General features: G+C 38.9%; 1 protein-coding gene across 7 annotated transcripts; it reads right to left on the bottom strand.

The window, feature by feature from the left end:
* Positions 1-64,157: 64,157 nt before the first annotated feature.
* TLE3 (TLE family member 3, transcriptional corepressor) lies at positions 64,158-123,777 on the bottom strand. 7 transcript variants are annotated; one of them, XM_023498377.2, is made up of 20 exons: positions 122,526-123,777; positions 121,790-121,890; positions 121,109-121,172; positions 119,697-119,741; positions 99,502-99,564; positions 97,296-97,400; positions 87,682-87,886; positions 84,425-84,441; positions 80,632-80,751; positions 79,067-79,117; positions 78,077-78,229; positions 77,738-77,870; positions 76,442-76,635; positions 74,897-74,973; positions 73,384-73,633; positions 72,571-72,818; positions 71,307-71,454; positions 69,806-69,956; positions 68,339-68,415; positions 64,158-67,202 (listed from the first exon to the last, which is right to left on the bottom strand). In XM_023498377.2, the coding sequence occupies exons 1-20, from the start codon at positions 122,547-122,549 to the stop codon at positions 67,095-67,097; spliced, it is 2,334 nt and encodes a 777-aa protein (XP_023354145.1). In that variant the 5' UTR covers positions 122,550-123,777; the 3' UTR covers positions 64,158-67,094. The 7 variants fall into 7 exon arrangements, with proteins under 7 accessions (XP_023354145.1, XP_023354152.1, XP_012399119.1 ...); XM_023498384.2 differs by having other exon boundaries at positions 76,457-76,635; XM_012543665.3 differs by having other exon boundaries at positions 87,682-87,883.
* Positions 123,778-144,179: the final 20,402 nt, after the last annotated feature.

The raw sequence follows: 144,179 nt of genomic DNA, 5'->3' as shown, positions 1-144,179 counted from the left end.
AAAATCTGGAGGTCTTAGTGGATTGTAAGTTCAATATAAGTTAGCAGTGTGACATGGCAGCCCCAAAAGTTAATGTGATATTGGGGTGCATTAATATAGGCATACCTTCTACTAAGTGGGGAGATGAAAATGCCATTGCATTTTTTTTCTCATCAGATCTTATATAGAATATAACATTCAATTGTAGGCATATGAGCTTAAGGATATTAGTAAGCTGGAGAACGTTTAGAGGGAAGCACCCAAGATGTGAAAAGGCCTTGATTTCATCAAAGAAATTGGGTATGTTTATGTTGGAGAAAGTGGGGGAGTCATGGTAGCTATGCTCAAGTATTTGAAAGACTATCATGGAGAGGAGGCGCTAGGCAGACCCAGGAAAAATAAATAGATGTTGAAAATAGATTTGATTTTGGGAGAAAATTCTCAACAATTAGAAATGTCCAAAAAGCCTGGACTTACATGAACTGATGCTGAGTGAAGTGAGCAGAACCCAGAGACCATTGTACAAAGTTAAAAACAAGATTATATAATGAATAACTGTGACAAACTTGGCTCTTCTCAACAATGCAGTGATTTAAGACAGTTCCAATAGAGTTAGAATGGAAAATGCCATCTGGATCCAGAAAGAGAATTATGGAGACTAAATGTGGATTGAAGCATAGTATATTCATCTTTTTGTTTATTTGTTTTTTCTTTCTTGTGATATTTTTCCTTTTTGATTTTGTTTTTCTTGCACAACATGACAAATATGGAAATATGTTTAAAAGAAGAGTGCATATTTAACCTATATCAGGTTGCTTGCTGTCTTAGGACAAGGGAGGTAAGAAAGGGAAGGAGAAAAATTTGGAATATAAAGTCTTACAAAAATGAATGTTGAAAACTATTTTACATATATTTGGAAAAATAAAATTCTATTGAAAATTTTTTAAAAAGACATGTGGCTCAAGAGATGGTCAGTTCCTTTTCTGTGGAAAGACTGGACGGTCAATCATCAATCATAATATGGTGGGGATTCCATCACATATGGATTGGACCGGATGGCCATGAAAGTACCTTTCAGTTCTCCAGTTCTGTGATTCTGCAGCCAGAACAGAAGGGTCTGCCTAGGAAAACAGAAAGGGGCTGGAGGGTACAGTGAAGATGAAGAAAGGATTTAGGAAGGATGAGGACACAAAACAAAGGTTGGGGAGGTCTAAAGGAAAGGTGATGAGAGAAAGTACTTCCAGTATTGGAGAGGATGACCAGGGATGTAATGTCTTCCAGAGGGAACCAGATTTCTGTGACTATAAGAAAGTGGAAGGAACATGAGAAGAGTAAGTACTTCTAAGTTTTTGTGGAATTAAAATTCAAATACATGGTATCACAGGGAAGTTCTGAGTAGACCATTAAAACAAATGACATTGGACTTTTGTATCTTCTCATTATTTTTTGGTAGTCTCTAGTTAAAACCTAAAGAGAAACCAAAAGTGATGGTTCTGTGGCACCCATGTGAAGAAAGAAGCAGCAGAATCAGAAGGAAGCGTGCCAGTCCCTTGTTCTCAGTATGGTGTAGAGGCTATAGGTTCAAACTCAACCACTTCTTTGGATGGAGGGAGGGTGCTGAGTCTTAAACACTGGGTAAGGTCTATTCTGAAGTTGGAGTCATACTGAGGAAGTCAGCCAATCCAGGGAAGAACTGGGACTGAGGTATAAGGTTTCAAGAGGCAATAATCCAGAAGTCATAAACCCTAGAATGAGGCAAGAGTCCAACAACCTAAAAGATTCAGAAATCAGGAGGGACTGGTTCTCTAAGGAGCTGGCTAGTCCAGGGCATTTATTGTTTTTTCAGCATGTTTGCATGGCAGTCTTGCAAGAGCTGCTCACTCAAAAGCCCAGGGACTCAAATCAGCTTTGGTCTGGATCTGCACATGCTGTGCAGCCCTGACTTGGACCATGGTCATCATCCCTCCCCCTTGGCTCTCTCCTAAGGATCATCCTCAACCCAGAAAGCCTCCTGTTTTCTGCCAAGAAAACGTATACATGTTCTAGGCTGACTCATGTTCAGTCTTAAGGTTCATATACTTTTCCCATTGACCAAATAGTAAATAATCCTACATTTTCATTGAGAATCTATAACCTCCATCAATACAAATTCTTCCAACCATTTACCAGAACCAAAGAAGAGTATGCTTTGGGCAGCTGCATTCCCAGGTATGAACTGTGCCTTTTTGAGAGCAAGAATTACTTATGCTATTTGTATCTCCAGCACAGTGCTTTGCACACTTTGCTTGTTGAGCTATTTCATTTGTACCCAACTCTTCATGACTGTATTTAGGATTTTCTTGGCAAAAACACTGAAATGATCTGCCATTTCCTTCTCCTCCTCATTTGACAGATGAGAAAACTGAGGCAAACAGGGTTAGTGACTTGGCCTGAGCCATTTAGCTAACAAGTATCTGGGGCCAGATCTGAACTCAGGCCCTTCTGACCCCAAGACTGATACCCTTGTCCATTTTGCAAACAGAAAGCACTTAATAAAATCCTCATGCATTATCTCATTTATTCATTCACCCAAAATTTCTGTATAGCTTGTATAGCTTCTAGATTCTGCCAATTACCAGTACAATAGCAGGGAGGATGAGCACAGGAGTATGATGAAGATATAAGCCATGATACAAGAAAAAGAGTATGTTGCAAGAGGATTTGTGAATTGGGTTATTAAAGCTAAGTTTAAAGGGCAGTTAGGTGGCACAGTGGGTAGAGCATCAGCCAGAAGTCAGGAGGACCCGAGTTCGAATCTTCCCTCAGACACTTAACACTTCCTGGCTGTGTGACCTGGGCAAGTCACTTAACCTCAATTGCCTCAGCAAAAAAAAAAAAAAAGCTAAGTTAAGTTACAAGTATTAGACAGAGGCAAGTGTCTTACTGGTGAGAAACATAATGGAATTCCTCTTCCCAATTTGGGAGGGTTGTACAGTGATGGAGGGTATCAGTTTTTGGCTTTCAGAGTAACAGATAAAATGATTCAAAAATGAGCGACACACTGGAAGATAAAGTCTGAAAGGAAATTGTGTGTGTGTGTGTGGTATGTAGTGAGAAGCAGGGGTGGGTGAGGCAGAAAATGTTAGAAACCACTGAAATCTGCATTTGCTACTTTAGTAAATGGAATATTGGCTGAGGGAAAGTGAGCCCAGAGGGAACATTCATGTTTCCATGGTGAGGTTAGCTGGGAGGGAAAAGCCGGATAACCTAGATCAGCCGCAGGAAGTAGATGTTGAAATGTCCCTATGATGATGCCGTGGCACAGGGAAGAAAGAGGCAGTCTAACAGGATGAAGAAAAAGCATCATCCCCTTGGCTTCTCCCCTGCCACTAGGCTCCAGAGAACAGTTGCCGTTCATCTCTTCCCAAATTCAGTACCTGAGAGCAGTTATATCAGATGATTTCAAAATAGTGTCTAAGGTTGGTGGGTTCATTCTAAAGCATCCACTTCAAATGTACTGTGCTGTAAAGGTCAGCAAACCCAGCATTCAGGGAAATAAGAACAATTATCTCAAAATCAGTGGCGAGGTAAAATGAAGTGGGTTGTTCTCGCTAGGTAAATGGATTTCTTTCATTCCCTTTTACTTCCTGTGTGTCTATTTGCTAAATAGATTATGTCTTGCTCCAACTTCCATGGAGGACAAATAGCCCATCACCCAAAAAGGGAAGACCCTAGGGAAAAGGTTACCGAAAAGTGGGTAGGTCTAATTGAATTTTGCCTTGTATTCTTGTGATTATAGAAAGGGTTATTAATCAGGTTGTTCGGGTAAGGGCTGCCCCTGAGGTCAATGATAGAATTCTGTAATTTTATGCGCCTGCAAAATGTCCAAATTTTTAAGAAAGAAGAAAAAAGCAAATTCTGGCAATGATAAATCAATGATCATTGGTATTTTTATCTTAATGGGCCTCACTGATGCAGGTATACCCTCCGGTGATGCAAATCATAATTTATCCATGCTTTTTCATTCTGTGGAACTTTTGCCCAAATCCTCCCATAAATCCTCCACACAATGTGCTAAGAAACTTTCTCTACATCTCTTGACATTACATAGATAACTATGGCTATTCACTGGCCATCCTCTTTTTTTTTGCTCGTGAATGTCCCATGTTCTTTTTCTTTCATACATCTCCCTAATGACATCTTTAACTTTGTTTTTCCTATGTGATGTAGCTGACTCACCCACCATGAATCTCTCAATTGCCCTTTATGTGATCCTCAGCTTTCATTTATCAATGATAGTGGTGTTCTATTTCTCTCAGACACACAATATCACCAAAAGAAGACTATTATTTTTTTTTTAAAGAAAAAGATGGGTCTTTGGTTCTGGAGAAATTTAGGGGTCATTAAAAGAACTAAACAGCTTCCAGAGGCAATCTACCCCATATTCTCCTTCTCACTGTTTTCTAAAATCTTCTGTATATTTCTCTGGTGATATATATGGAGGGGGTGTATGTATGTATCTGTGTATATATATACATATACCTGAATGTCTGCATGCATGTATGTATATATGCTTGTACATACATATACCAGTTTTATGGACTGTCCATCCAACTATTTATCATAGTCTAGACAACAGGCATCTTTCATCTGTTTTTTTCTTATGTGAATAATTAGGCTGAACTCTTTCAAGTCATTATGGATCTCATTTAGGAAGTTCTGAAATATTCTGGGTCCTGAAGCTACAATGAAATTTTGGAATGAATAATTAAATAGATGCTTTGTGAACACTTAAAAATATAAGCCATGATTATTAAGAACCAGAACAGTTTTGCTAAGAACAGTTAATAGCAAAGTAACCTCATTTTCATTTTGATAGAATTTTTAATCAAACAGATTCAAGGAATGTCATAGACATAGCATAACTAGAGTTCAGAAAGACATTTTGACAGTTGTGATATTCTACTGGACAAGGTGAAAAATGGGGTGGGAATGTAGATTCATCATAGCTAATTGAAGATCATATTCAAAGATTGAAGATGATTAATGAATCAGTGCTAACCTGGAGGATGAATTTGCTCTATTTAAATAAAATATTGATACTGAAAAATGGGAGATGGAGAAGGGAACAGAAATCAACACAAAACAATGCTTCCTAAGGAAATTTATTCAATATAAATCAATAATGAAAACAAGTAGACTAAAAAAAGCATAGTAATTCAAAAAATACTTGATCTTCTCAATGAGAGATATGGTAGCAAAGGGCAACACCAATTTAGAATATAAATGTGTTTATAAAATCTTATGGAGGAGAAAGTGGGAGATTATAGGTAATATCTTCTCATAAAATAGCATGAAACAGTAGAGGAGAAAGCAAGTTTGAAGAAATCTTAGCAAGTGACTTAACTGAACTGGCTCAAACTAGAAGACATTTAGGGATGAAACGAGAAAAACAATAAATAGACCAAAAATGGAAATGATGTATTAAAATTTCTTTTAAAATCTTTTTTCCCCTTTAATGACATGAGCTGCCACATTTGGACATTAATTTCACAGTCCTTTATCTGCTTAATGATAAAATACAAATGACCCTAAAGAAAACAAACTTAGAAAGAACCAAATTGCAGAAAATATATCCATGAGAGATCATTCTGAAAGCAATATTATTCAAATAACTTTAAAAGAGTTGTTATTATTCAGTCATTTTTCTGTTGTGTGCAATTCTTCATGATCCCATTTGAGGTTTTCTGAACAAAGACACTAAGGTGGTTTGCCATTTCCTTCTTTGGTCCATTTTACAGATGAGGAAACTGAGATAAACACTATTAAGTGACTCGGCCAGGATTATACATCTAGTAAATATTTGAAGCCAGATTTGAATTCATGAAGAGAAGTCTTCTTGACTCTAAACCCAATGCTCTATCCACTGTGGTATCTAGCTGTCTAACTAAAAAAGGGAGAAGATACCAATAACAAGAGGGAAAATAATAGACCTTATTTTTTACCAAAATAAGCCAAGAATATATCTTAAAAGTATTGACTTACATTTATCTGCTATTTTTACCTGTACAAAATCTTTATAGGAGTAATCTATACACCAATCAAAGATATATTTGACAAAGGTTTGAGAAGGGAATATGTAGACTTTTGAAATGATATTCAGTAACATACCACATTTTAAGAGTTACACAATTTACTGAAAGAAATGTAGAATGCAAGCTTCCATTGTGCTTATTGTTTGCTGACTATTTAAAATAGCATTTGTTCCTGCAGAACAAAGTCTCCTTCTTAACAATGTGCTCACAATGTCCACATCAAAATCATCCAAGACTCAGTCATCCATTCAAGGAGCACCTATTAAGCGCTTACTATGTTCAAGTCACTCTATTAAGCATTGAATTCCTTGAAAGATAGAACAACAGAGATAAATTTGTACAACTATCATCTGATTATTAATATCAAGTGAAGCATAAAACAGGGAGACATATGCTCATTAAAGGTGTTTGCCACTGTCGTGGACCATGTCCAAATAGAAGAGGGATTCCCTCCAGATGCTCCTGTTTGCAGATGACATTGTGCTGATTGCACAAAGCTCTGGAACACTGCAGAGACCTTCCTAAATAAGATTCATAATAATCTGAGAGGGTTTGGCCTAAAAATCCACAGAAGAAAAACCAAATGTATAAAAAATGTTTATTATTTAGACCACTGGGGTCAAATCCAAATCCTAAATTGAAGCAGGTCCACTAAATCATATATAAGGACCCTGGAGGGCCATATAATGACTTAGAAAACCACACATTATTTGCTAACTATTCCCCATTTTACATATTAATCTGGTTTCTGCTGAAATCAGCTGGGTTTTTGATACCTCTGGTTTAGACCATAATGTACAATTCGAAGGATAACTTGCAGATTTCATTCATCTTGGACTGACACTGAAAGTGGTCCATTAGGTAGGCCCAGAATCAAATAGGAAATGTCAAGAGGCTTGGACTGCCTTTGGGAAAACTGCACAGTTTTTTTTTTTTTTTTTTTTAAGACCCCAGTCTTCTCCCTGAACAGAATCCTGTCTTTTTAAAATCAATATTCTTCTAGTGATGCTATATATCTGCAAATCATGGAACACTGCAGTCTCTGAAGAATTCAAGCTGAGCATCACCTAAAGGGTAATGGGGAGTCATGTGATTGGAATGAATAGGCTGAAACTCATTACAAATGAGGAATTATGCAGGATAAGTGGTGTACAGGATGGCAGCAAAGAAATCTATAACTGGAAAAAATGATGAGCTCGTCATGTAGCAAGAATAAGTAACAACAATTCTTTGCCAAAATAGGGCAGACAAATGATCTCTATAAAAGAGAAAATAGACTATTTCAAGCACATGAATCGAAAGACTTTTACATAAACAAAATCAATGCAGTGAGGATAAGAAGGGAAACTGTTGAATGGGAAAAAGCATCATCATCAAATATTTCTGGTAAAGATCTGATGTTGGGCAGAAAGGTGGTTCAGTAGATAAAGCACTGGCCCTGGAGTCAGGAGGAACTGAGTTCAAATCTAACCTCAGACACTTATTAACTATGTGACCCTGGTCAAATCGCTTAAGTCTGTTTGCTTCCAAAAAAAAAAAAAAGATCTGATATCCAAGATAATAAATAAATTAACAGAAATATGTAAGACTGAAGAAAAAATTCCCCAATTGATAAGTGTCAAAAATATGAACAGTTTTCAAAAGTAATTAGAAAATTCTTAACCATATGAAAGATCATTCCCTATTATCTATAATAAGAGGAATCCAATGTAAAACAACTCTGAAATTCACCTCATGACCAACAAACTAACAAAGACTACAAAATTATATTAACCAAGCTCCAGACAGGTATTGTTGCAGAAGTGGGAAACTATAGCTATGGAATGTTGTACAACTATCAGATGTGGTTGATATATTTGTGGATTTTGTTGAACTCATTTTTTTTTCTTTTTAAATCTTTGTTATAAGGGAAAACTTCCTCAGTAGGTAAAGGATATATTCAGGAATGACTATAATATAAAAAGAAAAAGAAGTTATCAATAAAAAATTTTTAGGAGTAAGAGAAAAACATTGGCTAGTCTTCATGTTTCATGAAATATCAGTAGATCAAGAGAAATACCCGCAGCATGTTGGGTGAACAACCCTTAGCTAATTTGTGAAAAAAACATGGATAAGACACATTCCCATCTTTCTTGACCTACTTAGGAAGCCTTCCCTTATTTAAAAAAAAGTTTTTTTGATAAGAGTTTGAGAAAAAAAAAAAACAAAAAGAAAAGGGATAAGCAAGTACAGTATATAATCTGCATTATTGGAAAGAATACTATATAAGAATATAGATGCATTAGAGTATTGAAGAATTTTTCCGGTGATGTAGATTTGTGTATCATAGAATTATATCACAATTTCAAAAGACTTACAATTTCAGGTCACCTAATGGGTAATAGAAAGAAGCATTATGGGGTTATTATGGGTTTGTTACCAACAAACAACTATATATATATATATATATATATATATATATATATATATATATATATATTCACACATGGTCAAGAGATGATATAGAGGGTACTAAGTTGATCCTGAAGTAAGATTTTTTTTTAAGGGCATGGATAAGGATTATAGAGGATGAAAAGATCTAGAGAGGTAGTGATCTGCAACTTTAGAGGAAGTACTCATAGCAATGAGATCACAGATCTATATAAATATTGAAGTAAGTTAATTTGGGGTGTAGTCCCTAGTGAAGCCTTCAGAACTGTATTTGTTGAAAATTTTTTATCAGTAAATTGGAAGACACAAAAGATATGTTTTTCAAATTTCTGACTAACATAAATCTGAAACTGAGAGCAAATATAATATCAGATGACAGAATAAAGGTTTCTAAAAGGTTAGACCAATTAGCTAAATCTAAATGTTCATAATACTTCAATGCGTCTATAGTCACATCAATGTGAATATGCCTATCAACAATGCCTGCTCATCTTGTGCAATTCTTATTCACATACTCCCATAAGTTTGCCAAAAGTAGTCCATGTAAATATGTTTAGAAGAATTGCACATGTGTAACTATATTGGATTACTTGTTGTCTAGGGGAGGGGAGAAGAGGAGAAGGAGGGAGAAAAATTTAAAACACAAAGTTTTGTAAAGGAGGATTTTGAAAATTGTCTTTGTATTACATGTATTTTGAAAAATAAAAAGCTATTATAAAAAATGGCTAAGTGAATGATGATATATAAATCTGTTAAAAATAAGTAAAGAAAGCAGTCAATCTGATGCTTTGGGAATGAACCTTTCTTGGACAGATGTGACAATACAAAATTCAACAGGAACAACTTTGATGATTAATTTTATGTTAGGTTAAAAAAAAAAAAAAACTATTGCATAAGGTCAGGGCAGGTGACAGACCAAACAGAAAAGACACATTATATTATTGTTTTCTATTGATCTTCCAGTAAATCCCAATCAAGAAAACTTATTTCAGAAGCTACAGAAAGCATACTGAGGAATTGGGACACTGGTATATTGTTGGTGGAACTGTGAATGGATCCAACCATTCTGGAGAGCGATTTGGAACTAGGCTCAAAAAGTTATCAAACTGTGCATACTCTTTGATCCAGCAGTGTTACTACTGGGCTTATACCCCAAAGAGATCTTAAAGGAGGGAAAGGGACTTGTATGTGCACGAATGTTTGTGTCAGGTCTCTTTGTAGTGGCCAGAAACTGGAAACTGAATGGATGCCCATCAATTGGAGAATGGCTGAATAAATTGTGGTATATAAATGTTATGGAATATTATTGTTCTATAAGAAATTACCAGGAGGATGATTTCAGAAAGGCCTGGAGAGATTTGCATGAACTGATGATAAGTGAAATGAGCATGACCAGGAGATCATTATATACTTCAACAACAAAACTATACGACGATCAATTCTGATGGACATGGCCCTCTTCAACAATGAGAAGATTTAAACCAGTTCCAATTATTCAGTGATGAAAAGAGCCATCTCTACCCAGAAAGAGAACTGTGAGAACTGAGTAAGGATCACAACATAGCATTTTCATTCTTTCTGTTGATGTTTGCTTGCATTTTGTTTTCTTTCCCAGTTGTTGTTTTTTTCGTTCTTAATCCGATTTTTCTTGTGCAGCAAGATAACTTTATATATGTTGGATTTAACACATATTTTAACATATTTAACATGAATTAGATTTCCTGCTATCCAGGGGAGGCGGTGGGGGGAAGGAGAGGATAATTTGGAACAGAAGGCTTTGCAAGGGTCAGTGTTGAAAAATTACCCATGCATATATTTTGTAAATAGAAAGCTTTAATAAAAAGAAAGAAAGAAAGAGAGAGAGAGAAAGAGAGAGAGAAAGAAAGAAAGAAAGAAAGGAAGGAAGGAAGGAAGGAAGGAAGGAAGGAAGGAAGGAAGGAAGGAAGGAAGGAAGGAAGGAAGGAAGGAAGAAAGAAAGAAGAGAAGAGAAGAAAAGAAAAGAAAAGAAAAGAAAAGAAAAAGCATACTGAGGTAAAAACCAAAAAAGCTTTATGTTTAAACCTAAAATCAACATTTAATACTGTGACCTTACTGAAGCCACTTGACCTTGCATCCTCAGGTTCCTCATTAGTGTGAAAAAAAACCCAACCCCCCCCTCCAAAAAAAAAAGACAACGAACATAATGTTTGCAATATCCATCTTATAGGATTGTGAAGACAGTATTTTGCAAACCTGAAAATGCTATGTAAATGTAAATGATTTTTATAAATAGTACCACAGTTTCCAGAGAAGGGAAGTAACTACTCTGTTCTACTCTAGGACTGTCAGAACATACCTGAAGTGTCGTCATTTCTGGTAACCACATTTCTAGACAAATCAGTATATGACCACAACAGTGAAGGGAGATGAAGCCATATCACATGGAGAATGGTAGATAGGAATAGAGATGTTTAAACCTGAGAAGTGAAAACTTAAGGATGATGTGGCAATTATTTGTAAATAGCTAAAGAATGTCACATGAAAGACAGTTTTGACCTATCCTATCTAGTTCCAGAAAACAGAACAAAGAAATAAAGATGAAAACTGAAAACATAAAGAACTTTCTCATAGTTAGAGTTGTCCAAAAATGGGACAAACTGTCTCTTAGGTAGTAAGTTTCCTTTCACTGGAAATATTAAAGAAGAAACTAGCTGATTACCTGTAAGGAGTATTGCAAAGGGGATTCCTGCATCATGTGGGTAAGAGGCTGGTCTGGATGACCTCCAAATGTCAGATTCTATATTTCTATGTCTTTTGTATAGAGAGAATGTGTGCCAAAAGAAGCCTGGGAAATTCCTCCTAAATCTCCCTTGTGTTTCCTTAATGAAGGAAGCCGTGGCAAGCATAAATGTTGCTCTGCTTCCTTTCTCTACAGTCCCTTATGGGAGAAGTGAGCTTGTTGATACAGTTAGTCACAGAGTCTGGGCAAACTCTTGAAGATTAAAAAGGAGAAAACTGGGATGATTTCTTTCTAAACCCAGTGCACATTCATCCTTATGTCCTTTCAATACAAGACAGTCTCTCTCAAAAAAGTTAGCTCTTCAGATGTATTTGTTGTGGCAAAGAACTGGAAACTGAATGGATGCCCATCAGTTGGAAATGGCTGAATAAGTTATGGTATATGAATGTTAAGGAATATTATTGTTCTATAAGAAATTTTCGATCAGCAGGATGATTTCAGAAAAGCCTGGAGATTCTTACATGAACTAATGCAAAGTGAATTGAGTAGAACCAAGAGAACATTGTATACAGCAACAAGATTATATGATGATCAATTTCTGACAGCTGTGACTCTTTTCAACAATGAGATGATTCAGGCCAGTTCCAATGGACTTGTGATGAAGAAAGCCATCTGCACCCAGAGAGAGGATTGTGGGGTCTGAATGTGGATCACAAAATGGTATTTTCATTTTTTTGTTGTTCTTGTTTGCTTGCATTTTGTTTTCTTTCTCAATTTTTTTTTCCTTTTTGATATGATTTTTCTTGTGTAGCATGATAATTACAGAAACATGTATAGAAAAATTGTACACTTAATGGATTGAATTATTTGCCATCTAGGGGAGGGTGTGGGGAGAAAGAAGGGAAAAAAATTGGAACACAAAGTTTTACAAGGGTGAATGTTGGAAACTATCTATTGCATATGTTTTTGTTTTTGTTTTATTAAAAATTTTTATTTACAAAACATATGCATGGGTAATTTTTCAACATTGACCCTTGTAAAACCTATTCCAAATTTTCCCCTCCTTCCCCCACTCCCTACTCTAGATGGCAAGTAGTCCAATACATGTTAAATATGTTAAAATATATGTTAAATCCAATATGTGTATACATATTTATATAGTTATCTTACTGCACAAGAAAAATTGGATTAAGAATGAAAAAAAAACTGAGAAAGAAAACAAAATGCAAGCAAACAACAACAGAAAGAGTGAAAATGCTATGTTGTGTTCCACACTCAGTTCCCACAGGCTTCTCTCTCTGGGTGTAGATGGTTCTTTTCATCACTGAATAATTGAAACTGGTTTGAATCATCTCATTGTTGAAGAGGGCCACGTCTATCAGAATTGATCATTGTATAGTCTTGTTGTTGCTGTGAATAATGATCTCCTGGTTCTGCTCAGTTCACTTAGCATCGGTTCATGTAAGTCTCTCCAGGCCTTTCTGAAATCATCCTGCTGATTGTTTCTTATAGAACAATAATATTCCATAACATTCATATGCCATAATTTATTCAATTATTCCCCAACTGATGCTGATCTACTCAGTTTCCAGTTTCTGGCCACTACAAAGAGGGCAACATTCTTGCACATAGAGGTTCCTTTCCCTTCTTTAATATTTCTTTGGGGTATAAGCCCAGTAGAAACACTGCTGGATCAAAGGGCATGTACAGTTTGATAACTTTTTGAGCATAGTTCCAAATTTCTCTCCAGAATGGTTGGATCCATTCATAGTTCTACCAACAATGTATCAGTGTCCCAGTTTTCCCATATCTCCTCCAACATTCGTCATTATCTCTTCCTGTCATCTTAACCAATCTGAGAGGTGTGTAGTGGTATCTCAGAGTTGTCTTAATTTGCATTTCTCTGATCAATAGTGATTTGGGGCACCTTTTCATATGACTAGAAATAGTTTCAGTTTCTTCATCTGAAAATTGTTTATATTCTTTGACCAATTATCAATTGAAGTATGGCTTGAATTCTTATAAATTTGAGTCATTTATATAGAGAATTGAATATAAAGAGAATATAGAGAATTAGAAATGAGGCCTTTATCAGAACCTTTGAATGTAAAATGTTTTCCCAGTTTATTTATGCATATGTGTTGAAAATAAAAATCTTTATAAAAAAAAAGATTAGTTCTTTGATAAAGTATGATTTTGGAAGCATTCTTGGCCCTTTAACATTACATCAGGGATTATTGATTCCCAGTTGAACTTGTATCTTACAAGTGAGAACAAAAACAGATAGGGACTTGGAAGTAGAGAAAGAAAAATACATAAAAGAAGTACTACTTAGCCTGGATTTTCTAGTGTCAAAAGCTTCCACATTTATGAGTTTTTTCCAGGGAATCACAAATTTCCTGATATAGCAGTAATGGAGATAGTAGCTGAGCCACAAGGACAAGCTGGGACAAGTCAGAAGCTATAGTAACTTGAGAAGATAGTTGAAGGATAGTAGTGACAAAGTAACACAAAGTTCCTGAACCAAGCAGAGGAATCTCTGAACCAAGAGGAAGCTGGAACTAAGGAACAGCAAGAGGTGGTGACTCTCTATGAAAGGCATATTGCCTTTACTGGTATTGTGAGTAATGTAAATTATGCAGGTCCAAGGAGAGGTGCTGATTCTTAGACACTTCAATATTTCCCCAATTTAGGAGACTGAGAGATTCAGGAAGAGAGATTTAAGTCTAGGTTAGTCTGGAGAATAACGTAGGTCCTTGGGGAAATAGAAGTCCATCAAAGAGAGATTGAGAATTAACTTGATTGTTTGTGGGCTCAAGGGCACAGCCTTTGTGTTTTGTATTGGGTTAAATAAAACCTGTCATGTTTAATATTATGTTAGCCTTAATACTTGGGAACCAACAGCCTTTCCTCTTTTGTAGGTAGAAATACAGACCAAAGCAAAAATTTGAGATTCAAAGAGGCATAAGCCAAAAAGAGAGTGAATACAAAAAATCCCTCATATTATCAGGGTAAGAGGAGGATCAAAGAAGAAATAAGACATTTGCTCACAGTGGTTAGAAAGATGATAACATACTGAGGTGAGATGGGTTAAACTGCTCAGCTCTGATTTTGCTTCTCTTTTCTTTTCTAAGAAGAATAGTCTTTGAGTAAGAACAAAACAATAAGCACAGAGTAAAAAACCAAGGTAAGTAAGAAGACAGTTGGAAAGCACCTAGCTATACTCCATGAGTTCAATCCATCAGGTCTGAAAGAAACACATCATAGGGTACAGAAAGAATTGTCAGGTGTTGTTAACTGGGGTCTGTGATCTTTGAAATATTTTGTAAAACAAGAAAATGGCAGAACTAGAAAAGAAAAATTGTTCTGATTTTCAAAAGAAGGAAAGAGAGAAGAACATCTCTGATTTCAAATACCTAGAGTTCTAGTACTGGAAAAGTCTAAATTATATTACTTAAAAAAACAAGTTTCTAATGATGCATTTTTTGGTTTTTATATCACTAGTTTTCCCCAATATCTTTCTATCTTCTCCCAGAGAGCATCCCATTTACAAATGTTATTTTTAAAGACCAAGGGAAAAAATGAAAAAAATTGTATAACAAAAGAATACATTAAAAAGAAAAGTTTGAAAATGTGTGCAGTCTACATTTGTGGACCTCCCACCTCTTCAAGGGATTATCATCTCATATATCTCCTTTTGAGCCAAGCTTGTTCTTTTTAATTTCACAACACTGACTTTTGTTTTTTGTTTTGCTTTGTTTTTAATTGTTCACAGAACACATTATTAAGAGATGGTTTGTGAGCATTTAGAAAAGGAAGCAGTGATCCCTAAAAGCCAACATAGCTTCATCAAGAACAGGTTATGCCAGACTAACTTCATTTCCTTTGATGACAGGGTAACTGGACTAGTAAATGAGGAGAATACTGTTGTCATATCATACTCAAATTTCAGCAAAGCATTTGGCAAGATCTTTCATGTTGTCCTAAGAAACAAGGGAGATGTGGAAGATAGTAAAATTAAGTGGATGTAGAATTGATTGAATGACTAGTTCTAAAAAGTAACCATTTTCTTTTCAATAGAGGTGATTCAGGGTAATTCCAATAGACTTGGATGGAGAGAGCCATCTGCATCCAGAGAGAGGATTATGGGGACTGAATGTGAATCACAAAATAGTATTTTCACCTTTTTTGTTGTTGCTGTTGTTTGCTTGCTTGATTTTTTTCTCTCATTTTTTTTTTCCTTTTTGATTTGACTTTTCTTGGTCAGCATGATAAATGTGGAAATATATTTAGAAGAATTGCACATGTTTAACCTATATTGGATTACTTGTTGTCAAGGGAAGGGAAGGAGAAAAATATGGAACACAGGGTTTTGCAAGGGTGAATGTTGAAAACTACTTTTGTGTGTATTTTGAAAAAGAAAAAGCTATTATAAAAAATAAAGATGGTTACATTTCAAGCAACATGATTTTATTATTCCCTGAAATAAGTTGCTAAAAGCTGAATTATTTATTCTAATACAGATATGTTGAAATCCACATAGTTGAAATATCATAGGTCCATTGGTGTGAGTGCCATCTTTTACTATTTTATCTCAATTCAATCTTGCCTCTTCATTTTGCCCTCTGAAACATTAGCTGTATCATAAAATATAACCCTAATAGATCTCCTTGTAATAATTTTGCAAGTATTTTGTATTGGTTTTCCCCCAAATAAAAAGCAAAATCTTTGGGAGGAAAAAAAGAGTAGCTCAATGTCTATTTGAAGAGAAGTCTCTAATTTAATGTATCAGTGATCTAGTCTTGGACCTATTCCCTTTAAGTTTTTATCAATGACTGGAATAAAAGCATAGATGGAATGCTTATCAAGTTGCGGGTAGCAGGAAGTTATGAGGTTTAGCTAATGTACTAGACAATAAAATAAAGACCCAACAATATTTCAACAGACTGGAATGATAGCTTGAATTGAATAACATATAATTCAATAGACAAAATGTAAAGTTCTATACTTGAATTTTAAAACATCAACTTCACAAGAATAAGAGGGGGACAACGTCTCAGTGAAAAAGATTTGGGTATAGTACTGAACCACAGGCTTCAAATAAGTCAACAGCATGGCCTGGTCACTATCATAGGCTACAATGAAACAACAGTCACATCCAGAATATGGGGCATAACTATTTTGCTATACTCTCCCTTCCTAAGACTATATCTGAAGTACAAGGTTCAATTCTGAACCCCATATTTTAAGATCAACTTAGATAAATTAGGTTGTGTTCCAAAGAAGGTAACTACAATGGTGGCCACGACAGATGAAAACTGATTGAACAATGAATGTTTAGTCTGGAGAAGAAGAGACTTAGCAGGGAACTTGTGAGCAGTATTGGATGTAGCATCATGGGGAACACGGATTTCATTTATTCTGCTTGTTCTCAGAAAACAGAACTGAAAGCAATAGGCAAATGTTTCAAGGTCAGTTTTAGTGATGTAAGAAAAATCTTAACAATTAGAGCTTTCCAAAAGTAGAAGGGGCTGCTAGAAACAATGGTAGGTTCCCACTCATAAAAGTTTTCAGCATCAGACAAGATAATTACTCACTGGAAATATGGCAAAATGAACTCTTGGTTAGGTACAGGTTGGACTAGGTTAGAGGTTCTTAATATTTTTGTGACAGAGACCCCCTTGGCAGACCAAGATTTTTTTTACATCACATCTGATCTTGTGAATTCTATGGATTCCTTCTCAGTATAGTGGTTTTGAGTATAATTTAAAAAGAAAACAAAACATAAGGTTACCAAGGAAGCCCATTTTATAGAAATAGTTATCCAAAAAAAAAAAAGATTTTTTTAAGTTCACATTCCCCAGGATAAGAACTTCTGGATTGGATGGATCATAGAATAATTGTTCTTTACCTGGCAGTGACCTCAGAGGCCATTTAATTAGCTCCCTTATTTTAAAGAAAAGGAAACTGAGGTCACTGAAATGAAATGATTTACCCAAGCTGACTCAGTCAATAAGTGACATATTTCATTCATTCCATGTACACAGGCTCCCACCTGGCATTATCATTATGGTGAAAGGGAATGGGGATCTTAAAGATATAAATATCATAATCTTGATTTCTCTTCCCTACCTTGCATCAATTTTATTCCTTTCTGTGAAGGTCAGGGTGTTATTCCAATAGGTCTGGAAAGTTGAATTAGGGAATCAGCCTCAATAATTATTGTAAGAATGTCATTATTTAATAAAGGGGTACTAAGTCACATGTGGGCCTGAATTACAATCCAGCACAACCAGCCAGTTTGCATTCTCCTGAGGTTGTACTGATGGCCATGTACCAGCTGCTTTTCTCCACCCAACTTATAATTGCCTAGGCAAGCTCTGCATCCTTTTAAAATTTCTTATTTTATTTCTTACTAGGAGATTTGATTTATGATTTCATTGTCATAGGGAGCTACCACTGAGGAGCTCCCTCTGCCAAAGAAAATTAGCAATTTCTCTGCAACTTATAATATTAAAGAGTTGGCTAAGGAACCAAGAAATTAAGTGATTTACCCAGAATCACACATTTAATAATTTATCAAAGGTCAGACTTGAATTCAAATCCTCCTGCCTGCAAGGCTAGCTTTTTGCCCATGGTGTAACCTTATCTCTTATAAATCACTTAATAATTAAAATTCCTCACACTTTTCCTGGGTAACCCTGAAAAAATTCATTTTCCTTGTCTAAGGATTTCTCGTCTGTAAAGTGAAGGGGTTGGATCCAAATGGTCTCTAAGGGACCTTCCAGATCTAAATGTACAATCCCTGATAGCATGCCTGATAGCAAACCTGGGCTACAGTTTGAGTAGCTTTTTCAATTAAAAGCAACTAAAGAAGAAAAGGAATCTGGGTTACAAATGTTATTACCAATACAATACATACCACACATATGGATTAATCCCAATATTAAATCCACTCGAAAAGTAATGTCGAAGGGTAAAGAGTCCATCAGATTGAGCAATGGTAAACCACATATAATTTGGGCTCAGACAATTAACTAGCTATGTGATGTCAAGGCAAGTCATGTCACCTCTCATATTCTTTATGTGTAAGATGAGTGTCTGGGCTACTTGGGCTACTTGAGACTCTTTCAAATGATTGGTGAGATCAAGACCATTTTTATAATAATATCAAAACATGATTTGTCTATTAATATACTCCTTTCCTGTCCAACTACTTATCTGTGTGCAGTCAGATTTTCTTCATATACTTCAACTAAAACAACATCACAACAGATTGACAGCAGAAGCAGATATACGAATCCAGCTGGTTTCTATTAAGCCAGACATTGAAGAGATTTGCAAAAATATGTAAAACAATGTTACTCTTCTCACTAAAATGTTTTGTTTTGGAAAATATAGCTATTTTTCATAAAAATATGTCATTTTTGTTAACATGAGAGTGGTATGTTATTGTTATTTTAAAATGAATTAATAAATATAAACATTTAGAAATTAATTCACTTCTAATATGGTATTGATGGATACAGCCCATATAAACAAAGAATAAACAAACAAACAAAAAAGTCCCATCAGGATTTAAAATGCTAAAATCTTATGATTTGTGGAGTCACTGTGACCTGACCAATTTCTCTTGTGCAGCAGAAATTCCTGCAAGACATTTGAGTTACTAAAAAACAAAACAAATCACAGAGAGCTTATAAATTTAGAGGCAAGAGGATGACAAGATTTTTTTTTAAATGTGGTCACTTAATTTGCAGATAGGAAAATGACAAAATTTAAAAATAAAACAAAACCAGGCAGGGACCTGCTTATTTTAATCTCTTCCTGGTCAGTGAGATCAGTCTAGGGCTCTGACCAAGTCATTATAGGTCACATAAGGCAATGCCCTAAGACAATCTTACTATGCATTCTTCAGACTTAGTCCAAAACTGACAAATATAGAAATAGTGAAAATGAGGATTCAAAGGATGGGAGAGGTACAAGTTACAGAATCTTGAAGTAAGAAAAACAAGCCCTTGTGAGTCTGTCTGGTCTGATTTAACTCTTTTTATCCATGAGGAAACAGAGATGACTTGCCTGTAGTCATTGTCAATGACAAAAGCTAGATCTCCTGATTTCCTAGAAAAGGACCTTCTCTGTTACCATGTTGATTTTTAGTATACAGGGATTAAATATTCAGATTTGAAAGGAATAATTAATAACACTTAGTGTCCAATTGGATTCAATATATGTCTACAAATATTTATTAACCCCCTGTGTTCATATGCATCAGATACTAAATGAGAAAGCAGATATGTTCTGGAGCCAACTAGAATTTTCAGTGTCAGCATTTACACCTCAAAACCTGGCAATGCTATAGAACAGGGCTTGATTTATTATTTTGTTGATTTCTACACATAAGAAAGTGATGGATAAGATGTTAATAATGTAGATGAAACTTAAAAGTATATCATGCAAAATTATTTTTTCAGAGAACCTAATCATTACACTTATGAGCTCACTGATAGTAAGAAAACACCATTGCTCTCCTCATTAAGCTTAAAATCTAATAGGGGGATATAAAACTTTCAGTAATAATATTAGCTCACATTTACATAAAGCTTTGTAGATGGTGAAGTTCTCCAAAAGCTTCTCTTTGGAGATGACATGTTTTTGATTACATAGATCTCCCAAATAGTGCAGAGCCTCCTCAATGAGATCCATAATCGCTCAATGAATTCTGCCTAAGGATCCTGTTGAGGTGACTTTTCCACATCTGTTAAAATGTCTTGCTCCAAGCTCGAAAGTTTACAGTCTTTTACCAAAATCATATTCCAATATCCTCAGGTTGCAGCAGTGCTCAGAGTGGCTAAATAGCAGTCCAAAAGAGAAAAACAAATCCAAACTATGAACAGGAAGGTTAAAAAGGAGTCCCAGAGGTCTCAAGGACTCTTCACCAAAGTCCAAAAAATTCACTTTCATACTGCTGTTGCCCAAAGGGTTCATAGCTGACTTCCAGGTCAATCCATCCCTGAGAGGCAAGTTACTCCCAACTGCTGCAGGTCTACATTATAGTTTCATTGCTTACCACAGTACTAGTTAGCATTGTGGGAGTGTGTGAAGAGTTAATTCTCATCTCTTCAGTTCTATCAATATCCTGAAATAGAAGAGATACACACAAGAAAAACCAAGTGGATGAAAAATGCCTTTTGTCAAAACTACAGGTTGCAGGTGAACAGCTCATGGAACTGGTCCATTAGTTTGTATATCTTGCACTGCAGATCAGCAAGTAAGTGAGTACAGAATTGACTGGGAGAGGAAGGCTGGATTTCATTTGAAAATTCTTTTTTTTTTTTTAACCCAACTTCTTTGTGAAACAAAGATTCATTTTTTATTACCAATATTCCCCTCGGGAGTGGGTTCAAAGCATGAAATAGAATTGTGTCCATAGATTTAAAATTTTAGCAGAGATGAGAATCTCTGCTAAAGAGAATAATAGTCATGACTATATAGTACATTACTTACTAATCATTGGGCAGAAGGACTAGGGCAAAAAATATATTTTCATGGGATCCTAGACTTAGAAGGGATTTTAGAGCTCATGTAGTCCAACCCCTTTATTTTGTTTTATGATCAGAAAAGGAGGCAGGCCAGTCATGTGGTGAGTATAAGAAATGACCGATGGATGGGTTTTCTTCTCCATTAGTATGTATACAATGCCAAGAGATTGCCAGCATGCCGAGAGCATGCCTTAAGGCAGATTTATGGGAGGACATGAACAAGAGTCACACAGGATGAGAAGGTGTGAATGAGCATCTTCTGAGCCGTTGGTGGGCGTGCTTACATCAGTGAGCTTATAGGATCATAAATTTAGAGCTTAGAGGTCGTCTGATCCAACCCTCTCATTTTATAGATGGGGAATCTGAGGTCCAGACAGAGAAAGTGATTTGTTCAGGATTATATTATTCCTAAGTGTCTAATGCCAGGTGTGGTGTCATGCACCTACAATCTTAGCTACCAGAGAGGCTGCCAGGTTCATCTTGGCAGATCTCTTGGACTTACACATTCTGAGAGGAGCAGACTACGCCAACTGAGTATCTGCACTAAGTTCAACATTAAGACAGGGAAGCCCAGGGAGTGCGGGCCACCGGGCTGCCTAAGGAGGGGAAAGCTGGCCCGGGTTAGTAAAAGATCAGGTCCAGGCTTCTTTGTCTGTCACACTGGGACTGGGCTGATGAGGAATCCCTGAACTTCCAGCCTAGGCAAGATAGGAAGAACCAGTCTCAGTTTTTTTAAAAGTATCTAACAGGGTTTTCTTACTGCAAAGTCTAACATTCTATCCATTATGCATACAACTTTCTAATCATAGCTCCACCAAAGGAATTACTAGACAAAATGATACATGATACATACATAAGACATGGGAATGAAAAAGAAGAAATAGACAATACCTCACTGCATAAAGCAACTGTATCAAAATATAGACAAGGCAAGGCTATATCAGCAGGATATTACTCCAGGAAATAACCAAACCCTTGTTTCTTAGACAAAGAAAGTTGGAATGACTGGGGAAGAGGGGCTTCTACCCTTTGATGCTTTCTGGGAGTTAGAGAGGAAGGAGCAACAGCTATCTAAGGACCCGAACATACAGCTCAGCAGAGACCCAGGCCAGATGACCTTGGCACTTAAATATTTAATGATTGTTTGTTTATTGATTATTAATCCCAAGTAGATTTAGTGACAGATTGGGTTATTAAACAAATAGTAGCATTCAGAGCAGAGACTAGGCGGGTCTCCTCTTTCCTCTACTTCCCTTCCTTTCCTTTGTCTTTATTCAGATCCAGTTCTGGCTCTTCACTTGGCAGACATAAAAGTAATTGATAAATATCTGCCCAATCTTGTGCTAGTAACTGTGAAAGGGCTACAAGAATAGAGGTCACTCTTTTTGGATAGATAACTCATTCAACAAATTTATTCAATTAAATTTAACAAATATCTTTTGAGTTTTTACTATGTATTAGATATTAATTCCTCAAGAAGTTTATAGTATGATGGGGTTGTACTAATTAATGAATAATTACTGAGAGTCTATTACCTGCCAATAAGTGTACTATAACCCTGTAATCTATTTACTAGTCCAGTGAGTCTAAGAAAATTACATCATTTCTCCAAGCTTCAGTTTCTGCACCTGTGAAGTAAGAGTAATAATTGCCAATTTAAGACTATTCAAAGGTTGAGCTAGCTCATACTCATAATAAAGGCAGAAATGTAGAACAAGGGATTGAGGTAGAGATTTGTAGGTTTTGTTCTTACTCTTTGCTTCTTCCATTTCATTTTCATGGAAGATAAAATGTTCTTGAGAGGATAGTGAAAACTTCATGGTCTGAGATTTACACAGCTTTTAAGAAATTTCTTTGATAACTTCTCCCAACCTAAAAAAAAAAAAAAAAAGAATTTGAAGGTACAAGAGCCCCAGAAGGGATTGAGCAGAAGTTACAAGTAATTTCCTATCCTAAATCACATAGTTGTATGGACATTGGACTGTGATTCAGTTGCAGACACAGAAATTTCAAAAGTAGGTTAAATGCTTACTTATGCTTCACTGGTTAGCTATTTTGTATTACAAAAGAGCCTTGGCCCTGAAGACAAGGTTCTCCTCATGGAGAGAAATGTCACCCACAACTAAGATTCTGGGGACTGAGAGAGTCCATTCCTTATAAAGCAAGAAAGAATTTTTCTCAGGACTTACATGAATTGATGCTAAGTGAAATGAGCAGACCCAGGAGATAATTTATATACAGCAACAAGATTATACAATGATCAATTCTGATGGATGTGACTCTTTCCAACAAGATGATTGAGGCCAGTTCTATTGATCTTGTGATGAAGAGAGCCATCTACACCCAGAGAGAGTGCTCTGGGAATTGAGTGTGGACCACAACATAGCATTTTTAGTCTTTTTGTTGTTGTTTGCTTGCATTTTGTTTTTTTTCTCATTTTTTTCCTTTTTGATCTGAATTTTCTTGTGCAGCAAGATAATTATATAAATATAGAGAGACATATTAGATTTAACATATATTTTAACATGTTTAACATATATTGGATCTACCATCTGGGGAGGGGGTGGGGGGAAGGAAGGGAAAATTTGGAACACAAATTTTGCAAGGGTCAATATTAAAAAATTATCCATGCATATGTTTTGAAAATTTAAAAAAAAGAATTTTTCTCAGGCTATAATTTGACAAAGGCTTCCCTCCATTAAAAGATCTAAAACTCATGCATTTAAGTTCTAAACTAAGGATGTGGCCCAGCTCACTTTTTTCCTTCTGGAGAACACCATTCGAAGTCAAAAGCTGCTCCATAATCATCACATCTTCTTGGAACAAGATTTAACTATTGGCCATAAGAACAGTGGGACCCTCACTACCTGGCAGAAACTGTATCCGACTAGCAATAGGCATGGTTTGAACAATGTGATGTAAATGCTACAAGAATCCAGTAGCAATGAAAGTATGGGTTGGTCCTCCATGGTTAGGATTTGTTAGCGATGGTTTTTGAGTAAGCATGGACCCATGGAGTACCTTGAACCTCTAGAAATCCTCAGGTATTAAACTATTTCTTTGGCATTTCCCTTTCCCTCCCATTCCACTTCTTTCCCCCCATCCCACTCCAATTTCCAGCTTTATAGATTAAGAGCTGAAAATTGATTTTTGAAGGGATATAATCCAATTCCTCATTTTCTGTGAGTTCTGCAGAGGAGACTAACATGACTTTAAAGTTACCTTGTAGAGTCTCATCTGAGATTTCTCTTCAGATATTTTAGTACTACAAGTATCACCTGAAGAAATATCATCTGTCTATCTCAACCCCTTGCTCCAAATTCCTACCTTCATTATTTTTATGTCACTAATAACTGTCTTCCCAGGATTTGAATTGTTAATGCTAGACCAATACTTTATACTTATTAATTGTGAGAGTAAGTCACTTTATCTCTCCTAGTCACAATTCCTTCATTTATAAAATAGGGATGATAATACATATTTACTGGGTATTTCTAGACATTGTTTTGAGACCACATGATCTCTCTTTAATGAATATTTTATTCAAACATTGCTGATGACCCTTAATAAGATATGAATTGCTTAACTTATCTTGGATTGGTCCATTGATACAACCAATTAATTGATTCATTACCAGTTCATAGGAATAAACCCTTGGGCTAAACTATTGAATTTGGTCTTTAAAGCAAAGAACAGAAATATAAAACAGATAAACAGAACTAGATCTGGGAGGTCTGATAGAGAGGATCTAGTCAGATACACATGGACTTGGTTTATTGGAAGGAAGCCACATGTCCCCTCCAGAGCACCATGTGGTTCAAGAAAACATGTGCTTCAGGGTAACAAAGTTCCAGGGATGACCACAGACAGAGGCAGCACTGGCACTCTGAGGAATTCCCAAACTAAAACAAACTATAGGACAAAGCTGGGAGCACTAGTAAATAAGTCTTGGTATCAAAGACTTGGGATCTTGAGCCAAGCTTTTTAGACTACAAATGACCCAAAATTAAAAAAAAAAAAAAAAAAAAAAAAAACAGAACCAGGTATAGAGGAACAAACTCAAATTTTGGTCCTCATTGGTAACGTGAGATGTGTTGACTGAGCAGGTCTGAGGGAGAAGGGAAGAGTTTCTATTGATTGAGAGTGCAAGGGGAACCCATCAAGTTTGGCACAGAAATCTAGATAAATATGTAAAATCTTGGTGGATGGAGATATCAGAGGATTGCATTACTTGACTCTAGCAACTTCATATTTTTTTTGCATTGGGGATCCCCATCATAGGAAATACTATCAATCAAAAAAGTATCATAGTCCCCTGGGGAAATGGGATTTACCCTAGACGGAAAAAGCATTGTTATAATTCAAGTGTAAATCCTTTGTATTTTTTTTCCCTTGGGTTAAATAAAATGTATCCTATATTCAATGTTATTAACAGGTTTGCATAAGGGCCTGTTTCCTTGGCTTTGGAAGACTAGACACAATGCAAATTCTATTATAGCAATTCTATACTCAGGGTGGAGGCACAAGTCAAAAAGAGTACTTAGTTAGAAGCCCCCCAAGGTAAAACCCTGTCCTTTTAAATCTAAAGCTTTATTTCTAGGTCTATAGCCTCAAATAATCTGTCCTACAGTCTCAAAGAATTATTGTGAGGAAAATATTTTGTAAACCAAAAAGGACTGTAGAAATGTGTGTCATTATAAATGATATGGGGCTTGAGCTGTTTCTGAAAACAATGTTCTATTAGAATAGAGGAGGAAGAGCATCCTAAGAGATGGAAATAAGCATCACAAGAGCAAAAGGTCTTATCTTAATTTGAAATTTCCTCTAATGCTTAGCATTGTGCTCTACTGCCAGGAGATACTTAAATGTTTTCTGTTTCTTACAGATATATATTTATAAGAACACATTCTAGGAGGGAGAAATGAACATTGATAGGAAAATGGGGTTGGGGAAGGGAATGAAGTGACATGACTCTGGCCAAGCTTAATTAAGCAGAAGAGATATTTAGTTGTTTTCCTATATTTATATTTTGATGTAAATACATGCATATTTGTATTGTTTAGGCCGGGGAGTGAAGATGACATGGGAGGGAGATTAGAGGGGTAGGAGGGAGAATGTATATTGGAATAAAGGCTAGTAAGACATGGATCGTTGATTCTTAAAGAGATGGGTGAGAATGCTGTGTAATGATTAATCTCACCCCTTCTACCCTGCGCCAAGGGGTGAGGAAATACCTCCCTCCTTTCATTGAACAGGTTGGAAGTAATAGGTGAGGGATGTCAGGCATGGTAGCTGTGTCTAACTTGCCTTTTCTTTGTTTCAAAATAAGCTCACTTGGAGGGAGAAGAGTTATCCTCCAATGGCTGTGATGTCAAACAACAACAAAAATAATGCATCAATAAAATTTATTAAAGGGAAGGGGGAAGGGAATATGGATTCCTTCCTAACTCCAGTTAAGGTAGGTCACCTGCCTTCCTGCTCCACCCCATCCCCACCAGGTTGAATAGCCATGTCCCTGAAACCTGAACCCCTCTGTGCCCAGAGAGGAGGCTTCCCCCTCGGTAAGGAGCTGCTGGGCTGCTACCACTCCAGATGGTCTTTTCCATTCTCCTGCAAACAGAATCATTTGTGCCCAATGAGTCCTTTGGTTTTGATTAGTTAAGTAAGCGAAAGAATCAACAGCTTCTGGGTGTTGCCCTAAATGTCTCCTCTCTCGCTGGGTATTTTTAGTCGCATTTAATTTGGCAGCCGGTTTAGCACTTTTGATTTCAGTATGATTAGTTAGAGACTTGTGTGGGGTTTTTTTCACCCGTCTCCCCCAAGGGGACTGGGTGTTGTTTTGACTTTTATGTGCTACAATAAAAACTTTCATTGTAGCAAAATGTTTGCTCGTCAAAATTAGCTTGGTTAATTCCAAAGAATTGTTTCATCTTGGCTCCATAGTCATTGGGAATCTTTTTTACAAGATGAATTGGCCACCAGCCAGCTACCTCCTGGCCAATTCCTCTGTAGTGCTGATCCCACTGGAATTTACCTTAAAGACAAAATAGGCCAGCCTTAGCTCTTGAACCTGCTCTTCCCCGAACATGTTATTCAGTTCATCTGCTCGCTGATGATGGGGCAGGGCATGCCGCCAAGGTTTGCTGCTTTTTTTTCCTTGCAGACACACAAACATAGGCACAGACCTGCACTGACACATTTTCACACATCCACACGCAGCCACAGACTTCCACAGACTGACAGTCTTGTGCAGATGCAAACACAGACACGCACAGGAGCAGAGAGACACATGTGCACAGGCGTACACAGGGAAAGCCTGAGATGGAGACAGGCCACCAGACAATGACGGGGGTCTGTGAGACACATGCAGACACAACCCACTGGCACAAGCATCCACAAAAGAATCTATGCACTGTCAGAGGCGTGCATGGATATAAAATAACATAGACATGTGTGCAGATGCACAATCATGTGAGCATACGTACACCCAAATGAATGTCTACACACTCGGATACAACTACATAAACATACACACTGACACAAGCTGTTCAGGGGTCCCCTGAACTTTTTTTTTTTTCACTTGCCATATTTTCCAGAAACACCAAACCTAGAGCAATGGACATACAAGATCATATATAAACATAAATGCTGACAGATGCATGTTAAAAAGTTACAAGCATCACAGATATAGAAAGACATAGAAAGATACAGACAGGTATTCATTAAAACACACATGCACAACAAATACACTAAAGAATTTATATGCATCACAGGTACACATAGAAATACACATGGACATGGATACAGACAGGTATCCATTAAAACACACATGCATAACAAATGCATATAAATAATTTACATGCATCACAGGTACACGCAGAAATACACATAAACATTGCTGCAGACAGGTATCCATTAAAACACACATACATAACAAACATACATAAAGAATTTATATGCATCACAGACATACAAAGACAGAAAGATACATACAAAACACAGATACATAACAAATGCACATAAAGAATTTACCTACATCACAGATATACGTAGAAATAAATAGACATAGAAAGATACAGACAGGTATCCATTAAAACACACATACATGACAACACAAAAATAAATATATAAACACACAGGGATGCACATTTTAAAATAAATATGTGCCTACAAAGTGTCATCTCTAAGCATACAAGAAAGTGGTCTTTGGGGATCATAGAACTGATTCTAATCAGAGTTAGTCACCTCAAATTTCATTCTGACAATATTTAGTTCTTCCCCCAAAAAATCCTACAACAAACTCCCACCCTTGGAAGCCCAGTCTTGTCTGCTTCCTCAAAAGCTTCCACAAATCCTTATCCTACCCCAGCAGTGATTGTTTTTAGCCAAACTGGTGAAGAGAGCTCTCCCAAATACATGATTCACTCCAACAGAACAGGTACAGCTATGAATGAAGGATTTTGCAAAAACTTTCCAACCCTGTCAAAATCATTTAGGAAAGGAGGGTCAAAGTATAATGTTTGTAAACAGCCAAGAACATGGGAAATCTTGCCCTCTTCCTGTTTCTCAGGAAACAATATTTTTTTTTTCAGTAATTTTCAGTATTTATTCAGTTTTTCAGTATTGAGATAGAAGAGCATTGAAAGTGGGGATAGAAGGATGAGGGAGATTGCCTTCACAGTGTAGTCTCCAAGAGATCACAAAAATTATCTTGTATCTGACTCAACCTCTTCCTTCCATTTCCTTTTCTTTTTCCTGCCTTTTTCCTACCCTCTCTTAGATTTCAAGTTGTAAGGCATCTAATCCAGCTCCCTTATTTTACCCTGAAGAAACAGTGGAGAGATGTACTCTTACCCAAGATCACACAGTGACAGACATAATTTGAACCCAGGACAACTGAATCCAAATTCAGTGATCTGTTGGCTGCATTTGCTGAGAAGACAGGAATAGCCTCAGACCCAGTAGGACAATGGGATCTAGTGTGATTTCTTTTCTCAATCATCAACTGGCAAATATTGGCCAAGTTCTATTGTCAGGGATGTCATTGATCCTCTAAGAGAAGGAAGGACAGACAACAACATGTGAGAGACTGTGCTGGATTCAATACCATTAAGACACAGTCTTTGCCCTCAAGGAGTTTGACTGGAAAAAGATAAGGCATACATACTCATTTAAAAGAAGACTGGGTGCTATGTCATATGTCAAATGAGGAATATGTAGGAAGGTCTATTGAAATAAGTGGAGATAGAGCATCAGCCCTGGAGTCAGGAGGAACTGACTTCAAATCTTACCTGGGTTACTATCTGTGTGACCCGGGGCAGTCACTTAATCCTGATTGCTCCTAAAAACAAAAACTAAAAGAAATAAATGTGGAATGAGATGGTCAGGAAGACACTGGGTGAGATGAAAATGAGTTAGCTTTAATAGAGGAAGAGGTAATCATAGGAACCCAAATAATGGAACTGAAAGGTACTTTAGAGGGCATCTAATCCTATCTCCTCACCTTACAGATGAGAAAATGAAATGAGAAGGGTGAGATATCATCACCCACTTCGAGAAAGAAGCTTGGGTCCTTTCCAGGCTTCTCCCATAATCTTTTAAGGCAGAGAAGATATTTGTTAGAACATAGATTCAAACTGGAAGGAATCTTGGAGTTCATCAAGCCCCATTTTGTTTTACAGAAGAGGAAACAGGCTAAATTAGGTTCAGTAACTGCCCAAGGTTCTATAGCTAGTATCTAAGGCCCAGGTCCACCATAACTCTGCTCCCAGCATTAGAAACAAGAACCAAAGGTCAGTGAATATTATAGGTCTCTTGGGTGGAAGCAGAGGATGTATCTAAGACAATCGTAGGAGATGAGGTCAGAGATATAGGTGGGACTGCTGTAAGACAGGCAAAGAGATAAAGTTTTTACTCTGTGGCTGCTGGGAAGAGGCAGGAACTTTTGGAACAGAGGAGTAGAGTTATCAAAGCTGTGCTTTGTTCTGTCTCCCAAATCAAGCCTAGAGTTTCCCAGGGCTGGAATCTGTTGGCTATCTGCCTTGCCAAACAGGCCCTTTCCCTTCCCACTTCTGAGTCTAGGTCAGCTCCTTACAATAATATCTTGCATTTGCATAAAGCTTAGTTTACAAAGCATCTTCATATATTTGGTCTCATTTAAGAAGCCTCTGAAACCCTTCTGGCAACAAGCAGGGTCAGTGAGTTTGGGCTGCAGGCTTGTCCCCTCTCTACATATATTTGTCCACTGCTAATTGTGAGCATATGACTGGAATCTAGGTGGTGGGATCCTGACACAAGGAGGCCATTTTGGCAAAGAGCTTGGGGGTCTCCTCTACCTCTCAGTCCTATGAAGAATCTTTAAGATATTTCTCATCCCTCCAGGTGTATAAGTATCAGACTAAAATCTCATCCCTACCCATTCCATCAGAATTTGTCTTTTGGGGTTATAACTTATCAAAACTACTTTATTATCAATGATCCTAGGACTAAGGCATCTGGCCTGAACCCTGGCCTTCCATAACATGGGAACCAATAGTTGCCAACACAAATGAACCATAACATATAAACTGTTGTTTTAGGTGTAATAAGGGGAAACAGGAAGAGTAAAGGCTCCAGGTGTCCAAAACCCACAAGGAAGACTTGACATGGTCAGGGAGAGGACAGTTTGGTGAGCAGCTGTCTTCATACCTAGAGACCTTCAAATGACACTTTCCCCTATTTTCCTAGTCCAGAGATCATGGCTTTCCACCACTCCCTTCACCTACTCCTGCTGCGTTTGGAATTAGGTAGTCACTCGTCTGAGATCCCAGAACATGTTATCAGTAGAACCAAGTCTTCTCATTTTCCCTAGCACCCTATCTCTCCTGGTGCCCTCCATCTACCCCTCTCTACACCCTCCCTTATGTCCCCAAGGCTGCTCCACACTCCTAGCTAAATATGGGAGGGGGAGACCTTTATATTCTTCCTTATTTGTCAAGAAACCTCTCCCCAAACCTGCTCTCCTGGAAAGTTCAGTGATCTCTGAAAGGCTCTTGATTCTCTTCCTTAAATCAGGCCTCCTCTCAGAGAGTTAAATTCCCAAGCTCCTTGAGATCTATTTCTTTTTTTTTTTCTTTGAATCCTCAGGGTCTATTATAGTATAGGGCATATAGTAGAGCATAATTAATGCTTATTGAATTTAATTAAATTGAAAAAGGATTCATAAATTTATATCAAAATAAAATAATAAAGCTTTACATGCTAAGAAACTCCTCACAACCCAAGTTTTTTTGTGATTTCCTCCCCTTTATCAGAGGACAGTTCCTTAATCCAAGACAATGAAGAACACGGTAGAATTTAAAACATCTTTGGGAAAGTTATATTGTCTTCCAGAGAGCCTTGTGGACTCCTTTACTTATGATCCAAGCAGTTCTGATACATCTAACCTAGATTACAGCTGAGTCAGCATGTGGCTAACCCTAAATATAGAAGGGCTTTGTCCATTTGATAGAATGTTTCCACTAGTCAAGTCTGATGACCAACCACAAGCTTCATTGTCTTTTAGTTGTTATATTAAATCCATGGTGGGAAGGAACTACTTAAATCATCTAACCCATACTCCTTTCCAATGTTGGAATCCCTTTCATAGCATCCTAACAAACGATCATCTGTTCTCTGTTTGAATACTTCCAACAATAGGAAACTCACTTGTTAAGACCCATTGTCAGACATCACCAGTTGTTAGAAACTTCATTCTATCAAGTCAAAATCACCCTCCCTGTAACTATTACCCAGTGATTATAATTTCAACCTCTGGAGCCATAAAAAATAAGTCTACTTTCTCTTCCACATTGAAAGAATTCTTCAATTGTTCACATATAACATGGTTTCTAGACCTGTCACTATAATCATTCCCTTTTTATGGACCTCAGTTGATGATTAATCAACATTCTTTCAATGAAGTTATTCAACTAATTGCATTCATTCAACTAATTGTACCATTCTCCAGCCCCATTTCTCCATCTTGTCCATAAAAAAGCTCTAGTTTCATACGACTTGTCTTTAGTAAATGTACATTAGCCCCTAGTAATGATTAAGTATACTTCTCTAAGTGTGAAAAAATTGCCTATTTGAGAATCTATGCTAGAAATCTAGTGGTAATAACATTTAGCCAGTCTGTAGCTTTGGAGAATCTCCTTTTTTTTCTCTCTTCTTTTTAAAATTTTATTTATTTATGTATTTGTTTTAAAACAATAGCTTTTTGTTCTCAAAATATATGCAAAGATAGTTTTCAACATTCACCCCTGAAAAACTTGTGCTCCAAATTTTTCTCTTTCTCTTCCCCCCACCCCCTCTCCTAGACAGTAAGTAATCCAATATATGTTGAACATGTGCAATTCCATACATATTTCCACATTTATCATGCTGCACAAGAAAAATCAGATCAAAAAAGAAAAAAATGAGAAAGAGGAAAAAAAGCAAGCAAACAACAACAAAAGTTGTTGGTCCCCATTCAGTCCCCATAGTCCTCTCTCTGGATGCAGATGGTTCTCTCCAACATGTGTACTAGAATTGACCTAAATCACCTCATTGTTGAAAAGTCACATCCATCAGAATTGATGATCATTCTTGTTGCTGTGTACAATGTTCTCTTGGTTCTAATCACTTCACTTAGCATCAGTTCTGAAATCACCCTGCTTCATTTCTTATAGAACAATAATATTCCATAGCATTCATATTCCATAACTTATTCAGCCATTCTCCAACTGATGGGCATCCACTCAATTTCTAGTTCCTTGCCACTACAAAAAGGGCTGCTACAAACATTTTTGCACACATTGGTCCTTTTCCCTTTTCTATGATCACTTTTGGTACAGATCCAGTAGAGACATTGCTAGATTAAAGGGTATGCACAGTTTGATAGCCCTCTCTAATGCTTTATGGAAAACAAGACAGTCGATATTTTCCTGTATACTTACTGTTTACCACAATTCCTTAAACATTATAGACAGCATTTCTGAGAACATATCTGCAAATTCTTTCAGTTCCTTGAGGTATTTGTCTGGGCCTAGAGACTTGAACTCATTAAAGTTATTCAGCACTATCCTATTATCTCTTCTATCTTAGCTTCTAATTCCTCTTAATGTTTCTCCTGCCCTTCCCAATATAAAGATAATTTTCCTTTATGGAGAAGATGGGAGAAAAGTAGAAGTTGAATAATTTTGTTTCTTTCTGGCATTTGCTAAAGAGCAAACCATCTGGCATAAGCAGTGGGCTGGTCTGTCCTCATTTTTTTTCTTGCTGTTGAAGATAGCTTTAAAAAACAATAACAATAACAATCCTCCTTCTTAATGTTTTTCTTAAGCCATCACTTCATTCCATTCTTGAGTCGTTTTCCCCCCACTATTCAAATATGGTCAGGTCATTCATTCGAGTTATTTCTTTTTAGACACTCATCCTTACAAATGCATCCTTTAAAAATATGAGCACTGAATTCCCCATGTAGCCTCACTGGCTTAATGACTTGCCACCTCCTTTTATTTCTCTTTGAAACCATTTGTGATTGTAGTGTAAATATAGCCATTTTTTAAAAGAACCTCTCATTCTTTTATTTGTTTGTCTGTTTGTTTGTAGGTTAGATTTCCTTCTTTTACTTAGGATAGAAGTTCAGGTGGGACTCACAAGTCAATACCAACTCTGATCAACACAAAAGTTTGACCTACTTTGTTTCTGACCTAAACCCATTTATCTCTCCTTAGGCAATCTGATTTTTCCCCTTTCATCAGCCCTCCACTCTGGAGCTCACTATAGTAATGTTGAGCCTGGTATTGACATTAATTAGCCTGCTGCAGCTCAGAACTCCAGAGCTCAAGAGAACTCTGCTCTCAGGTAGCTAGAATTACAGGTATAAGATACCACATAAAGTCTCTCATCTCTTCAGTGTCATATTCCAGACCAAAGACTCTTAGGATCATATCTATCTTCATTTTTCCTTAATTTTTTGAAATCTCTTTTCCCTAAATTCTTGTTTTTCAGTCATTTTTCAGTTATGTCTAACTCTTCTTGTCCCCACTTGGGGTTTTCTTGGCAAAGATATGAGAGTGCTTTGCCATTTTCTCCTCCAGCTCATTTTACAAGTGAGGAAACTGAGGCAGCAAACAGGGTTAAGTAAGTTGCCCAGGATCACATAGTTAATGCCTGAGATTAGATTTGAACTCAGAAAGAGGAGTTTCCCTGACTCCAGGCCTGGAACTCTACCTACTGGGCCACCAATTCTAACCAACAACCTTGTAATAATAAGAAAATGGCATAATGATTTCTTTGCAAAGAATTTCTTCACAAAGTCCTTTCACAGACTATTTCTCCAGCAACTTAATTCTTTCTTGGAGGTCAGAATTAACAGAGGCATCATGGTCTATTGAAAAGAAGAAAGGATTAAAAGTCAAAAGATTTGGATTCAAATTCTTGCTTTGCCAATTACCACTTAAGTAACCTTGGATTAAAGTCACTTAACCTTTTTTTTTTTAAGACTTCAGTTTCCTTATCTATAAAATGAGTCTTAAACTAAATGATCTCTAATACTCCCTTCTGGCTCTAAATCTTGTGATTAATACAGAGCAACAGTTCCCTTAAGGGTGAGGAGTGGAGGCCTTGTCTCATACTACAACCAGAGGGTAATGACCAGCCAGGATACAGCATCTGTCTCCAACTCCCTTGGACTGCAAGGTTCTGAGGAGCTAAGCCAGAGGTCACTCTGACCTGGAACAGCTTTGCTATTGGCAGACCACCCACATGCACTTCTGACTGAGTGCTCAACATTGGAAGCAAGTTTTGGAAAGACCATGGGATAAGCAAAAGACTTTCCCAGCTCAGAGTGTCTAGAATAGGCACGAGGTCCTTCCCTCATTGTATTTTTACCATAATCTCTCATATTTCTTGTTTTTAATTTTTTGTTTTATTTTTTGTTATTCTGAAGCTGGCAAACATCAACAAACCCAAACATCTCCATATAAAGAAGAATGGGGGAAAAATTGCCTATGAAGCCAGAAATCTCATCCAACAGTTTAGGTTGGGGGTGGGTAGGGGAGGAGAGAGAAGGAAAAGTATATATGAAAGTCAATACATTATTTTCAAAAGCTGGCCTGCTTCCTTGTGTTTCCCTCCAAATCCTCTTCTATTCTCTTCTGTGCATTTTTAAGTGACTTATTATTATTTTCTTTTATTTTTATTTTCTCACTATCATTTGTCCTGCTTCTCCCAACAAATTCTCTCCCTCATTTCTTCCCTCTCTCAAAACAGAGCCACATATTGTCCATATCTGAAAACAGGTCTCATTTAGCACTTCTTGTACATAAACTCTGTCAAGAGGCAGAAAGCATGTATCATCCTTGATCCTCTGGAGTATTGGTTAATTGCTGCACTGAACAAAATTCAAAGCTGATTTTCTCCACAAGTTTGTATTCATTGTATACATTATTCTCCCTTTTCTATTCACTTCACTTCTCATCTATTCATACAAATTTTCCCTAGTCTCTCTAAATCCATCACTTCTGTTATTTCTTATAGTACAATAGTATTCTGTTATTCATATAGTGTAATTTGCTCAGAATTTCCCCCAATTAATGGATACTGTCTTAGTTTTCAGTTCTTTGCTAAAAATAAAAAATGAGTGGATAGAGCACCAGCCCTGCAGTCAGAAGAACCTGAGTTCAAATCTGGTCTCAGACACTTAACACTTCCTAGCTGTTTGACCCTGGGCAAGTCACTCAACCCCAATTGCCTCAGCAAAACAATAAATAAATAAAAATAAAAAGTTTTATTAAAACTTTTGTATAGGTTAGTTCATCTATGTCTCTTTGGGGTATATGTATGTGTGTATATATAAATATATATATATATAGTTGTGCCATTTCTGGGTCAATGGAGTTACACAGAGGATATGTACAGTTTAATGATTTTGCTAGAGTCCAATTCCATATTATTTTTCAGGATGGCTATACAAATTTATAGCTCCACCAGAAATGCAGTAGTAAGTCTGTCCTCCCATATCTCTTCCAACAACTGTAACTTTCCTCTTTTATTAATGTTGCCAACTGATGGGTGTGAGATAAAACCTTGGAGTTGTTGTTCTTATTAGTAATTGGTAGAATTTTAATTTTATATTGTTACTGATAGCTTTATTTCTTTTTGCTTTTTGCAAGAAGAACTTTCTGTCCTTATCCTTTGGCCAGTTATCTATAGGAGAATGGTCCTTATGTATTTGAATCAGTTGCCTATATATCTTGGATACCAAACTTATATTAAAGAAACTTGATGAAAATATTTTTCCCAGGGACCTGTATGTGCAAAAATGTTTGTGGCAGCCCTTTTTTGTAGTGGCTAGAAACTGGAAATTAAATGGATACCCATCAATTGGAGAATGGTTGAATAAATTGTGGTATATGAATATTATGGAATATTATTGTTCTGTAAGAAATGACCAGCAGGATGATTTCAGAAAGGCCTGGAGAGACTTACATGAACTGATGCTAAGTGAAATGAGCAGAACCAGGAGATCATTATATACTTCAACAACAATACTATATGATGATCAATTCTGATGGACGTGGCCATCTTCAGCAATGAGATGAACCAAATCAGTTTCAATTGATCAGTAATGAACAGAACCACACCCAGTGAAAGAACACTGGAAAATGAGTGTGGACCACAACATAGCATTTACACTCTGTTATTGTTTTCTTGCAATTTTGTTTTTCTTCCCAGGTTATTTTTACCTTCTTTCTAAATCTGATTTTTCTTGTGTAGCAAGACAACTGTATAAATATGTATACATATATTGTATTTAAAATATACTTTTACATATTTAACATATATGGGATTATCTGCCATCTAGAGGAGGGGGTGGAAGAAAGGAGAAGAAAAGTTGGAACAGAAGTTTTCGCAAGAGTCAATGTTGAAAAATTGCCCATTCATATGTTTTGTCAATAAAAAGCTATAATAAAAAAAAGAAAATATTTTTCCCAGTTAATTTTTTTCTTCTGATTTTATCTGCATTGATTTTTTTGTGTGTACAAAAGTTTATCAATTTTATGGAATAAAAATTATTTTTTCCAATGATCTCCTGTAAACTTTTTCTGGTTATTAACTTTTCCCCTATCTATAGCTATAAGATATATCACCTTCCATTCTCCTTTACATTGCACATGATATAGGCTTTTATTTCTAGATCTTGTTAGGATATAGTGGGAGAAACTACTTAAAAATCATGAATTCTTTAATGAGGGTCCATGAATTGATTTTTGTTAACATTTTAAATAACTTTAATAATTAGATTGCTTTGTCATCCTGTGTATTATTTCATGCATTTAAAAACTTTTTTTCCAAGAAGGAATCTATATATTTCATGAGATTGACAAATGAGATCCACAACACAAAAAATTTAAGATGTCCTAGTCTGGACTTAATTTCTGCCAGATTACTTCCATGTTTTCTCAGGACTTTCTATAGAACAGTGAGTGTGTAGAATAGTGTGTTTGTATCAAATCAAAATCTTTGGGCATAGTTAACACTCTGCTATTATGCTATTTTGCTTTTGGGGCATTGTGTTCCTAATTCATCCCATTGATCACCCATTCTATTTTTACCACCACCAAGCAGTATTTAATAATTACTGCTTTTTGGTATAGTCTGAGATCTGGCATTACTAGCCTTCCCCCTTCTATCCCACTGTTTGAGTTTTTTTTTCTTAAATTCTTTCCTTTGACATTCTTGTTTAGTTATTATTCTTTCTAGCTCTATAAAGTAACCCTTTCTCAATTTGATTAGTATAAGATTAAGGGTATAGTAGTAACTGAGCAAAGTTTCAAGCCTATTTCTCCCCCAAACCACAGTGATCAATGAAAGAAGATGCTTTCTAAGGACTGGGGAAAATATTTAAATGTTTACCTTCCACAATGAGGGAGTTAGAGGAGTTTCATCCCCATTATTTGGAAAATCTGCATAGAATTTTTTGATCCTTTCTTCATGCTAGAGAAGAAATCTTAATTTTTTAAAAATTGGATGTTTAGAGTACTTTATCATAAAAATGTTGACATTATACAATACTATATTTTATGCCTTTCCAAGTTTCTAAACTTTTTCTGTGTTGTTTGCTGGCCTTCATTTGTCATCTGACAAAACTCACAATCACAATTGACAAATGTGTGCGTATGTGTGAGATTGTCTCTTTATGTATCCCATTTGGGGTTTTCTTGGCAAACATACTGAAATAGTTTACCATTTCCTTTTCCAGCTCATTTTACAGGCAAATAGGGATAAGTGACTTGCCTATGGTCACATAGTGACTAATAAGTGTCTGAGAACATACTTAACCTCAGGTCCTTCTGATTCCATGACCACTATTTCACTTCCTGTACCACCTGGCTGCCCTTTCTTTCTTTTTTTTTCTTTCTTTTTTTCTTATTTTCTTTCTTTCTTTCTTTCTTTCTTTCTTTCTTTCTTTCTTTCTTTCCTTCTTTCTTTTTTCTTCTTTCTTTCTTTCTTTCTTTCTTTCTTTCTTTCTTTCTTTCTTTCTTTCTTTCTTTCTTTCTTTCTTTCTTTCTTTCTTTCTTTCTTTCTTTCATCTATCTATCCATCCAATCTGTATAGCTCTTGCACATTTAAAGTCATGTAAATGCAGTTTTCCCTGCCTCCACTTTGAAATCTTTGACTTTTTGACCAGAGGGAAAGTCTTTATACCATTAAAGGTATATCTTCTCCCCTACAAGATGATTCTTAGTCTTTCAGGATGTTACTCTTAGTTGTAAGTATTTATTTTTTGTCTTTTGAACTATTATATTCCAAGATTTTCTTTCTTTTTAAGTGGTTGCTTCTAAGTCTTATGTGAATCTAACAGTGGTTCCTTCATATCAGAATCCTCTCATTCTAGATTATTGTAGTATTTTTTCTTTGACCAGAAAATTCTGGATTTTGGTTATGACCTTTTGGGGATTTTTCATCTTGGTATTTTTTTTAGGAGTCTAGTGGGTCATTTCTAATTTCACTTTAACTTTCTATTCCTATAAATCTAAGTTTTCTGTTATGATTTCTTGAAATATATTATCCAAAATTTGAGGAAGATGGAGTCATGGTTTTCAAGAAGCCAGATAAATTCTAAATTATCTTTCCTTGATTTTTTTTCTAGGTTAATTGCTTTTATAATATCTTACAAAGTCTATTTTTTCCAATCTTTTTTATTTTGCTTTATTCTTTATTTTGCTAGAAATATTGAGCTCTGATTTCCAGGTTATCTTCAACATAGGTAAAATTTTCCACCTTTTATTTTATTTATTTATTTTCTTTTTAGTTCTTTCCTACTGTGCTCAAACTTCACTCATAATTTCATTTCATATCTTGTTTCATGTCTTTAAGTAATCAATACATTTTTTTCACCTGAGAATCTGTTTGTACTTTTTAGATTTTATTCTCTTCCTCTGGATTTTTCTTTTGTTATCCCTTCATCCATAATACTGCTTTTTATTATAATGTTATATAACTATATATTATAGTACAATATTCAGTGCTTTCCTCTGTTCATTCATATTTCCAGCCTTACTTCCTCATTTGGAACTCTCGACAGAACCAGATTTCTTTCCTTATATTATCTTGGATGAGTTGGTTAAGTCCTTTTGGTCCTGAACTCAGAATTTCCTGGACTATTACACTAACTTTTTCTTCCCTGTTGTATCCAGACTAGGAGCTCTAGTAGGCTTCATGATCACCAGGTAGAATGATTCAGAAGTTGGCTGTTGCCAGTTTAAAAATTGTCCCAATCTTTTGTCTCTTCTGATGCTTCTCTGATAGGTATGTACTCTTTCTTCTTCCCTGGAAGTTTCTCATTTATTATCTGACCTGTTGCTATTATCTGACCTGTTCTCCTAAGGGAATCTTCCAATGTTTAGCTATCTTTTTATATAGTTCCAGGCAAGATTAAGGAACTCACTAATGTTGTTCTTTGGATTTCTCAGTTGTTTTTCAATATGGTGCTATTTACTCATTTATTTTGTAAGCTTTTATTATCTCTCTTTCTCACTGTCTGCCCTTCCTATTGAACTATTATTTAAAAATGAAAAATAAAATCCTTATTATAAACATACATGGTCTAGCAAAGACAAATTTCCACACTTAATTAATCAGAATTCTAAAGTCTTTCAAAGTTGTTTTTCCTTTATAATGTTATGATTGTTTAAATTGTCCTTCTGATTCTGCTCACTTTGCTCTGCATCATTTCATAGAGATCTTCCCAACTTCCTCTGAAATTGTCCATTTCATCATTTTTATAGCACAATAATATTCCATTATGTTAATTTAACATAATTTGTTCAGCCATTCCCTAATAGTGGGATTGTACCCTTTTAAGAAAATTACTGGAGTTTTTTTTGGGAGAGAGATAGCCTCCAATTTCACCCCCTGCCTATTTACCCCACTTTCTTAACTGAAATGAATAGCTTTCACATTTCTATTGCCTGATAAGGTGGACAAAGTGCTTTCCTCACAACAATCCTGTGAGATTGGCTATGTAAATATTGCCCTTCTTTCAGGGGTGAGGAAACTCAGGCTCCTAAAATTGAAGTGACTTGAGTACCCTGTAGATAAGCTGCCTCTTATTGAAAGTGATGGCACTTTTCAACCAAATAAACTTAAAGTGTATTTTTAATTTTGTTGATTTTTTTAGTTATTTTTATAAATAAGACATGGTTTATTTAAAATGTTACATTTTATTCTTTATAATGACATGTAAACTTATAAATGCACATGACCCATGATTTCATCAATCTAGGAAACTATGACAGAGAGAATATGTTTGAGGAAATGAGGGACTTAGTGACTTGCCAGGGTCACAAAACTAGCAAGTGTCAGAGATGGGAACTTAACAGAGTCTTTCTGTACACTGTTGAAAGGTATTTGTTGAATTTATCATAAAAGAAAAGCAAGCTTTTTTTCTCTCTCATTTTTTTTCCTTTTTGATCTGATTTTTCTTGTGTATCATGATAAATGTGGAAAGATGTATATTTTTTTATACACGTTTAACATATATTGGATTACTTGCTGTCTAGGGGAGGGGATAAGGGAAGGAACACAGGGTTTTGCAAGGGTGAATAATGAAAACTATTTTTAAATATAGTTTGAAAATACAAAGTTGTGTTATTAATGGAAAAAAAAGAACTCTTACCCTATCATGCAGAGATGAATGTTGAAAACTATCTTTGCATATATTCTGAAAATACAAAGATATTACTTAATTTTTAAAAAAGAAAGATTTCACACACACATACATACACACAAAAGAAAAACAAGTTGCACATAACGGAAATCATAGTTTGATGTATAATCATCTTTTTCTGGTCTTATATATATGAAAGAAGTTCATTTTACTTGATATTTCTTATGTTCAGAATTTTTAAAGCATTAAATACCTAATATAACATCATTATATGTTAAATATTATCATTCATTATTTGTATTTTCATATTATTCATTATTCATATTATTCCTGTCATTCATTAACTTAAAGTGATGTTCAGGAATGAATACTGTAGCTGTGATTTCATTGGTATATAATAATTTCCAGATGAGAAAACTGCTCTCTCCAAGACATCTTTTCTGCAGTTTTCAATCTTAGAGAGCTAGGGCAGTCAGACAACCAGAATATCTGAAATAGATAGGTAGTGAATTGAAAGTTAGATGTAAAGTGGGAAAGACCTGCATTCAAATCTTGCCTCAGAAGCCCAACACAGAAGGAGAGCCAGATGTGTTTTTCTGTTTTGATATTCCCTCATTCTTTCCTTTTTTTCAAAAAGTTTTTTGTTTGTTTGGCTGAGGCAATTGGAGTTAAGTGAGTTGCCCAGGGTCACACAGCTGGGGGGGTGTCAAGTGTCAGGTCCTCCTGACTCCAGGGGTGCCATTTAGCTGCCCTGTGGCACATTGGCTGAAACACTGTCCTAGGAAACAGGGAGACCCATCTTCCTGAGTTCAAAGCTAAGACAGAGTCATGATCCAAAAAGCATTAGTACTCTTTGTTCTAAGATCCCTTAGAGTTCTACATCTATGCTCCTTTGATCTTCGCAACAGTCCTTGGAAGTAGGTGCTCTTTATCATGTCCATTTAGCAGATAAGGAAACTGAGGTTCAGAGAGAGCAAATGGCTTGCCCAGAGTCATAGAGCTAGTCAGAGGCGAGGTAGCATTTACAGTCACAGGAAGCCAGGACTTCCTCTCTGGACTCTGGCACCTTTTGTGTGACTTTGGGCAAGTGTGTGCTAAAAGAGACACTAAGGAGGTGGGATGGGGCAGCTGAAAGGAACAGTGGCTTTGCTATCAGATGACCTGGTTTCAAATCATAATGGACCTTTATTTCACCTGGTTCTCAAAGTACGGTCTAAAGAATCCTGGGGATCTCTGAAACCCTTTTAGAGGGTCTACAAATTCAAAAATAGTTTTTATTTCCAATATGGTTAAATGTCTGTAAATATAGTCCAGATAAACAAAAATGCTTTGGAGAGATCCTCAATAATTTTTAATAGGATAAAGATACTGAAAACAAAAGTTTGAGAACCACTGACCTATGTAGTCTCTGGTTTTATCAAGTATAAAATGAGAGGGTTAAACTCAGTGACCTTGAAGATCCTGTTTAATCTCCGTTCATGTCTTTATGATCTTTGTGCCAGTCAAGGGGCTCAGGGGTAGATCGGGTAATATGTGCAACAGGAAGGGAGGAAGTACCCACTCTATAAAACCCTGGGCAAAGCACTTCCCAAAGATCATCTCCTCTGATCTTCACAGCAACCCTAGGAGGTGGGGGCCGCAATTATCCCCATCTTACAAGTGAGGAAACTGAGGTAAAGTGCCTTGCCCAGGATCACACAGATCCTTTGTTCTCAAAAAGGACCAAGACATCAGAGAAGTGATATAGGAAATAAAAGTAAAGGAAGGCTAGGCAAAGTCGCCAGCCTCACTTTGTCCTCAGGAGCCATCTGGATCCAGGGGAAAGAAGCAGACCAGGATGTCTGGAGATGGCTTGGACTGGAACCTAGTGTTGGTCAATCAAGGAGAGCCAAAGTGAGGGCCCTGAATCCCAGTTATCTATGAAGATGTATCCTATTCTGGGGATCTGAGGCCATATTTGAGCTCAGTCTTGTCTCCAGGGCTAGCCCTCTATCCACACTACACTACCCAGTTGCCTCTGGCAGGAACATTCAAGGAAAGGAAAAAATGAATCAGTATGTGTTGGAGCAATTTCAGAAGTCTTCCCTGAGGAAATAGGACTTGATTTGGGGCTTGACACATAAAAGCTAAATCTACTGATTTGTAGGGGAGGGAAATCTGGAGGAATTGGTAGTATTTTTTTTTTTTTTCTTTTACTTTAAAATCTCTATTCCTACAGTTTTCCAGCAGGGTTTATTGAAGTCTCTGTGCTGGGGGAAAGACAACAAGGACCAAGGCTGTGTGGAGACTGTGTTTTATCTGTGCCATTTGAAGTGATGACACCCTTCAACCAAATAAACAAAGCCAGGGGGAGGGGCCGGGTGCTAGATGAAGTGTATAACGCCGAGAATTCTCCCCGCCACATTATAGACAATGCTAACACACAATCATTCATTATAACTCAATTACAGTAATTAAAACTGGTGGGATGCAGAGGCAGAAGGGAGTATTGCCAACAAAATTTACACTCCGTGTCATCAGCTAGAGATAACAGCAGCTGACGGCGTCCCTTTGCTTCCCGGACCATCTGTTCGGAGAGCGAGGGCTGCAAGAGTGGCATTAGGTGCCACAGTAACTGAGCGTATGGTGGATAAAAAGGGGGAAGCAAGGGCTGGCACAGGCAGGAGCCAGATTACAGGCAACCAGCAGGCACGAGGCCCCCGCCCGGGCCATCGCCTCTCCTGCTCGGGGGAGGCTGGAGAGGACTGCTCTCAATTAGACATTCCCCCTGGAATGTTGTTAGAGATGGCAGATGCTGGGAGGGTGGGGGGTGAGCCCGTCTGGGGGCATGCGTGGGGGGCTCTTACCTCCTCTGAGTCACTTGTAATCTGTGACTTGTAATCTATGTCTTTGCGGATGGGTTGGCTGGCAAGAAAATCTGGGGGGATGTTCGAGGCCTTCTTCCAGCTTTGACCTAATTGCATGCTAATACTTTTTCCTGGGCTTGGGTATTGCCTCCCGCTCTAGACTGTAAGCTCCCTAACACAGCCGTGTCTCCCTCTTTTGTCTGATGCTCCCGTCCATGTCTTAGAGCAGCGTTGGCTAGATGTACTTAGAGAGTGCTTCGTTAAGGCTTCGTTCAGTTCAAAGATTTAGACTCTTTCCCATGTCCTTATTCATCCTTCACTCTGCCCCTTCCCACACCAAATTGATAAAAAGTTTCTTCTTTCTAAGTAATGTCTTAAACTCCTATGAATGTTTAAACATATCCTTTCCATGGTGCAGAGGTTAGGGACACAGTGCCCCCCCATCTGGAAAGTCTCTGTAAATTTTTTGGTTCTCCCTTCATCCCAGAGAAGTCTGAATTACTATGGGATTAAAAGAGAAAATTTGTTGATATTATATAATACTCTACCCATATTTTATTCACTTTTGAGTTTCTGAACTTTTTCTGGGACACCTACCTGCCGGCCTTCACGTCTTGTTTGTGGCTTCCACAAAACTCCCAAGAAATTCCCTTTTAGTTTCTTATTCCAACCTGTGACATGTTGAAATAGTGGAAGAGATAACCATTCTCTTTCTTTCCTCAGAAGAACGTAAGGGAAACATAACCAACTCTACCTGTTAGAAGAGGTCGCAGAGGGTTGTGGGAATCAGCTGACTTGTGCTCCCCTGAGGAGATACAGTGAGTCACAATGGAAAGGACCTTAAAGGTCATTCAGTCCATTTTACAAATAAGGAAATGGACTCCTGGATAGGTTAAGGGACTTACCCAGAGTACATGGCTGCCACTAACTGCATGTGTGATCTTGGGCAGTCACTAACCTCCATTTCTCCATCTATAAAATGAACTAGATGGGGTCCTTCCTGCTTTAAGCCTATAATCCTAAATTAGTGATAGAAGTGGAGCTATAAACCAGGCTCCTCCCTCTCCGACCAGTGCTCTTTCCACAATGTACTATTATATTCTATTTTCTCCAAGCTTTTACCACAAATGTCTGTGTTTGTGTTCGAATGGCAAACCCACAAAATCACACGGTGTGCTTATTTGTGCCATCACTTTAATTTATGTAATAGGGTAAGATAACCTTGTAGATAGCAGTGTGCCCAGAGTCACCACACAATGCCTGGTGGGGCTCATAGGAAAAAATGTGAGTGTGGCTGTTTGTTTCTCTTTGGATCCAGTAGGCTAGGTGGCCTAGCTGGCTGTTAGAACACGCCAGCAGCCTGGTTGCAACAGGTTACAATTTCCCCAGAGGGCTAGATTTAAAGATAGGTAAGGAGAAAGCAGGTGGGGCCCTGCCAGGACTACCCCAGCTACGGGGAAAAAAAGAGAATTCCCTTGCCACAGAAGGTTGGGAATCTTCTCTTTCTGTTTTCCAATGTCTACAAGGCTTCCAGCATTTAGTGAGGGAAAAAGAATGGGAAGACAGTTACCTCCTCTGAACCCCAGTGTCTTCATCTGTAAAATGGAGGGTTTGTTTGTACCGCATGGCTTCAAAAACTTCTTCTGACCTTGATCTATGATTCGGTGACTTTTCAGGAACCACTGGATCTTGTCCCAAGTCTCTTCCTACCCCACTGACAAATGAGACAATCCCTACCTTCATGGAGCTCAAAAGCTAGCAGGAAATTGAGACAAACAATTACAATAGAAAATTGAATTAAATAAATGTATGGGAGGCATGAGAGGTCTATCCCAATCACTGCATTTTGTAAGCAATCAATGAGCAGCTAAAAGTCAGCGAGAAGTGACTTATTCAAGGTCACTCAGCTACTTAGTGAACACAGTTAAGAAAAGATATTGGATATCCTAATGGGCAATCCAAAAATTACTGTGCCACAGCTATACCTATCTGCCAACAGAGAGATATTTCTGAGTTTAAGTTCCTAGGAAATTGAAAAGAATGAATTTGGAGAAGGCTCTTCAGAGATGTCATTTCTTCTTCAAAATCTTATGCCCTCTTGTTTATGTGCATCTTATTCCTCAGGTTCAAAGAGCTCATTAGTAGAATTGTAATGACAGATAGAACTTGGATTCATTCAGTCAACAATTCAGGCCCTTTCATTTAGTCCTTTTGCTTCACACGCTTCTCAGACTCTTGACCATGATTCAGGCTTTTATTTTTGTAGGGAGGATTAACTTTCTAGACTCCAAATTTCACACAATTTTTAAGTATCTTTTAAATGTATCAAAAAAGTCAATACATGTGCATATATGATTATATACATATTCAGTGAGTCATAATGGACATAGAACCAGCCTCAAAGTTAGGAAGTGTTACATACTTGGCTGTGTGATTCTGGACAAGACACTCAACCCCTCAGTATTTGAGACAACTCTCTGGATGAAAAATTGAAGAGAAGGTGTCAAATTGCATTGGTAGTGAGAAGGAAGGAGTGAAGAAAGGAAGGGAAGGAAGAAGAGTGAGACAAAGGCAGAGATAGAGACTGATGGAGAGAAAGAGATAGAGAAATGGAGAGAAACAGAGATGGAGAGAGAGAGAGAGAGAGAGAGAGAGAGAGAGAGAGATGGATGGCAGATGGATGATAGACAGATGATAACATATAGTACCTGGATCATATTAAGTACTTAACAAATGTTTGTTGATTGATTGATATGTGTGTGTTCAACCCAAATACTCAAATGAATCTATAAATATAAGACCAAAAACACACATGTATATACATATCTAATTATACACACAAAATTTAGAGTATACTATATCAAACAATACATGTTGATTCAACTTGACCGTATATATCCTTGATTGTATCCCTTCCCATATTCTCCAGAAGATTGTTCTCTCTCTCATTCCCATTCTCTCTCTAATCTTCAATTACTCCTTATCTACTGGGTCTTTCTCTGGTGCCTATAACTCGCCCCAATTCCCCTTTCCCTTAACTCTCTCCAGTAATTGAGGCAGGGTTATATCTAAACCAATTGTCGATACATAAATGGGGAAAAAAAAAAAAAAGGAAGAGGGTCTCATACAATTTCCCCAAATTACATTATATTCAAATTCAGGCTCTTTTCCCTCTGGTCACTATGTTCTAATCCCTCCAAGTCTAACCTGTTGCCCGTAGGAACTCCTTTTCTTCTCATTCTACCAGTCCTTTTAGGCCTTTAACAGGTACTCCTACCCTAAACCACTAAGCCTTTCTCAACTCAATCAAGGCTTTTCTACCAGGCTAATCAGTCTTCAGACTGGGGCTTGGACTGATATCAGTTCCACCTGGAACCTGGAGAAGTCCCAGACTGGGTTCCCATCTGATGTGGGAAGAGCAATAGAATGATCTGGAGAGCTGCAGGACATTCAGCCCCAATGGCAATTAGTGATGATGACTCTTGAGGACACTTTGTATTGTTCCGTGGGTGCCATGTGAAGCAAAAGGGAAAACTTCACCTCTGCTATTCTTGGTGACAATGATGGGACTCCCACACAACACTGTTGTGTCACTGTCATTGAGAAACCTTCCTTCATCATCTCATTGCCCCTGTCATTGGGCTAAAGGTTAAACAAAGAGAGCTATATACCACTTATTCCTGTTCTCTAAGAGCCTAGGATACAAAATGAGAATAATAAAGCAGCATATCCTTTAGCCTTTCAGGTTTCATTTTTTCATCTTATAAGGTTCCACCAAGAACCAAGACCTTTTCTCAAAAAACAAAAACAAACAAAAAACCTCCACCTTTCTAAGCCTTGGTTTGCTCATCTATTAAATGGGTAGTTTAGACTTTATGACCCTAGGCAAATACCTACTCTCTCAGTGCCCCAGCCAACATTTTAAACTATAAATTGCACAAAAGGTCACAGTGTCATAGGAAGCTTCCTCATGAGCAGCTTTTTATAATGATGAAATAACAGCTTATGTCATTATGTCTATAGTTTTAAAGCTAAAATTGGCCTTTTATTTCCTTCCCACTCTCCAACATTCACATGTATCCCCAAGTAGACTTACAATGATCCATCATGGGATGGTCTGTTCTGCCCACTTGGATGACACAGTTGCCAGATTACCTTATAGAAATTGTTTTAACAGTCAACAGTTTAACATCCCTCAAGAAAGTTCTTTTAGGGAAATTATTTTTTGCCTAAATTTAAACAGCACCCACACTGATTGCTGATGATTTCAAGTGCCATTCATAGAAATCAAGTTTCACCATTGGAAAGGCCCTTAGTGATCATCTAAATTTAAACCCCTTTGTCACCAATGAGGAGACTTAGTCCCAGAAAGGGCAAGTGACTTGCCCAAATTCTCATAGGTTATAAGAGGGCTTTGATGGATTTTAAACAAAGATTTAAACTTTCTCTAATAGTTCCCAATTCTTGGAATTACACAGGAAGTTTCAAAATTCCACAGAATCTCAGAGTTGGAAAAGATTTTAGAGGCTAGAGCCAGTAGTGTTAAAATTACTTCAATTAATCATTCTACTACTTTGGTATAATCAAGAGGTTCTTCTTGACCATCCATTTAGAAGCTGCGTCTCTGATGATGACTTTGAGAACTAAATGGAGAAAGGAATAGGGAGAGATTTCAGACAGATAAGGCAACTAGAAAACTATTGCAATAGTCTAGGTGAGTGGTGATGAGGCCTGGAACAGAACGCCAAGTGTATAAGTGGAGAGAAGAAAATTTACAGGAGAAATATGAAAAGATAAGTGATAAGACTTCTAAGAGATTGAATATGTGGAGTGAGGTAAGGATAGAAGTTAACTCTATAATAGTAGGAAGATGATACCCTCAGCAGTGAAAAAGGAAGTTTTGAAGAAAGAAAAATAGGGAGAAGGGATAATAAATTCAATTTTCAACATTGGGAAGATGGTGGTACCCTCAATGGTGATGGGGAAGTTTGGAAGAGGGAGGCAGTGGAGAAGAAAAAAGATCATGAGTTTGGTTTTGGATATGTTTAATTGAGATGTTTATAAAACAACCATTTCAAGATGGTGAATAAGCAATTGTTGATGCAAGACTCAAGGGCAAGAGAGATTCAGACTAGATAAATAAATCTGAAAAGAGTTTGCATGGAGTTGATAATTAAACTCAAAGGGCTTTGTGAGGTCATCAAGTGAGATAGCATAAGGGAAGAAGAAAAGAGGGTCCAAGACAGACCATTTTGGGAATTTTTATAGTTAACGGGAATGACCTAGATAAAGCTCCAGCAAAGGAGACTGAGAAGAAACTATCAGATAGGGAGGACAAGAAACAAGAAGGCAGTGTCACAAAAGCAGAGTATCCAGGTGAGAAGGTTATAGAGAGGTCAAGAAGTATGAGCACTAAGAAAAGGCTATTTATCTGGCCATTATGAGATCATAAAATCTTGTATAAGGTATTATATTGTATATATTTGTATAAAAATGTATAAAAATATTTGTAGCAGAATTTTTGTAGTAACATGGAAGTAGAATGAAAGTGAATCTTCACTTATTGGGCAGTGGCTAAATAAATTATAGTATATGAAAACAAATGGTATGTTATTATTATTCTATAAGAAATGACAAAGAACTTGAAACTTGGGAAGATATATGAATTGATACATGGTGAATTTGGGCAGAACCAGGGTAATAACTTACATGATGATCACAACAATGTAAAGAAAAATAACACCAAAAGACTTCAGAACTCTGATTAATGCAGAGAACAACAGTAACTTCAGAAGAGTGATGATGAAATGTGCCTTCTCCTCATCCCTTAAATTGAGAAATGAACTTCAGATGCTTAGGGAGATAGATACACATTTTGAGACAGGTAATATGTTGATTTGCTAGATTATTTCTTCTTCTCCTTCTTCTTCTGTAAGGTGCTAAGGAAAACATTCCTAGTCTTTTTCTTTCTCCCTTTTCCTACCTTTATACTCCCATCCCTTACTTTCTGTCTTGGCAAAGTATAGGATTTCAGGAACTAAAGGCAATCTTAGAGATTGTATAAAATGACAGGTTTCTCCTAGTTGGTCTCAGACATTCTGACATTCTTTGATCCTGTGAGAGATCATCAAGCTCAGTCTCTTCATTTTATAGATGTGAAAACTGGAAACTGGGGGTCCCAGAGAAAGGAAATTATTTCCACAAAGTCATAGAGCTTATTAGTGGCAGAGCCCAGATTAGAAAAAGGTTGGAGCCAAAAAACAGAGTATTTGAAAAAACAAAGTAGAAAGAAAAAAAAGTTATAAACAGACATAAAAGAAATGACATAAGAAAGCACTGGTAGTCATGTGGCCTGGGTTTTAGCTCTCAGTGTCCCTTCTAACTGAAAGTTTCAGAAGTCCTAGCTTTGTTCATGCCAGCTGTGGCTTAACTTTGCAGATCACCCTCCCGAAGCCACTGGAGTCGTTTTTGCAGCTGTTGTACTCTCCAGGGAAAAGCAAATCTCCACCTGTGATAAACCAGGAAGATAAGCCCCAGGTACAATCCCAAAGCGAAGTCACAGAAGTCTGCTCAGTCGAAGCAGTGCCGGCAGGTTCACTACTATACAAATAGAGCCTGTGCAACTGGGCAAACAGATCAAGCATTATTTACACTAACAAGTGCAACCGATTCAGATTTCATCCAATGTAGCTCAACCCCAAAATAGAACATGTTCAAACAACCTGACTCGGCCTCTCTGCAATTACTCACCTTCAGAGGATCTGGTTTCCTGGGGCTGGCCTGGATGCAAATGAGCTCCTCCACCTAATCCTCAGTCACCCAAAGGGTGCAGTCACCAGAATTCCTGCTCCCTAGGAACAAGGCCCTGCCCTAATGCAACTGGACCTGCACATCTGACCCCAAAGCATCACCCTTTCAGGGTATTTCTTGGGAAGACAAACTTGGCCAAAAGCAGATCGTAACCCACCCCCTTAAAAGAACTTTCTTCAGGTCCAGTTAACCTCCTGTCTGGCTCATCAAGCTGAAAGTCAAGTTTTCTGACCAGCTAGGCCAAACTATGAACAATTTCCTCTGTAATATAATCTATAGGGCATCAGGAACATCAGCAATTCATCAAATTATACACTACATAGTTACTTCAGTTTTCCACAGAACCTAATTGTTATGGGCACTCACTCCACTAATGCATATCACAATCCTTTCGTATCTTTGTCAGATTATAGAATCACAAATTTAGAATTGGAAGGAAACTTAGAGGTCCCAGTCTCCAATATCACCCCACACCACTCCCTTCATCTTACAAATAGATAGATGATCTACAAATTGGCCTTAAAGAGAGCTGAGAAAATGCATTTCTCCTCTCTTAGTTGCAGAAGTAAGGGATTATAGATATAGAATGTTACAGACACGAGCAATGGGCAAAGTTGGTAAGTTTTGCTGAAATGTTTTTTCCCTCTCTTTAAATCCTTATTGAAAGGAATGTCTCATTTGACAGGGAAGGAGGAGAGATATATTGGGAAGATGGTGTTGTAAAAAGATAACCATAAAAATGTAATTTTAAAGAAATGTAGATGAGAAAGAAACTTTAGTGGTATAATGGCATTTCACGGATATCTTGTTTTTTACAAAGCTGTTTTGAAAAAGAAAAAAACAAATCAAAACAAAGCTGAAGAAGCACCAAACTGGGAGTCAGGAAACCTGGGTTCTGAGTCCTAGGTCTGCCTATCAACTATTTCCCTGTGATCTGGACTAGTCAGAGAGTTAACAAGTTTTTTATTAAGTATTTGTTTTGTGCTGGATTCTAAGCTAAACTCTGGAGATAAAAAGACAAACAACAAACAAAGAAAAAATACTGAACAGCCTCTGTCTTCAAGAAGCTTACATTCTAATAAGACCTATGTAGAGATTAGTGGCCTTAGTTTCCATTTGAATTTGACATTTTGCCTTTAAAAATACACTTTTAGAAACTGAATAAATGGAGGATGGATTGAAGTTTGGAGAGATTCAAGGCACGGAGACAAAATGAGGAGTCCAGGCAAGAGGTGACAGATGAAGGCTTGAATTCATGTGAGTGGAGGGAAGAGGCCATACAGGGGAGATGTTGTGAAAGTAGAAGTGGCATAATTTGCCAGGTGATTTAACTATTCTTTGTCTCATCTTAAAAGCTAGATGGCACAATGGATAGAGTACCAGCCTTGAAGTCAGAAGAACCTAAGTTTAAATTGGAGCTCAGATACTTAAAACTTATTAGCTGTGTGATTCTAGGCAAATTCAAGCTTTTTTTTTTTTTTTAATAAAATGCAAATTTAGACTGCTATTCTCAGTAGTACAATCATCCACAATTACTCTGAAGGATTTAAGATTAAAAAAAAAAAATCCTATCCATACCTAGAGAAGGGATTGTGTCTGAATACAGATCCAACCATTCTCTCTGTTTAACTTTTCTTGAGGAAATCCACTTGAGGGTTTTCACTTTCATTAGGGTGGGAGATCTGTTTCCTTCACAACTTGACTTTTATGGAAAAGTTTTGCATAACTTCACATGTGGTTTCTTAACCGGAGGTGAGAATAATGGAGAAAACCTAGAACTCAAAAATTTTTAAAACAAATGCAAAAAAAAAAAAAATTGTTTTGAATAAAAGTGGGGGAAATGTTAAATAAAAGAAAACAACAAAAATTTTTAAAAATGCAAATTTAACTTCTTCCCTAATGGGAGTAGGCCTGGGTGGCTCCCCTTGGGCTTTAGATAGTGAGAGAGACCTTAGGAAGAAACAATTTGAGCTGGTAAGGACTTGAGAGGTCTCCAGCTTCAACTCTTCATTTTCCAGATAAGGACAATGAGGCTGTGGGATAGTTGCCCAAGAAGACGTAAGTAGTAACTAGCAGAGACGGGATTTGAAGCTAGATTGGTTGATTTTCAAAGCGGTGTGAAAAAGGGGGTGGGGAAGAGAGGAAGGAGGGAGAGGAGATCCCTGAGGGGAGAGGGGTGCTCAGAGAGGGAATGGGGAAAGGGAAAGTCACAAATCACTCCCTTCACACTTTTGCCAAGGTCTATCCTTGTTCAACCCAACACCTCGTGAAATATATCCCAAGGGGGTCAGGAGCCAGGCAAGAAAACAAATGGGCTGGGTGGGGTGAAGTAGAAGTATAAACATGATCTCAACCGCTCCGCCTGGAAGGCTACCCGGAGCACCAGAAATCAGCAAGCGGGCTGAGAGCGCAGTCAGGTGTTATCAGCCTCTGGGTGACACAAGCCCGGACCTGCTTGGAGAAGGAGCTTCTGACAAGAGGCAATGGTCGAGCCCCGGAAAAGAGCGATGAGCTCATGGGGTTCAGAGAGGACCCGGGAAAGGGCGATGAGCTCAGGTGGTTCAGAGGGGACCTTCCCTTACGCAAAGAAAAGGCGAGGGCGGCTCCAAGCTGGGAGTCCCAAGCAATCGGATCCCGTGTTGGAAGCTTTGCAGAGCTGATGAATAACAGAGACAGCAGCTCGCTGGGGTAGCTGCAGCCTTGTAAAAGGGAGCAGATTGCTTGGGGCCTCCCCTCCCGCTGGACATGGGCCTGGTTGGGAGTTGGCCGTGTTTCACCACTCCCCCGGACCGGTCCTTCTCTCTTCTCACAAGCACCCCTTCCTTGTCTTTCCCATGGAACACCTGGGCTTGTTTGCCGTGTTTCCTTTTTATTGTTCTACAGTATGGGTCTCTCTCAATTCAGATTAAAATCCAATTTAAATACACTCAGAACCGTTTGCTGCTGAGACCCAAGCCAAGTGAGTTCCGTTCCTGCTTTTTATTTCTCCCTCGCAGTTAGCTCTGTCATGTCCAATACATCACTGGGGAAACCCCTGTTGGATGTTACATATGTCCTGGTGCAAGGGAAGGACTTTGCCTCAACAGGGACTATCCTAAGAGGATGCTAAATACAGGCAGACTAAATGATGTTTACAATGCCCCGTCCTCCCAGGACAGTGGGGAGAAAGAGCTGACTTTGGAGGCAGAAGAGCTGGGTTCCAAAACTGCCTCTACCCCATACTCTCTCTGGGACTCTGGAATTTCACTTCTCTTTAGACCTAGAATAAATTCCTTCTGGTTCTGTCCTGTTCTTATTCTCATCCTCATCCCAAGAATCAGAGATAATCCCTCATTTCTTTGATGTACAATTAATGAATAAAAGGGGGTATACATTTCTTTTCAAAGAGGAAAAATAAAAATTATCCAAGTGGATAGTGGGGGCAAAGGAATTAGGATCTTAGATATAGAGATGGAAGAAATCCCAGAGGTCACCTAAATCCAACTCCCTCATTTTATAAATAAGGAAACGGAGACCCAATGGTTCCCTCTCATCTCGTATATAAAGGCCTCTGTTTGCTTTTTTTTTTTTTTTCCTGAGGCAATTGGGATCACATAGCTATGAAGTATTAAGTGACTGAGGTTAGATTTGAACCAGGACCTGAGTTCAGGGCCAGTGCTCTATCCACTGTGCCATTTAGCCGCCCCTTTCTCTGTTTACTTTTTAAGGCCTTTCATAACCAGGCCTATTTTCAAAAATTTACAGATCTGAGTTCCCTTTCTATATTCCACAAGCCAGTAAAACTGATCTCTCTGTTCTTTACATGTGACAATACTTTCCAATTGGCTAGACTTCATGCTTGGAATGAACTTCCTCCCTATCCCCACCTTATAGGCTCTGTCTTCTTTTAAGAAACAGTTCATAATGCGCTTATATCCCAAAGAGACCTTAAAGAAGGGAAAGGGGCCTGTATGTGCAAAATTATTTGTGGCAGCTCTCTTTGTAGTGGCCAGAAATTAGAAATTGAATAGATGTCCATCAATTAGAGACTGGTTGAATAAATTATGGTATATTAATGTTATGGAATATTATTGTTCTGCAAGGAATTACAAATAGGATGATTTCAGAAAGGCCTGGAGAGACTTACATGAACTGATGCTAAGAGAAGTGAGTAAAATCAGGAGAACATTGTACTTAGCAACAAGAAGATTATGTGATGATAAATTCTGATGGATTCTGTCTTCAACATTGAGATGATCCAGACCAGTTCCAATTGTTCAGTGATGAAGAGAACTATGGGAACTGATTGTGGACCACAACATAGCATTCTCACTCTTTCTGTTATTGTTTGTTTGCATTTTTGTTTTCCTTATCAGGTTTTTTTACCTTCTTTCTAGATCCGATCTTTCTTGAGCAGCAAGATAACTGTATAAATATGTATACATATATTGTATTTAACATATTTAACATGTATGGGACTACCTGCCATCTAAGGGGGGGGAGGAGGGGAAAAGTTGGAACAGAAGGTTTTGCAAGGGTCAATGTTGAAAAACTATCCATGCATATGTTTTGCAAATAAAAAGCTATAATAATTTTTAAAAAAAAACAGTTTAAGTATTACCTTCTGCATAAAACTGTTCCTGGTCCTCCCAATGACTAGTGCACTCCCTCCCAAACTATTTTGTTCTGTTTAGCACCTACAAGGCACAGTGGATAGAGTCCTCAGGATACATACAAATGGATGCATACATACATATATATGTATCACATATATACATACACAAACATACATACCTGTAGTCTCTTTCATTAGAAAGTAAGCTCATTGAAAGAGGAATTTTTTTCTTTGTACTTGTATCCTTAGCACCTAGCCTGGTTCCTGGCACAGAGCAGGTGCTTAATAAATAGTCTTGATTGACTGACTTGCCAGGAATCACATAGGTAGCAAGTACCAAAGGTGGAACTTCAGTCTAGGCCCTCTGATTTTAGAGCCACCATGTTCTCCTTCAACTCCATTAATGCAGAGAGGGAGGGAAAAAAAGGGCATGGGAAAGGAAGGAAGGGAGATAGGAAAAAACAAAAGGAGGAAGGAATAAAAAGGGGAGAGAGGAGGGAAGGAAATAAAGAAGAAAGGGTGGAAGAAAAAAAGGAAAAAGCAAATGGAGGAAGGAAGGAAAATTTTATCAATGAAGGAACTAAACTCCAAGAATGGGAAGTGATTTGTTCAGAATCATTTCCCATCCTTGGCATTGACTTGTTCAGAGTCACACAGCTAGGATGTGACCCAAATCTTTGGATTCCCGTACCTCTCCACTGGGTCATGTTGCTTTTCTTTTTTTTTTTTTTTTTTTAATATAAGCACACAAATCCTGGGAACAATCATAGGACCTTTCTTAAGAATCCTATTGAGATCCCTCATCATAGCTCCAAGTAACTGTGGTTTTTTCAAGAGTAGAGGAATGAAAGCTCATAGTAGTCCCATAAAGCTCAAAAAATTTTAAGTACTAATCTAGATATAGAATATACATTTTTTAAAAAGTTTTTCTACACTAGAAAAATCACAGAACTGAAGTTAAGTTCTTGAACCTACCTATGTGCTAGGCTGGTGCAGAGCACTGGACTCAGAGTCAGAAAGTTCATCTTCTAGAACAGTGGTTCTCAAAGTATGGTCTAGAGAATCCTGGGGATCTCTGAAACCCTTTTAGAGGGTCTACAAATTCAAAAATAGTTTTTATTTCCAATACGGTAAATGTCCATAAATATAATCCAGATAAACAAAAACGCTTTGGAGAGATCCTCAATATTTTTTAACAGGATAAAAATACTGAAAACAAAAGTTTGAGAACCACTGTTCTAGAAGTTCAAATCTGGCTTCAGACACTGACTTAGCAGCTGTGTGACCCTGAGCAAGTCACTTAACTCTGTTTGCCTGGCAGACCATGGTAGGATCTTTGCCAGGAAAACCCCAAATGGGGTAACAGAGAGTTGGGCATGACCAAGCAACAACAAATCAATAAATGCTTATTGATTAACTGATTGACCATCTGTCAGAATACTGAAGGGGGAATGATGGCTTCTTGATTTCCTTCCAACTTTTTAAGATCAAGAACTCCATTATGGTGGGACTGGGGACAAGGAAGGTAGAAGGGAGTGTGGAGTTGTGAGAAAAGACCAAGACAGGGAAAAATCCCAGATCAGGGAACCTAGGCCACCCAAGAAAAGGAACGTCACAATTTTGCCGGGGTGCTGCCTCCACCGCCTCCTCCTTCATACTCCCTTGGACTTCCACCGGAGACAAGCAGCTGCCATTACTACCCACTCTCTCCTTTGCTATTTCTCTCTCCACTCCCACCACCTCGAGGACTTTTTTTATACAGACCAAGATCCAGTTGGGGAATGTTTATTTTCCTTCCTGAAGAAGTGTTTCATTTCATTCACTCAAGTTTGGCTGCATTGGGGTGGCTTTGGGATGCAAAGTTCAAGGCCCTTAAGACTTCTGCTTTGATCCTGATGAAGTCAGAATTAAATGAAAAATCAGAACAAGCCTTAAAGAGCAACAGTTAAAGGGCAACAGAGAAAATGAGGCGATATGTAGTTAGTTCCTTGAGCAAAGGGTAGGGGTTACCAGCTGATTTCATGGTGTGTATGTGTGTATAAGCTTTAGACCTGTTTGATTTTTTTTTTTTAAGCAAAGTACTCTCCCACCAACTTCTTCATAAACTGCTCTTCTGAATGAGGTTATTGCAGGAAAGATGAAGGAAAAAGTAGATTGATCACCCTGGTTTGTCTACCCTCGGAACACATCCATCAATGTCCAGAGCTTATATTCTTTTCTTATGAGAATAACCAAGATTGAAGGTGGGAAGATGGACCCAACTTTCAGCTTTCTTTGAGTAGGTTTTGGGGGGAAGAGAAGAAATTTGCTCACCTTCCCAGAGGAAGAACATCCAGGTGTGATGAAGATGGAGGCCTGAAGGGATGGGAACCCAGCTTCATTAAACTGCCCTATGTTCAGACTCGGGGCCCAGACAGCTGCTTCCTTGCTTCTTTTCCATTTCCAGCTACATTCAGTCAGCAAATACTAATTAAAAATCTACACACCTCATTCATGTGCTTCAGCAAACTGTACAAAGAAAAATGGTCTGCCTTCAAGGAACTTGAGAGAATAACAGGGAGAGTTTCTTCCTTTTCTGAGAGAGAATAGTATTAATGGGAAATTCCAAGTCCCCTATGTTCAAATACTTTCCAGCCTAATGCCTGAAATTCTAAAGCCTTAGGCTTTGAGTTTCGTCAACTGGAAAAACAGAATCCCAAAGCAGGAAAGGACCTAAGATGTCCCAAAGTTCCAGTCATAGCTGAAATAAGAATCTCCTCTATTGACATACCAAACAAATAGTCATTAGGCTATGCTTGAAAAACTCAAGGGAGTGGAAATCCACCACTTTCCAAGGCAGCTCATTCCAATTTTGGAGGAGTGGAGGGAACAAACAATTATTAAGCATCTCCTATATGCCAAGCATTGTGCTAAGTTTTTTTTTTTTTTTTTACTAATATTATCTCATTTAATCCTTCAATGCCATGATTAACCCCATATTACACTTGAGGAAACTGAAATTAAATGATTTGTCCAAGGTCACAAAACTAGTAAAGTCTGTCTGAAGAGAGTTTTGGAGGTGGGTCTTCTTGACCAGTACTGGAGTTCTATCTGTTCTATCCACTGGGCTACCTAGCAGCCACTTTATGGCTATTCCTCCCATATTGCACCTTTCCCCATTGCAGTTTCAATAAATAGTTGGAATAAGAAATTAAATTTTGAATTTTGCAAGGATTTGCAGAAGCTGCAGATAATATTCAAAGGCTAGCAGATGACAAAGTTTAGAAATTCAGAAAAGCATAAAATATGTGCATAATATCAACAAATTTTATTTTTTAATGACATAGCAATTCAGACTTTTTCTCTAGTATAGAGGGAAAGTCAAAAAAATTTAAGTGCATTTTTCAGATCTCCAGGGCACTGTACCCTTAATTCCCATAATAGAGAAGAGATAATTGAATTTTTTTTTTAAATTTTCCCTTATACCAGCTTTATATCTTTAGTTTTCCTTACATTTGCAACTTAGGTTTAGTGATTTAAAGATGGAAGGAATTTCTTGGAGGTCTCAGTTTCCTCATCTGTAAAATGAAGAAGTTGGACTAGATGACCTTTAATATCCCATTCCCTCATATTGTGGATGGAGAAGCTGAAACCCTATGAGGTGAGATACAATACCCAAAGTCACACTGGTTTTACATGACAAAGTTAGGATTGGAACCCAGACCAACTGACTCCAGATACCAGCCTCTGAGAGTAAACAGATTATATCAGATTCCTCTCCTACATGTCAATTCTTCAAATACTTGAAGAAAGTGATCATGTTCCCCACATATATCTATCTTATCTACTTCAGATTAAATGTCTCTAGTTCCTTCACTCAATCTTCAGGTGTCCTGATTTCCAAACCATGCATCATCCTAGTTACCTGCTTCTCTGGGGTTTCCAACTTACCAAAGGCTTTGTTCAATGTTGTCCCCAGGACTAAGAACAAAATACCCAACATACCTAAGCTGGACAAAAGCCAGTAGGACTGCCATTGTTTTCCTTCCTTTGGGATGCTCTATTGCTTTTAATGCCATCTAAGCTCAGAGTGTTTTATTTGTTTTGCCTGCTGTCTCAAGCTTGCAATCTCCTAAAAATCCTCAGATCTTTTCCAGTCAACCAGCAATTATCAGGAACCTCTTGTTTATTAATAAAAAAAAAAAAAAAAGAAAAAAACAGGACACAGAGATCTTTCTGTAAGTATATTTTGCATCCTGCAAGAAAGGATAGACTAGGGTGCCAAATCCAACACTAGAGAACAGAGAGTTTTGCAGTGACCTGCAGAGAGACAAAGGTATTAGACTTTCTGCCACTTCCCCCTGTGTTTAAACTAAAGGCTGATCTCCTTCCTAAAAGGTAAAAGGGCTGGAGGGTTGCCCAGTCACTCTCCAGACTCCTTTAAATAATTGAAGGGCTTTGAGATAAATGTAAAGTAGCACTCGATGCTTTTATACTTTAAGTAGGAAAGGAAGATCAGAAAGCAGGGAAAGGAGGGAAAGATCAGTAGGCATCTGTTAATTTGTTGTATTACAAATACAGTTGTGCTGTTACCTAGTACAATGTCTGGCACATAGCACTTAATAAATGTTTGTTGATTGATTGATATGAGTGTACTTGGTGAAGGAGAGGAAAGAAAGAGCACAGAAAGTTAAGGCCATATGTGCCTGCTCTATTTCCTTTGGGACTTTGCCTAAGTCACTTTTTATTTCTCTGAACTTCAGTTTTCTGAAAAATGAGAAAATTGGACTAGATTATAGCATGTGGCTTTGGAGTTAAAAGGTTCCTAAGGTCTAGAATAGATGATTTCTAAGGTTTCTTTCATTGTGATTCATGTTCCTGCCAAGGGATGATGCTTTCCAACCAAGAACTTTTCAAGTTTCTCTCTTCCCTTCATCCTAACTTCCAACCCAGTGGGTATTCATTAGCTGGGCTGTGTCATACACTCCTTGCTGGGTAATCAACTTCGAGAAACTGTATTCGAAAATACATCTGACATATGAACCCATGTCTGATTTTATTCATACTATGCTTGAGTTTCCTAGGATAGGACTGAGTACAAAGCAGGTGCTTCGTATATTTGTAGATTGTTTGATTTTCTCCGGAGGAAAGGGAAGAATGAAAAGGACCTTGGATGGGGAGGGCCAGGGCAAGGCGAGGTATCTCCATCTTCTATGTAGTACCTAAACAGGACATGGAGCAGTGTTCTGGAATCATGGTGCAGAAGTGAATAGGGAGAAGTGTGTGTATGAGAATGAGACCAGCCCTAGACAGCTCCCAGGTTCCATCTGTGTATTCTCAACAAGCTATGTTTAGAATCAGAAATGGTTTACAAACATCTGTCACAGGAATTGTAAAAAGGTTGGCAGTCTTTCTTCACTCTTTAATTCCAAGCCAGAGAGAGTGGGAGAAGGGAGAACGAAAAAGGGGGAAGAATAAAGAGATCAAAAGAGAGAGAATAAAAAGAAATCTGAGTTATTACCAGCTCCTGAATTTGCCTATTTCAGCAGTCCCTGTTTTATACAGATATTATCATAACACTAAGACCCCAGAATCATGCAAAAGAGTCCAGTTGGAAAGACTTGCCTTAACTGATGCTGAGTAAAGCAAGCAGAACCAGGAAAAGATTGTACACAGAAATAGCAAGATTATGTAATGATCAACTATGATTAGCTCTTCTCAGCAATACAGTGATCCAAGGCAATTCCAATAGATTTTAGATGAAAAATGCTATCCACATTTAGAGAGAAAACTGTGGAGATTGAATGCAAATAAAAGCATAGTATTTTCATGTTTTTTTTTCTTTTTTGTGGCTTTTCCCTTTTGTTCTGATTTTTCTCTCTCAACATGACTCATGTGGAAATATGTAAAAAGTGAATGTATAACCCCAATTTTTTTTTAAAGAGGTTAAAATAACTATGGCTCACACTCAATAGCATCCCCATGGCATTTAGAATAGTGATGCCGCCCAACTTGGTTGAGCCAAAGCTGACCACTGATAAGAAGTGATTATTGAATGACCAACATAAATGGGAATAGCAACATTTTTTTTCCCCTGTTTTGAAAGAAACAGTCCAGGAAGAAAAGTTGTGAAATAAGACCAAGAATTACTCATCAGTGGGCTGGTAAACCTAGGCCTTTTCTGCATGGTTTTGTTAACTCCTGAGTACAATTCTCCCCAGTATCTGAGGGTGACACTAAGTGCAATTTAACTTAAAAGGAAACCTAATTTTAATTTAATAATTACATAGAAGGGCTTTAACTACATTTATAATCATATGCATGAGCAAAGGACCATGTTTGTGAATTTTTAGGCAATTTTTGAATTTCAAATGTTATCACCGTTCCCTTGAAAGTTAAACACATTTATCTTCTTTTTCTGTCTGTGCATGCAACACACACATACCCCACAGAAACACTGGACCAAAAGTCGGTTGAAGCAAGGGGCCTGGATAGATCATAGCCTTAATTCTACAATTTTACCTTTTAAGACCAGTTTCTTTGAAAATAAATTGAGGAGTTTGGACAAGACAACAAAATCCAAATCCCAGAGAGATCAATGGCTAGAGGTTCCTTACCTCATTTTGGTAGGCTGTTCCTGGGTCCATGGGCTATGCAGCCAGTCCTTAGGATGTAAGAAACTGGGCAATTAACCTGGGCCTCATGATTGGGGGATTGTCAGGGTGAAAGGGTAAGGAAGCAGGTAAATCCCTCAGGGTGTCATGTGGGAGACAGGACTAACTGCTGGAATTTAAAAAAAAAAAAAATCCAAGATTGTTTATACTTAGAGAACATGGAGAATGCCTCCCCATCTTCCCTTTCTCCCTATAGGCCATCTGAGTTGCATATCAGTTTTGTGGGTAGGTATTGTTTTCCCTTTTCCCAAAGGCAGCCCCAATCCAAGATTTATTCAGCTGCTATTTTAACTTAATGAGGAGAATGGAGAAAGATGAGAGACAGATTTTTAGCCCTTGAAGGCTGATCTTGACACCTATGTAGAAAAATATTGTAGTAGGGTTATGGGGTACCACCCCCTGCAATAGTCCTAGGTTTACTGAAGGATCTGGGGGGGGGGGGGAGAACCCTACTCTAGTATTTATCTCTAGGGTCTCCAATTTAACTCTGCTTTAGGGCACATAATGGACAAATAGCTGGCCTTAGAGTCAAGAAGACCCAAGTTCAAATCCGACTTATACATCTCACTAATTGAGCAACCCTGGACTAGTTAATTCATTTGTTTGCCTCAGTTTCTTAACATGTAAAATGGGAATAATAGCACCTACCTCCCAGGGTGGTTGTGAGGATCAAATGAGATAATTATAAAGCACTTACATGTGTCTGTCCGAAAGCAGGAACTATACAAATGTTAGGTATTATTATGAGGCAGAAGCAGCCTAACATGATGGACAAAGGGTCAGACCATCAAATTAGAAAGATCTGGTTTAAGTACAGCTTCTGAAACACCAAATTACTTAAAAGTCATGGGAAAGTCACAACTTTTAAGCACTTCCAGGCAATCAGGTTAGATAGTTGCTCAACTTCATCCTAGTAAGTTTCTGCTTCTGAGATCTTTCTTTCCATAACTGCTTTTGCTGACAGTATCACCCCACCAAGGGGCTTTTCATCTGTGCCTTCTGTTAAATGGGAATGATCTTTGAGGTGACTGACAGAATCTATTTTCAGTTTGCCCTCTGGGTCCAATGGACCTTAGAAAGTTTTCATTTGATTTCTTCAAATGTTTTCTTCCCCTTTCTCCCCCTTCTCTTCCCCCCCCCCCCACTTTGGTTTTCAGGAAGACTATTAAATCTTAAATTTTCCCTCCTTAAACTATTTTCCAGGTAGGTTGTTTTTGAGTCAATACCTTCACTTTTTTCTATTTTTTAAAAAGTCTTTTGAGTTTATTCTAATATTTCTCATCTCCTTGAGCCATTGAACTGCTTGCTCCATTCTAATTTTCAGGGAGTCCACTACATGGGTAAAAGTTTCTATCATCTATTCCAAGTTATTTATTCTCTTTCCAATTCTTTTCTCATTTCTTATTCCCTGTTTCATTTTATTATTTTTTTCCCTAGCCACTCTTGGAATCTTTGTGGTTAGATAATTTTTCCCTACCTCTGCTATCTCTTATGGAATTAACTCCCTTCTGGATTTATATTGTGCTCCCCAACTTAGTTTAGTGTTTTCTTCTGTTTACTCCCTATGCACTTTCCTATTTCCCAGACTCTGTGCCAAGTACAGATTCTGGCCTCTCCCACACTTGGATGGTACAGGTCCTGTCTGATCGCTTCTTTTATTTCTCGGACTTAACTTTTAACTCCTATTTCCCTTGGTGTGCCTAAGATCAGTGTTGGCAGTAATCCTCGAGAACACCTTAAGGTGGTTTTTTTAGTCCCTGGCATGAGATATTTACAACCATTACCTCTTGGGATTTCTTGGTCATAATTCAGCCCTATTCCCTTTTAAATTTTTGCTTGAATATGTCTAAGGGTGTATTATGGAGAAAGAAGAGAAATGACATCTGGGTAAGACAATAAATAGAAAAATTTTATATAGACATTAATATTAAATATTAGAAAGACATATTGACACATAGATGTTATTACATATTAGAAACAAGTGGAGATTGTAGAGATGGAGAGCAAGAGCGAAAGAGATAGGGAGAGGGAGAGGGAGCTAGCTGAGTTCTTTATCATATCACCAATTATTTCAACTGGTGGTTTGGATGATCTTTGCCTGATCCACTAAGATACCAAATAGGATTAGAGATGTTGTAATCTTCTGAGAGGAAAAAGGGCTCTTCCATCCAACTTGGGTATCTTAGTTTCAACAGACTGATAGCATAGTGACAGGCAACCTCTAACAAGTCTTTAAATGCATGTAGCAGTTTATTCAAGCTTCTGAATATTTTTGAGCTAAGCAGCCAGAAATTGAGACAGGTAGGTAGCCCATTACTCAGAGAACTGGCATAAGATTCAAAAATATCACCTTAGGCATTTCCTAGCTGTGGAATTCTGGGACACAACTGCTATTCCTCAATTTCTCCACTTGTAAAATGAGGGGATTGGACAAGATCTTCAAAGTTCTCTTCTAGAGATGACAATGATTATGGATAAGGAAAATAAAATCCAGGGAAATGACTAGTTCAAAATTACAAAGCAAGTAGAGATTACTGCATATTGCTTGGATGCTTCTTGAGTTTGATAAACAACCTATTCTCATTCCTCTCTCTGGGATGTCTTTTTTTTGGATCCCAAATCCTCTTCCAAGGCCCCTCAGGGCACACACAGCTTAGCTTCATAGAGTACTGTGTTACCATGGCTATTAACACTTCTACCTACTACATTTGGTCTCTCATAAGCAAAACCCCCAGATTGCTCCTTAAGCTGATCAATAAAGTTGCTCTTTTAAGGACTTGAGTCTTTTTTTTTTAATTTTTAAAAGTTTATTAAGTTGTTTGGAAGAGGGAAAGCCAAAATTGGTGGTCCACGCCTCTAAACCTGAGGGTTCATTTTTAAGAGATGAAACCTGGGTTTCATTTTTATATTTACATTTTTTTCCCTCTAATCTACCCATACCCAACTATCCCAATACAGTTGAGTTATAAACAGCTCCACACAATCTGCTATGTATAGCATTATTGTATTTGCATTATCTCTTCCCACATCCAGCTATCACCAGTTTTTATGGACACTGTCTTCCCAAAGGATATGAGATTTTCCTAACTGTTGGTAACTTCAAGGTATGAATTTAAGTAGGCTTAGGTAGTTGAGCAATATGAACCTGAAACTATACTCTGTGCCCTAAGAAAACAATTAAATCCTAATGTTAATAACATAATAATTGCCCTTCTCATCCTCCATTCCTGCCCTTCAAAGTATCATCCCAAATTTAGAGATTTCTTCCTGATAAAGGTCAATTCTTAGAATGGAACAATGTGTATAAAATATGTAGTGTGAAGGTAATTTGAGACATCCCTCCCCGCCCCCCCAAACTGTTTTAAAGCACTAATTGGTACACAAGTCAATTAAAACACATCAAACAAACCTTTAAATATTAGACTTTTAAAAATATAAAAACAGCTCATTACAATTACTTCTCATTTTTCTTTTCTTATTTTTTTTTTTTTTGTAAGAGTCAAGTCCCTTCCATCCTCTTCCTCCCTCATGGCAAACACCATGGAAAGGCAATGGCTAAACATTTGGAATACAAAGAGGCGCAGAAAAGTACAGCTCCCCCTTATAGCAACAGAGAAAGGTCCATAACACCCACCTCTTCATCCTTTTAATTACATATAGAATGTTTTGCCCTACAAAGAACTTTTAATTTTTAAGACAGGTAGTTTTCATCATACCCCATCCCCTAGTTCCTTTTGACCAGATTGAATCAAAAATTAAAAAATAATCCATAAAAATGTCGTATAAAAATTCTCTTCCATATGCTACATCACTGGGTGAGCCCATCTTCTACACAAGGACTCACATGGCCATTAGCGTCATCTTCTTAAAAAAAAAAAAAAAAATCAAAACAAAAATGAAAAACAATCAAAACTCATTTTGGTACAAAAAGTGGCAATAGTAGACCCAAGACAGGCTGTTTCCAATTTCAATCCATTGAAGCCAGTCACCAAAGTGACTGACTGTTAGGAGCCTACTGACCTTTCACATGTACCCTCGGAAGCCAATAAATTCCCTCCCCCCCCCCTTGAGAAATGGAGGAAACAGTGGTTGGGAGAGGGTTAAGAAGATGCAGTTAAAAAGACCATCCATTCTAATTCTTAATTTTTATTCAAATACAAAAAAAAAAAAAAAAAAAAAAACGAAGAAAGAAAGAAAAAACATACATTAGTTGCTATTTTCTCTGGTAGCTCCCTGAGCTGAGTTTGCTATGCTTCCTTTGAGATTACTCCTTTTACAGGCTGTGTCCAAAGATTAAAAGGGGCTGGAGCAGGAGTTTGCTGGGACTTTCTAGTATCTCCAAAACATCCAAAAAGAAAGGGGGAAAAAAAGAAAAAGAACAAATCCATAGAAAATTGGATTGTTTCTGCTGATGCTCTATTGGTAGCTGGCATCCCGACCCAACATCCTGTCAGCCCATACAGTGTTCAAACATTTGACTCACACACTGCACAATTCACATGTACAACAGGAAGAACAATGCTGACCAGAGGATGCCTTTTGTTCAATCTGGTTACCAGCTGTGGATCCAAAGGGGCTTTTTTTTCCCCTCCCTAACTGGTCCGGTTCCCCACCCCCAACCCCCTTGCTCCCATGACCCCTCCCCTCCTCCCTCCCAAATAGGAACTTCTTAAGAAAAAAAAAAAATAAAATAAAATAAGCCACCACCATCAGTGGATTACAATTACAGCAGACAAAATACACAGCTAGTGTACCAAGTAGGAAGGAGTCTTCCTTTTTCCCTCTTGTCCAGTCTTATTTATTTGTCCATTATTTACATTTTTCACAAGTCTTGTGCACTGCACAATTGGGGGAGGGGGGAAGCATCCCCTTAAAAAAAAAAAGGCCATCCACTACAGTGCCACTGAAGCGTAGACAAATGAGAACTGAATAAAAAGAAAGTGAAAGAAGGCATGATTTGTGAGGGTTTCCTTGGGTGCCAGAGCTGAAAACATCCAAATAAATCCATTTGCATCATCTGCCAGGGTTTTTAAGAGGGGAGGAGGGGGGAAAAATCTATCCAAGTTGCTGAAACGTATCAATCCATGCACATTAGTCCCAGACCGTGACGTGGCACATCCCCTCTCGGCTTGCCAGAGAAAAGGGCTCTGAATGCATGACTGCCTACGCTTCGCTCTCCCGACATCCTTCAGTGGGCTCCTGCCCATTGTATTGTCAGAGCTGGGGTCTGTTTTTCCCAGAGTTTGACAGCCCTGTTAGAATCCTTGTTTAGTAGATGACCTCATAAACTGTGGCCTTCTTGTCACCAGAGCCTGTTACAATGTATTTGTCATCCGCTGAAATGTCACAACTCAAGACAGATGAGGATTCTTTAGACTGGAGAGAGAAGGAGAACAAGGATTAGCGGGGAGGAGATGGAGAATGAGGTGGTTGGGGAGGGGGGGAGAGGAGAAGGAATGGAAATCGGATTACACTTTATTTTCTCAGTTGCTCAGTTTCAATGCAATATGAATGAAAACAAAAGCCTCTCTGGAGCTCCAATCTCTACCATTTTAAGGAAACTCAGTCATATCAGTCAATGAAAAAAACAAAAAAACCTCATCCAGAAATAGATACGATTCTCTGAAGAGCCAGGATCAGTTAATGCTTTCCACAAATACATTGCTTTTCACAAACTTACTTGATTTAAAAAAAAAAAAAAACTTCCTTCATCAAACTTGTCTGTACAAATATGGAAATATGTTTAAAAGAATTATACATGTATAACCTATACATGTTATATCATATTGCTTATTGTCTTGGAGAGAATAAAAGAGGAAGAATTTGGAAATCAAAATCTTACCAAAATGAATGTTGAATGTTGAAAACTATCCTTCCATATATTTGGAAAAACAAAATACTATTGAGGGGAAAAAAAAACTTGTCTAGAACAATTTTTCTTTGATTTTGAAGAGACAAGGCAAACCCAGCGTCTTAAAAGATTTATTATTCCCATGACAGATGATCAACTATTTGAACTTTTCCTAGTATTGTTCTAAAGTGGGAGGGGAAGGGGAGGAAAGAGGTAAGGGGGTATAGCCAGCTGCAGAGATGTGAAGGCTCCATGATATTGGTTGGGGGGAAAATACCTATATTTTACTAACCTCTACCTGAAATATATTATTTCTTTCAATTATCAATTTTTTTTAAAAAAATACTCTAATCTCCTTTGCTTTCAAAATCTTTCAGTGGCCTTTGGCCAATAGCAAGAGTTTTGGCTATTTATAGGAAATTCAATCTAAGGTTCCCCAAGTCAGTACAAATCCAAAAGGGACACTGCTTCAGGATATGCCAAAGGCAGAAAGTTGAGAAGAAAGGAAAAGGAAGGTACGTTCAGGGCTCTTCTGTTCTAAAATATCTGCGTGACTTATGAGTGACACATGAGTCACCTACAACAGCACTATGCTTCTTGAAGTTGGACCCATTTTTTTGCCCCCCCCATCAGGTAGGACGAGGAAGAAAGGCCACCATACCTGGAATATGCTAGCACCATATGGCGTTCTCCAGGCATTGAGAAGATTGTCTTTCCCAGTGCTCACGAACCATTTGCCTAAGTGATAAAAAGTGAGAAAAGGGTCAGTTTGGGGCAAATCCAGACATCTTGCCTCCCCCACTGCCTGCTCCAAAGGAAGCAAATATCTAGTATGTAAAAAAAAATCTTCTCATCAAAGAATTTCACAAGGGTATGTAGATGAAAACATGAGATAAAAAGGTAGGTTCTTCTTTCTTCAAAAAGAGAAGGCTGACTAGAGATAGCTAGGGAAATGAAAGTGTCAAGACTTTTTGATAAATGTATTCACGAGTTCATTTTTTTGTTTTTAAATATTAACACAATCAACTAGACCAGGTTACCCTTTTCTTCCTACAAAGGCAGCTGGGGACTATTGCAAGCAAGGAATGTCCATCAGTACACCCTGGCCTACAGCATCCACCAAACTTTGTAGTGTAGTAAAAAGATCACTGATCTTGAGAGTGAGAAGAACTTGGTGCTGCTACTTCTAGTCTTAGCTCTGCTGCTACTCACTCATGAACATCCCCCTTTCTAAGCCTTCCTTTCCTTATCTGCCAATCTCTAAGAACCTTTCTGATTGTAAAATGCCCAGGATTTCTCTATTGTTGTTGTCACCCTTGTGTTGCCATCAGTTCTCAACAACAATAAGGATTCTTCTATGAAGGGTTACCCAAGTTGTTGTTTTTTTTAATTTTTACATTCCAATATATAAAGGACCCCCCAAAAAAAAATTTATGCAAGAAATCCTGAACTTTTGCATAGTTTTCAAAAAAAAAAAAAAAAAAAAATATATATATATATATATATATATATATATATATATATGGTAATAACAAATTATAATGTGTCTCCTCTTGAATGTTTTGTTTCCTTTTCTTTTTGTATGTTTGTTTTTATTTGTGCCTTTTCCTTTTAAGTTTGCATTTCCCTGAGTTTCCAAGGATATGCTAGGATTATACATACCCATGAGCTTGTATAAACAAACACATGCAAACACATACAGTTTAAAAATAGGAGGCAGCCTAGGTCTTCATGAACTTGACTTTACAGATTAGAGTATAGGAGCAAAAAGGAACCTCAGAGCCAGAATCCAGCCTCTTTAGTTCTCAGATAAAGGAACTAAGCTGTGCAAGTCACACAGATAGTAAGTCTCAAGCTGGGATCTGACCTCTGGTCTTCTATCTCTCCCTCAACTAAACCAATATGACTTATTCACACAGATCAAATCAAGCCACCACTTTGGTCAGTGTCCTTCCTTCCTTCAAGGTCTCTTAGCTAAACTCAAGAGCCAACATTGGGCAAAGAAAGCCTTCTCCTGGCTAGGGTGGGTCTGATGGGTTATAAGAAAGAACTGCCAGTCAAGGAACCTCAAGGGCAGTCAGGGGTAGAGAGGAGATGACTAAGTGACACCCCTCCCCCCATTTCTTACCACAGTAGGCAAATTTCAAGGAGAGCACACAGCTCTCATGCAAGTGCAGCTGGTATTTATCTGGTTTGGTGTGATGCAACACTTCTACATTGCTGCTCTCCATGCCCACAGCCAGCCACTCCCCAGTGGGACAGTAGCCCAAGGAGAAGATCTTAAAGAGAAAAAGAGAAAATGAAAGGTTTTAATATTGAATATGATTGAGGTGTGTGGGCCACCAACTAGGTCACAAAGAGCCCCTTTTCACCATTAGTCCGACAAATATCTCCAAACTTATTTTTAAATAACACATATCTGGAATCCCTGTTATTCCTCCCTCCTCACCTCCAAACAGTCATCATTTGCCAAATAGATATCTTTCTTACATTTTGTACATGGCTGGCTGAAAAGCATCCCCCTCCCCTGAGTTTTGTAGTTGATGAGATGAGATGTTGTGGTTAAAATCTTCCTTCCTAGACAATTCCTATCATGAGAATTGGCAACATTATGCTGACAGGTTTAGAGCCACACCATATTCAAAAGGGAATGAAAGCTCTTGCTTAAATCTAATTTTCCTAAATTTGGAACATAATGAGAATCTGCCTTTAAGGCAGACTGTAAGGGACAGAGAGGTCATTTGTGGGGGAAATGGAGCAAGAGGAAAAGGGTTAAGAGCCTTCCCCATCAAGGTGATTCACTGAACAAAAACTCTAAGAACCTTAGTATGTTATAATCAGAAACAAAATTTCAAACCTAATTTTCAAAAAATTTCCCACTGTAATGTGCATTGATTTTAAGCCACTTGTTCTTTAAGGAATGGAAATAAGTTTTTTATATAGCATATGTGAGCCAAATTAAATCATCTCAAAGGGCAAAGAAGAGGTGAATATTAGGCATAAGGAAGTTGCAATGTAGTTCAATGATGACCTATATTTAAGAAATGATCAAAGGGAACAGGTATCATTAAGGAAATGTGTGATTGGAAAGTAGAATGGTCATAAGATGAGAGGGAAATATTAACACAAAGATAAGTTAAGGGTCAAGTGTTTCTCAACAATACTTATATTTATACATGTTTTCCATATACACATTTACAATTTCCCAGTAATAGTGATGTCACATGCACAAAAGGGTGTGTGTGTATTTCAATAAATCTGTGATCACCAGCTCTATCTTTCCCAGGTACCAGTGAACCAACTGACTTTCTACCTGCTGACTATCATCAAATGGCCGGACTACCACCTTTTTCAATAGAGAAAATACCCACCTCTTCTGGGATCACAGATTGCCATCTACATTCAATGTGTTTGTAATATCATCAGCATGAGGAAAAGGGATATATGTATGATAAATGCACACACACACACACACACATACACACACACACACACATATATATATATATATATATATATATATATATATATATATAAACATAAGAGACAACTTTATGTTGTCTCTTGAAGGAAGGAAGAGAAAAAAGGTTCCAAAGAATGAGAACATTGTGAGGGACTTGGACACTCACCTGGGAAGTGAAATCATGTTGCTGTAGTTGTCTACCTTCCCTCAGGTCCCAGGATCGGACTGTGTTGTCTAAACCACCTGTCCACAACTTTGTGCCATCGTGGGAAATATCTATACAGCTGGCACCATCTGTGTGGCCCTGAAATTGCCTGCAGTACATAAAGAGAGAGAGAAGTGAGGAAGAGGAAAGAAACCCACCTTAGGGATCACAGAATGTGAGACTTCGAAGGAAATCTAGGGATGATAATTAGTTCAACCTCTAAGGGATTGGTTCAAGACTAAGCTGTTCAGATCGGAGAGCTGGAATTCACCAAACTCAGGTTTCCTGACCGAGTCTAGCATTTCAGTCTACTTCACCACCTGGCCAAGTTAGCTTTGGAGCTTCTAGGACATGATACCCACCCAAAGCAATACATTTACAGTGTATCAATTCCACACAGAAAGCAGCCCCAGAGGCTGCCTCTTTCACTTCTGAACAGCTTTCATTTTTTGAAATAATCTTCCTTCCATTTGAATAATATCTGCAAGCTAGACTCCCAGATTTAGAATTTGAGGGGATCTGAGAGGTACAAACTGCAAACCGTACTATGAAATGGGAGTTTATGCATTTTAAATATTTAAATATTATCATGAGAAAGGCTCCATAGGCTTCACCAGCCTGCCAAAAGGCATCCAGAACATAGTGAAGAACCCTCTGCTTCAGCCTAGTCCATCTATCCAATGCACCCAGAACACACACCATAGGCATTCTGGCCTCTGTACCTTGGCCATTCCTACATGATGATACATATTATTCCTCCCATCTAGAATATCCTTTTTCCCAATCCTCCACCTGACCTCCACTTTGCTGAACAGAATCCTCAAGTCCTAGCTTAAAAAATTTTCACCTTTATTGAAACTTTTCCTGACCATCCCAAACTGCCAGAATACTTTTAATCTACTCTGTAGCATTTTACAGCAAAACTCTGTATTCCGTTTTCTTGCATATCCATAAGACAGTAAGTTCCTTCATACTTTGAGTCCCTACCATAATTACTTATAAATTTAGTTGTTCTTCCCCCAACAACAACAAAAAACTGGACATTATATAATAATATATTATATTATATATAAAAAATGTAATAATAATAATAATAATATATGGTACCTGAAACCAAGAACCATGTAGTTAAATTAAGTTTTTTTTTTTGTTTTTTTTTTTTTAAATGAGGCATTTGGGGTAGGAGAGCTTGTCTATGCTAGCACAATCTAATTCCTGTCCTTACCTGACCAGGGTTTGGTTGTGAAGGTCCCAAACAGCAATATTCCCATCACTGCAACAGGAGAAACAAACTTTGGCATCAGGGCTGATGGCCAGAGCATAGCAGGCTGGGGCGGAGGATGTCAGCTCAGCTTTGATTCTGGGTGTTGGGGACGCCAGGTCCCAGATGGTCAGCGTGCTGGCTTCCCCACCCACAATGAGCGTACGACCGTCGGGAAGGAGCTTGCAGGAGCGGATGTAGTTATCTCGGTTCTGGAGAAAGGAGGGTAAAATATTAGCAACTTGGGCTCCTTCCTCCAGGATCATGATATTGAAAATTAGAATTCCCATCACCTTTATGAAAACTCACTGCTGCTTTATTTGCTCTCCCACTCAACCTTCTACCTTTGCTGTCTACCATTCAATAAATATTTGTAAAAGGCACACGCTTGTCCCATCTCCACCCCCACGTCCCCAGCACATTGGGAAGGGCAAAGAAAGGCAGCCTTTTTCCAAAATCAAAATAGGAGTTCCTTACAGCAATATTTCTTTTCCTCCCTCCCTTCTTTGTTAATTAAAAACCTACCTATATGCTAGAGATAAAAAAAAAAGGTGGTGGTTGGGAGGGGGGGGGCGGGGAGATACAGTCTCTGATTTCAAGGAGTTTATTGGGAAGACATGCTAAATTGGATGAGTTCAGAGAAAGGAATAAGCATGATAAGCAGGCTGAGTTAATTAGGGAGAGATTGTGTATAGAAAGAGGCTGTGTGTTCTTAGCAAACAGAAGAAAAAAATGCCTCCTGGCCACACCAGGCTTATATTTTAAAGAGTTCCTTACCAGGCAGTCAAGCTGAGAAATGGGACTTTTGCTTCCTGGTTGACTGATGTCCCAGATTTTCACACATCCTTTGCCTCCAGTGTAGACATGCCGGGTAGGGTTGCTGATGGTCACAGCACATACCACTTCCCCATGGCTTAGCGTGTTGATCTGTCGTGCGTGCCGAGGAATCCCAGGCCCTGCCAGTGCATCATGGGGAAAGGGCACTGGCTGCATCTGGCCATCAGCGCTCACATGAAAAGAATAAGCCCTGAAAGAAGGGGGAACCAAGGATTCAGGGATCAGATCAAGATCAAAAATTGCCATCACCTTATTCCCATACCCGCATCTTAGGGTTCTGACTTTTGGGGTTATTTTGGGAGAGAAAAAGGTGGAAGACTGGGGGGAGAGGGAAATTATTCCTCTTCTGGGTATTTATACATAGATACATAAAGTACAATGTGCTGATTGTTTTTCAGCTAACGTCCAGAAAACTTATCAACCAGTATGGTAATAAAGTAATTTTAACTACCCACTTTCAATTAGCTCAGTATAAGTTATTTATTCACTTTAGGAATTATTTATTGCAGAATTTTTTCTTTTTCCTCCCCCATACACTTGTTGTCCTGTGCACCCATTCTTTAAAGGACAACTCAAATAGATAAAGTTTTCATTCCTCATTCCCCCACACACACACCCATATGGGAATTGGTAATGACCTTTCTCCCCCATTCACTTAGAGTTTATAAAGCATTGCTTTGTACTGTTCTAAATCTACTTATCATATCATGTCATATCTAATATTATAGTTACTGGTGGCTTTATCTTATTTCCATTCCAGCTTTTACAAACAAAACAACACACTAAAGTTTTGAGATGCTTCTCAGTAGATAGGTCAGAGTTTCCCAAGCTCCTGGGCACCCAGAATAAGCTGACCTCTCAGCACTTGCGGAGTTTGGTTTTATTCTCTGAATTTTTCTGAAGCTAAAGACACAAGTCAATCCTGTGGCCCTTTCATGTTCAGAGAATGTGAAACTTAGAACTAACTGGACTAATACTAATACGCTCCTAAATACCCGACCTCTGCCATGTGGTTTTCTCGGAATAAAAAGGAATGGCCAGCACCTAGATTAATCTTTTCTCCTTTCCCTTTCTGCACCTAGGATTGGGTATAGGGGACAGGAGACATCAGCTGCATTTGGGGCCACATCTCTTAAAACTGGAACATGGAGCAATAGCAAGAGGACCCAACTACTAGTCCTAGCTAGGCAGTGTGTTGTGTATGTGTGTGTTTTGGTGGTGGGGTAGGGGTGTGAACAAATCACTCACTTCCCTTTTCACTGCTTAGTGTTTCCTCTATTTAAAAATTATCAAGATGATCTCTAAGGTCCCTCCCCAGATCATTAAAAAAAAAAAATCTCTCCAGTTTGGAAGGGGGTGGCCTAGTTTTTCCTGACACTGACTCTTGGTACCCTAATCAGAGTTCAAATGCCACCCTGGGCCCAATGAAGTTTATTAAAAGGCAGAAGCTTACGGTTTTCCTCCAGGAATGGAAGCAAGGCTTGAGGGCAGGCCAGTGGCCCTCATCGGGGGGTGGGGATCAAAACCAACCTGTAAAACCAACACAAAGCATTAAACTTCAGTGAAAATCACACTACCTCACATTGTAGAGCATTTAAACATTTCAAATTCTTTTCACATTTGTTACCTGATCAAGCCTTAAAATCACCCCTGGGCTAGATGGGGCAAATATTAATGTCCCTGCCCTGTTTAATAAATGAGGAAATTTGAGCCCCAGAAAGTCAGTGACTTGTCTAAAGTCATATGGACAATTAGTAGTAAGACTAAGATCACAATCCAAGACTAGGAGCCCAGCACCTTTTCTAGTTAATACCAACTTGCCTTTCTAACTGAACTAAAATACACCAGGGAAGGAAAAATGTGTCATGTACAAGGGATGTTTAATAGACAACCTACTGGAAAACCAAGCTCCCAGAGCCTTTCCTCATCCCCTCTTTATTCCTTCACATATCCTTTCTTCGACATGGCATAGCCTTGTAAATGTCATTGAGGACACATTCACTACAAGTAAGCAAGAGGGAGATAAAAAAAGACTCGTTTTCTAGAGAAATTCCCTTTCCTTTCACTCAATCAATAAACATTTATTAGGCACCTACTATATGTCTGACCTTCTGCTAGGCACTAAGATACAAAGAATAAAACAATCCCTGTTTTCTAGGAGGCCACATATCATCCTCTTTTCTTCTGCCTACCCAAATCTAACTCCTCCCTCAAGATCTTGCTCAAGTCCGATTCTTGCAGGAAGCCTGCCCTGACCATTTCCCTACAGTCCACATAAAACTGTCCTTTCTCTAAATCCCTACAATACTTATAATCAATTGTTTTTCATGTGAATAAATACCATGTCTGATCTTTCCCAAAGAGATTTTTTTTTAATTCCTTGTTTCACTAGCATAAGGGCTAAGCACACAATACTTAAAATGTTAAGACGCCCCTCCCAAAAGTCCATTTGTCTAATGGCAAACAACATTAATATGATAAATATACGTGATGGTGATAGTTGCACTATGTGAATAACTTATAAAGTGCTTTCAAATTCATAAACATACTTCAGTAACATTTTGATGCACTACTTTGCACAATTTACAGATAAAGAAATTGAAAGGCTGTAACTTGTCCAAGGTAGTATTATCTTAAATACCCCAGACTGAGGAAGACATATTTTTAAGGGCTGAAGATATTATACTTATTATCCCCTAGAAGGCACAGTCCATCATAAGCATCTAGATCAACACCAGTGTCTCCTAACTCTCCTGTTAGAAAATACTTCTTCTACAACCTAGGGGACCAGTTTACATAGTCATATAAGCCTTGGAACCGGAGGAAATCTTAAGAAGTCACCTCTCTATGTACTATCCTCCAGAAGTTATCTCAGACATGCTCCTTACAAAGCCCTGAAGGACTGGGAACAGCCCAAAGGCGAGTGGTAGTCTGACCCAATCAATGACAGCCCAACAACATCCCATCCCCATTGAAAGGAGCCAAAAGTTCTACGTACAGCTCCAAAGCTCACCATTGGTGATCGACCATAGGCAGCGGCGGCAGCGGCGGCGGCACTCATTTGAGGCGGGATGTTGTGTAGGCTTGCGTAGGCCCCGGGGCTGGTAAGTGAGCCATTCATCTCATGATGGCCCATCATAGCAAACGGAGCTGCATAGGAACCAAGAGAGATGGGAGTTCGGAGAGTGGATGCTAAATGGAAAGAAGAGAGTATATATTAGAGGGCTACAATCCCAAGAAGTCCTTCCCTTCTCCCGCCTCCTTCTAACCATTTTGATAACCCTTCTTCCCAAAGAGTACACAAAGAGCCCTGCAGGAAGGAGCCCTTAGATTCTAGTTCATCCTCTCACACACACTAGCCGTGGGACCATGCAATAAAAAGTGAATAGCAAAGCCCCTGGGCAGCCCACACTACAGACTCTCCCCTCATCTTCTTACTTCCTCCAATACGGCACAACTTGTGGAATGTCACGCAGTAACACGCTGACTCCAGGCAAATGCTGCCTATGCTTTAGAAGGCTAAGAATACTAGTAAGGGCTGTAAGAAAGCTGAGAGTCCAGTCCTCTCGCTTGGCATATGAGGGAACTGAGAGCCAGAGAAGTTAAATTATTTCTCTAAGAGGCGTTGAGTAGAGGCAGAGCTGGGATTGGGACTCAGTTGCAGAAAAGTCCTGCATTGGTGGTTTCCCTACGCAGGAATTCCCTAAACTAATGAAATCACAGATCCAGTTCCTTTCTCTGGTTAGACTCAATGGCTGAGATACCTTTGAGTCTATGATCTCCCCTTAAAAGTCAAACCTCTCAGACTCTGGAGATCAGCTGGTTCATTTTGTAGCTATACAAGTTAATATACAGAAAGGTGAGACTTACGTAGGGAGTTAACCTGCTACTGGAGACAGAATCTAGATTTTTCAGTTCCCAGTCTTGCCCCTTTTCTACCCACAACCCCTTGAATTACAATTCTTTGCACTTGTTAGCATGTTCCTAAACCAAGCATTCTGAATCATTTCAATGTGTCTGTCCTAGACCTCCGACTAGGGTTCAGACTGCCGCAGGAACAGAAGCTATGACTACCTTCTTTGGATTTCTTCCAAAGGCATTTTATGTATGAGTCACTGTAAACCAAATCAGATGTTAGCTGATCCGTGCCTTGAAAAATCCTCACCCATGTCCCTGTCAGGAACACAAGCCCAGAGGAAAATGTCCAAGAGAGAAGGCTTCATTGCCAATGACCCCCCCCCCCCCACACACACAACACACATACACCCCCTGTGCAACGGGCTCTCATCCCTACCTAAGGGATCCATGCCAGAGGGTTTGCCTGGCATTGACCGCAGCCCCGGAGTCGTACTCGTTCCAGGAGTTGGGGCGTCATTTCTGGGAGTTGGCGTGTTTGACTTAAGACCAGGGGTAGAGGATTTATCATTCTGGAATCAAAGGGTTGAGAAAAAGGAAACATGAAGAGCCCGCTCTTGGAACAACAGCTTTCTCAGGCTCACCCTCCCTTTCCCCCCAACAAAAAATAAACCCAATAGTCACTGAAGCTCCTTCTGGGTTACTTAAGAAATCTGCATCTATACCCCTCCTCCCGCTGCCAATCATCAGCACATAAGGAGCAGCAAACACCACCTACGTGACCAAGGTCTTTTGTCTTAGAAGAAGGAGTGCTACTGGAGGAGGCGACCGAGGCAGGGCTATTAGGAGCATCCTTTTTCAGTCCTCGGGTTTTATCTATCCCATTTTCAGGAGGGGAGTGGGCTGGACTGACCCGGGGTGTGGCTGGATCCTAAAAACACAAAAAATGTATTTATAGCAACCGCTAAGGTCAAGTGTTCAAATTTATAGTTGCTAGATGGGAGAAAGAAGAAGTAACTAATTTGGACTCAGTTCAGTATAGACCCTGAGAAAAGATGAGGTTCAGGGATCTCTACATCCCTATAGAAATTTTGGAAGTGTAACAGAGATCTTAGAAGGAAGGAAGTTAAGAAGAGTCCAAAAAAGGAAAGTGGAGAAATGAAATTCTCTGTCCAAGATCATAAAATTAACAAGTAGCAGATCAGAGATTAGAATCCAGATCTCTGAACTCCAGCAGACGGTGTTCTTGCCATATAGGCTATCTCTAACCAATTGGGTTTAATTTTATAGAGGAATAACCACTTCTTTTTGTAATTATGGGCAGGGGCCTGGTTTGATTGTACATAATAAAAGGAATTGGTCAAGGACTTTTTTTCCCTTTAGTACATATTTCAGTATGTTTTGAATGATCTATTTCATAAGAGAAGGCAAAGTTACCTTTTCCAGAATCCTCAAAAACTCCCATGTTTAATGTTTTAAGAATACATTTTTCCTTAGAATAAAAGCAGAAAACAATTTGATAGGGGTATAACTCTGGTGACTCAAAGATTTAATAGGGATACCAATGTACAGTTCTCACCTTTCCCTTAGCTCAGTAGTCATGGGATTTAAGGTCCTTTTCTAACCCTATTCACATGTAGTCACTTGTGTCTGTTATGGGACTCTATCAGCTAAGGATTCTCAGACTGGATTTCTAATCTTAGTCCTTTATAAAAACCAAAAACTTTTCTTTTAAACATCCCATTTACAACACAGTCCCTTTACTTACCTCATTGGACACATCTACCACAAGATCATCGCTCTTGTCTCCATCACTATCCTGCAATATAAAAGGAGGTCAGGTAAGAAATGGGAATATCCCCTATGCTTACCTCTGATAAGTCTATCCATCAATCTTTTCCTTCAAAACAGCCTTCTTCCACAAAACCCTATCCCCAATTAACCATCCATCAACATGATCACTCTTACTCTGCAATCCCTTTCTTAAATTCAATTTGCTACACACTAATTTAAATTAGTGTTGCCTTTCCCTACTTTAGTAACAGTTAACACATCCTGCAGCTGCCCCTATTCTACACTATAAGAACTTTAGGGTCAGGGACTTTTCCTTATTTCCTACAATAAGGGGTTGGGGGGTGGGGGGAGGGATTGCCATTAGGTAGACACGCAATGAAGAGCCAAAATAAAAAACATCATATGCTGCATACAAATTAAGGCCAGATAATCAATGCTACTAAATCTCAGGAAAGCAGTCTGTAAGCTGGATGGTGAGAGAAGGCTCCACAGACTAGAGTGTGACTTGAGTTAGGTCCTAAAAAGATGGGAACACATCACCTAACCAAATGAGCAATATTAAAAATGAAGGCCGGACCCAATCTTGAAGTTGTCTCTCTCCAGGAAGGAAAACGAACCTATTCTAGTACTAAGGACAAAGGACAGTTTGCTCTTTCTGAACAGAGGCTTCCAGATCACCAAAATAAACTGAAGAACTCCAGAGGAAAGTTCGGAGATAAGTTTTCCTTGCCCACTCACTTCCTCTGGTAGAATAGAATAGAGTCCTATCATGTTACTATGTGGATTAGTCAGTCTAAGAATAAGGTCCTTCAGTACTTCTTGTCCCTTAAGAAGGACCCCCTATTTCATACCCACAGTCTGTGCTCTCTTTTCTTCAATATTAGTGAGATCTTTTAAAAAAATGCTGCTTATACACTGGTCCTAGATTATGCAGATGACTCAACACTTTTGGATATAGGTTAAAACTATCAAGGTTAGTCTTTGGAGGAGATATTTTAAAAAAATTTTTTAAAATCCCACAAAAGGGAAAGGAGGCACTTCTTTCTATACATGCAGAACATCATCAAAAGACCATTCTACATGAATTTCTATTTCATTCTATTTTATTTTGTGCTGTTTTTAAACAGTATATAATAAATTCTACATGTTACTTTCAAAATTGCTTTCTTCATCTTGGCTGTCTTCTGAACCTTCTTATATTTCTCTTCTGTGAATTGTTTTTGGGAAAAAAAGAAACCCTTAAAGACAAGATGGCAAATTAGGGCAAAAACATGCAGTTTGAGAACTGGTATGTGGAAACAAAGGCAATGGGAGAAGGGAGTTTGGGTAAAATAAGCTATGGGAAAACTTCAGCATATGAGCTTTTTCTCTATCACTAGTGAAGAAAGGCAGTTATAGCTCCAGCCTGCTCTTTTCCAGGCCTTGTGGGTCCAAGGTAGTTGCCTGATCTTGAGTAACGAACTTCAGATTCTTGGCCTTTCTCTCTATTAGTCCCCTCACATATAAAAGAGATGCCAGTCCCAACCCAATCAGACCTACATATCGACTCATGCTGTCTTTTTCTTCTGCTTTCCTCTTCTTGGAGTCGATGCCATAGTCAGTGGAACTTCGGTGCTTCTCACTAGCCCTCAAGCTTTCAGAAGGAGACACAGAGTTATTCTGAAACAAAGAGATCGGTCCTGTCATTAGAGACAATTTTTTGTGCCTCAGAGGCAAGTTAAGAAGAATTATTATTAGCACTGTGTTTGTAAGTCCATTTACACAATGCATTGGTACATATGCCCATGAATTCACACACTGCGCTCTTTGTCTGTTCAAGTCTTCCTGTAAAAAAATCAGAACTAGAAGCCTCAGCTTACAAATACTCTCTGCAGACCAGCTTGCTAACATTTCAGCCTAAATATCTGGTGGGAATAAAGCTAACTTTGTCAGCTACCCTTACAGAAATACTAGTGAGAAAACACACACCCCTACCCTTATTCCTAAAGAAATTCAAGTTGGCAGACAATCACTCATGTTTTAAAGATGGAAAACGAGGGTCCCCAAAGGTCAAGTGATCTGTCCAAAAACACAGAGCAATAGAAAGAGAAAGGAAACAGAGGACTAGCCTCAAACACCTCATCCTCTTGCCATTGAAGGAATCCAGGCTCCCAAGACCAGCCCTTCTTAACTGTGGGGTCAGAGAATAGAGAAAGAGCAGGGCTACAAGATGTAATAGCTAAAAATGAATGCACTATTCCTGAAAAAGCTGTTCTTTTGCTAAAAAACAAAGAGAAGCAGTGTGGGAAAGTCTTTAAGAGAAAATACACAGGGACACATTTTCAGAGATCTCACTAAACTAGTACATCATCAATGGACAGGAAGACATCTCCACGGTGATTAGAACTCTGGAAGCTGAGCAGAGGGAAATCAATGGGAGGTGACATTAGCCAATGAATTATATTGCCTGCACAATAACATTACACCCAATACCATTCTGGGGGTAATTTTAGTGTTTATATTTCATGCCCCAACTAGATCTGAGCCCCATGACATTTCTGAAGATAAGCCAAATCTTGCACTAGGCCGAGTATAGGAATAATAATAATGAATAGAGATCACATTTCTACAGTGTTTTAAAACAGACAATACAGAAAGGACAGAAACGGTCACTTGGAGGGGATTCCCATTCACTCTAAAATTTTGGGGCAGTGTCCCAGACCTGTGTTTTGGTTGGTTTGGGGAAAACTCCCTGAATAGATGTAGAACAGCAACTTGTCTGTAAATTGTAATTTTGAGAGTTGTGTGGGGATACTGAGAAAATAAGGGACTTTATCCACGGTCAAAGGCAAGACTTAATTAAGTCTTCCTGCTAAAGTTCCGTACCCTGGCTCATATATATAGAAAGAGAGGACAGTGAGAAAAGGAGGGAGGCTGTGTGTGTGTGTGTGTGTGTGTGTGTGTGTGTGTGTGTTGGGACAGCACAAACAATGCTGTGGTAAGAAGAGCAGCAGCACAATGAATTCATTTCCTAAGCCCATTTCTGTGCAAAACCCGTCCTTGCCAAGTTTCTGCCTGGAGCAAATTAAAATGGCAGAGTTATAAAGCCTTGAACAGAGAGAGTGGAGGTTATAATGGAAAGTGCAACTCAACCTTAACTACAGCAGCGCAAACGGGCAATGCTCTAACACAGATGCAATTCAATTAGTTCCTACAAGCGCCGGCAGAAATTACCATCATTTCAGCTCTTCGAACAGTGGCTGCCACCCCATGCTAAGTAGAAATGTTTTTAAGCTCTTCTGCTTCCCTTTTCAGATGGGGAAGAAAAGGAGAACCAAAGCAGCTCATGTTTCTCCTCAGTACCCAATAAGTAGCTTTGGATAACACGGAGTCCTTTCTTCTCATGCAGTCAGGCTGAAAAACCTTGCAACTACCAGAGAGTCATGTCAGGCATTTAGAGGCATCGATCCAGTCCGCCTTTTGTCGGCAGGCGGCCAAAAAACTAAGTATTTTTTATTGCTTAGGCTAGGCAAGGAAATATGAATGAATCTATCTGCAATTATACTCCATATTAACCCCCATCGGGAAAACTTCCAGGGGCCAGCCCCTCCACACACTCTTTCACTACCACCACCACCTCCCCCCTCCTCTGAAATATTTCTATTCCCTTTTTGCCTCTTCCCTGGAGGACTCGCCTTTCTCGATGATCCGACTGCCAAGGGACAGATTAATGCCCTCCCCGACCCCACCCCAGCACACACCAACCCATGCTCTTCCCTCTTTCCCCTGCTCCTCCCCCAGTTCAGATGGCATTTTGATTCATCTTCATCTGAGCCTCCAAAGGCTCGTTTGTGGCCTCTCTGCTCTGAGTGTCTGGACTGCATGGATGACAGGAGCTCCATGCAAAGGGAAGGTTTTCAGTGAGGCAAGAATTTTCTTTTTAACAGAAAGCTTTCATCTTAACTGAGCACAAGGCCCAAAGCAAAACTAAATAAGTAAAATAAAAATGATAACAGCAATATTAATAAAAAAGGAGAAAGGAGGAGGGGAGGGGAGGGCAGCTTAGAAGAAAGCCATGAAGTTGGATTTCCTAACAGTTAGTACTTAAATAGCACTGACATATACATTTCATGTAAGAGGAAACACTGGTACAACTCAAGGGACGGTGGACCTGGTGTGCATGAGCCTGAGCTCCAAACCCAGCTCTGCCTCTGGGACTGCCCAGAGCAGCTCACTCCTCTCGCCCTCAGTATGGACTAGATGGCTTCTCGGGTCCCTCCAGGGGCTCAATCTATGATTCTATGCTCTTCACTGTCTTTGGAGGCAGTGGTCAGTCATGCATTATTGCCTCCCTCTTTTATAGATGAAAGAATTGGAGATCTAGAGAGATAAAATTACTCCCATCAGTGTTATATAAAATAGTGACCAAGACAGGAAACTGATTCCCTGATTGTTAGCGACTTGCCCAGAGTCACACAGATACTAAATATCACGTGTCTGAGACCACATTTTGAACTTAAGATTCTCCTGACTCCTGGGCCACCTACCTGTTCCCAGTGATTTTTCCAGTGTACCACATTGCTTCCTCCTTAGGGGAGTGAAATGGGGGGAGGACGTAAGGAGGGAGAAGAAGGGTTTAGAGAAGGCTGATAAATCCAAACATTGTTCTCTAACCAGGCTGCTAAAATGAATTTTCAAAAAAGTACAACCAAATGAACCGACATGAACACAGAATGGCTAAAACAAGAGATGAAGGGTTCTTTTTTTGTTTTTGTAAAGGATGGGGCTGGTGGGGAATCTCCCGGAGGAAACGATTGCCAGCAACCAATGCTATTTAGATGGTTAGTTAACTGCTTGACCTTCCAAGTCCTACTTAACACAAAGTAATAACCAAAGCCATCCCAACAGATTAGATGGCCCAAGATAAAAGAACAGTGATCAGAAATTAAATAGCTTTGCTAATCACTGGAGGATTTTTTTTCCTTATCCACAGACTGTAGTGCACTCACTCTGGAGGCTTATTCACTTGAAATGGAATCTCAGGGTCTCAGTGTAATCAAAAAGATTTAAAAGGAATCTTTGAGCTAGTAGGGCTGGCACCCACTAAAAGGCATCCTGGAAAGACAATGAGGGTTTGCTAAGGTTCCCTTCCACCAAACTGAGGCAGAATAGGAGAGGGGTTGAGGAATGTACCCTTTCTTGACAATCATAGGCTGCTTTCTCCCTTCGAGAAACAATAGGATGAGAATCCAGAAGATGGCCTTTGAAGCTTTCAGAGCACGTAAACAGCAAGGATACCCCCCACCCACCCCCAGCCCATCCCCAACCAAACCCTGGAAGGCAGGTCACTCACCGCACTGGATTCTCTCTCTTTCCCAAACGAAGCCCAAAGCAGAGGCAGGGATGTGCATCCAAGATAAAAGGAAGGGATGGGGGAGAAAAGAAAACAAGTTTAGACTGAGCCCAACATAATGTGCATTGGCCTTTTACTCTGTTCTGTTTTGTCTCCTTATTAATAGGTGGCAGTCCCAGTTCACTGAGTTCCTTGGGGGTTGACATAGTAATGGCCTTTCTGATTGTCTGTTTAAAAATTAATCTTTCTGGGCTCAAGTGCTTGTACTAACCCAGACCAACTGACTCTCAGACACACCAAGAAGAGACAGAGCACAGAACAATTGTTTTATACTTTTAAGAATCAAGTTTTAAGCCTGGGGACCTTGTTTGACTCCCTTAGTCTTATTTTCTCCATTTACAAAATCAGGTGGAGGTTGTACTCAATGGCATCTCGGGGTCCCTTCCAGCTCTAAAGGGCCAGATTCTCTGACCTGAGACCAAGTTACTGAAGACGCCTACCTGTAACAGTAACAGGCTAACAAAAGAACTGTAAGCAGACAGAAGGGGGTGCAGGGATGGAACAGGTTTTTTCACATGCTTCCCACATGGTCAGGGAAAAGCCTGGGAGCTAAATAGCTCCCAAAGAGCTGGGCAAAGCACCAAAAAGTAGGAAAACCTATAGCCAGAGCTGTAGTCCTCCTGCTATTTCAGTCTTTGGACTGAGCCAGTAGCCAAAGGGTTAAAATGAGGGCTGAAACAAAGATTGCCATTTTCAAAGCAAATTCTGGGGCAGAATTTGCATTCCCTTCATCATAGTCCCCAGATAATATAGAACAGGAATCCACAGCCTTTTCAAAGAAATGTTCTTTGAGGTTGGGGGGGAGCAGGTTTACTGGGGTAGGGTTCAGACATTTCCTGGCTCAAGAAAGGTAGTGCTATGTGCAAGCTCATTTCTAAAGAGTACACAAGTTATCCACTCAACAAGGTAAATATGGATGTCTGTTGTCAAGGGTAGCAGCATCGTGCATTGACTCAAATATATATTGAACATCTACAACGTGAAACCCTCGGAAGAAACCATGAGAAATACAAAGATAAATTTAAATGTAGTCCCTCTTACCCTGGAGAAATTTGTAATTGACTAGTAAGTACAGAAAACACATATACAAACAATGATACAAGGAGATATGATAACTTCAAGGGTGGGAGTATGCAAATAAAATACCATAGGGGTTCAGAGGTTAGAAAGATCAAATCTCCATTAGAATGGAGAAAAGCTTCAGAGGAGATGACATTTGATCTGGGCCTTGAAGGACAAATGATTCTAATGAGTAAATCCATATATAAATGACCAATTTCTTAAAGAGAGGAAGAGAAGGCAGAGCAGGTGATGTTTTACCTAGTACACCAAGTATATTCAGAACAAACCAGGAACCAAGGGTCATTGTCACTGAGATGGGGAATAGGAGATAGAAGTGCTCCTCAAAATGTTATTTAAATAAAATAAAAAGCAAAAGAATAGTTCAGGGCCATTCCTAAGACTATGAACCCCATGGCAACCAGGACGCTTAACTGTGTTGAGATTATTCCAATTCTGAGCCCCCTGAGAAAGGGTGAGGGCAAAAGAAGAGCTGGTTTTAATAGGATAGCAGGTACTAGTTCACTATGTCCTTTGAGAATAACACAATGATAGCTTCACTATTAGGTTTCTCTGTTTAAAAAATTAACCTTTCTGAAGTCAATTGCTTCAATTGGCTCTTGCCAATGGGGTTGCTAAAGTAGAGACCACTGGACTCTGAGGGGAAGAAGGAATAGGAACCAAGTCCCAGTCACTGTTAGAGAATTAGCTGTTCTAGGATTGGGGATGTATGCAAAGAAAGGGACTTAAAACAAGAATCTCTCCCTCCTTGATCTACCTGAAGGGGAGGGAGACCAGCACCTAATTGAACTCTGTGAGCCTCTCTGGTTCACTGAGAAACCAAGGGCTTGGTCTCCACTACACAAAGGTATTTGTGAAACCCTGTGATTCCATTGCTAACCCTTTAATCCACATGATTCCAAAACCCAGGAGGGAAAAAGGGGAAAGAAAAAAAAAAGGCTCTATTAATCATGCCTCCAAATTTCTTGCTGGGTCTTAGCCAGAATGGAAAGAGGAATAGTTCTGTGCAAGCTGAAGGGGTGGGTGTGTGCATCTTTGGGGTGAAAGGCACAGAGGAAGAAAAGAGAGGATGTGGTTACAGGAATAACTGGAAGAAACAAATAGGGATGCTGGGTAGCTATGGACAGACCTAAGAATCAAATACATCTCCAAAGAGAAAACTTAATAGAACCACTCTCCGGAAAGAACAATGCCCCCTCTCTTATTCCATCTTGGATCTACCCTACTCTCCCCATTTTAAAGTTAATTAATCAATCATTTGTCCATTCAAGGCTTTATTGAGCACCTATTCTGCATACCCAGCATTATGCAGGATTCTTTGAAGAATTTGAAAATAATAGGAAGTCCTTGTCCTTTGAAGAAATGATTATGTATTTGGGGAGACAAGACAAAGATGTTACAGAGTAATGAATACAAATTTAATTGTATTAAGTTGTGATGAAGGGTTGGATTTTGCAGCTATATTATATTCTATGACTAAGCAGAGTCATGGTTCAGAAATAAACAAAGATTTTAAGGGCTGCTAATGTGGTGGGGAAGTTCCCAAAGGATGGTTTTACAGAATCATAAATTAGAAGGCTAAATTCAACCCCCTCATTTTACAAATAAGCAAATTGAAGTATTGTAAGGTGAAGAACTTGTCTAGTAAGTAAATGTCTGAATCAGAATTTGAACTCGTCTTCCTGGCCCCCCAACTCCAGTGTCCTTATCTTAAGCTTCATTCACCGGAACTTGATGGATGGATGAATGAGTTTTATATGGGCAAAGGTAAGAGGGAGGATATAATTCCACAAGAGAACGTCAAGGTATGTGCAAACGAACAAAGAGTGTTCCTTGTATGCTGAGGAGCTGCTTCTGAGCACAGAAGAAAAGAAGGTATGTTTTTTTGGAATTAGAAAAGTCAAGCTCACACATGATTTTAATTACTTTACTGTCCTGCCAGTTTAAAAAAAAAAAAAAGGAGGGGGGGGGGATGTATGTGTGTGACAGACAGTTCTTAACAACTAAATAATCCAAATTTGGGCTCCTGGGGCTCTCTCCAGCCCCGCAACAGGACTTAGCTCATAATGATACTTTCCTTTCTCCTCTTTCTCTCCCCTTCCCATCCAAGGACTTACCTCTATGATCCAGATCATGATGGTTTTTCTCATCTTTCACAGTCAAGTGAGCCTGACTGCCAAGGGCACCAAGTGCTAGCAGCCCTGAGCTGCTTCCTGTGACTGGAGGGATGCCTGGTGGCTGCAGGCCTGAAGGGTGAGGCGGCAACTGGACAGGGGGGCCATGAGTGGCGTGGGAGAGGTGCTGGGCCTGGAGCTGCTGCTGCTGTAATAAAGCCAGCTTGGTTAAGTAAACTGATGAGAAAGTAATGCAACAGGAAGATATCAGAATGGCAACATGATAATACAAGTGAGTGGAGAAGGGGCAAATCCCGTTTCATGCATTCATAATGGGGGGGTGGGAGCAAGGGTGTTAGGGTAGAACAACCCAAAACCTTTGACCAAGGCTGAGACAACAAATTCTTCTCTCTAAAGAACAGCTTGAATTAATGGACTTCAATTTAGATAAGAGATTTCTATAAACACTCCACCACATAGATTCAGGACAGTATTTTCAATGCCTGTTTCCAAGACAGCAATAAATAATGCATGCTTTTTAAAAGAACAACCTAGTTCATCAAGGACTCCCTCTTACTTCAAGGGAATTCAATTTTAACTCTTTAATGTATCCCAGTTGCTAGTTTTTAGGCCTTAAAAATGATGCTGGTCGTTCAATTCTTATCGAAACATTCTTAGGAAAGTCCCTGTGACCCTGGAGTTTTTGTGGCCTGGAAAGAGTGATGTCTAAAAGGCCATAGTGAGAACTTACAGTTATTAGGAGACTAAGGTAGTTGTCCTATGCCTACATTCACAATGACTACCTAATAGCCTGAAGGAAGTATTTTAATCTACCCCACTCTGGGCTACATTCTAGCTAGTTAACCTCTCCTGCCTCCCAGCTCTCCTCCAAAAAAACAAAAAATAAAACTTTCTGGTAAAGACATTCATTGGAAATGCATCCCTTGACCCCATGCCCAGGGTGACTAAATCCCTTGGACAGTCACCATCACAGCATACTTTGCTATTCATCAAGACCACACCACAGTTCATCAGACTTGTGGACCAGGTAACACAGCACTTCTTTTTGAATAAAGACCAGAAAAAATCAGCCTGGGCCTGGGGAAGAGGTAGTATTAATGATAATCTGCCCAGAACTCTTCTCTTTCAAGAGATTTTTAATGTTGGAGGGAAAGAAAGGAGTGAGAGAGGATGAAGAGAACAATGTTCATGCATTGAATCCTTGTCCGGCTGGGATTTTTAACTGTGAGATGGTATCCTGATGGGCCACTGATATACTACCCTCTTCCCCCAACTCAATAAAAAATGTCCATAGCACACCTAAGAGATGATGGTTTAAGACTCCAGTGGTTCCGGTATCTGACAACAGTGATTTCTAGGATCAAGAATGGGAGATTTTATTTTTTCCCCAATGAGTTCTCCAACTTGCAGCTCCAATTCCAACTTATCATAAGCCTCAAGCTTTCTGTGTTAACTTCCTTAGGCACAGATCTGAACGTGTCATTTTTTTTCCTATTCAAAAATCTTCAGTGGCTCCCCAGAATTATAAACTACCACCAAAATTATAAACACCTCAATTTGGGATTTAATTAATGCCCTCTTCAAGTTGATTCCAACCTGTCTTTCCAGATTTATTTCTTATTAGTCCCCTTCATACATTCTACATTCTGCCCAACCTAGTCAATTAGCTATTTCCTGAACTCTCCATTCTGACTCCTAACTTCATGCCATAAAACCTGCCTCCATCTCAATTGATTCCCCTTCTCCTCCACCTTTTAGAATATTTAGTTCCCAGCATAGCTCAGGTACTCCTTCCTATCAAAAGCCTTTCTTGGTATTTCCAGACCTGAAAACAATCTCTTTTTTAACATGTTCTGCCCTCCCCTTACAATGCAAACTCCCTTGAAGACCATGGCTTCTGGTTTTTATCTGTCCCCAGCACTGAACTGTAAGATTTTAATCAAAGTAGGCCCTTAAAAAACGAGTAGTTGGACATATCTACATGCCACATGTTCCCAAACATTTCCGTATCTTTTTGTTGTTGTTGTTGAGTCATTTCAAGTTGTGTTCTTTGTGACCCTATTTGTTTTTATTTTTGTTTTTTGACAGATATCCTAGAGTGATTTTTCATTTCCTTTTCCAGCTCATTTTACAGATGAGAAACAGAAGCAGAAAGGATTAAGTGACTTGGCAAGGATCACACAGCTAGTCAGGGTCTGAGGCCACATTTGAACTCAGGACATTAATTATTATTTAATCAATTAAATCTTTACCAATTGCATAACATGGGGCCAGAATACTGTGCTAAGTGTTGCAGATTACAAATACAATGAATGAAGCAATCCCTGATTACAAGTAACTTGCACAAGCTGCTAATGGGAAAGACTTTCACAAATCATGCTGAATTGACACCTGGAATGAGGGAGGAAGAGCATAGAGCATAAGATGGTAGGGCTGCTACCATCATTAAGATAAAAAAGAATAGCACCAGATTTGAGAGTGGGAAAATCTTTGTACAAACCTCAGTTTGGCCACTTGACTATAAGCCTATGATTTTGAACCTCCATCTCTTCATCTATTAAAATGGGGGTGATGATAACTACACTGTAAGGTTGTTATGAGTAAATTCTATTGACATCTAAGCTTTCCTAGATGATTTCAGTGCAGAAATCACGTGCAGATTTCACAGATATTCTGATGAAATAAAATGAAGAGGTAAAAAACTCTGCAATCTGAGATCATTAGTATGTAAGCCCACCTCTTCCAGGAAGCTTTCCTCAACTAATTAGAAAACACTTAAGGGACACCCTTGATTCATAGCTACTGTTTAAATGCAACTTCAGCCATGCTAGCACAAGAACTTTCTTCTTTATTTATTATAATTACAATGTTTTTGTTTTTATTGGTTTAGATTTAATACCAGAATTATTTCAATTTTGTCACAGGTGTTAGGCTCACCTCTTTTCCTTCAGTCTGTCGAAGAAAGAAGCTGCATTAAGTCCATATACTCCCCAAAAGGGATGGGACTTTGACTTTTCAATTCATTTTTCACGTGGGACATTTTTAATGCAGATGAGGGTAGAATAGAATGATGCCATTTTAGATCTACATAATTCTTTCCTTAATCCAACACAATAATAACTGCTTTCCAAGAAATGCTTTTGAATTTACTGATATATTTTATAGCCCCTCATATTTAGTTTTCACAACAATCTAAGAAAGTAAATCTTACAAGTTATTTTCCTCACTTGAGAAATGATGAAACTGAGACCCAAAGTTAAATTATTTGTCTATGATTATATCCTATAACCATTAAGTATTAGAAGCAGGATATAAACCTTTTGCTTTCAACTTTGAACTTAATAAACTTTTCCCCTACATTTTTCTGCCTTTAGAAAGATGATCAAACTTCATTTATTCAAGAAGGGCAGAAGGTAAAAGATCAGTAGCCATCTTTTCTTTTTTTTTTCCTTTTCTGGCCTGGTTTCAATTTAGAGAAAGCATTAGAGGCTTAAGACCGATATTTCCATCGCTTAGTCTAAGTTGGTTGAAAGTGTGGCTCCATTACAAACAATAATAACAACAAAAACGGGACAGTTGTGCCAAACTATGTGATCTTCCCCATACTAAAGCACTCTGGTAACCCTTTCACCTCTCCCCCTTCCCCCAAAGCCACACACAAACATGCCATGCTTCAAATCAGGAATTCAGCTTGTGTAATGGGAACCAGATGCTTTGCTGAATTGCACCTTCATCTTTCCATCTTTCCCTTGTACCCCTGACCATTCACTCTCTCTCTTCCTATCATAGAAAGATAGAACTGCGGATTTGAATCCTAGACCATTCTGACACATAAAATGGAATTAGCAGCCCATCTAAGGAATGACTATAATGAATACTGTAGTTCTTGAATGTGCAGGAAACTTTCTCCACTTCTAATTACAGCTATGATTCTCCAGTCAGGGAAGATCATAAACATAAGCATATTTTTTGGAGGGGAAAGAGGGGAAGAGCTGTTTTGGGAGAAGAAAGTTTTTTTTAAGACCAGCACATTTCAGAAACAAAGAATACGTGACCCCTTCACATTACCAAATATTTAATATCCATATTGTCTTCATATGTCTAAGGAGGCCCAGCGTAATTAAAGGTAGCAGACACAAAGTGGATTGTTTCAATTGCCCACATATAGCAGAGACCCATGAAAGGCAGATAAGATTTACCACTAAAAGAGACTTAGAAGTTATTGTATCCAGACAACTGAGTCAGAATTTGTCTACACAGAATTTAAATATGACTAAAAGATGGTAGGATCAAGCAAAGAATTCAGTCAATACATACAAAAATTCAAAAACTGAGAACTTCTCATTGAAGCAGGACCACATAAAAGGTAGGAGTTGGGCAGATGTCTGGTGGGAGAGTCAATTCTGCCTTGTCTTTCAGAGGATGGAAAGGCACTGTTGTTAACTCTTTGATTTCAGATCTTTTTATTAAGTCCACTTAGGACCCGACTCTTCATACTTTATCCTTCGAACCACCCAGGTGCTCCTTTGATTTTGTAAGGCCCCTCCTTTCCCTTAAACAATGAGTTGGTAGCACTTAACGGGTAAGAAACTGGATCAAAGTTCTCTCTTGGCTGGGACCTCTCCCAAGAACTTGCCTTCTTTGAGAATGTAACCTTCCATTATTGGTCCCCCGACAGCCTCCAAAAGCTCTAGACTAGGAGGTAGGCAAATGATAGGCTGAATCAGCTTACTTGCCACATAGTAAGGGCTGTAAAGAAATTTGCTTCCAAGATAGTCAATGTCCATCTTCATCAGGGCCTCTTCCTTGCAAGTGAAGCCATGTCTCTCACAAACTCAGGTCTGAAAGATGTCCCTGACTTGTTAGACACATCAGAACATCATGCTGCAGAGCTGGTTAAGTAAGGAGCATGACATGGTCATGTTTTCAAGAGCTGGGAAGCTTTTGCAGCACACTAGAATAAATCACTTCAATAATTGCAAAAGACTCTGTCCTTAGCCATTTTGCAGCTTCTAGGATCCAGTTCCCCCTAATCCTCAGAACACCAGGATTTTCCTACAAGACAATAAAGATACTGCAAAAGAAAATGGAAACCATCCAGGCATTTTGGCCCCAAATGGGAGGAAATGTGGGTTAGAGATCAGGCACTGCTGTCAGATTCCCTGTTTCACTCCAAACAAAAGAGATCCCAGGAAGCACTATCCTCACAAAGCAGACACATTTTCCCTCCTCGATCTTCTGTGAAGAAGCCAAAGAAATAGGGTTCAAGAGAAGAAGACACTGCAATTGACAAGAAAGTTCTGGCGGGAAGATCTTGCATGTAGAGTGTTTAATGGGATTATGTACATCATGCTTCATGCCTTTGTTAACAGATTTAATGCTTCACCACTTTAAGTTCACCACTTGGGTTAAATTTAGTAAAGTAGTCTAATCATTTCCAGAGCTCTGACCAAATCAAGGGCTCCATTTCACAGGAGAGCCAAAGACAATGTCCTAGATGCATAAAATTAACAGTTCTTGACCTCAAAGGAAAAGAAGAAAGATTACTGACTCCCAGTCTGGGTGACAGGGGCCTTTCTTTCCTATCCAACATTTTTTTTGAACAAACAACTCTCACTTCCAACTTGTTTATTTGTGCTTTTAAAAAAATAAATAAAATTTAATCCACCTCACTGCAATCTTTAATAATGATCTGTATCATCCAGCCCCTAGACACAGAGGACCATCAATAAGCTGAATTAGGAGTCGGTCTCTTCTCCTTTAAAAACTGATATTCTACAGTGGGAATTCTTAACCTATTTTACATAGGTGACCCCTATCACAAAGTCTAGTGAGGCTTATGGACCCCTTCTCAGAATAACAATTTAAATATATAAAATAAAATGCAAGATAACAAAGGAAACCAGTTATATTGAAGCAGTTATCAAAATATTTGAAAAAGAATTCATAGAACCCAAGTTAAGAATTCTTAAATCTATAGTAAGTGGTACTACAGAGTCATCATCCAGGAGATGTATTAAAAAAGCAGAGTATCTCTGAGACTAGGAATCAGGATGGAAGGAAAAGAAGTTTCATTTGTGAGTATCTCAGGAATTGTGACCAGAAAGTTAAAAGTAAACTCAGAGACTGGATTACAAATAAATTGGCAGGGTCTCTAACCCACTTCTGGAAATACAAGCATGGCCTTTAAGTCACTAACCAAGGATGGATTGTCTCCTCAAACTCCCCCCACCCCCAGACTCTGACCTCCCTAGAAAAGGGTGGGGAGCTAGGGCTCAAGAAAGGTGGAGCTACTGCTCGCTGCCACCAGCCGAGCCTGCCCCACCACCCCCAGTTAACTAGAACAGATGCAATCTCCTGGCCCCAGATTTGTTCTTAGAACACTAGTCACATGTGAACTGGGCAAAGTGGGTAGGGCTGAGAGCCCTTTGCCCTTCCTCCCACTCCTGCTTCCCAATAGAGGCTCCTCCCTCGAAAGCCAGAGCAGCAATAAAAGGAACTCACCCTCTAGACTGGCCAGCCCCCGTGGGTTTCTCACTGCTCTGCTTAGGGAGGGTTTTTGCCTCCTGGAACCATCTGCCCTCGCACTATTAAGCCAATACTTTTCCTATCTACCTTCCCCACTCCTTGCTCTCTATCTCGCTCCCCCCATAGCCGATGAGCTTCAAATATCTTCAGTGTAGTAGCTGCTGGGTCTAGGGCTTCTTCTAGAAGAGATAAAGAACGGCTTGACTGGATTAGCTCTCCTTTGCTGGAGTGCAGTCAAGCACAGCCTCCTCAGCTCAGGCAGGCTTCCTCTGCCCGTAATTCCTGCCTTGTGAGACTCTGTCAGAAGGAGCGATTAAATGGCTGCCTGCTTAATGACAGGACTATGGCTGCATTCAGACAGAGCCGGAGAAGCAATTACCTTGAAAATGGGGGTCACAGGCCCCACTCGTTGGCTTAATTGAATTCCAATATCTGCCTCTAGCTGCCTTGACCTAACTTGTAGCTTCCTAAATACTACTTAAAGGAAGCTCAGCTAATCAAAGCATACAGTATTCCTTCAATTTTACTCTGCTCTTTTTTTAAAAAATAAGTAATATTTATCAGGCTGTCCTTATTCCAAAGATGAAATAAGGGAGGAAAGAAGGGTCAAAAGTTAAGGCAGTTTTGGGAAGGAAGGGATGAACGGAGAGAGACCCCGTGAGAAGGTGTGGCTACACTGAAAGAGGGCAGAAACAAGGAGCAGGTCTGCTATTATAGAAACAGAGTGAGTGTTTAGGAGCTCTAATAGTAGAAACACACCACCCCAGAACCCCTGTCCAATCAGTTCCCAAAACATCCTTCTCCCCTGACTTTTCAGTGCTTGATGCTAAATAGAGAGAGAGCGCATTATACAAACACATCATTCTGGGGTCAGCTGGATGTCCCAAGACTTAGTGTTCTAATCCTAACCCTGCCATTAACACATTGGGTGGAACCAGGCAAACCATTTCCCTTCTCTGGGCCCAGCTTTGTCATCTGTAAATAAGGGTGGGAGGGTCAGGCGATTTCCTAGGTCCCTTCTATGTTTAACAATTTATGTTTCTTCCCTTTGATGTCCTCCTTTATGCCTGTTAAGTCTAAAGTCTAGTAAATCTTAAGTATTTTCTCACATTCTTGAGTTTCCTGAGTTCTTAGGCCTTCACTCTGTTGACTCAAGTATCTTTCCATCCTCCTACATGATAATTAAAAGGGTGAATATTTACCCTAGCCACAGTATTAGGAGACTCCAGACTAGGCTAACCACCACTCATTGATAGCATTTAGAAACTTCCTTTTGGTGAATGGACCCTAGAAGTACAAGCTTGCTGGGTTGGTCTTTCAGACAACCACTCCCAGTATGAGTGATGGCTCAATTTTCCTATCCTAAGCAGATATTCAGCCAGTTAAGATTTAAAAGCTAGGAAGAGAGAATATGGAATAGAAAGAATATTACTTGGAGACCTCGGTTTGAATCCCACCTCAGATATTTGCTATTTCTATGATCATGGACAAGATACTTAACCACTTAGAACATCTGTTTTCTCATCCATCAGATGGGAATAATAATACCTACACTGGGCCTCTGTCATGAGATGGTTTTAAAGCATTTTGCAAATCTCCAAAGTATTGTGTTCATTATTACAGTACGTTATAAATTGAAATGTAGCCTCTGAGAACCAGAAAAGGTCTTAGGAGGTCACTGGTGCCAAAGTTCTCATTTTATAGATCAGGACAATGATGCCTAGAAAAGTCAGTCCGGTGACTTGCTCAACATAAAAAGGGTCACATATTAATTTAGTGGCAGAGGCAGAACGAACGCTCAAGTGTACTACATCAGGTCCAATGCTTTCTACAGTTAGTCCCTTTTTCTCCTTGAAATAAAGACTGAATATAAATCAATACGTAAATTGGTAGAAACCCAGCCTTAAAACCAGGTCAAATCCCACCACTAAAATATCCCAACGCTGAGACTTTGGGCAAATCACTTAATTTCATGGTGCTCTAGGCAAGGCACTCTAATTTGGAGAGAAGGTGCCAAGTTCTTGGTAGAAGAAGCTCCTTTATCCAGAAGTTCCTTATACCAAAACAGATCCATTCTCTACCCTTATAAACTGCAGAAAAGAGGGGAAATTGGGGCAGCTAGTGGATAGAGCACCAGCCCTGAAGTCAAGCAGACCTGAGTTCAAATCTGATATCAGATACTTAACATTTCCTAGCTGTGTGATCCTGGGCAAGTCACTTAAGCCCAACTGCCTCAGGGGGGAAAAAAGAGGGAAATGTTTTTGTTTTTGTTTTTTTGGAGTGAGCAGTCTAAATAACCTTTGTAGTTAGATAGAAAGCAGAAAAGATGATACAGAAATCCAATTAATCCAATAGGTGAAGATTAATAATTCACCCTACCCCCTACACTGAGCAGCTCATGTAGCACAGAAAGGTATACATGTATAAACTGGGTTTCAATTTTAAGACTCAAAGGATCTTCTGTGCCAGATGAGTCAGCTCATGGCCACAATATAACCAACATTGACAGAGGCCACTCAATGCATGGGATATCAAAGCAAAAACCAATGTTTCACAGCACAGTTCACATTAACAGTACAACAGAGATAGTTCTGATCCCAGGTGGCTAAAAGAAGGGTGAACTTTATGTAGAGAAATGGCATTATATGCTCCCTGACTCCCAAAGACAGGAGGATGGGCCATCTTATAGGCACGATGTAAGTTTGAGAACTACTCCTTTAAGCCCCACTATACAACAGTTTTTGACATATATGTGTGTTGGTTGGTCAAAAAAATGACAACAGGCTCCTTCTCCTTCTATTCTAAGTCATGGAACCTTGAGGCAGAGGAAGGAGAGACCTGAAGAACCAATTTTGTTCCTTTGCAGGCTGACAGTAACACCAAATGAAAAATTTAGAGGCAAGAGTGGATTTCAACTACCTCCCAGGAATAATTTGGAAAACCTATTAGGAAATCTCCAGTGATGTCCAGAAGGAGGATCAAATAAAGCCACCATTCTTTGAGACCAACTGAGTTCAGGGTTCATCTCTGATTATGGTAAATGAGAGGAATAAAAGGGATATACACACGGTGAGAGGCAGATTGGGGAGTCCACGTACCCCGATGATGGCATTCAACTCCGTCATGGTCACCTGCTTGGCTCGTTCCACAGCCTGGGCAACTTGCTGTTGATGCTAAAGGAAACAAAAGTGTGCACACATTCAGTTAAACAAGCCTTAGAATATTAGATGCTCCCCACAAATGACAGGAAGAATTCTAAATCATGATTTGAACACCAAAGTTTCAAAGACCACCATTGTTCCCCCAATAATGCCTTACTTAAAAAAAAAAAGCTTAAAAACATAATTATTTAAAATGCTCATTCTGCTCACATATTTATCTCTTTTTTTCAAACTTACAGAGTAAGGTTTTCTAACTTTTCTTATATGTGTCATGGACTCCTTTGTCAGTCTAGTGAAGTTGATACTTTTCATAAAAACATTTTTAAATGCACAAATTAAAAATGCAAGATTACCAAAAAAAATCCAATAATATTGAAATTCTCAACAAAAAAAAAAATTAAGGTCAGAGAATCTGAGATAAAACAACACTCATCTCCCAAACACTCACCCAAAATACTCTTCTTCTCTATCTACCACTCATATGTATGAAAATGAAAAGCACTTCACCATATAAGGCAGTATATCATACAATGACAACCATGTCGTGAAGCAGTCCAATAGGACTGAAAACTAGAAGGGGACTGGATACATTGTTCAATTTCTTCACTTTACAGATAAGACAACCACCACAACAAGCAGTACTTTTAAGTATTTTGAGAATGTTATCTCATTTGATCCTCAGGATAAGGGATATCAGACTCCTAGCCAGGCCCAGAATTGGGAAATGTTTAATAGCATAAATGAAAATCAATACAACATAGATATATTAATTTGTGATTTTTAAGCCAGTATGTGGACCACAGGATCTGTTTCTATTTGAGTCTGATACCACTGTTCACAACAGCCCTGTAAGATAGTGGCTATCATTATAGGAATAATTTTATAGATGAAAAAGTAAAAAGAACTGCCAGGGTGATCTGAAATAAGACTTAAATTCATATCATTCTGACTCTGGTGCTGTATCTACTGTGTCAGGAGGGGGTTGGGATACTCGGCCTCAACAGGCAGTCATTAGTTGCCTGGGGGACTTGGGAAGTGCTTGGCTGAGCCTTAAAAAGGAATGTTCCCAACTATCCTTTCAGGTGTGCTAACTTTTGAGGCCAGAGGGTAAATGAGAGTTGGAAGAAGGAGGAAGGGTACTTGCTTTTAAGCCCCAGTCCTATGTAGTACGACATATCTAAGGAAGGGTGTTCTCCAAAGCTCAGCAATCCAGCAAAGGTTGGGGCTGAACTTCCAACTAGTCAAAGTTTCAAACACCAACCACGTGGAAATATTCCTAATAATTGATAATAAAGTATATATAAGCCCTCCCCAAAACAAGCAGGATAGTGAAAACAGAACATGAGGATTAACTGCTCTCCCCACCAAACTAATCAGTAACTTCAAATGGGAGGTAGTTTGATAGTTTGAAGTCAAGAACACCCGAGTTCAAGTCCTGCTCTTCCACTTACAGTTTATGTGATCTTTAGTAAGTTACTTGACCTCTATGCCTTGGTTTCCTTATGTGTAAAAGGATTGGGTTGGATAAAATGACCTCTAAGATTCCTTCCTACCAAAAACCCAGGATCTTGTGGTCCTATCCAAGTGGAAGGTCTTTGTTCAGGGCTCTTGTTCAATTAATTTGTTTCTCACAGAGATGACAGGAATTTACAATTCAATTGGGAGAGACTCTAAAAACCATGTAATGGAACTCCCTCATTTTTAGAGATAAGAAAACTGAGACAGACACAGACAGAGACACAGACATTCACTCACACTCACTCTCTCTCTCTCTCTCATCTTAACAGTGGGCAGGGCTGCCTGAACTGGCAGGATGTAAAGCAAGGCAGCCAAATGCCCCAGTTTGCTATATACTAAGTTTAGTCAATTAACTAGGGAGAGCATAGATAGTAGAACTATCTCTATTCAATGGCAGGAAGGGGCCCATTTAACCCAGTGATATAAAAAATAGGCACTTTTGGATTTGCCTGTCCCTTGAAACTGCTGGGGACTATTCAGATTAACATTATCAAACTCAAGGGAATGGCTTCTGCAGCCAGTCAAGAACAGTGACTTGGAAATTCATTAGACGTTTTTAAAAACAGGAGAGAAAAGGGAAGGGCACGTATCTTACCTCTTGCGACAGAAAAGGCATGATCTGAGCTAAAATTGTGTTCAGTCTCTTAGCAATCTCTGTCTGAAAACAAAAGGAGATCACATTAAGTTTCACACATCAACTTGGGAGCATAAATCAGTGTTACAGTCAGGACTAATTCCAGGTTCCCAACCACAATGTAAAACTGCTTTCTCTTCTGACAAGCAATTGCAACCCTTTTCTCCTTGTGAGCTCACCCAAGATTAGTTAGAGGGAGGGTATCAGAAATAGGGGTTCAGTCTGGAAGGAATTTGAGAGATGATTTATTGAGATGTGTATATTCAGAAAACCAAGGAAGTCAATAGACTAGGTCCAATCCCTAGGATTTCCCAATCTACATTCCTACATTTTTTTAGGTTCTGATTTCTTATCAAAGACATGCTATTGTTGTTTTTTTTTGGGGATAGAATCTTTTTTTTTTTTTTTTTTTTTTAAATAGCCTTTTATTTACAGGATTTATACATGGGTAACTTTACAGCATTAACAATTGCCAAACCTCTTGTTCCAATTTTTCACCTCTTAACCCCCCCCACCCCCTCCCCTAGATGGCAGGATGACCAGTAGATGTTAAATATATTAAAATATAACTTAGATACACAATAAGTATACATGACCAAAACATTATTTTGCTGTACAAAAAGAATCAGACTCTGAATTATTGTACAATTAGCTTGTGAAGGAAATCAAAAATGCATGTGTGCATAAATATAGGGATTGGGAATTTAATGTAATGGTTTTTAGTCATCTCCCAGAGTTATTTTTCTGGGCATAGCTAGTTCAGTTCATTACTGCTCCATTAGAAATGATTTGGTTGATCTCGTTGCTGAGGATGGCCTGATCCATCAGAACTGGTCATCATCTAGTATTGTTGTTGAAGTATATAATGATCTCCTGGTCCTGCTCATTTCACTCAGCATCAGTTCGTGTAAGTCTCTCCAGGCCTTTCTGAAATCATCCTGTTGGTCATTTCTTACAGAACAGTAATATTCCATAATTTTCATATACCACAATTTATTCAGCCATTCTCCAACTGATGGACATCCATTCAGTTTCCAGTTTCTAGCCACTACAAAAAGGGCTGCCGCAAACATTCGTGCACATACAGGTCCCTTTCCCTTCTTTATAATCTCTTTGGGATATAATCCCAGTAGTAACACTGCTGGATCAAAGGGTATGCACAGTTGGATAACTTTTTGAGCATAGTTCCAAACTACTCTCCAAAATGGTTGGACCCGTTCACAACTCCACCAACAATGCATCAATGAAAGACATGCTATTGTTTTACAAGAACATGCAGGGGTTGTACTTAAGTAGATCTACTCAAGGTCTCAAACTAGAAGATAATACAGAAATATTTCTTGGTACTGTTGCCAAGGAGCCTGGCAATCATGACGATTGCCAAGGGTGACCTTTCCACATAGGCAAAACACATGATCATCAATATGGCATGAAAGCAAGAACAGCTCTCCAACACACCCTTACACCTTCCCTTTCCTCCTCTTTTCCCACCCCCCTTCTCAAAAAGCCCAACCTTAAATTCTACTGAGAGATTTTTTTTTTCCCCTTTAGATTAAAAAGTTTAAATTTTTAAAACCATCTAAGTAACTCTGGAATAATAGGAAAGTGAGGCAGAGATTAAATAATTTGCTAGTAAGCACCCAAAACCAGATTTGAACTCTGACCAGTATACTGATTCTGTTCTTTCACACTATCTCCACTGGGCCAGCCAACTGTACTTATTTAATCAAACTAGTGGGAAAGTTTTTGCTTCTATTGATGGACAACTCGTAAGCCTTTCTGACTTTACTTTTAATTTGGTGCCTACTTCAGGGAACTGGACCAAGAATTAACTTTAAAAGTACTTATCAGAGGTAATTCAACAATATAGATTCAATTCAACAAGTATATATTAAGCTTTCTCCTCATTTCCCTCCCCTTCCCTTAGGTCTGACCATCTCTGCTGATCAGAGTGTCAAGATAAATCTACAGGATAAAATTAAATGCATTTACGTTAAAGTTTTCAAGTCCTATAAAGGCACTTGCCTTTGAGATGACCTATTCCCTATTACTGCCCTTCCTGCTCTAACCAGATGTTGCTTCTGGTCTTTCTCTTCTCTTACATGTTAGTTCATGTCTTTGAACCATAAACAGACCCTCTAGTTCTAGGAAGAATGATGGGTAATTAGATCTAAAGAGATTTTAGTTACTGAGGAGATCCACTTTAGGTACTTAGTACAGCCTAATCTTCAAGGTTTTCTTTTAAATAAACTTTTTATCATTTTGTTATTGTTTTAGTCATTTCAGTAATGTCCAACTATTTGTAATCCCAATTGGGGTTTTCTTGGTAAAAATGATAGAGTGGTTTTTCATTTTCTTCTCCAGTTTATTTTACAGATGAGGAAACTGAGGCAAACAGGATGAAGGGACTTGCAGAGGATCACATACCTAATAAGTGTCCAGACTGGAATTTAATTCAGGTCTTTATGACTCCAGACCTGGCACTCTATCTACTGTACCACCTAGCTGCCCTTTTATCACCTTTTATCATTTTAAGCTGGCTATTATTTCCAAATCTGTGAAATCCATTTTCCTTGGTAATTAATACCTTAGAAATAACACAGGCTGACATCTTCTACATGGGAATAGTCCCAAAAATGGATTTAAATTTGTCCACAAAGACACACAGGATCAAACTCATTGGCCCATTCTACAATCTTTGGTTCATCCTCAGTTAACTAGGAACCCTTTCTGACTTCATAGGATTAGGGTAGGAGAATCATTTTCCCCACATTCTCACTTAATTCTCCACCAGGGGAAAACAAAGAAATACAACATTCCTGGGACCTTATTCAAATCGGACACATCTCTTTCCTTATACAAGCCAATCTCCACATGAAAAAGATCTTGGAAGGAGGAAGGAAAGAAAGAAAAAAAAAGGGAGGGAGAGAGGAAGAAAGGAAGGAAAATATAGTTTTCTCTTACTTAAGATTTGACCGTACCAATATCCCTGTTCAGACTAGAACACTTCTTAGCAATGATTCCAACTGTTTTATTCTTAATTTAGGTCTTCATCCTTTGGTAGGTGGAGAGAAAAAGATACAGAGGACTGCAGGTGCTGTTATCCAAACTCTAGAGTTCCTGCCAATAACACATGCCAGTGGCCCGTGGTTTGAGAAATGTCTATTTGTGGGCAAACTCAGGGTGAGAAGAGGTGATAGTAGAAATAGGAGGTACTAAGTGTTGACATACTGACATAAGACTAAGTAAGCTCTTCATTAAACAGAGACATGGCCCAGCCATACCTGACCAACCTCAATGGAGCCTCTGGCAGCAGCTGCTGCTGCCTACACCACCTTCTCTTTGGGAAGACAGAAAGAGCACTTCAAAGTTTTCCAGCTGGCCATGACCTAGCCTGCAATTAAAGCACTCACTTGTGGATGAAAGGTCCTTCCCCATTGCCAACTTCCTTTGGCAAGCCAAAGTAGACTGAACACAACTGGTCAGTGTCAGGGGCTTAATGGTTTAATAAAAAAATGAAAAGTGTTCCCCTTCCCCACATTCTTCAGAGAAAAGAACAAAGGAAGACCACAGGATTAAGGTTGTAGACTCCCTGAAAGCAGGAATCCAATCTTGTCTATATAATTCTGTGTCTCAATTCCTGCAGGGCCTGGTACGCTGCCCAATATCATTTGATTATCCAAAGGGTAAAAGTGACTTCAGCAAGATTTTATGATCTATCACCCAGCTAAATTCTACTTACTCTGGCTGAGAAATGAGTTGGGGTTTGGGAAACCTTTCTACGCAAAACCAATTGAGTTTCCTGCTTCCCATCCATAAAGAAAACAGCTCCTGACCCTCTTTCCTTCCTTTCTTTTATAATCTTCCCTATGTCCCAATCATCCCAAAACAACTTTTTCCAGGAAAAGAAAGACTGCATAATTTATTATAATTTGTATACTTAGTATACAAAGTATACTTGTATACTTTGTGTCCTAAATATCACGACATCTCTTCAAGGCTTGAGGTTCATAATGTTCAAAAAGAAGACCCACATTTAATAGGAAGATCACCATAAGAAACAAACCTTTTCCTGACATCAAGAAAGGATTTAGATTAAAACTCCCCTGCAAAAAACTACCCAATGGAATTATTTCTGAAAGAATAGTTAACTTTCTCCTATAGTTTCCTCTCCAATGTGTAACAAAGTAAAAGTGTGTAACTACATTCCAATGCCAAATGTAAAACAATTCCCAATTTTCCTGGTTAGCTATATAGTCTTCTCTTCTCAACCTCTCTAACAGGTAACTTTAAACAGGAAGTCTAGGTGGGGGCCCAGGTTATGCTATTTACTCACTGAATAATGCTACTTGAGGAACCTTAATTTTATCCTTTATAAAATGAAAGGATAGAACCGGATGCTACTTAAAGTTCCTTGTAGCTCTAGAGTTACAATCCTGGCTTTTTGAGGCAAATTCTCTTTTAAAAAAAGATTTTGAGTAATTAAAAAAAATTAATTTCCTAATATACCCAATCAAAAAGTAACAACAGTTCCCCTATCAGTAGTTTCCCAAATCTTCAGGGGAAGGAACAAAAAGTTTTCTCTTCTCTGCTGCCAGAATGGGTCACTAAAGTTATACTTGGTGTTCACTTCAGGAGACTTATAATTATCTTGGTATTGAGTTAGTGGTGCAACTATTCTAAGCTGTTTTACAACTGCACAAAAGTCTGGAGAGTTGAAATGACTGTCCCCAAAACAGATGTCCAGGGACCAGAACCTGAATTTGGCCTCAGCATTTAAGACTCCATAGCCAATGGGTTTTCCCACAGTATCATGTTTTATCTCTAAGGGATTTTTGTTTCTTTGTTGTTGGGGTTGGGGTAGTTTGTGGCTTTTTTCGGGGGGGGGGGGGGGGGGGGGGGGGGGGGGGGGGGGGGGGGGGGGGGGGGGGGAGTAGGAAGAGGAGTGAGAGGAATTGAGGAGTTGGGGGAAAAGAATGTTCCCTGGAGTTAGAAAGCAGTCCTTTATTATTTTTAAAGAATCTCCTTTACATGAACTGATGCTAAGTGAAATGAGCAGAAACAGATCATCATACATGGCAATAACAAGATTATGCAATGATCAATTCTGATGGCTCTCATCAACAATGAAATGAATCAAACCAGTTCCAATTGTTTAGTCATGAAGAGAGCCATCTACACCCAGAGAAAGAACTGTGGGAACTGAGTGTGGTTCACAACACAGAATTTTCACTCTTTTTGCTGTTGCTTGCTTGCATTTTATTTTGCTTCTCTCTCTCTTTTTTTAAACTGGTTTGATTTGATTTTTCTTGGGTGACACAATAATTGTATAATTATGTATGCATATATTGGATTTAACATATATTTTTACTATGTTTAACATGCATTGGACTACTTGCTATCTAGGAGAGGGCACAGGGAATGAGGGGGAAATTAGAACACAAGGTTTTTCAAGGGCTAATGTTAAAGAATTGTCCATGCATGTGTTTAAAAAAGTAAAAAGTTTAAATTTAAAAAAAAAAAAAGAATCTCACAACTTCCATGATGTTGTTGTTGTTGTTGTTGTTGTTGTTCAGGTGCATCTTGGTCCTGTGACCCCTTTTGTTGGGTTTCTTGTCAAAGGTATTAAGAGTGATGTGCCATTTCCTTCTCCAATTTATTTGACAAATGAGGAAATTGAGGCAAACAGGATGAAGTGATTTGTCCAGGATCACACAACTACTAAATCTGAGGTCAGATCTGAATTCATGAAGATGAGCCTTTCTGACTCCAGGCCCAACACTCTATCACTGTGCCACCTGGCTGTCCAATCTCTATGATACTATGGCTCAATTTGTAATGGAACATTTAATAACTTAAAATCCCTTGGAAGAGTGGCTTTTGAAAGAAAATTTACCACGAGGGTTAATAACTGTGGCCTCTCAGATTAAAACAGCTGTTAAAATAGCTCTTGATCCAACTCCAACAAACTCTGAACATCAGCTTGAGGAAAAAATTAAGAATTGCTACTTTGACAATGAGACATGGGCAAAAGAACAAATTGGAAGGAGATCAAACAGTTTAAAAATTCCTTTTGATAATTCAGAGCAATCTGTTATCAATAGAGTGCAGAGGCTTCATTAGGTCAGTCTATATTCTCTCCATCATCTTTGCCTTAAAAGTTTTGGACTTGCAGCAAAACCAATGAAAACCTCATCCGAGAGATGAGAGTTAAAGTATCTGAAGATCACTTTTTTGGGAAAACACTTTTAAAAGAGAACATTTTGGGATTCTCCTACCTGACTTCGCCACCACCTTTCCTAATCCCCATAAGATTTTTTTTCATGTATAGCTTCAAGACCCAGCTTTCTTGGTGGACAAACCACAGTGCCTTCTTTAGAAACTATCAGAGAAAGTAAACCTTAATCTGCATCCCTTACTAGACTGAGGAAACAGACTTTTGGAGGTCATATAGATCAACTCCTTCACTTTACAAAGGAAATAACCAAGACCCACCCAGAAAGGAAGATATTTGCCTAAAATAGAATAGCTAACAAATAGCAAGCCCTGAACATCACTGCGAATCTCTTGACCAAAGCAATTCCCATTTCACACTAACAGTTTGTCTTATAGATAGGGAATCTAGGAAAGGACCCCTCTACTTTTCATAGAGATATACACTTTGCCTAGCAAATGAAGGACACAAACAAGATAGGGGGCAAGTGGGGCAGCTAGGTGGAACAATGGATAGAGCACCAGCTCTGAAGTCAGGAGGACTTGAGTTCAAATGTGGGTTCAGACACAACACTTTCTGGCTATGTGACCTTAGGCAAGTCACTTAATTCCAATAGCCTCAGCAAAAAACAAACACACACACAGAAACAAACAAACAAAAAAAATAGGGGGCAAGTTTAGATTGCCTGAGAATAAAATGATTCCAAAGGACTCTTTAAAAATCTTGTCCCCTCTTTGCTCAATTAGTTTCTTGATACTACATTACTGCTCCTTGTTCCCACAAATCTCTGTATGTAATAAATGCACAGGAATCTCATGTTTTGTAAACAAATATTTTTAAAAGAATCTTAAAGGAAACAAATTAGGAAGAAAACAATTTGTCCCCTATTTTGTCAAATCGCAGTTATGTATTTGGATTTAGACTTCTTGGGATCATCTATCTATACCATAGGTGATTTATGCTAGCATGAATAACCAAAAGTTGATTCTTTTTGGAAACCCTTCCACTCCCATTCCTCCCCTGCCCCCCCCCCAAAAAAAAGAAAGTCAAGTTTGTTATTTTATTTGCACTTTGCAAAGATTTTTAAAAGACTTCCTTTTTGAAAAAACTGATTAATTTGTCATCAAATATATCTGTTATATAGGAATGTCAGCCATTTAATGATAATGGCAACCATCATTTATATTGTTTCAACAATTACAAAGCACCTTTCTCACAGCAGCAGGAAAAGGTAATACAAATAGTTTTGGTTCCATTTTACAGATGAGGAAAACTGGTTCAGTCTTCTCCATTAGAATTCATAAACTCTTTATTAGCCCCCAAGTTGTTAAAATGTATGCATACGCTTTAACCCAGTGATAACACTATTAGGACTATAATTCAAAAAGATCAAAAAGAAAAGGGCCCACAAGTGTAAGATTATTTACAACAGCTTTTTGTGGTGGTATTGAATTAGAAACTGAGGGAATGCTCATCAATTAGAGAATGACTAAACATGTACATGGCATGTGTATACACATATATATACACACACACACACACACATTGTATATGTGTGTGATAGAACATCATTGTGCTGTAAGAAATGATGACTTCAGAGAAACATGGGAGGATCAAGAACAATGGAAGAACTGACTTTGGCCATGCATCTTTGCAATGGGTTTTGTTTTCCTTTCTTTCTCAGATTAGGTGTAGGGGTGAGAGAGAGAGAACGTAAATCTGAAAATGAAATAACTTCTTCCCAAAGAATAGAATCCTTGAGGATAGGGACTATTTTCCTTTATGCTTTTTATTTGTATTCCCAGTGTTGATCACAATGCCTGGCACATAGCAAGCACTTAATAAATGCTTCATCTATGCTCCTAAAATAAAATGACTTTCTTAAAGTTACACCAGTATTAAGTTACAGAGCCAAGGTTTCAGATTGAGTGCTCCTTCCACTATACCACGTGAGATAGTTTTATCAAATGAGATAATGTATGTACTGTGTCTTGTAAACCTTAAAAGGCTCTAAATAGGTTAGCTGTTAGTATGATTATCCCTACTAGCATCCTAGCTATGTTTGTGAAAATCATTTCCCCTTTGCAAGATAAGTAATTAGTTTCCATTTGATCCTTGGAAGCTCCAGGTGAGCTGTCTTCATCTTGAATTGAAAACATGGTCACAAAGAATCAGTCTCCAGAGTTTACAATCCAAATGTTACCAATAGCCAGGTGACAGAGATTAGCCAGCAGCAATCAAATATTTGAATATTTCAGTACAGCATGTCCTAGGCACCTTTACCATAAAATATTCGCGTATATGTTATGTATTTCCAAAATGATGGACCTTTGATAGAACCTGATTATTTAACTCTATGAAAACGTTTCTCTTTTCACTTTTGGGCAGCTTAGTGGTCCAGTGGATAAAGAAGATTCAAATAAGTTCTGGCACCTTCTCTGAGGCAATTTGATGGTCCAGTGTATAGAGTGCTGGGCCTGGAATTGGGAAGGCTCAACTTTCTGAGTTCAAATGTGGGCCCCATTCACTTATTAGCTGTGTGTATAAGATCCGGGGCAAGTCATTTAACTCCGTTTGCCTCAATTTCCACATCTGTCAAATGAACTAAAGAAGGAAATGGCAAATCACTCCAGCATCTCTGCCAAGAAAACCCCAAATGAGGTCACAAATGAAAAAATGACAACTTTCCTTTCTACTTAATTGTTCCTCAACTTAACATGAAGGTTGGGGAGGAAGGATGAAAATAAAACTGCCCCGTTGCTTTGGCAGAACCTAGATTGAGAGGTAGGGGCAAAGCCAAGAGGACCTAACTCTTGAGGAGCAGCACTGATGTGTTCGGTTTTGGTTCAGCCATCCAAGAATGCATGTCACTTGGGCTGTGTGCCTGAGCTCTGGTAGAAAAAAAATAGCAAGGAAAGTTGAAGGCTCAAGGTAAATAAATGATCCACTTAGCAGCAGCAGGAGATAATGACCCCTGCTACTCCTGGGGCTGGTGAAGGCTTCCATCACAGATTGCTAAATGATAGGTGATCCTCCTTAAAACCCCTTTTAGCATTGACATATTGATCAAATTATATATAACTACAACTCCATTAAATATTTATGTCTTCCAAGGGAACCTATTGAATTCTTTATGCAAGAAGGACTAAATGTATTAGGCCCCACAGCCTTCCTAGGTTACTGTTTACAGAGGATAGGTGACCACCACCACCCCACTCTCAACCTCTAACCAGCCCTAGAGGCAGCCTACTAATTGGTGACTGGAGTAATCCCAGCAATTATGCCCTTAAGGCAGAATTCAAAATTTGGCCCCTAGCAAAAGCATCCAGGGTTAAGGATTATGGTTAGTGAGGGAAGGCTGAGGCAAGTTTAACAAACATTTTCTATTCAGTCCCACCAATTTTTACATTTAGATTGAGTCAAAAGAAAAACCATAAAAATTAGACTAAAATTTGTGCATTATGATTATGGACAAGTCATATTTCCCATCTGAGTCTCAGCACCATCTGTCAGAGGAGGGGGTTGGCCCAAGTGGTCTGTATTGTCTAGCCAAGCTGGGCCTCTCACTCCTCTGGCCATTGTTGGCCTCTTTCCCTAGGATGCCCTTGCCATTTCAACACCTAGCTTTAATATTATGTTTTCATAAAATCTTCCTTGATATCCTTACTTGGAAATAAGCTTTCCCCTCTCCAAAGGTCCCTAAAACTTTGTTCTGCCTTTAGCTAATGGGTATGAACTATTTTTTAATGTAATTAATTTACTAGATATTCTGTCCCTTTTAACTCCCTAAACTGGTTGAGATAAGTGCTCAAACATGGGGCTTTGTACCTAGTAGGCATCAAATAATTTGTCCCTTCCAGCTCTAAGATTCTTCGATACTATTTCTCCAAAGTTTAGAGGCATCAAGCTTCCTGTTAACAAGATACAATAATCTTTAAATATTTGTTCACTTTAATTTCAGTTCCCAAACACATTTAAATCTGCTTGCCTCTCACCCACTATGATCCTCCCCTCCCATACCCCCACTCCTGCTTGAGGTCTATCAAGCTCTCAAAGAAATCGCTTGTATAACCAAAAACAGGGGAAGCTTTCATAGGATATACTCCCACACACACACATACATACCCCAAAACACTACCCATTCATCCTGAATCCTAAAAACCAATAGGGCCCTCTCTGACAGAGCCTCCTGCTGCTACCCACCCCTTCAACATCGCAACCCCCCCCCCTTTACACTCCCCTTAGCTTAGCACCATCAGCCAACTCCTGCCACACAAAAAAATCTCAATTCATCACTATGGGGTTGCCATGGCAACCCCCAGCCACCTAATCCCCTTAGAACATTATGCAAATCTCCTTCACCCAGCAACAGGCTGCTTTTTTTTTTTAAAGTAAACTACACAGAGGTAAGTCATTAAATTGAATTTGGGGGTCTCATCAGAACTAATGCTGAGGGTTTTTTAAATTATAGTAGGTCCCCAGGGAGAAGGAATTTGGGGGAGGGGGTCCCAATTATGCTGGGAAGAACAGAAAAATGGGAGAAGAGAGTGTATTAGTGTAGGAAAATGAGAAGCAAACCAAGCCACCCTTATTTGGCATACCCTTTGGCCAGCTGCCCTTCAGATTTTTTTTTTTTTTTTAAATTACAACCTGCCTCAAAGGGCTATTATGAGGAAAGGGCTTTGGAACCTGTCAAGTGCTATATAAGTGTGAGCTATTATTAACTATTATCTTCGGGAAATGAAAAGGGCAAAAGACTCCCCCAACTCTCCCTCATCATATGCTTCAGTTTAGCTTTTATATTCACTTATAAAAATATGCCTCTTTTCCTCTCAAATGCTTGTCCCATGCCCATTCTCAATGATTGGGCATCTATCTGAATAAAAAGCCCTAAAATCACAGAGCTAAATAACAAGACTCTTTAGAAGTCATCTGAGAAGCCAAGGAGCACTAGGCCCCTCTTCAAAAGTTCAAATCCAGCCTCAGACACTAGCTGTACAACCTTAAACAAGTCACTTCACTGTGTTTGTCTCATCTGTCTCATCTGTAAAATGAGTTGGCGAAGGTAATGGCAAACAACTTCAGTATCTTCACCAAGAAAATCCCAAATGGGGTTCCGAAGAACTGGACCTGACTGAAATAGCTGAACAAGTCACCTAGTTTACCCCTTGCAAAGTTACAAAGGAGACAGGTTTCTTCCATATTCCATAGGGCAAGACACTTTTTTACTTCTATTAAACTAGGGAATACTGGATTTGGTATCAGAAAGACCAGAGTTTGAATCCTGTCTCAGACATTTCCTTGCTGGGTAAACTTCTGTCTCAGCCTGTAAGAGTGATTATGAATAGCACCTACTTTCACAGAATCATTTTGAAAAACAATTGAAACAATGTATATAAATTACTTTGTAAGCCACTACAGAATTACATAAAGTACTATCTAAATTATTATTATTATTGTTACTTCATAGTTGAGTCCTAGAATTCTGGACTTTTTGTCCCAGTTCATTTTATTCTTGGTGCTGGATCCAGGGGAACTCCCTAAAATACCATTCCCTTCCCTTAACCAGTCTTTGTAACTCAGTTTTCCCACAGGCAAAGAGGCTATCCATCCAGTGGATTGCTCTCAACATCCAGGCATGTTTTGAAAACAATGACCCTTGGAAGAGATATCATTTTTCCTGATGTGATTTTACTGGTAGCAAAACTGTTTTCCTCCCATCTGTCTTAAGATCTACTTGGGAGAGACCTTTATTTTCTCAGGGAATTAACTAGAGAGGGAGAGCTGGGCAGGGTCCTCCTAAGACTTGGGCTTAAGAAGCAGGTCTCACTGAAGGAGCTCCAAACCTGCAAAGGTTTATAAATCATCGAGTAGGATTATCTGGATAGATTCCTTGCTGGATCATAGCTCCCAAAGAAAATACACATGCTATAAAGCACTATACACAAGTACCAGGTATCACTAAGAGTTGACGGAGTTCAAAGCCAAGAGTTGTAGAAAGAACAGCACAGCAGCAAAGCTGCTTTTGAGAGTCTTAAATACAAGTCTTCTCTTTCAAACCAAAGCAAAAGTCAGATCTTTCCCTCATACCCTCCAAACTATCTCTATTTTACTCTTTGAAAGGAAGGGCTGTTTTTTCTAAGGACTTAAGAAAAAAAATTTTTTTGGATGGGGTAAAAAAAAACAATATATACATAGACTCCAAGGGAATATACTTAGTACTCTCTAACAACTTTGGGAGGAGGAGAACTGGGAGGAGAGATGTGCTCCAGTGAGCTTTTTGGAAAAAGGCAGGAAGACAATCACATGACTTGGTCCTAGATTTCCCCCAGTAAAATTCAGAATCTTGAGTACAGGAATTGTTTGCATTTTTCTCTTTGTATCCTAGTGTCTAGCACATAATATGGAATTAATGTTTATTTAATTGAACCGGAACACATCATTTCATTTCCCAAGCTCTGGAGAATTCCACCCACCCCCACTCTTACCCCCCCCCTAAAAAAAAAATCACACTTTCCATTATCAGAAAGAAGGCAGTTAAGAATTTATCAAATACTCAGTTCAAACTGTCTTTTAAGGTGTGGCCAAAGTCCACCCCCTTAGTGGGGAAATCCCTTCACAAATCACTGCCCTATTCAGTGACTTGAAGTTCTAGTCCATACCACATCATTTGTCATGTAGTTTATTATGTGTGATCCTAAAGTCTTGATTATTTGATATAGTTAAGTCTTGTTTCCACTGCAAGAACGGAGATCAAGGGGACCACTGATTTCCCTTGGATCCCTCTCAGTGGTACTGCACATGACTAGGGACATAAAAGGTATTAAGAAAAAAAAAAAATCAAGAATCCAACTTTCAAACAAACTTGTACTGAATGTACAATGAACCCCTCCTTCATGAACTGTTACTCACATGAAAGAATAACCAACCTAGTTAAAAGTTCTTAGGATCAAGGTTACCTCACGAGGGTTAAGATTTAAAATTTAGAAATTGGGTTCTAATTATGCTTTAGTTAGAAGAATGAATACTGGATGAAGAATCAAGTAAGAAAAACTTGAGTGGAGGTCCTGGCTATGTGTAAGTCATGTTACATCTCTGAATTTCATCTGTAAAAGGAGGAGGAAAGAGGAAGGATGGGCACTGAATTAGATCACTAAGCTTCCTTCTTGTTCTAAAAAATTTAGGATCTCTAAGATAGAATTGCATCACATTTATTAAATATGAATTGAATTGCAGAGTGAGAACCATATGGAAAGGTCTTCCAAAGACAATTATTTAGGAAAATGAATGAAATTAAATTAGGAATAACAATAAGAGCTCATAATTATATGATGCTTTAAGGTTTGGTGGATTTCCCCCCCACAACCCTTCAAAGCTGCAAGCATCATTTATCCCCATTTTACAGACCAGGAAACAGACCTCAGAAACTTTGCTCTAGTCTTAACCCTGACACTTCCTGAATGCCAATATGGTACTTTTTATCCTATGCCAATACTGCCAGAATAGAGAAGTTCTAGAATTATAGGATTTCTGAGCTGGAAGGATCTGGAGAGATCAACAGGTCTAAATCATTCAGAATCTTCAAAAAGGACTTACTACATTTTCATCAAGCAATTTTGTAGACATATGCTCAATGACTTGGGGAGATCTGCTGTTCAAATCTAAAGTTTGTATAGTCAACAATGATAAAGCAGCAAATTCTGAAAATTCAGTTGAGGTTCCCAAGCAATAGTATTACAGATATTATATTATAGAGTTTTTCAGGACACACTCCTACCCAAGCATTCCACATAAATGACACTTTACTCTTAGGAGTTATCCATGGCATGTGCATGTTCCCTAAGCATGTGATATTATATACGTGTGTTATACATGTATATATACCATACATGCATGCATGCATATATATATATATATATATATATATATATATATATATATATATATATCTCCCTACTCTAAAAAAACCTAAGAGGGCTGAATATATCCCATCAAAAAAGACCAAAAATGAAAATAGAAGAAAAGGAAAGGGGAGGACACAGAAAAGAAACAATCTTGGATGTAAGTCACTGGAAGCATTTGTTGAAAACAAGATATTGTCCCTTTAAGCATATGAAAACAAGGTCCTTGAGCTGGCAGTTCTCACTGCGGTACACAATTATGGGTACTTTCAGCTGTCTAGCACTCTTTCAAGTGCTCTCTTAAACCAGACTGTCAATGGCATGTTGAAAGCTATTCTGCTGGCTGCTATCATTAATAGCAAAGTGGAGAGCTATACTGATGAGAATTAAATATGAGGGAGGGGGGTGGGTCATAACCAGTCATTACAGAATTACCAATATCAGAAAGGAGACACAATACCACTTTGGGGAATAAAGTCCAAACTAGAATATTAAGTCCAGGATAACTGGGACTTTCATCTGCTGCCAACTCAGGAAAAGAAAAGAGCTTCAACTCCAAAAAGCCTTCAGTAAGTGGGAGTAAGGTGAGAACTGAATGGCCCTAAGGTAAAGAAAGTCACAGAATCTTGGGGCTGGAAAGTACCTGAAAATCACCTAGGCCCAATGGCTCATTTGCAGAATTGACTCAGATCAGAGTTAGAACCTAGCCCTCTCTCTAGCAATGTCACTGGACCATACACAGACAATTATCAAACTACCTACTATACACCTAGTCCTCAACTATGATGGATCCAAAAAGAAACCTGTCATGGTCCTAAAGCTCATAATCTAGTTGGGAAGACAAGACTAAAATAAATCAGGATTATGAAAGAATATACTTGAACTCCAACTGTGTATTAAAAAACAAAATGAGACCAAACAAACAAAACCAAATCCTGTCACTAAGGAAGGCAAGAGTTCAGAGTTTGGCCTCAAATACCTGTAAAAATTCTTTGCAAACAATCTTAAGTTTCAAACCATCATGGATTCAAATCATCTACTCTAGGTTCTCCTCTCCTCATCCCCCCAAAAAAGAAATAAATCAGTCAACAAAGTATTCGCAGAATTTGAAAACTGGAAGTAATTCACTGGGTACATAACAAGTATTTATAGATCACCCATTATGTGAAAAGCACTCCACTGGACTCTCACAAGCATACAAAAAGAGTACAATGCTGTTTGTGGTGGTTCAGACCTGTAAGGTCCTGAGCTCATTTGGAGGATTTTCTTGGCAAAAATATCAAGAGTGGTTTTGCCATTCCCTTCTCCCAGTCATTTCCTTCATGGGGAAACTAAGACAAATAGGGTTAAATAACTTGCCCAGGAAGTGTTTGAGGCCAGATTTGAACTGAGAAAGATGAGTTTTTCTGACTGCAGGCCTGGCACTCTATCCACTGCACTTTCTAGTTGCTTCCCAACACATATGCCCTATATTCAGGTCATGGAGATCTTGTCAAATATCTACCAGTGAATCCCTATGGCCCCTCTTCTACCACCTAAATGGCAACCATAGAATTTTAGAGGTAGAAAGGCCTCAATCTATAGTATACTCCATTTGAAAGAATAAAAAAAAAAAAAATGAGACAGAGATCCAGGTAAGTGACTTGTTACATAGCTAGCCAATGGCAAAGTGCGGCTCTAGAACCCAGGTCTCCTGACTCCCAGGCCCCACACAATATCATGTGCCAAACCTTCATTCATCCCCATCCCAGGGGGCATTTACAGGCTGTCTTCACTCTGTAAGAAATCTCCTACCTAGAATAACTAGTTAGGCACATGGGGATTACTATGTACTTTTAATCATTAGTTGTACAAATATTTGAATCTAACTAGCAATTCAAAACATGATAAGTGCAAAGAGAGCAAGCTAACACAGTTATAAAACTTTAAATTAGGTACTCAGCACTTCTATATACGAAGTTTATAGCCTCAGCTACTTTAGATATTAATTTAAAAGCCTATGGCAGTCTAAATACCCATTGACTTCCTAACAGCCAAGAAGTGAGTCTTCGATCTTTTTCTTCTATCTCACTAAAAAGCCCCTTTACTGAAGTCTGGTGGTTTATGAAATAAGCACATTTTCCTCTTAGCACATAATGTTGCTTTGAAACCAAAATGCCTTAAATCTCACTCTTTTAAAACTGACTCTAATAATGAAGTGGAGTTTGATGTCTTCAATGACAGCATGCACTCCAACAAAAGGAGATCACAGTTTTCCCTAAGACTATCCATCCTTTAGCACTCTTATCAATAGCTTACAAGAAGTTTTTTGCCCAGGGGGATGGGGGCAGAACAGTGTCCATTCGAACTGCTAAAAACTTTCCTCCAATTTTCCTGATATGAGGATACCAATAGATTGAAACAGTAATCCCTGAGTTGTTCCACAGAAAACTTCCCCCACTTCTATCTTTCAAAATCCCTAAGTAAATAAAAGATGAATTACACAATTGATCAAATTCAATATTGTGAAGTATCAGGGACCCAAAATATTATCGTTATCATCAGCATAGTTCATTTAAAGAAAAAAAAAAAAAAAGGCCATCAGCTTCCTGAGATTTGTCCCTCAATTAACTTTGTTATTTCTGATGCTACTAGAAAACAACACAGAACAAGAAAGATGGGAGGAAACAGGTAAGCTTCTAGATCTCCTGAATCATCCCTGACATTCTGCCTGAAGGCTGGGGGTTGGACCAGCTGACCTCTTGAAATCCTTGCAAGGACAGCAGGGCCAGGCCAGCCCTAGAGATTTTGTAATTTACACTTTGACATAATTAGGGAGGGAGGTAGAAGAGTAGGAAGGAAAAACCACTTATTAACCTCTCAGTGATCTGAAGGCTATGAGAGAGGGAGCCAGAGACAGAAAGACACTGAAGAGACAACAAAATCCACATTTAAGCTTGTTTATAAAACCAAACTGGACTAAGCTCCCATCACTGGCTGCCCTCTGTCAATACTTTAGGGTCTATCCAGCCAAACCTGTGGTTCCTACCTAATTGGCACTTCTCACAGAAAAATGAATGAGCATCCATTTTTATGTGGAATTTGAAAGAAAATGTACTTGTGGTAGCAGGGAGGAGAGCGGGCATCTCTCTGTGGATTGAAGGCCTCAACACTTCCAGAAGGTGCTATGTAGATAATGTATTATATAAATGTACAAGACAATCCCCCTCCCACCCTTCTACTTAAAGAAGTACCCATCCAGTTTGTTCCAGGCAGATGTAATCACACGAACAGTCAAGTCTAGAGGGCAGGACACTGCATGAATAATTCAAGCACTCCAGTCACTTGATTGTGTGTGCAGATAAAACACCAGTCAACCGCTAAACAGGTCAGCTGATAAACTTGTTTGCTCAGGCCTAACCACCATCCACTGAATGCACCCAGTACCCACACTACAATTAGTGGCAGGATTTATTTTGCAGAGCTCTCTCAAGCCAGGGGAGTGACAAGCCCTATTAGCTTATGGTTGCATTTATCATCAGTGTTTCCTCACCTCCTTATGCCTTTGTTCCTGCATTGCCACAGGGCTATTTCACCCAACTTAGAGATTTGCAAGTTAAAGCTACAAGAAGTCTAAGAAAAAGAAAACACTCATCCCCAAATCGGCAAGCTCAGGAGTCAGATTCCAGTGGGGGAGGGGAGAGAACCTCCTGGGGCCAATGACTCATATGTACAATAGATTAATTCCCAAATCAACCAGAAGAATTTAGAGCCGGCTCTTTTAATCGAGAACCTCATTTCTCAAACTATCACATGCCAAACATGTTATGATTTAGAACTAGCATTTTTTTTCTGGACACTCAGAATGCCAAAGCCCCAGACTTAAAAAACTGGGATAGATAAAAAAGTCATCGCTATGTATACATTACATCAAGCAAAGCAGGATTCCTTAGGTCAAAGGGCTATCTTATCCACTCTTACAGGGGCCATGGGAGCACAACACAAAACAGAACTCAACATGCAACAACATATAATGCCTTAATTATAAGGCTCTTAGGATAACTGCTGCTATAAATTTTAAACTTGAGTGCAATTACCCTCTTTAAACACACCCAAGAAACTCAGCTCTTGGGGAAAAGGGTGTGAAGGGAGACAAGGAGTCAGGACGACAGAACTTCAGTTTCCTTAGGCCTGGGCCCTCACTACCCCCACCCCCACACAACACACTCAGGCATTTTTATTGTACCAGCATCTAGGCCAACCTTGCCATTTTGCAGATGAGGTGAATTTGTCCAGGCACATAAGTAGCAGAGCTGGAACTGAATCAAGTCCAGCCCTCCTCTTTATACCACACTCCCACAAATGTTTCCCACATCATTCCCACAAATGTTAAACTTTTTCAAATAATCTTATTACAACGATGTATGGTTGGTTTGAACCTTCCCATCTAGAGGAAGCATACTAAAAGGGTTCATTACAACGTCACACTACAGTCTTAACTTCATTGCTCCAGTCTCCAAAGGAGTCTCTAACAAACTGCTCAAGTGAGGAACCTTTTAAGATTTTATAGGCACCTATGCCACCATATAGGGGCAGGCTGGTAAAGATAAGACTCCATGCCTGGAGTCAGGAAGACTGATTTTTTTTCTGGGAGTTCAACTCTAGCTGTGTGACCCTGGGCAAGTCACTTCACCCCGTTTGCCTCGGTTTCTTCACCTGTAAAATGAGCTAGAGAAGGGAACAGCAAACTGATCCACTATCTTTGCCAAGAAAATCCCAAATGGGGTCACAAAGAGTTGGACAGGACTGAAATGACTTAACAAAATACAAGGCCATCCACTTGGAGATTATTAAAGAGTTATCCAAATATGGTAGAAAGGAACAACGCAACCCTTAACATTGCAGGAATCCCAGTGTCTCCCCAAATACAAAGGGTTAGACCAGCTGAGCTCCAAGGTCCTTCCCAGCTCCAACGTTCTAAGACTCCCTGTGATCCTCCTACCTGTGACACTTTGCATAACTAGAACAGAATTTAAACCTCATAGCCAAGTTAAATTTCTAGTAGAAAGTCCACTTGGGCAGAGTTACCAAAAGTCAGTATTAGCCAACAACTTTGGAACACCAATTGTGAAAGAGACCAGTCAGCCTTCATTATCAGTAGGAGCTCAGTCAATGCAAATCATTCCAGAGGCCAAATTACAGTCAGCCTCTCTCCTACAAATATAAATATACCAAGGGCCTCACCCTTTACCCCTCCCAGGGATAGTGCCAGATTACAGATATGCATTGAGATAAAGGATATTAGTATTTGTTCAGTTTGAGGCCCATTGTAGTTAGAACATGGACAATAAGATAGTTTACATATCCATTAAACTCCGCCCCTACTAGGGAAACTGGTTTAACTTCAGAATTCCAAAGTGGAGCGCATACACCAATCTGCTCTCTCCTTTAATTCTTAATGAGGAGTGCTTTTAGAAGTAGTAAGTAGTTAAGAGTAAATAACCAGGCTTAATCACAGTTGCTTCATTCCCGTAAATTTTACACTCCTGTGCCTAGGGCTTTAGGCCCCTTCCAGTTATCTTATCAAGGTAGAACATCACTTTTTTTTCCCCCAAGCAAACCCTCCAGCACTTCCTTTAGAGAATTTGACATAAAAGCAGATTAAAAAGTTGCAAGCCACCCCTTCACTTTTGAGATGTAAAGCAGATAGATCTATGGGGTGCCTCCATCTTGTGTAGAACTTCTCAACTAGCTATGGCCTACACTTTAAATCAGATGCCTCTGACAATTAGGTAACATTTTCGGTAATGAATTAAAGAAACCCAACTCAGCAGCTTAAGAAAACCAGGTGCCTTACAGTTACCACTTCAAGCAGTATTTTGAGTTTCATGTCCTCCTAGCCAACAAGGGGAGGGAGGGAAGCGGTGGAGGGAAGTCGAAGGGGAGGTAGCTAACCTCACTTCCCAAACTGGAGATTAACTCAGGAAATTCCACAGACTGCAATTCAACCAAGTATCTCTCTTTTAATGTATTCTTTTCACAGATTGGGAACAATTACTTACCTGTTTGTGCATTTCAATGTTCAGACCATAGGACATTTCATAGTACTGTTTAAAAAAAAAAAAAAAAAAGTGAAAAGTGTTCCCATTAATGATGAACAAACCACATAGAAATCTATTCATTCTTCAAATGCTGCTTATGATGAGGAAGGTTTCTGGCCAAACTGTACTTATGACAGGTTTGCCAAGGAAGTTTTAAATCAAAACTAATAGCCCAGCCTACAGAGGCCCCAGAAGCCAACAATGAACAAGTGTTTCTCCTACCACCAAATGGAATATATATATATATATATATATATATATATATATATATATATATATATAGTGAGAATAGCGATCACCCTCCCTTCTAGCAGTACATGTGCCACATATCCTGTTGATACAAGGTTTGAGTTCAACAGAGAATATTATGTACACTGGGATACTGCTACCTCTTTTCCTCTAAGAATTATTTATTTAGCACAGTGTCAAAGGCCTCTTCTGTGGAAAGGCATGTGGGGGAGAAGAGTTTAAGTACATTCTATGCTCACTTACAAACTGAATACTAGACTTGCTGTGATAATCTCAGGGATACAAAAAGAAAAAGGCATTTCATTTACTGCCCCCAATCAAGATTTAGTGAAAAAAAAAAATGATCTCAAGTTATGTTTTGGCTTGGGGAAAGAGAATATGGGGGAAGAAAGGCTGACAGTGGAGGAATATAATACCATGCCTATCTACAAAAGCTTCTCTTTCTCTATAATCCTTCTCTTTTCTCTTTAAAATGAGGCTGAGAGAAGTCTAAGAAGTCAAATAATTTATAAGAGTTTTTAAGGCAAACCAGACCCTGAAGGTCAAACCCCCAGGTTTTACTAAAAGGCTAAGAGAGCAGAAAAGTTACCAAATAGATTTCAAAGTTAGTTTACCCAACACAAAGGCAAACTGACCCTATATATAATACAGGATTGTGTCAACCAACCATTTGAAAACATTTGACAAGTGTCAAAGTAAAAATAAAAACAAAAACAAGTTACAGACACTGGAGAGAGGTCAGTGTGTAGGACCAGTTCTCCCTTTGATTCCAGCCCTAACAACTGTGAGCTAAAGTTTTTCCTTTATTAAAAGTTGCATTCCCCTTTAATGTAGCCAGAGGAATTTTGCTGCTGGGCATCCTAGACAGAACCCAGGAATCCTGAGGTGAAAAAGATAAGAGGGGCAAAGGAGCAGAAAAGGAAAGGTTGTTCTCAATTCTTTACCAAATGCCCACCTTGTTCTCCCCCCCCACCCAAGTTTTCCTCTGCATTGTCCCTATTTTTTGGACTCCCTTTTGGGCACTGGAACTCTAGTCTGACTTCCCCTCTTGTTTTCCACCCTCCACCCTTCTCCCCAACTCCCTAATTCCCAAATCCTAGGCCATTCTGCAGAGCAGCTCTTACCATAACATAATGGCGCTGCATTTCTGTCTTCTCGTTGGCCAGCTTGTCGTACTCCACTTTGAGACTATAAAAGCCAAAACCAGATAATTTTCAGAACCTATCCACAACCAGACTTGTTTAGTGGCATGGGATTGGGGAGTAGAAAGGGTCCTAAATAAATTTGCAAGGCGAGAAAGAGAACTTTTAAAAGTCACTTTTCTACCCGTCTAGGGCACTGTCCAATTTCCAGTTGGCATTAGAGTTGCAATTCATCGACATGTGGCCCCCACCTCCACCCCCAAGAGCAAGGTGGAAGACAGAGAAATCTGCCCTTCCATTCTATCCTACTGGGAACATTCCCAGAAGGATCAACTTTCTCTGAGACTTGGGGTAAGGGAGGTCAGTAAAGAGTCCCGCTTAAGGATCCTAAAAATCAAAATCTGGCACTGGACCAATCTCCACCCTTAAATCCCCTTTAACAATTAGTCCAAAGCCTCTGGGAACGAGGGGCTGGTATTGAGGATGGAGAGTGCGACCTCCGGGTGACACAGTGACAAACAGTAAACTTGGGCTTCTCAGAAAGGGAATAAAGGGTTGCACCCCAAATCTCCTCTCCTCGGGTATTTATGAACCTCTAAGAAAAGAATATGCTGAGGGACTCTGGGGATCTGCTTAGCTCCAAGCCTCCATCTCGGACCTTACCTGTGATACTGGGCTTGTAAGAACTGGAATTCATCTTTGATTCGATCACAGGACTCGGCCACAGTAAATTTAAATCCCGGCTGCCCAGGCTGATGGGGAGCCTGGAGTCATGGGGGAGACAGACGTAGGGAGAGGGGAGTAAATAGATCAGCGAAGGGATCCACACAGGCAAAGCAGTCACCATCTGCTCCCTAGTCCTGCCTCCTTCGATCACTTAGCCTTGGAGCTCCCCCCATTCCGCCTGGCGGCTCCGGTCTACACAGCCCTCCAAACCTGACCCTCCCCTCAGCTCCAAGTTTCTTAGCTACCGTGAGAAGAGGCACCCCAAGCACTACCCTCCATTAGAGGGCTTCCATCCCGGCAGCATCCCAAAGAGGGAATGGAAAACGGAAGGCACTGTTTGTTTAGACGCAGAGGTGGGGGTGAGTAGGGGGCAGAAGGCGTGTATGTGTGAAAGCACTTCATCCTTCTACACCAGCCGCTCCAAAGCGCACCAGAAGGCTTTAACCATCTCGGTCCGCCAGTCCGCCAGTCCTCCCCCCTTCCCCCCCTTCCTCCCTCTTTGTGTTAGAGCGCGCACACACACAGACACACACACAGACACACATACAGACACATACACACAGGCACGCACGCACACAAACCATAAAGGTAACAAGCAAAATGGAGGTGCAAGATAAACAGCTTCATTTACCCTCCAATGATAGATTAAATAAATCGAGTTACAATTACTCACCGGATGTCTGCCTTGCGGATACATCGCAGGGAGGGGTCGTGATTCTGCGAGAGTAGGTTGAAGCAGAGAGACCTGAACCCGGGGAGGTGAGGGAGAAGGGGGGCAGGGAGAGCCGGACCAGGGGGCGGCAGGGAAATTGAGTGGTTTCCCCCGCGCCCCCCCACTCCACTCTCGGAACAATATCTCAGGCTCGGAACCAGACACAAGTAGAAACAAAGAGCCAAGGAAAAATTAAGAAAAAAAAAGTCCTTCCAGAAAGCGAAGGGGGAGGCCGGGGCCGAGCTTGCTGGGGGTGGGGAATGGGGGGGGGGGGGCTCCTTGTCTTTGTCTGGCTAGGGCTCCGCCGCCAGCAGCCGGCCGGTTTCCCTCGAGTGCGAAGAGGGAGTCAGACTCGGGGGGTTCGTAGACATCCTTGTCCTCCCCGCGGATTCACCGGGGGAGGGTGCGGTGTCCTGTGTTGGAGTCCCAAGACCCGTGGATGCTGCTACTACAGACCTCCTCTACTCCCTTCTCCGAATCACCGCCGCCGGGCTGGGAGGGGGCCACAACCAGACAGCTCCACCAACCGGAGCGCTCACAAGATCCTCAACGCAGCCGGGCTCCGGGCTGGCTCCGAAGAAAGCCCTCCCGGAGGAGAAAGGATGATTAGGAAGGACCAAGGTGGAGAGTTGAGGCGGTGAGAGTGCTGAAGAGTGAGGACAAGAGCTCAGCTCAGCTCAGGCCGTTTGACCACCACCCCCCACCCCCCTCGGAGAACCCAGCTGCTCCTCCGCGGTGGCTGTGGCTTCAATTCCCTTCCCGGAGCTGGAGAAAAGCCGCTTCTAAGTAGATTCGATTCAACTGCTTGGCATCCTAACTCCACCAGGCGCAGGAAGGAACTAGCCAGGGTCCACTCCGGGGAGAAATTCGCTCTCCTCAAAGCCAGAGAATGGCAAATCCCGGAGCCCTATTCCTTTCCCGAAGCCCTCTTGCTGCTGCCTCGGAGGACAGGCAAAGGGGAGACGCTCAAGAGGAAAGACGCAGCAAGACAAGAGAGCGCTGTGGCTTTTCACTCGGCCCCTCTCCTTTCCTCTTTCCTCTAACCCCCAAAACACACACTCACACACACGTACATACACTCGCACCAAAAAAAAAAAAAAAAAAAAAAAAAGTGCCCCGGACCTTGCGGATACCACACACAGACAGAGGCTAGGGGGACAAGCACGAGGTCTGAACTGCCGCGAGAGCAGTTCCAAATAGGGACTGAAAAGTAACAAAATAATGTGGCAGCTTTGCCCGGCCTTGGCCAATGGGAGCGCGGAACCCCCACGTGGGGTGGCCGAACTCGGCCTGCGAATGGGCGCTTGCAGGGGCGACGTCACAATGCCCTCTTGTGTCTAAAACTATGCATGAAAAGTAGCAATCAGCCCCTACCCGCTGGTGACTTTCGCATGGGAGTGAAAAACAGCGCTCCTCAGATCAAGAATTAACCGAAAGACATATAATAAATAGATATATATTATAGTCCTGGGCTGCTAGGGTGCTTTTTTTCCCTCCTATTTTTTTTCCCACGATCCACTAGCAAATAATTATTTGGCGGGAGGGAGAAGGAAGAGAAATAACAAAAGAAAAAAAAAAAAGACATCCTCTCTACAATTCTAAAAAAACCTGTGGCTTGTAATAATGTATCAGTTTATTCTGCAGCGGCGGCGAACGATTCCTCCCTCTAATCTCATTAGGTCTGCAAAGCAGTCCAATTAGATACTATAAAACAAACAGAATCGCTTTGTCACTTTTATGTTTTCAGTTCACAAGATTTAGTGAGGATAAAATGGTTGTTCCCAAAGTTGCTTCTGCCCCCACCCCTATTTAAAGATGTTTTCAGAATGGCCAGGCGGCCTTTTCTTTTCCTCAAACTACCACCCCTCACCCCCGTCCCCATTCCTACCCCCACCCCGCCCCCTTTTCTCTTTCATGCTCCAGTCCTTTCGCAAAGCAAAATAAACAACCTCTTTGATGTGAGGTGGGTAGTGAGGAGGTCTGAAAACTCTAGGTTGGCTGCTAACAAAAAATGGAAACAACCCGGTTCCACCCGGACTACCTGTTTCACTCACATATCCCTGAACTCTGGTCTCCTTTCCAGTCTGAGCAGTCCTGGTGAAGTACTTGGGTAACTATCATTAAAGTTACACACTCACCAAACGTCATTTGAATATTCCGAGATTCTCACTACAAAGTAGTGCTTACTGTAGCGTCTATGGATAGTAGGAGAGGGTTCTCTCTGCCCCCACCACCCACCCCGCGCTCGTCTGAGAAGCTATCCACTATCACAGCATTTTATTAAGCCTATTAGGGAGGAGGACTAAATTTACTCCATACCATAGGATTAGAGTGCTCTAAGGCAAATACAAGTCTGAGGGTCTGACAATGCACCTCCTAGTACAGGCTCACGCTGAACTAACCTACTGCGTTTAATGGATGTACCCTGACAGTAGTAGGATTCTGAGTGGGAAAGACCAAAAGATCTCCCGGGCTAGTTGAGGGGAGAGGGGGAGGGAAAAGAGGAGGGAGAGGGAAGTAGAAGGTAGAATGAGAAACTGTAAACCCATCACCGATAGTCCTTTATCACTATATCTTGGGGTTACTCCAGGCCGGATCTGGAGAGGAAAAAGAGAAGGCCTTTAGTGTGTATGTGTGTGTGTAATTAAAAAAAAGAGAGAGACAGTCTTATATCCTCCCCCCCTACTTTTCCTTCCCCCACATACAAACCCTTCTCCTTCCTCCTTGTACAAAGGAACAAAAACCTGGATTCTCAAACACAGAACCATCAGGGTTGAGCAACCAATTGTGGCCAGGTGAAAACCAATAACTATTCTCTCAATCTTTTCCCCAATTCTCTCTTCCCCACCCCCACCACCTCTTCTTTTATCATTTCTGTAAATCATCAATAAAACATGTCAGCTCCGGGCTAGAGGAGGAAAGGGCTGGCGGGCAGGCGAGCGAGCTAGCAAAAAGGATCTTCCCCAACATGTTGGCGAGGTGGTACAATTGGAGAGAAAGAAGAACCGGAGAGGACACGCGCGAGCGCAGTCGCGAGCTTATTTCCTCGGCCTGGATCTATATTTTCCTCTCATTAAGAGCGGAGATTGGCGCTTGCATCTTAATGAGGAGGATGCGATCTCTTTTCCAACACAGGGAGTCCAGGGAGGGAGGATGAAAAGGGAGTTACACGTGAGTGCCTCAGTTTCTTAAAGAGTTAACACTTGTCTCTCAATTACAACAAGGCCCTGCCAATACCACATTTTAAAATCTATTTATTTATTTACATAAATATAAAAATAGTGTGGGGATCTCAAAGAGAGAAGGGGAGAACCCGGTTCGGCAGATGCAAACATCTGGCTACAGCATCTATTAGACACAAAATGGCTCCTCTCTCTATCTTCTTCTCCTCCCCCCCCTTTTTTCCCTCCCCCTTACGTCACGGGTGGGCTCACCCTCCCTTTTTCACCCCTCCCTTCCCTCTTCAGGTGCCCCACGTGGGATTCGGCGACTCCGCCCCCCGTCGAGGTTCCAATAACCAATCACAGAGAGGTAAGGTAGGTTCCAGGATCTGATTGGTGCAATCGGTGGGGACTGTCTTTCTCCAGCAGGGCTTGTCAGTCAAAACCACGCGGGGCGGGGAGCGCTGACAAATGCCTGGGCTTCTGAGCCTCCCGCTTGCAAATAGTGCTTGGAATGGCTGCTTAATTAGCTTTGAATGGCTTTTCCTTCCAGCTCAAACAATCTGTCACTACCATGTGGTATAAAGGAGCCATGCATAAAAAAGTAAGCAGAGGCTAAATATCAATTTGATTTTGTGTATCAAAGGAATATTTTATTTTTCTCCCTAGTAATGAAACGTATCAATTTAAATAATAAAAGGTTAAAAAAAAAAAATACACACATACTACAAAAAAAAAAAAAAAAAAACCCTCAGCCGTCCTCAACTCAACACACATGAAGCAGGTAGTTTCTTCAACCCATGAAAAAGGAGTCTGACTCTCATTTTTTTGTAGTTGAATCTGGAAAAGGAGGGGTTGGTTTAAGTAGGATGGTTGGTGTGCTCGCAGTGGAGATAGGGCAAGAAAGATGGCGTTGGGAAAGGGGTTATAGTAAAAAAGGTATTCTTTAAAAATGGTTATCAAAGTGAAGATAGTTAAGGCCTTGTTTAAAATGGGGATCCCCCACTAGATCTCTATTTGGGACGAAAAAAAGCGGGGGGTAGAGAAGGAAGGGAGAAAAGTAATGTTAAGTCTCACGTTTATTAAATATAATGTCTTCAAGATGCAGTGTCCCCGAGTTGGCTTTTGCCCTCCCCTGGATGGGGGTGGGGAAAAAAAACTGTGTAGAAGAATACCGCAGAGCAAAGCCGGGGCTGGTTTAGGCTGCGCAAGTAGGTGGAGAATTCTGGCCTAAAGGAAAACCGGCTTTGCGCTCTACTCTCGTTTTCTGGAGGAGCCCCACACAGGGCCATCCCTCGTTTTTCTGAAACCAGCTTCATCTTGTTACTGTTGGGTAAAACCACCTGAGAAGGGTCAAAAGTGTTAGATACTGAGGTTTCCAAAGCTCCGACCTCAGATTACTACCTCAACCAGTCGCCCTAAATAACTCCTTCAATCGTGGATTTCTGTCTTTAGGGTCAAGCTATCTTCTATGCAGAAAAGGGACTGGAAAAAAAGCTGAGAGAAGTCGGAATCTCTTTTTAAACTTCATCAACCCATCTCTACCCCATACCACAAGACAAGTTGAGCAAAAAAAAAAAAAAAATACATTTTTAACCTTGGTATTTGAGAAAGGAAAAAGAAAAAACACACACACACAATCCAAGGCGCTTGACAATTATTTAAAAAAAAAAAAAAAAAAAAAAGTTCAAACGTCTCTGTCTCCAGTTCTAATTGGAAACGTTTCAACTGTTTATGTTACAAGAAGTGTCAGGGTCATTTGCTACTGCAGAACTGACTTTTCATTGGCTGCCTAATTGAGTACCTTGGAGTCCACCCCACGTGGGAGAGGAATTCCTGGCTCACACGGGAGTCACTAGGGCAAGAAGGAAATCCAGGCCTGGATTAAAGGAGAGGCAAAAGTTTTTTTTTTTTTCTTTTTTTCTGTGGGGGTGGGTGGAGGCTTGCCCCAGACTTGAACTACTACGGCTACTGATTTTTGTGCCTGGCGTCAGCAGATCGGTAAAGTTCTGGCCTTTTATTTTCAGGACTGATCACAAGATCCATTTTTATTTTGAATTTGCTTTTCTTTTCTTTCCTTTCCTTTTTTCTTTCTTTCTTTCTTTTTTAACCTCTCCCTCCAATCCCTTCCCAAAATAGAGCTGTCTGGCTTGGCAGGTTCAGGGGTTGTAGACTGCCTGGTTTCTTTGATTTTTTTTCCAAAGAGCAATGCTCAAATATCCCAAGGAGGAGAGATTATCTCCTTTTTAAAAAATTCCCGGAAATCTCTCTCTTGATTGAAAGCTTGGTCATTGTCTCTTTATTGTTATTAATAATAAAGAGTTTCCCTTGTTATTACTGTTACAGTTATTACATTTTCACCACCACCTCTTACTACATACTAACACCCCAAAAATAGATCCAGAAAAAGGAGCTATTTACCCTGAGAATAATGCAGAACAACCAAGCATCCAGATTACACCCCACCCACGACCCTATTCCAACCTTAAATTTTATTTACTGGCAATAACATAGGATTGAGTATCTTTCATCTTTTTTGGCAGCAAAAGAGATGCATAAGCCTCTTTTCAAGATGCTCCAGAGGCTCTTTATCTCCTTTCCACTACCTTTGCTTTCTAAAATCATTTGCCTTATTCATCTCTTTTCTTGAAAAAACATATGGAGACCTATAGCTTTGCTGTTTGTGATATCAGTAAACTAGAAAGAGTCTCAATGCACCTATAGTTTACAGCTAGAAACAACTACAGATATCATCTAATCCAGGGTTCTTAACCTTTTCTTATCATAGACTCCTCTGAACTTTCAAAATGTAGATAATTAAATATGTTAAGATTACAAAGGAAACCAATTGTACTGAAATGTAGTTGTCAAATTTTTTTTTAACAAATTCAAGAAACCCAGATTAAGACTTTAATTTAATCCAACACTTTCATTTGACACATAAAGGAAACCAAGGTTAAGAAAGGAACAGTGCACTTTGCCCAAGGTCCAGAAAAATAACAAATAGCAGGACCAGGATGAGCAAAGGTTGGGAAAATGTTGGGAGATTTATTCACTCATTTATTGATTCAACACCAACAACTAAAAACTATCATGTATTTAGAAAGTTTAAGTAAACTGCTCTGTGCCCTCACTGGGCTTACAGTCTATTAGGTTAATAAAACATTAACAAAGATCACTATAATATATACTATTGCAGTATACATGGATCAGAGAGGTGAGAAAATGACCCATGAGATCTCACAGGGAAGATTCTATAGAATACTAAAAGAAGAAACCTTTAATATGACCTTTAAAAGATGGGTAATTTAGCAGGTAATGGGAAAGAGGCACAGACTGAATAGTCTAGTTTGACTAGCTGGTATAATGTATGGAAGGAAGTAACTTGACATGGCTGGAAAAGTAGGCCAGTGTAAGATTGTAGGGGGCCTTCAAATATCATATAAAAGCATGTTGATGCTGTGGAAAAGTGCTTACCATCAAGAATGATATAAACATAAATGTGAGAAAATATGAAGAAAATAATATAAAGTGAAAAAAGTAGAACTAAGGAGCCCTCCATGCAAATCAAAGGCAGTTATGAAAAAAATCACTTCAGAATCAGAAATTATGTTTGTTATCAAGAAATTGCAATGTGTCTATGTAGGTTTCATTTCTTATTGTAAAACTGATGAAACATAAAATTTAAAAATTAATATACCAGAACTTTTTTTAATCCATAGGAGAAAGCTGAGTGTCCTTGGTATCTGATAATTGATATTTATAGAAGAAAACATGTATGGAAATTGAAGTCCAACTTAATAATTTAACAAGTGCTTATTGGGTAGTTACCAAATTTAGGTGCTTCAGAGGATACAAAGAAATAAAGCATTCTTCTTGCCTTCAAAGACTTTGAAGTCTGGGCAGGTAAACAATATATGCTTATGGAAATTTCCAGAATACCCCTTAATTGGGGAATGGCTGAACAAATTATGATATGTGATTGTGATAGAATATTTCTGTGCTGAAAGAAATGATAAGCTGGTTGATTTTGGAAAAACACGAAAAGATAAATGAAAAGTGAAGTGAGCAGCACAGTAGTAGCAATATTGTTCAAAGAATAATTGTGAACAACCAAGTTACTCTGGATACTATAAATACACAAATCAATTATAAAGGACCTGAGAAGGAAGGTGCTATTCACTTCCAGAGAAAGAACTGATAAATAGAAACATACATAGTTGATTTTAAACATATTTACAAATCTGGGTCAAATAATGGTCTTTTCTAGACATTTGTGGAGAGGGAGGGATAGAGACAATTCAGAACTTAAGATAAACAAAAAAATTAATTTTATTAAAAAAAGAAATAATGCAAAAGAGAAAAGGATGTTGAGATAGTATGGTATAATAGAAAGAACAAAGACTGGAATGGAGGACTTTGGTTCAAATCTTGATATTATCTGTGTACTTTGTCCTTAGTTTTCTTATATATAAAAGTCAGTTAGACTAGACATTGGTTCCTAAACTTCTTTTGTGTGGTGTCTGGTGAAGCCCATAAACTCCTTAAAAGAGTGATATTTTAAATGCATATTTTTTTTAAAAAATTGCATTCCAATAGATTTGTATGGAAAGAGCTATCCTATTCCTGAAGAAGAAGTATAGAAACTGAATGTGGATCAAAGCATACTATTTCCACCTTTTTGTTGTTGTTTTTGTTTGTTTTTTCTTTCTTGTGGTTTTTCCCCTCTTAATCTTATTTTTCTTGCACAACATGACAAACATAGAAATATGTTTAAAAGAATTGCGTGTATTTAATCTACATCATATTGCTTGCTGTGGGGGTGGGGAGAGGGATGGAAGGGAAGGGAGGGAAGGAAAAATTTGAAACACAAAGTTTTACAAAACTGAATGTTGAAAACAATCTTTATATATGTTTGGAAAAATAAAACACTATTTTAAAAAAAGGATTGCAAAGGGAAACATTAAAATACACATACGCAAGCACATACACTCAAATATCAATTTAAAAAAAGAACAGTTCATGTACTGAAGTTAGGAATTCCTGGACTAAAAAAAATCTTCAAGGTGCCTTTTCTTGCATTAAATCTATTATCTCATATAAGTGTAAATGAGAGATACAGACAATAAGCACAATCATTTTTCATAGGAAACAGAGACAGAGATATTTCTAGACAGAAAGAGAGTGAAAGAGAGATCAATGTGAATTTGGGAGCTCAGGCCAACGTTCAGAAGGAGATGAGAGTTAAGTGAAACGGTGGAGAACCAGTTAGGATTTGGATAAGGCAAAGAAGGAAAGGGAAAGCATTTAAAGTGAAGGAAAAAGTAGAAAGGTACATAATTAAAGGAGGAATAATTGATTTGGTTAGAGTCAAAGGTTTACTTGCAGATGTAGTTGAATAAACTTGTTGAAATATGTTTCTAAAACCCTAAAGAGCATCCTCACTTAACAAACTAGCTGTCTGAAATGCCATGACTCCAGCTAACCTTTAATGATCTCTCAAGGCTTCAACCAGAGAGAAGACTGTGCAAAAGTTGAGAGGAAGATCCATCGGATGTTTGTTAATTTTCCACAAAGAGAAAAAAAACAGGAAAGCTGATTACCTATTAAAGGAAGCTGAAAGTTTCAGAAGGCATATGTTGTTAACCTTTATTGACAATTACCTAATTTTTCTATCTTTGATTTGTGTACTGGGGTCAACACTTATTGAAGTGATTGGATTCCCTAATTAAAAGATTTGTGAGGTTTCTTCCCTTCTTTAAAATTAAAAGTGAAGATTTAGGAGATTAAGAGATATTTCCTTGTTTTGAATTTAACCTTAGCTTTATATTGAGGCTGTGTTCTTCAAATAGCTCAAGGGAACAACTCTACTTGGGTCAGGTCAGAATTGGGTTAGTGAGAATGCTAATGCACCTTGTCTGGTTTGGTTTGGTTTTGGTGGAAGAAGGGGGACCTATCAGCAGAGTTTTAATTGTTACATTGAAAATTATTGTTTCATTGTCTCCAATATTTGGTTTTGTGGAGAATATCAGAACATACTAGTCCTCCCTTAGCTCATGGCTTCTCAAACTTTTTCCACTTAAGTGACCCCGGTTATATAAGCATATAAAATAGGTATAGAAACCAAACATTTACTAATAATAAATCAAAATTTCACAAATCCCACATTCAGTTACTAGGCCATATATAGATCACAAACCACTGTTAAGAAGTTCTGTCAGCTTATTGGGAAGTAAGAGTATTCCTGGTCCAATAAAGGAAAGATATTCAGATATGCATGATAAAAATAAGTCTTAAAGCCTAAAGAAATGGAGGTACTTAATTCTTCCTTTCTTACTGACTTATTCTTCAGAGGAGGGAGGGTTATCTCTGAGTATGTTAGTGATCCTTGAGAAAAGGGGGAAAGTGGAAAAGGATGAAAGAAGACTTTAAAGGTACAAGTTAAAGGGGAAAAGCAGCACATTATTAGGAAATGTGACATCCAAGCCATTATAGATTGTGTAAGCCAGAGAGACTTCTGCAGAGGAGTCATTTTGGATAACCCACTCAAAAAAACAGAAGACTTATTACTACCATCTTAAATTTCATGTACACTTTTAAAATAATCAGAATGTTCAGTTACATGCATAATTCTTTTGTTAATTTTTTTTGTCTATTACAATGTACATGTTTGTTGAGTTCATAATTTTAAACAAGAAAAAAAAAAGAAAAGAAAAACATGAACTCAGCTGTAATGTGCTACCTCCTATGTGGATATAGTGCTTTTAAATATGTTAAAATGATACCATTTCTCAGACTTTCCTTACATTACTCCTTTAAAATAGACTGCACAAAGATTCTTACTTTCTTTTGAAAGAAGATATTAAGACTTGGAAAGGCCAAAATCACAATGAATTAATGGCAAAAGTAGGTCTAGAACCCAGTCTCCTGACTCATAGGCCCAGGTTCTTTTTATGAAAAATAAGATAGCCTTTCATGGTATCAGGCTAATATTTATCCCTGCTGCCAGATAGAGAAGTCTTATGGAAAGAGGTTATGGTCTCATTTATAAAAAGAAGCAATTGAATTAGATGACCACTGATATTCTGTCTAGTGCTAAATCTCTGACCTTCGTACATTAACAAGAAGAGAATCATAACAATATAGGATCAAAAGGGAGTTTAGAGATTTTCTAATCCAATTCCCTCAAATAAGAAACTGAGGCCTGCAGAGGTGAAGCCAGGTCTAAATCCAAATCTCCTGACTCCTAAATCCGTAAACTTTTGAATGTGCTATCAGCTTCTGAGACCTGACCAATAGGCAGATAATGCTAAGGGGATGTAAACTCTATTCTAACTAATATTGAGGTAAAAAAGTACAGACTAGTCCTCACTGCCAAAGGACTTTCATAAATCAGAAATCTGTGGAAGTAGTATAACAGAAACTTTTTTTTCTTTTTTAAAATGATCTATAATGATTGTAAAACATAAGCAACTTGAAGGATTTGTTGTTGTTGTTTTTACTTAGTAGGTATTTAAATATTGAATCTAACAGAATTGTGTCACACAACAAACATATCGAGCTCTATGAAAAATTGCAGGTTTTGGTGGAACAGTTCTGTCCAGAAACATTCTGGATTTACCCTTTCAAATACTGGAAACCACCTGTCTGAAACTATCAGAGTTGTCTCTAATTGGCCATTGTTAAAATACACACATTCTACCTCGTAAAGAATGATGATTAGTATTCAGTACAAATCAACAAGCATTAAACACCTGCAGTATGCAGAATTACATCAGGTGAACAAGTCCTCTCACTAATATATTGATTCAGAAGGAACAATGAATCTGGAGTCAAAGAACATGAGTTCAAATTTTAACTCTGTAACATATGACCTAAGTGACCATGGTCAAGTTATAACTTCGAGGACCGTTTGTTTCCTCGTGTGTTAAATGGGAGGATTAGATTAAGTGATCCTTTAATTCCCTAAATCCATGATCCTATATTACTTTTAAGGCAACTGGGTTTGGTGTCAAGAACCCCTGAAGTCAAATCTAGCCTTAGATATTTACTAGTTGTGGGATGATGAGCAAGTCACTTCACCTTGTTACCTCAATTTCCTCACCTGTAAAATGAGCTGGAGAAGGAAATGATGAAACAGTATCTTTGCCAAGAAAACCCCAAATGAAGTCATGAAAAGTTGAACACAACTGAAAAAGGACTGAACAATGGTAGAAAGCATAGGTATTCAGTGCAGTGGAAGAGGAGACGGGAAAGAAAATTTGGACTGAATCATACATATTCTTTAATCCAATAACACTGACCTTGCTATTCCTCAAATACTAAACTACATCTCTGATACCAGGCATTTTCTCTGGTTGTCCTCCTGAAACGCTCTTCTTTTTCATCTCTGTCTCTTGCTTCTCTAGTTTCCTTTTAGTGTCACCTAAACTCCCACCTTCTCCAGGAAGCTTTTTCCAGACCCTCTTAATGCTAGTATCTTCCTTCTATTGGTTGGTTCCTATTTCTCCAGCATATAGCTTTTTGGTACATAGTTGTTTACATGTTGGTCCCCTCCTCTTCCCACCCACCCCCACCACACATATCCCCTTAGACTGGGAACTCCTTTGCTTTTCTTTGTATACTTACCACAGTTGCCTAACACATAGAAGATGCTTAATATATGCTTTTTGACTGACCTGCCAATTGGTCCAGTTTGCAAAGCCCGAGTATCTCCTTAGGAGAGAAGTAAGGTGAGACACTGAAAAGTACATTGCCTCTGGAGTCAGGAGATTTGGGTTCAAATTCTGCCACTCTGAGAATTACTACCTCTGTCACCTTGGACAAGTCATTTAATCTTATAGTGTTACAGTTTCTTCATCTGTAAAATGAAAGTAGTGCTAGTCTTTGAGGTTCCCCTCCCAGTTCTTTTTCTATGACCCTAATATGCCAACATCATATAAAATCTGTAGATAATTCACAGTGCTCCATTCCCCTAGCCACAGGACTTCATTTCCTCTTAGTAGGCTGCTGTGACTCATCTAATGCTTGAGAGAAGCTTTCATATTCTTTTGTAAATTTTGTTCTTATGATGGGGATTACCTATAGACTTTGGGAGGATTTGCTCCAAGCCATTGGCTTATAACCTTACCTAGGAAATGTAAAATGACATGTGATATGGCATTCCCACCCCCTGAATCCCTTCTATTTCATAATTTTCCAGTATAAAGTTTAAAGAAAGAAAAAAATAGAGATTCCCCCAAATGAGGAAACAGTCACAAAGATGGATAACTCCCAGAACTACTTAAAGTCCTGCGTGTGAGAACCATTCTGGCAGAGAATCTTTCCCCAAGCATTTTGATTTGAGTAAGTGATAACTTCCTAAGAGCATTGGGGTAGAAGCAGGAAAGTAGAACCAGTTGAATTTTTTCCCCCTCTTTTTCTTTTTGCTATTCTGTAGCTCTGTCCCTTATGCCTGGGCTGCTCTCCTTTCTCACATATGCCTGATTTCCTTCAAGATTTGGCTCAAATGGCACTTTCAACAGAAAGCCTTTCTCATCACTCTTGCTAAACCCTTCCCTGCTAAGATCACCTTCCATCTATTCTCTACGATTCTTGTCTCTGTTTATGACATGTTGTCACCTTTATTATAAAGCTTCTTGGGGGCTTATTTCCCCCTTTACATCTCTGTCCTCAGCATGGTGTCTAGCACATAAGTGCATAATAATGTCTGTTGACTGTCTGATAAATGAGAAAACCATAGAGGAGAAGACCCCAGCAGCAGTTACATTTGGATAAGCCATCCTATAGATATGTTAATTACAATGATGATTATCATCACCTTGATTTCAATTTCTGCTACCAAGTTCGTTTATTTTCTTGTTTTTCTTTCTTTAGGACTTTCTAACATTTATCTTTGACATTTGCTATGATATACCTGACAGACAGAGTTTAGTATTTAGTATCTTTGTCTGAGACTCCTAGATTTTTAGCCTGTTTCAAATCAAAGATTGGATTAAAATTGGTTTCTAACCACCAATATTTCTATCTTTCCTATTAATATGCATCTCTTCACTCTATAACATACTTTAGTTAGACAGAAGTTCAGCTACAGGAAGAGAGAATTCTGACCTTAGGGTAGAATAACAGAATCTCAAAGTTGGAAGAGACCTCAGAGACCATCAAATCTAACCTTACCTGAACAAAGGAACTCCACCACAACATGCCTGACAAGTGGTCATCTAGTCCTTGCCTGAAATCCTCTAATGAGCAGGAGGAACTTCCCATTACTTCCCAGGGCAGTCTTGAGACAGCTGTTAGGAAGTTTTCCCTTACAATGAGTTAAAATCTACTTTTTTATAACTTCCACCTATCACTCCTTGGAGCCAAGAAGATAAATTCAGATTCCTCTTCCAAGAGCTGGTCCCTTAAAATCTGCTATAATGTCTCTCCTCTTCTCCTCCAGTGTCAACATCTCTGTTTCTTTAGATTCATCCTTATATGGAAAAATCTCAGTCTTTTTCTACCTTGATTGCCCTCCCATTGATGCTCTCTAATTTAACCTATCTCCTTTTTTAAATGTGATCTTCAAAACTGAACAGAATCCTCCAGATGTGATCTCACCAGGATATCATACAGTAAGATTGTCACTTGCTTAGTCCTGGCCACAATTCTACTCTTAATGCAGCCCAAGATTGCATTAGTTTTTTTGGCTGCCATATCACACAGAAAAGTGTCATTTGTTTTCAGAAAAGCTAGAGAGCTTGTATATATTTTTTTAAAAAGAATCTGATGTTTCCTTACTCACATAGTCAAAAGTGTTATATTGAGTGCTCACTGTGTGCATAAAACACTATGTAAGGAGTGAGGGAAAATAGAGAAGAGATCTAAGACCTTATTTCTGCCCTCTGAGAGCTTACAGTCTATTTGAAGAAACTAAACTTGCATGAGTAGTTGAGAAACAATCCAAATTAGAATGTGATTTTATGAGAAAAATAATGTTAGAGAAAATATATCCCATAAAATTGATATAGAAGTCCAGCAGCTAAATGATGTAGTGACTATAGCCTACTATTCAACTGCATTGTGATCTCCAATCCTTTTGACCCTTAATTTCTCTCCCCAGCTATCTACCTTGCATTAAATACTCTCTTCTCTTTTCTTCATCTTGACCCCTAGGTGAACCAATTCAACTCTACCCTGTCTTCCTCTCTTGACTCACTAGTCTCCTTATCATATCATATCACCAATTATGTCCTGCCAAGCCTCAGCCTTGGATCACTCCCACTCTTCACTGCCTTTGTTTCTATACCCATACTACTGAATGAAAGTGGAGAAAATCATTCAACTATTCTGACTTAGTCCACTACAAATTTGTGTTACATAATCTTTACAGAACCCTCATTGCTTCTTAGAAATTCTGCTATGCCTCTTTTGTCATCTCACTATCCCACTTTCCATAGTCTCTTCCAAACCTTTTCATTCCTTCTCAAATTTCCCATGATTCTCCTTTCCCCAAACCCTCAGCTAAGACCATTGCTTTATATTTTACAGAAAAAAATGAGCTCATTTACTATGAGCTCTCTCTTCTCCCTTCTTTCTCATTCCCTATCACTCAGATCTCTTCAGCCACTATCTCCTCCTGAACAGTATCTCACTTGATGAAGTAGGCTTATTCTCACCAAAGCTAACTCCTCTGCTGGTTCAAATGATCTTATTCTCTCCCATCTTCTCCAAAAGATCGCTCCTTCTGTCATTTGCACTCTCCCATTTATATTCAATTTCTCCATGTCCCATGGTTCATTTCCTACTGCCTATGAACATGCTCATGTCTCCCCCATTCTGAAAAGAAACCCTCCCCACTGTTGTCCTGTATTTCTTTTGTCCTTTGTGGCCAAATTCCTTGAAAAGGTCAATTAAAATAGATGCCTCCACTTTCTCTTCTCTTACTCTTTTCTTAACCCTCACAGTCCAGCTCCCAGCCTGATCATTCCATGGAAATTGGTCTTTTCTTATTCTCCTTGACCTCTCCAAAGCCTTTAATATCACTTTTTATCCTTTCCTTCTTGATACCCTTTTCTTTATAGGTTTCCAATATAGGACTCTCTTCTTTTACCTATCCAATCACTTCTTCAGTCTCTTGCTGGATACTCATCAAGATCATGCCCATTTTCTACAAGTGTTCATGAAGGTTCTATGTTTTCTTCTCTTTACATACATTCACTTGGAGATCTCAACAGCTCTTGTAGACTAAACTACCATCTCTATGCTGATAATTCTCACATCTACTTGTCCTGCATCAGACTCTGCTTATTTGCAAATCTTACATCTCCTATTGCTTTTCAGATATCTTAAAAAGGATGTCCACTAGACAATTTAAACTAAATATGCCCAAAACAAAACTCAATCTCTTTTTCTCTAAACCCGCTCTCCCCTTTCCTATTACTGTAGAAGGCAATATCACCCTCCTAGTTCCCACCTCAAAACCTTGGCGGACTGCTCACTATCTCTTACTCATATCAATTTGTTATCAAAGTGTGTTGATTTTACTTCTCCAATATTGCTCCAACATTCCCCTTCCTCTTCTTGGACACTGTTACAGTTCACCTCATGCTTGGGTTACTTTAATTCCCTGCTGGTAGGTCTACATGCCCCCAGTTTCTCCCCTTTTCCAATCTCCCTACTCCTACTCTTCCAGTTGCCAAAGTAACTTTCCGAAATCATAACTCTGATCATGTCATTCTCCTACTTAATAAACTTCAATGGCTCCCTATCACCTCAAAGGTTAAATACAAAAATGCTCTGTTTGGCATCCTAACAGCCTCCTCCTACCTTTCCAATCTTATTAAACCTTATTCTCTGATTTATACTCTTTAATCCAATGATGCTGACTTCCTGGCTGTTCCACAAACAGGACACTCCATAGCTCATCTCCAGGCATTTTCTCTAGCAGTCCTTCATGTCTAGAATGTTCTCTGTCTTCAACTCTGCCTACTGACCTCCCTGGCTTCCTTTAAGTCCCAACTAAATCCTACCTTCTGCAGGAAACCTTCTCCAACTCCTTGATTAAATGTCTTTCTGTTGTTAATCATTTCCTTTTTATCCTATTTGGTTAGTACATATCTGTTTGCTTATTGTCTCTCTCATTAGATTGTAAGCTCCTTGAGGGTAGGAGCACTTTTTTGGCTCTTTTTTTGTATTCTCAGCACTTAGCACAATTCCTGGTACATTGTAGGTACTTAATAAATATTTATTTGTTGATTGATTAATAGAGCACTGAGCCCTGAAGTCAAGAATAACTAAGTTTAAATGCAATCTCAATCAGGCCTTAAATCAGAAAGATTTATCTTCCTGAGTTCAAATTCAGTCTCAGCTATGTGATTCTGGGTAAGTCACTTAACTTCTGCCTCAGTTTCTTCAACTACAAAATGGGGATAATAATAGTACTTACCTACCAGGAGATCAAATAAAATAATAAAAAAAGAAGTGTAATGAGTCAATAAACATTTATTATGCCCCTATTACATACCAAGCACTGTGCTAAATGGCAAAAAAAAAAAAAAAAAAAGAAAAGAAAAAACAACTTTAAGTCTAATTGAGGGATACAACTACTATCAGCAAACAAAGATATAGAGACTACACATATACATATATATGTGTAATAATTAACAGAGGGCAGGCACTAGTATTAAAAAGAATTGAGTAAGTTTTCCTGGGAAAGATAGGATTTTAGTTGGGACTTAAAGGAAGCCAGAAAAGTAAGTAGAAGAGATGAGGAGAGAGAAAATGCTCAGAGATGGAGCACCCTATTTGCAAACAGCCAAGAACCCAGCATCACTGAATTGAAGAATAGGATCAGAACAGTAAGGTGTAAGAAGACTGGAATGTGTTAGGAAGAACTTTGAATGTCCTTGCTTGACTGATTGACTAACTGAGTGAAACAGTGTCTGGCACATAGTATGCACTTAAAAAAAGCTTTTTTCCATCCTTCCTTGTGGGATATAAACTTAGAAAAATTCCTCCAAATCAGATTGGTGAGAGCTTTGAATCCTAGGTTGACAAGTATGAGCTTTATTCTATAGTGAGTGGGGAGCTGTAGGGAGGTTCTCAAGGAAAAAAATGATATGATGAAAGGGGTGCTTTAGGGAGTTTGGGTGGTGACATTCAGGATAAATTGAAGAGGGTACAATTTATATAATGTGGCAGAGTGGAAAGTGAACTGACTGCAATCTACTTGGCTCAAATCTTCCATCTGATTCTTTATCTATATGACTTTGAACAAGCTGTTGACCTCTCTTTGCCTTTTTAGTTCTCGATCTCCCAATCCCATGACATTAGCACTCTTCAAAACACAGCCCAATAAAGGAGCCTGAAGCCCAGAAATAGAATGCTCCACCCCTGATTTTCTAATCAACATACTTAATGTAGGGCAGAGATAGAGTTAGCAAACCATAGCTAACATCAGCTAGACTCGGAGCTCTGGACTTGATTCAGGAAGAACTGGACTCAAATACTCCAGGAAATAGTTCCTCCCTATGTGACTCTGGGCAGATCCCCTAATCTCTCCATCCCTCAGTTTCTTCCAGTAGCTGGGTGGTTCACTGAATAGAGTACAAGGTCTGAGTTCAAATTCAGATTCAGACACATACTAGCTGTGTGACTCTGGGCAAGTCATTTAACTTGCTTATCTCACTTACCTCATCTGTCAAATAAACTGGAGAAGAAAATGGCAAATCACACCAGTATCTTTGGCAAGAAAATCCCAAGTGATTTGAATCATGGAAATAAAGACACTACTCAACAACAGTAAGATGAAGACATTGGCCTTGATAATTTTTATGTTCCCTTCCAGCTCTCAATCTATGATCCTTTGTCAGAATATTTAAATCTGCAATAATGTGCTGGACTCTGACTTCTGTTGAATTGTGATGTTCTGTGGCAATGACTAGCAGCATCACTAGAAATTTTTGCTCTCCCCAAGTAAATCTTCTTCTTCTCCCTGCCAGCTCCAGCCCCAAGCAAACATTTTTGGTACTGAGGAAAGAGCATTGAATATGGAGGCAAAGGAGCTGGGTTCAAATGTTACCTCTGATGAACACTATGTATACTTTTCTTGTGGTTCAGTTTCTCAATATCTAATATCTAACATCAAAGGTTTGGCCTTGGCCCCAGAAAGCCTGCTCTATGATCTTGAACATGATGTTAAATAGAAGTTAGATGAGAAATGGGTCATTTCTCTGAATGATTCTGGTTTATTCTTTTTAACTCTGACAAGTCTCTCTAGCTCTTATTTAGTTGCTGTGATTTAGGTTTTCTGATTAATTCTGCCTCTGAGTCCTGGCTCTAGTTACTTGCACTAATTCTGATTCAGGTGCTTTGTCCCTGGCTTCCTTTCTCTGACTTTCAATTCAACTCAACAATTATTAAATACCTGCTATGTGCAAAGTACTCTAGTAGGTAATGGAGACATAAAAATCAGGGGAAAAAATTAAGTTTCTATCTTCCCAGGATTGCCATTTGACTAGGAAGGAGGGGTATGGCATGTAAACACAGTCTGCCTTAGTCTTAGTCTCATGGCCTCTGATGCTGGCTTGATCTCATTGGTTCTGAATTTAACTTACTCTTCCATTGGTTTTTGCTCTTTCCCCAAGCCAAACTGAGCCACAAAAGACATTACCCAGCAACAATTGAGCAATGGCTCTTCTGCAAGTGGGCAGCCTTCTGTTCAGAGGTTTGGCTGGGATGGGATTTGTGGGTAAAATGGAGGAGTATATGGAACCTCAGGAATCTCTGATAATTCTCAGAAAGCCTGACAGAGCCAGACCCGGTCTCTTTTCTCCTTCTGCAAATTCTGGATTCAGTTCTTTGGATCTAGACTCCTAGGGTTGCTTAGGCAAATAGTTCTGCCAGTAGCTTTCTTTCTTTTCTTCCTCTTTAACTAAAATGCTACAGGGTAATAGGGAGGTCAGTTTCTGGTGAATGAGTGAGTGTAATAGGAAGCAAATTTGATTATGCCATTAACGGTAACATGAAGTGGAACTGTGAGCTCAGTCTTCTGGGAAAGAGGGCATCCTTTCAGGTTCTGAGGAAAATACCAGAAAGGTGATACAGTAGCATGAGAAGAGTTTTAACATCCACCACTTCCTATGGGTCACTGACAAAGCTGTCCCTTGCAGGATCCTTGACGCAGAACAAATCATTCTGTGTCCCCTCTGTACTTGCTAAGTTGCCACTCTTTTTTTTTTTTTTTGCCTAGACCTATGATTTTATGGGTGTAGAGAGCTCTAAGCAACCAGTGTAGAAACTCATCAATTGTCTGTAATTTGGAATCTAACTTGGATCCAGCTGAGGCACTGACAGCTTAAGGAGCTTGCCCCTGCTCACAAAACTAGTATGTGCATTTCTTATTAAGAGAATAAAAATGAAAAAGCTAAAGATGTAGAGAAGCAATAACAAAAATGAACGACTTCACTTGGATCAAAGGAATTTTTTTAAAAATCACTTTAATATTGAATGTTTTTGATAGAGTTATTTTGTGTAAATTTTTTGTATAGCTATACATTTTTTTTTCTTTTTTGGGATATTATATGTTAGGTGTCCAGACTATTTTGAGGGGCAACCCAATATGATTTATTCACTATCTTAGATCTTTACAGAAATTTTGTTCTATCATCAAGCATTTTTTTCTTCCCCTTGCCTCCTCCAAATTTGAAAAAAATAAATTCTTATAATAAATAATCACAGTCAGGAGAAACAAATGCCCATATTGACTATGTCCCAAAATGTCTCATTCTGAATATTAATCTTTGGGCCCTTTAACACCAGCTGGAATTGGAGATAGGTTAACTCCTCTTCCACTTTTGCTGGTCAAAATTGGATAACATCTTGCAACACCATCTTCTTTTATAAAATTCTTTCTTATACTTTCTGTAAATGTGATTTCTCCCTTCCTCTAACTTCCTCACTCAGCAGTTAGTAACATCATACTTCCTTTTGTAGTAATTTGCATACTTGTCTTAGACATTTCTCTCTTAGATTGTAAACTCCTGGAGGGGAGGAGGAACCTAAATCTATCTTTGTATTGCCAATAGTAAGTACTTTGCATAGGGATTTGGCCACTATTGGGATTCAAATAATCTCTGTTAATTGAGTTCTTATTTATCTTAGTATCTCTCTCTCAGCCAAAAATGTTGTGAAAGATAGTAGATGATAATCAAATGGTTTTTGAATAAATTAATGAATGAATTGAATTCTACCAGCTGCTTCCCCTGAGTCAATAGCATGATTGAGGACGGAGGGGGAGGAACGGTTAGAACAGGTGGGAGTAGGGAGAATAAAGTGTAGGGGGTTTAAATAAATTACCATGAATCAATGCTGGTCCATGAAGGGGGTTCTGAAGGGTTTGAGGTGTATGGAGAGGATATGAAAACATATACTTTGGTCTGATATCTTCTGCTTGTCCAAGAAGATAGAAAACTTTTTTGTCCAAATGCTTCTGAACTATACATACTAGAAAGCTTTCAGAAGGGCCAAATATATAGTATTTGGGGATCTGTAGGAAGAAGCAAGGCAGAATAGTAGTTTAAATTCGCACTGGTTCACTAGGAAGGTTTATATGACCATCTATGACAATAGGAACAACCAGGGACCAGGTCTCAGGGAAACAAAGAATACAACAGCAGCAGGTGCATAATCTATGTGCATCTCTGAGTTCAGACTGCTCTAATATAATAGAAGCTCTCGGATTCTGAGGAGAGGGATGCTGGCCTAAGCTGAAATGGGAAAGGGGAATATTAGAGAGAGAACCCAGCCAAAAACTACAGCCTAGTTCAGGCTTTCTCAACTTGCCATGTAATTTTGGTTGGGTGGCTTCATCTTTATGACTCTTTTCCTTGTCTCCAAAATAAGGATAAATAAAAATAATAATAAAGTAAAACATATTTGCAGTTTACAAGGTGCTATTCCTCACAATAACCATACAAGATACAAGAGAAGCATCCTAATAGAATGAGTAGAGCTTTGAGCCAGGAGTCAATCAGTTAACAAACATTTATTTAGTATCTACTAGTTGCTAGGCACTGTGCTAAGTACCAGGAACACAAATACAAAGAAGCAAAATGGCAGTTTCTTCTCTCAAGGAGCTTACATTTTAAAGGAGAAGATGACATAAAAGAAAGTTGAAATGAGAGGAAGGTAAAAAGGTGAGAGTATGATGGAGAAGTTCAGAAGACTGCAGTCTAATGGGAAATGAAGTTTAAATGGAGATTCTGGGAGGAGCAGTACAATCAGAGGGAGGGGCCCCAAAGACAGAAAGTACTTTTGAGGTGAGAGTTAGCAGCTTAAAGTGATCTTCCAGGATAAACAGATTTGTAGGGTACGATGAGAAAGTCTGAAGGTATATAGCCTACTGAAAAAAATGAAAAGAAAATGACTTAGTGTCAGGAAGTCACTTCAAACAATAGCAAAAGCAGCTAGG

The sequence above is a fragment of the Sarcophilus harrisii genome, chromosome 2, assembly GCF_902635505.1.
Source record: "Sarcophilus harrisii chromosome 2, mSarHar1.11, whole genome shotgun sequence".
Taxonomy (NCBI): Eukaryota; Metazoa; Chordata; class Mammalia; order Dasyuromorphia; family Dasyuridae; genus Sarcophilus; species Sarcophilus harrisii.
This window is presented reverse-complemented; position numbering and strand designations above follow the sequence as displayed.

Excerpts from the sequence above, each read along its gene's own strand:
- TLE3 (XM_023498377.2), bottom strand. The coding sequence starts at position 122,549 with ATGTATCCGCAAGGCAGACATCCG. Across the intron at positions 97,401-99,501 it reads TGCCTTTTCTGTCGCAAGAG|CATCAACAGCAAGTTGCCCA; the intron begins GTAAGATACGTG and ends TGTTTCCTTTAG. Across the intron at positions 74,974-76,441 it reads CAATGGTGAGCTTTGGAGCT|GTTGGTTTTGATCCCCACCC; the intron begins GTACGTAGAACT and ends TTGGTTTTACAG.